The following is a 138,505-nucleotide window of genomic DNA, read 5'->3' as shown; positions in this document are numbered from 1 at the left end:
ATTTCCTGCATGTGTCGCTTCCCAGCTCAGGTCCCTGCGGAGTTCGGCATCTTCTTCCCAGTGGAAACCCCCCCGGTTTGTGTCGCATGCAAGCTGGCGCCAATGTGCCGCAATCCGATTGCGTGCGCCAAAAACCCGGGCAATTCAGGGAAAAAAGGAAAAATTCGGGAAACCGGACGAAAATGCGCCTGACGGACCCTTAGTAAATGTGCCCCAATATCTCTTCGTCATCAGCTTGGGTCTCTTCCCAAAGTTGTATCTAAATACCACCAACAACAATCAATTTGGCTGATTTGCTTTCTAGCAATCTTTCCAGAGATAATCACATTGTGTATCATCTTTCTGCTGGCTCCTAAAGTACTGTTTTCAGCATTGTTACCTCCCACCAAGATTGTGTCTCCAGAGCAAATGCCCCACGTGTTGTATAAAGTAATATCATCATAGTATATAAGGCTGGAAAAAGACACAAGTCCAATAAGAATTAAATAAATGTTTAATACCGGGATATTTTTCCTCTCCAGAAAGTCATCCAGTCCTCTCTTGTATATGTACATAGAGTCTGCCCTAACAACCTCCTGCGGCAGAGAGTTCCATTGTCTCACTGCTCTTACAGTAAAGAACCTTTGTCTATGTTGAAAGTATTCCCTTTGTGTTTGCACATAGTAATAGTTTGTTCCAGGGCCGCTTCTGCCATGAGGTGAGGTGAAGTCCACGCCTCAAGTAGCAGATAGCGGACCCCATTTAAGAGCGGCATTTTCCATTTAAGGGTGGAATTCAGCCATTGGCAAGTCCGTGCCATCTGTAAAATAAATTACATTGCCGCTTTTAAGGCACCAATGTTATTTATAGGCAGAGCGGTACAGCACATCGCCTGTACGCCATGCTCTGCAGGACACAGGTGGCGTGATGATGTCACCACGTGCCGACCTGTGTCCCTTCACAGACATTGCAGTTGCTGGCTGGGGAAGATGAGGGAGCACTCAGTGGTGAGTAAAAGGGTTTTGTTTTTGTGGGGCTGAGGCTGTGTATACAGTAGGGGAATCACTAGATCATCCTCCCCTCTCTCATCATGATCTGTGCCCTCAGGACACAGATCGTGATGAGACCATGTGCAGTCACTGCTTTCGTCAGCAGTAGTCTCACCCTCCTGGAGTATAGGACACCCGGATCCCCCTACCATTGCATCATCATGCAATGGTCACATGACCTGCCGATGAAAGCGGTGAACACATAGAGTTCCATCTGTGAGGTGAGGGGGGAGATATTACAGGGGCTAGGGAAGGGGGAGAACATGGGGGGCTGTGTGGGCTCATTACTTACTGGGGGCTGTGTGGGCACATTACTTACTGGGGGGCTGTGTGGGGACATTCCTTACTGGGGGGTTATATAGGGGAAATTACTGGGGGTAGCTGTGGGGGAAATTACTCAGGGACATTACTGGGGTAGCTGTGGGGAAAATTACTGGGAGGCTGTGGGACACATTACATTGGGGTTGTATGGGGGAAATTTCAGGGGGGTTGTATGGGGAAAATTTCGGGGGGTTGTATGGGAGACATTACTGGTGGTAGCTGTGTCGGGGACATTACTGGGGGTAATTGTGTGGGGTACGTATACAGGTGAGACTGTATACGGGTGGTGGGGGAGCTGAGACTATATACAGGGAGGGTGCTGAGGCCGTGTATACTGGAGGGTAGAGGAGAGGCTGTGTATACAGGGGGATAGTGGAGAGGCTGTGTATACAGAGGGTAGAGAGGAGGCTATATATATAGGGGGAAGAGGAGAGGCTGTGTATACAAGGTGGTAGGAGAGAGCCTGTGTATAAATGGTAGAGAGGAGAGGACAGGGGGGGGGGGGGAGTGGCTGTTAATTATAGGGGAGGCTAAATTAGGGAACCTAATTGAATTGCTCTATATGCTCTAATTTGGGTGACTAAAGGATGTTTTATGTTGGGAATAGTTTGTTCAGTCATGTTGTGAGGATAATATACACTCACCGGCCACTTTATTAGGTACACCTGTCCAGCTGCTCGTTAACACTTAATTTCTAATCAGCCAATCACATGGCGGCAACTCAGTGCATTTAGGCATGTAGACATGGTCAAGACAATCTCCTGCAGTTCAAACCGAGCATCAGTATGGGGAAGAAAGGTGATTTGAGTGCCTTTGAACGTGGCATGGTTGTTGGTGCCAGAAGGGCTGGTCTGAGTATTTCAGAAACTGCTGATCTACTGGGATTTTCACGCACAACCATCTCTAGGGTTTACAGAGAATGGTCCGAAAAAGAAAAAACACCCAGTGAGCGGCAGTTCTGTGGGCAGAAATGCCTTGTTGATGCCAGAGGTCAGAGGAGAATGGGCAGACTGGTTCGAGTTGATAGAAAGGCAACAGTGACTCAAATCGCCACCCGTTACAACCAAGGTAGTCAGAAGAGCATCTCTGAACGCACAGTACGTCGAACTTTGAGGCAGATGGGCTACAGCAGCAGACGACCACACCGGGTGCCACTCCTTTTAGCTGAGAACAGGAAACTGAGGCTACAATTTGCACAAGCTCATCGAAATTGGACAGTAGAAGATTGGAAAAACGTTGCCTGGTCTGATGAGTCTCGATTTCTGCGGCGACATTCGGATGGTAGGGTCAAAATTTGGCGTCAACAACATGAAAGCATGGATCCATCCTGCCTTGTATCAACAGTTCAGGCTGGTGGTGGTGGTGTCATGGTGTGGGGAATATTTTCTTGGCACTCTTTGGGCCCCTTGGTACCAATTGAGCATCGTTGCAATGCCACAGCCTACCTGAGTATTGTTACTGACCATGTCCATCCCTTTATGACCACAATGTACCCAACATCTGATGGCTACTTTCAGCAGGATAATGCTCCATGTCATAAAGCTGGAATCATCTCAGACTGGTTTCTTGAACATGACAATGAGTTTACTGTACTCAAATGGCCTCCACAGTCACCATATCTCAATCCAATAGAGCATCTTTGGGATGTGGTGGAATGGGAGATTCGCATCATGGATGTGCAGCCGACAAATCTGCGGCAACTGTGTGATGCCATCATGTCAATATGGACCGAAATCTCTGAGGAATGCTTCCAGCACCTTGTTGAATCTATGCCACGAAGAATTGAGGCAGTTCTGAATTCAAAAGAGGGTCCAACCCGTTACTAGCATGGTGTACCTAATAAAGTGGCCGGTGAGTGTATATTGTAATCACAATCCATTACACTGTAAGTGACTGTGGTATTTTTATGGGCTCCATGGGGAGTTGTGCTGCATGGAGTTGGAGACATTTCTTTGTGAATTCAGAGGAAAACCAAGGCCGGGAGAAAGTTAAAGAAGTACCCTTCCGGGGGGAGTAGATGGTCACCTGTAAGGTACTAGAGGTCACTAATATCTGTGACTAATGACTACTAGTGTGTAAGGTAGCATCACGAGGGGCACGCACGCATGTAAGCGTTGCAGGGGTGGGGGGTGCCTTCAGCATTTTCAAGTTTCTCCTCAGGCAGCAAAAAGGCTACAATCAGCCCTGGTTTGTTCATATTCCTACTCAGGAGTTATGAAAGAAAAGTGTCACACCAGAGTAGCAGAGGATTCTCCTGTGGGCATAGGCTCCAAGATCCAGCCCCAGAGAGCCCAATTTGACAACCCAAAGGTGACTGTTCTGCAGCCTGTCATTTATTCTAGTCTTACAGTGCTAGAAAATTAGAACAAAGAAAAACTTGACATCATTAGAGAAATCTTAAAGTGCCTGTAACCAGTGATATCTGTGCAGCAAAGGGTAAAGAATTAAATGTTACTGCTTTGTTTGCGGATAGGGTGTTGCAGATGCAAAATATAAAGCCTTCCAGACCCTTTCGTAATTTGCACTGTGTTGGGAGACATGTTAAAGCATCAATCCCCCCACAGATCATGACTGCACTATTTTTATTTAAGCTTATATGAGCCATATTTTTTCTACATACGCAGTCAAATAAAAATTACCCAACAAAGAAACTCTTACAATTTCTAAAAATAGTGCATTAATCTACAGGATTAGGACATGGCCTCTTCATGAAACCTGGTCTCTAGTGTTCAGACTGTCTGTGGAGCTTGAAAAGTCTACCTAGTGTCCAACGTCACCTTCAACAATCTCCTTTTCTCTGTGGCCCAATCCTCTTATATGATTAGCAATCCTTCAGATCCTACCAATGTTTTGTTAACTACATGAATGCAACATTGAAATAGGCAAGGTAATATTTGAGTTTTTATCTATAGAGATTTTTTATAGACAGTTTTATAGTGCCATGCACTGCAAGTCTTGTATGGGATACATCAATATGTTATTTAACTTTTTCAGAAGCAAATAGTTAAGATGTACTCATTTACTAGATTTCATAGGCATCATGTTGTATTTCATATCAGCAATTAATGAAATTTACTAAGCTAAATCCTCAAAATGTATACATACTTTGAGAGAAACACTGTTTTACATGCCATAAAACAACAATGATTATGGGATTTAAACACATAGAAAAATGTTTTGCCACACACTTTGCTCTAAAGTAAGCCAAGTAAAGAGGAAGCATAAGTATGAGGAAAGTCTCTTACATATCTCTTAAGATCACCAAATTTCCCACACAGTCATATATGTGGCATATCTTTTGCCTAGCAATAGATTTGCCTTATTGCTTTCTCATGTTTTTAAATCTTAAGCATTCCTAAGAGAGCCATTTAAGAAAGACCTTTCCACAGATTTTCCTGTGAGGAAAAGATTATGCTTTAATACCTTAATGTATGCACTAACAGCACTGATGATGTCACAAGATCATCTGCTCTGTCTGACTGCGGAGGAAGCCACTGTAAAAGAAATATAGTTGCTATGAAGTTGACAACTTAATAGAAGAAATGAGAGATTTAGAACAACATTAGAGATTTAGAACAACATTAGCATATTATGTCATTTGTAGGAACACTGGCAACAGCTTGGCATCACCGTCTGGACATATGAGAAATAAAGGGAACACATTAAAAATACAATCCAGGAACGGGATGAATAATAATGTATGCTAAATGGAGACGCATAACAGAGAAGACTGTCTAATAGGAGCCATAAAGAGATTCTCAGCAGAGGAATGGATTGCTTAAGGGACAAAACTCTAAATCAGCATAGCATTATTTTGAAGCAGTGAACATGGAAGGTCAACTATTGACACAATATTCCATGGAAGAAGAAACAGAAGAACCAATATATCAGGACTACAAACCACCTTCATTAGATGCTATTCAGTTGCCAAAATATGTTCTATACTTGTTGATGGCAGCACTTGTAGTTATAGTTGTAGCATATGCAATTGTTGGCCATTTGATGAAAGATCTTCTACATGATTTTGCAGGTGAGCAACATATTACTGAAGTGCAATTTTAAAGTATATATGAATCTGACACTAATGTACAGTACTAAAAGCAAGACTAGATGTGGGGATAAGGAAAGGAATAAACTAGATGCAATCTATTTAATATTATAATATTATACTAATTATTCCTTTTTAGAAATATACAGTGCAGTAGAAAACTGTAGATAACTGTAATCAGGAAGTTATATTATTATTTCCTGACATGTATGAATTCTAAAAATATGTATTTATTATTCAGTTGTTTTCTTATTACAATAAGTGGTGCAATTACCTTGTAAAATATATTCTGCATGTCGAAGATGTCAAATTTTTTTTCTGGACAAATGATGGGTTTCAGTGGAACCATTCTGTTGTACATATAATTAATTATTGGATAATGATAATAATTCCTTTATTTATATAGCACACACAGATTACACAGCGCTACACACAGCTTGCCAAATCTTTATTATTATTGGATGATATTTAATTTGTTCTTTGGGGAATGGAAAAACTATTTAAATCACATTTTTCCTTTTGGAATGATTAAACTCCCAAATAGCTTTAATTAAAGTTTTACTACTTTTGTATAACATGTTGTCATAATCTTATATATGTCCATAGGATACACCAGACGAGAGTGTTCATTCTGAGGTGTGAACTTTCTCATAATTAAGGACAAGCATGCTTATCTTGCACCACCTATGGCTCACATTCATTAAAGTTTGCTCCAGTTTTCTGTGTGACTTGTCTGTCTGAATGGAAAACTCTGAATACAAAAATAAAAAAGCACGAATGGAGCCCCTACTGAGAGGTGATAGTTATTTGAAAAACAAGAGTATGGGTGATGCGTTCCCTGGGTACCGTCACACTACGGGTTGCAGTATGGATACAAGTTAAAGTTCTGAAAAACACCAGATTTGTCTTGAACGTGCTCCTCCAGAAGAACAAAGGCATTTTAGCAGTTTAACCCCTTAGCGCTGCGCGCCGTAGCTGTACTGCGCTGGGTCCTGCAAATAGTGCTCAACGCTCAATGGAAATTATGCCGGTTCAGCTCTGGACCACAGAGATGCCTGATGGCAGTGCCATTAAGATGGCGTCTCTGACGTCATCTTAAAGGTGCAGTGTCAGCCTATGCATATGCATATGCTAATACCCTGCAATATATCAGTATTGCAGAGTATTATCATGAACAAGCAATCACATAATCAATAAATCAATAAAAATGCCCATAAGCCCCAAAACATATAAAGAGACATATAACGCTCAAAAAAGTCTAAATCATAGCACAAACCCCAAATATATAGTTTCACCGCGTCCATAACAATCTGTAGAATTATTAAATTATTATTGAACCCGTACAATGAACGCCATAAAAAAAAACTTTAAAAACCCGCCAAAAATTATGATTTTTACCAAATGAATCCCACAAAAAATGCTATTAAAAGTGATCAACAAAACATATGTACTCCAGAATGATACTGTTGCAAAGAACAACATGCCCCACAAAAAACAAGCCATCAAGCAGCTCTGTAGCCAAAAAAGTAAAAATGTTATGCCAATAGATTTTTCCCCACATTAGGGTTTTATTTGGCAAATTTAGTAAGACATAAGAAAAAATATTCAAGTCTGGTATCCCCTTAATAGTATCGAACCATAGAATAAAGGTAACATGATTATTAGGTTATATGGTGAACACGAAAAAAAAAAAGTAAAAAATCCAGTACAGAATTGATGCTTTTCTACTCGTGACCTCAAAAAAAGTTCCTAAATTTTCAACAATAGAGGATACCAACCCCAAAATGGTAACACTGGAAAAAGCAACTCGTCCCGCAAAAATAAATGCCATCATGTGGCCCAAATAACGAAAAAGCTAAAATTTTATAGCCTGCAAAATGGGCCTATGAGGAAACTAAAATCCTGGCAGCTGCAGGGCGCTTCTTCCCTTCTGCGCCTCGCCATGCGCCCATAAAACAAGTAACGGCCACTTGTGGGGGGTCTCTGTACTCAAGAGAAATTTCATAACAAATTGAATGGTGGATTTGATCTTTTTATCTTTTGTAAATGTGTAAATCTTAGGGCTAAATGAACATATAACCGACAAAATTTGACCATTTTAAATTTCACCTCCATTTTGATTCAATTAATATAAAGATCTCAAGGGGTTAATAATCTTCCTAAAAGCTGTTTCTGATCGTTTGAGGGGGGCAGATTTTAAAATGGGTTGGTTATATATGGTGGTTTTAATACTAAATATGTAAAATTTCATTCAAATTTCATTCATAATCTATTTGTAAGCCGTGGGACATCAAAATAAATTATCCAGACATTTCAAAAATTATGAAATGTAAAGTAGACATATGGGAAATGTTATTCAACAAGTTATTTAGGTGGTAAACCTATCTGCTTGAAAACGCGATGATTTTGAATTTCGAAAATGGCAAATTTTTCAAAAAAATCTTTTTTTATTTTTTTTGTAAATAAATGCAAAATATATCAGCCAAAATCTACCACTAAAATGAAGTACAACATATGAAGATAAAACAATCTCAGAAACGCTTTGATAAGTAACAGAGTTCAGAAGTTATAATCATATAAAGAGACGCAAGTCAGAATCCAAAAAATGGGATTGAGCCTTAAGCTACAAAATGGCTGCGTCCTTAAGGGGTTAAAAATATATATTATTTATTTATTTTGGTCTTGTAGTGGTAAGTGACTACGCGTTTCAGGAATGGACTGCCCCCGTCATAATACACTGATCGAAAGGGCAGTATGTGTTAAAGGTGCGCCAATGAGAAGTTGGTGCACATTTCCCACGTCTGCTGGTCCTTCTACCCTCCATGCTGACAATGCTAGCGGTCCTCCCTGAGTTTCTGCTTGTCTCCGTGCTGGCTCCGCCCCCGGTCTGCAGCGAGTTAACCCTGCTGCACGTGTGGGGCAGCGGGCATCCAGGATGCGTGCGCTTTAGGGAAATTAAAGCTGTCTGTCTTCTGAATCAGCCTGGGTTCCTACTCCTATGGGATTCTGGGGGCGAATCTCAGGCTGCATAAATTGGATCTGGACCTTCCACCTGTGCCAGTGTTTGTCCTTCTGGAACTTACAGCCTAGCTTGATTCTTGGTCTCTTGTAGCATTGTTTGCTTCACCCTGATATTGTATTCACCAGTTAGGTTACTCTTCCTTGTCTAGTGGTTTGACCTTGACGTATCCTTTGGTGTGACCCGGAGGTTTTGCTTACCCTTCTATGTTCAGTGTCTGTACATCTTTATGTTTAATCATTTTATTGGATATATTTATATGCTAAAAGTTGCAAAATAAAATAAAAACAGTGAACCCAACATGGGTCAATTCAACATGTAACAACAGTAATAAAATAATTAAAGATAGTCATTCAGAATTGTACATTATACATCTTGAGTGGTAAGAGCTTTTGCCCCCCCCCCCCCATCAGCCTTAAAGACATTTTTCATATAGTTATGATCTCAGCCTAGTTATGATCTCAGCCTAGTGTACAATGGGAATACTTATTGGGTTTGGGACTCGTTATTACTATCTTCTTTTAGCGTGATCCCGCTACTCGACTTTATCACCGGTAGCAAGCCCGAGGTTTGTTAACTGACAATGAGCCATAGATGTTACTAAAGCTGAAGAGACATGTATTTTCTTTCGTCCGTTTCCCTACCAGTAATTTATGGTGTTTTTTTTGGCTAAGATCCTTTATTGTTTCCAGGTTGGGGCATAAAAAGGAGGTTTGACATGTACATAAAACATTCATTCGACTAGCTTGACACAAGCGGAAAGGTTGGGGAGTGGGTTGGGTAACTACCTTGACATGTGTCGTGTCCCTGAATCATTCCATTCAAGGGCCTTGCATTGAGTATATGGGGGGAGGCTCTAGTGTGCTTCCAAGATGTCTTTGAATTGCTGGGACTCACAGAATATTATCCATGGTTGCCACAGCTTTACAAAGTTTTCAGATGTATTTGTGGTGTCTGCCATTGCTTCTTCCATTCTGAAGATTTGCATTACTTCCTGCACCCATTCCGATATTGTAGGTGTTACAGCCAATCGCCACTTGCGCGGAATAATCGAACGGGCTGTGATGAGGAAAACCGTAGGAGGCTACCTTTCTGTTTTTTGATAGAGCCTGGAAGTACCAACAGTAGGGCTACTTCTGGCGTTTTGGGGGTTGTGATCGCTGTGATTTCTCACGTTACCTCGAACACCTGGTTCCAGAATTTAGATATTCCTTTACATGTCCACCATATATGCACCATGTCTCCTCTCTCCATCTCACATCTCCAGCACGTATCTGGTATGGAAGGATAGATCGAATTTAGGAGGGTCGGAAACCTGTACCATCTGGAGAGGATTTTATAGTTCCGCTCCTGGGAGGAACAGGCTGTTGAGAGCTTATAGATAAACAAGAATGATTTTTCCCAATCCTCGGGGGAGAGAGATGTGTTTAAATCTCTATCCCATCCTGTCTGATAAGGTATTTTTGAAAAGTCAGATTCTTTTACCAATAAACCGTAAATTTGGGAGATGCAATGTTCCGGGGGGGGGGATGCTGAGCGGAATAAGGTCTCATATGGACTAATCGGAGCATTATAAGCGGCTGCAGGGCCTGGTTTCCTTAAGAAGGAGCTTAGTTGTGTCATTTCCAACCACGAGAGGTTGGAGGAAGCTGACACCTCCCGCAGTACCTCCATAGGTGGAATCTCTGCCTCCCCTAACATGTCGCACATACGTATATCTTCATGTTTTGAGCGACCTAGGAATATGGTTCTAGTGAAGGCAGGTGGGAAGTCTGGATTGTGGAATAATGGTGTTAGTGGGCTGAATGGTCTGGATAGTATTTTGGGATATGTATAGTAGGAGGTCGTCTGCAAATAATGCAGTCTTATATTGGCGCTGTCCTACCTGGATTCCATGGATATTGGGGTTGTGTCTTATTGCCGTGGCAAGGTGCTCCTGTGATAGAGGCGCTGTGAGGTGTTGTGTACCGGTTCTCGGTTGTTCCTCTGCCTCATAACCTGCCAGACAAGGTGATGGATTCCAGGTGTATCTTGGGTATTCTCTGTGGCCCGGGGCTCTACCCTATGTAGCAACTCATCCGGAGAAGCCAGGGAATCCTTGTGTGTCACTGCTTGATCCATTTCCCCTTGCAATAAGGGCCTGGGTTCCGGGTATTTATGTGTCTCTATGCTGTGCCCAATAGCACCTGAGGCCGCCGGTGGTTGGTGGGTTGTGGACCTCTGCTTGTACCTGAAGGCAGCGTGCACCTCTGCATGGTGGAGACTGGTGGCTGGCATCTCACCTCCTGGTCTTGGCCTGGCTCTGTCCAGCCTGATGTTAGTGGTGGCCGGGGGAGGAGGGGGGCCACCTGCCGGACCCTCCAATCCACTGTTCCTAGTATGCGCCGACCCGGCGTACCCCACAGCACCTCGGCTCTGCTGTTGGTCCCAGTCATAATCGGGAGAGGGTGGCGACTGTGTATCCCCTGTGCTGGGGTGGGAGCCTTCTACGTCCTGTGTTCCGCTGCTCCCAGGCGCTTCCACGCTATTTGATACATGCGCAGGGGGCATTTTCTTTTGCTGCCGCGCGGCTTCTCTGGTCCCGGGTGAACTGATTGCCCGGGCCTTAGCTGCTCTCGTGGGGATTTCCCGGGTACGGAGCCCCTCATCTGAGGTAGGTGGATCATCGTGGGGGCTGTTGTGCTGGATTCCAGTTGCGCTTTGAGAGGTTCTGCATGAAGCGCCAGTCGCCGCCATCTTGGTGCCGGCTTCTCTCGCAGTGGTGGTCCAGCAAGGTGTCAGGTATCTGCCGATACCCGTTGTCGATATCCTTTTTTCTGAGTCCATGGGGTTCTGTAGCACCTTCCTCTTCTTTGGGGCCATGTATGTGGTGCTGGGTTACACTACGGGCACAGAGAGGCCTAGGCTAGAGCAGGAGCTAGTGTGAGGCACGTCGTCTCTCCTCCATAGCCTGCCCCATCTGTACATCTTTAGTTCTCTTTCCATGTGTCTGCTTTGGTTTTTTATGCTGTCTTGAACCCCCCTTGTTTCATCCTTGTTCGTCCTGTTTTTTCTCTCTGTCTGAATACTGTCCTAACGCCCCCACACTGCAGCTTTTCTGTCCGTATCACTTCACAGACCTATTTGGGTTCCTCTCACCTCCCAGGAACTTGCAGGGTAGTTAGGAGGTTCCTGCAGCAGAGGCTCCCTACCTTCAAAGGGGTTTCTGCCTTGGTAGGGTCTAGTTCAGTGATGGCAAACCTTTTAGACACAGAGTGCCCAAACTACAACCAAAACCCATGTATTTTTCGCAAAGTGCCAATGCAACAATTTAAGCAGTAACTTATTACTCCGTGCTCTTTCGCAGGTTTGAATTGTATAGGCATCTGAGGATGCCAATACAGTAGAAAAAAGGAGAAAAAGTTTGGATTATCATTGTAGCTTCCTTCTAGGGTCCTGGGCTGCAAGAGGCCTTAAGTCCTGTCTGACCAACACTGCCCTTGAGTGATGGCAAGGGTGCCCATAGAGAGGGCTCTGAGTGCCACCTCTGGCACCCGTGCCATAGGTTCGCCACCACTGGTCTAGTTGGTAGATCAGTGCAGGGTTAGTTCGCCCTCTTGCTCTGTTCTGTCAGCCTGCACTCAGACTGTGTGGTAGTTTTGTGTACAGTATTCCAGACGTAAGTTTTCCTAACAACCGGGCATTGCAGAGTGTGTCAAAATAACAAAGACAACGCAAGTATTCAATAATCGTAAGGTACACTACATATACTTTTGATAAATATGGGCTACGTGTTTCATAATATTATAATTCTATAATCTGGATCTATTTTTATTTAGGAACAGAATAATTGGGAGTGTTTTATTTATTTTTTGTAATTTGATATTTATATCATGCCCTACCTCTTGAATACTTAGCCAGCTGGTCATTCCAGACAGCTGGAATCACAGTTATTCCTGATCCTAGTGTAGGTTTGTACCATGTAGAGAGCAGAAGAAGAGTGAAGACATGATGTTATGCATGAAACCGAAAATTCACAGAATTTTATACACACTAGGCAGTGATGATCAAAGCATATTAAAAAAAAAAAGCTTTAAACAACAGAGAAAGGGGGCCCCCAGCTGCAGGTTTGGGATAATCCTGCCAAACTTGCAGCAGTCTGAGACCTGCAGCTAATATTGTCCCTAATACAGTAGCCTGTAATTACAGTCCACTCTGTTCTGCTGTATGTAAGTTCTGAGGAAGAAGTTACAGAGGATGGAACATACCGTATATACTCGAGTATAAGCCGACCCGAGTATAAGCCTAGGCCCCTAATTTTACCACAAAATACTGGGAAAACCTATTGACTCGAGTATAAGCCGAGGGTGGGAAATGCATTGGTCACAGCTGCCCCAGTGTATATAGCCTGCCAGACCCTGCCCCAGTGTATATAGCCTGCCAGACCCTGCCCCAGTGTATATAGCCTGCCAGACCCTGCCCCAGTGTATATAGCCTGCCAGACCCTGCCCCAGTGTATATAGCCTGCCGCCGCTCCCGGACAGATCGCACAGAAGATATACAGGGGTCGCCGGAAAGGTGAGTTTAGATATATTTATTTTTTTGACTCGAGTATAAGCCGAGTTTGGGTTTTTCAGCACATTTTTTGTGCCGAAAAACTAGGCTTATACTCGAGTATATAAGGTACCAATAATTATCTCCCCTCTATGCTTGGACTGGAGAACTTGGTGTCAACAGCATGGCAGCCCAGGACATAGCTTGAGAGGAGGAGGTTGAGGAGAGAAATCAGCAGAAAGCCTTAGCTGCTAAGCTGGTTAGTGTAGTGTGTTGTCTGTGGGAATGTGCTGCACACCATACAGACAGCAGCTTTAGTACAAGTCTATTTTACCTCACTCCTCATCTCCTGATTTTACCTCAATTACCATCCCCTGCACCCAGTACCTCCCAAACTTTATGCACTTCTCAACTCCATGCCACCCACTTTTACATTAGCTATGTAAACTGTTTTCCCACAGCCTAATCAGCTGGTTTCTTGTGCTTGTGAAATGGCTGGTGAATTATTGCTGGGTATATTCTACAGCTATTCAAAACATTTAACCCCTTAACGACTTAACACCATTTTGCACCTTCCTGATGGCCCTTTTTTAAAAATCTGACATGTGTCATAAGTGGTCATAACTTTGGAACGTTTTAACATATCCAGTTGATTTTTAGATTGTTTTTCGTGACACACGAAAAATTGAGAAATTTAAGCAATATGTTTAGTATCTAATTATGAAATATACAGAATTGTTGCAAAAATTTAGAAAAAATATGTTTTCCAAATTCAAAGTTTTCTACTTTTTGGGAAGTTAGTAATTTCACCAAAATAACTTGATAACTAACATTTTCCATATGCCTGCTTTAACTTGGCATCATTTTCCAAACATCCTTTCCTTTTTAACAATGTGTTAGGATGCTTATAACTTTAGGTGCGATTTTTTCCCACATACCCACATACCGTATATACTCGAGTATAAGACGGCCCGAGTATAAGCCGAGACCCCTAATTTTACCACCAAAAACTGGAAAAAACCTATTGACTCGAGTATAAGCCGAGGGTGGGAAATGCATTGGTCACAGACCCAGCCAAATACATAGCCAGCCAGCCCCCTATAATATACAGCTTGCCCCCAGTAGTATACAGCCTGCCCCCAGTAGTATACAGCCACCCCAGCCTGCCCCCAGTAGTATACAGTCACCCCAGCCTGCCCCCAGTAGTAAACTGCCACCCCAGCCTGCCCCCAGTAGTATACAGACACCCCAGCCTGCCCCAGTAGTATACAGCCACCCCAGCCTGCCCCCAGTAGTATACAGCCACCCCAGCCTGCCCCCAGTAGTATACAGCCACCCCAGCCTGCCCCCAGTAGTATACAGCCACCCCAGCCTCCCCCAGTAGTATACAGCCACCCCAGCCTGCCCCCAATAGTATACAGCCACCCCAGCCTGCCCCCAGTAGTATACAGCCACCTCAGCCTGCCCCCCAGTAGTATACAGCCACCCCAGCCTGCCCCCTAGTAGTATACAGCCACCTCAGCCTGCCCCCAGTAGTATACAGCCACCCCAGCCTGCCCCCAGTAGTATACAGCCACCCCAGCCTGCCCCCCAGTAGTATACAGCGTGCCACCAGTAGTATACAGCACTGCCCCCAGTAGTATACAGCACTGCCCTCAGTAGTATACAGCACTTCCCCTAGTAGTATCCAGCACTGCCCCCAGTAGTATACAGTCAGCCCAGAATTTAAAAAAAAAAATTATTTACTCACCCTCCGGTGGCCCCGATGCGCAGCGATGCTCCCCCGATGTCATCGCGGCTCCTCTTCTGGCTTCCCGGCTCCTCTTCATACTTCCGCGTCGTCTTCTGTCTTCTTTAACATCACTTTGGGCGCCGCAACTGTTCTCTCCCGTGCGGCGCCTAGTATGACGCGCCGCTGCTGACGTCATACTAGGCGCCGCACGGCAGAAGAACAATGGCGACGCCCAACGTGATGTTAAAGAAGACAGAAGTCGGCGCGGAAGCAAGAAGAGGAGCCGGGAAGCCAGACGAGGAGCCGTGGATGACATCGGGGGAGCAGCGCTGCGCATCAGGGCCACCGGAGGGTGAGTAAATAAGTTGGGGGTTTTTTTGGCCATTTTTAATTATTTTTTTTTACTCGTATTGACTCGTGTATAAGCCGAGGGGAAGTTTTTCAGCACATTTTTTGTGCTGAAAAACTCGGCTTATACAAGAGTATATACGGTATATATACCCCTCAAACTAAACTGACTAGACTGTGCCCCCACATACATACACCCCTAACACCATAACTGACCACACTGTGCTTCCTTCATATATCATATATATACCACTCACACCACAATAGACCACACTGTACCCCCCCACATATATCATATATATGCCTCACACAACTGACTACACTGTGTACCCATAATCCATTATACAGGGTTCCCCCCAAAGTACTTTATTAGGTAGGTCTCCCCCTTAGTATTTCATTAGACAAGGCTCTCCTTTATGAAATCATTAGCCCTCCCCTTAGGAATTTATTAGGCACAGGGGTTAATAGACACAGTGATGTCACAGCCCAGGGGGTTAATACACACAGTGATGTCACAGCATATGGAGTTAATATACATAGTGATGTCCCAGCACAGGGAGTTAATACACACACAGTGCTATCACATCACAGGGGTAATACACAGGCAGACAGCACAGGGGTTAATACACAGGCAGCAATGTCACAGCACAAGGGGGTAAAACACACATATACACACAGTGATAGCATATAGGGTTAAAACACGCAATGTGATGTTACAGCACATGGGGCTGATACACACCCAGTGATGTCCCAGCACAAAGGGTTAATATGCACACACACACTGTGACATCACAGCACAGGGGGCGGATACACACAGGCAGTGATATAACACTCACAATTAGTAAATGTATATAAAGTATACAAAAATCTTTATTAATGATATACATACTATAAGCAGTAAAGGAAAACAATGGATGAACTACAATGGGTTTAAAACCATGTGTGGTACAATAAATGGCTAATTCTAAGCACATAGGTAGGTAAAAGCAGTCATATAGCATTGCCCTAGGCCTACATTCATTAAATTGTAGGGCTGAAAAGGCATACAACAAAACCCTATAGAAAAAATAACTGAAAGGAAATGAAAACTGAATACCATACCAAGACAAGCCACACACAGAGAGATGCCCTGACACGTGGGAGTATAGGAGGGAAGGACTCAGACGTATTTAACAGAGAAATGGTCCAATAAAAATAGCTGTGTACATGTGAAATGTATAACTACATAAATGGACAAAATACCTGTGTAGGGAGGTAGACGCACACACAGTCCAAGTGGCCGGGCGCCCGGCGCAACTGCCCACTGCGCATGCGCGAGAACTGCAAATACCGCGAGAACATAGTCTCGCTGTGAGGAGTAGGCGCACGCGCAGAAGAAAGGAAGCAAGCCGGCCGGTCTGTGGCGAACAGCGCAGATTAAGTATAGAAGCATATGCGGAAGAATAAAAATGGACCAGCCAGACAGCCCACAATTAATGATGGAAGTACAGAATAAATATAAAGTGCTAAATACCAACAAGTGGGCCAGAAATATAATAAAATTGAATTACCAATTGCCACATTGTCCCTACAGTTTCCAACCGGCTGGTTACTTGAAAATCATACCAAGTTTAGATCAAAAACAATAATTAGTATAAAACAGTGTATAAGCTGAGCGTGCTTATTCATAAAACACATAAAAAACATAGAAATGCAAAATTACAATGCAGATTCAATAAAATACATAAATTGCGTGTGATCCAAATAGTATAAAGTGCAATATAATATAACAAGAACATAAATACATTATAGATTATGTAAAGTGCATAAAGAATATTGCATATAATTCAAATGGTATAAAGTGCATGAACAAATATTGTGATATCAATAAGACACATAGCAATAGGGATGTAATAATAATACTGAGGTAATAAGTACTATGCATACCTTATAGATAATATATAAACATGACAGCACTGAAAAGATGCCGATAAAAGATTAAATGAATAAAGTGAACACACAGTGAAGTGCAACCCAGTGTCACACATGTGATGGTGAAATGAAAAACAAGGGAAGAAGGGGCTATAGTGGGGCCGCTTGAGAGGTCTAAAGAAGGCCAAGATCCGATACTAGTGTGTACAGAGAAGATGGTCCAAAATATTCTGAAAAATAAGAAAAAAAGGATGTGAAAGACAAGAGAATCCAAAAACATCAAAAAGAAAAAATAATAATAAAAACATGATTAAACTGGAATAAAAACCTACACTTAAAAAGGGCCCAGCAAGAAAAGGACAAGGAACATATTATTACAGAAATGGCGCAAAGCTCAAGTTCTCATTGAGACCTTGCGGGGTAACAGGGTTCAAGAGGTAAATCCATTTTGTTTCTTTTTGTGCCAGCACCCTTCTCCAGTTGCCACCCTTAGTATCGATCAGGACCCTATCTATCCCCCTCACCTTTAGTTTTGATCCATCGCACTGATGGTATTCTTTAAAGTGACAGGGAATAGTCTTCAACTTGTTCAGGTCTGTCTCATCTCTTGCAGCCTCAATGCCCAACACGTGTTCCCGAATTCTGTGTCGTAGTTCTCTAGATGTGAGGCCTACATATATGAGGCCACAGGGGCATGTGGCAAAGTAGATTACCCTGATGGTCGTGCAGGTTATCGTGTGTGTGATCATTTATTGGTGTTGCCTGGTGGAATCAAAAAAAGAAGTGGTGGTTTCAACATTCACACATGCCACACAGTCTCCGCATGGACGGCACCCCCATTTCGGATCCTGAGAGCCAAACACATAGCGACATGTTGGACTACTGTAGTTACTTCGAACCAGAAGATCTTTAAGGTTTTTGAATCGGCGGTACGTGATGGACGGATTAAATTGGATGTATTGTTGAAGGGTCTGATCTATCCTTAGTACCTGCCAGTGCTTCATCAAAATGCCTCTCATTGTTTCCCATTGTGAGTTAAAGGTGGTAATTAGAGATGAGCGAGCACTAAAATGCTTGGGTACTCGTTATTCGAGATGAACTTTTCCCGATGCTCGAGTGCTCGTCTCGAATAACGAGCCCCATTGAAGTTAATGTGAGACTCGAGCATTTTTCAAGGGGACCAAGGCTCTGCACAGGGAAGCTTGGCCAAACACCTGGGAACCTCAGAAAAGGATGGAAACACCACGGAAATGGACAGGAAACAGCAGGGGCAGCATGCATGGATGCCTCTGAGGCTGCTTAATCGCACCATTATGCCAAAATTATGGGCAACAGCATGGCCATGACAGAGTGACCGAATGAGGCTAGATAGCATCTAAAACATGCAATAATTGACCCTGACACTATAGGGGACGGCATGCAGAGGCAGCGGCAGCAGCGGCTGGCTAGAGAGTGTCATGGCGACATACCCTAAATGGACTCAGGCTTCACCAAAGGAGGTGAGCAAGAAGCGCTGAAATGATTTCCTATGTGAACAAAAGGTTGACGGTATATTTAGTCGATAACACAGCATGGTGGCGACATAGTGACCAAGTTCCATAACGTATCTGGTGAAACACCCGAAAAATGAGCCTGACACAGCTCTTTTGATAAGGGGACGAAATGTGGAGGCAGCCATGGAGACGACTTCCATGATTAAGAGCGACAGTATGGGGCATTCATATTGCACTGCTATGATTGCAACTTCAGGTCTCCAGCATGGCAGTGACAGATGGGCCGAGTTCCACTATGTATCTGGTGAAACACCTGAAAATTCTGCCTGACACAGCTTGTTTGATAAGGGGATGATGTGCTGCATATCCTGTCGTGCTCCAGCGTCTGGGGTATAGAGAGTTGAAATGAGATATTGGTGGACGCTGTGGAGGATCGTGGAGGCAAAATGGACAGGAAACAGCAGGGGCAGCATGCATGGATGCCTCTGAGGCTGCCTAATCTTGGGATGGAGCTGGTGGTCCACTGCCAGGCGAACTTTCGCCTGTCCAAGCCCCTGTGTCTCGGAATAATGGAATAGCATAGTGGTTCTATTTTTAAATGTTTTTACGGAAATGGTTCCATGATTAAGAGCGACAGTATGGGGCATCCATATTGCGCTGCTATGATTGCAACTTCAGGTCTCCAGCATGGCGGCGACAGATGGGCCGAGTTCCACTATGTATCTGGTAAGACACCTGAAAATTCTGCCTGACACAGCTCGTTTGATAAGGGGACGATGTATGGAGGCAGTGAACTAGTAATAGATTAAAGGTTCTGCAGTTAAAACTATGTTAGTTGGATCTTGGGATGGAGCTGGCGCTCCGCTGCCAGGCGAGCTTTCGCCTATCCAAGCCCCTGTCTCTCGGCTAATCCCCAAACAGCACTTCTAAGAACCTTTTGTATAAGATCAAGTGTAGTAGCGTTCTTATAAGTTTGGGTTATAGCGGGTGAGGGGAATGTAAACAGATGCGCAAGAAGCGCTGAAATAATATTGGTAAATGATAAAAGTTTGCCAGTATATTTTGTGGATTACACAGCAGGGTGGCGACAAAGTTAACAAGTTTGATGAAACCATGAAAGCAACCCAGCAGGTAGGTGGTCCTCCAGATAAATTAAATAAATTGAGTGCCTGTATGTGGCAGTCCAAAAAAGTTTTCAAACCAGAGGAGCAGGTAGGTGGTCCTCCAGAAAAATTAAATAGATTGAGTGCCTGTATGTGGCACTCCCAAAAATTGTTTAAAACAGAGGACCGGGTAGGTGGCCCTCCAGAAAAATTAAATAGATAGAGTACTATAGTTAGAGCCAGTTGGCCCTGGCAAAAAATAGCCAGTTTCCTCTGCTTTAGTGTACAAAGAGGAGGAGAAGGAGGACAATGAGGAGGAGAAGTGCATACATTATTCAGGTTGAGCTTCTTTCACCTGGTGGAGAATGAAAATCCGGAGAAATCCAGGCTTTATTCATCTTGATAAGCATCAGCCTGTCAGCGCTGTCAGTCGACAGGCGTGTACGCTTATCGGTGATGATGCCACCAGCTGCACTGAAAACCCGCTCGGACAACACGCTAGTGGCAGGGCAGGCAAGAACCTTCAAGGCGTACAGCGCCAGTTCGTGCCACATGTCTAGCTTTGAAACCCAGTCGTTGTAGGGAGCTGTGTGATCATTTAGGACGATGGTATGGTAAGCTACGTACTCCCTCACCATCTTTCTGTAAAGATCAGCCCTACTCTGCCGAGACTGGGGACAGGTGACAGTGTCTTGATGGGGTGACATAAAACTGGCAAAGGCCTTGTAAAGCGTACCCCTGCCAGTGCTGGACAGGCTGCCTGCTCGCCTACTCTCCCTCGCTACTTGTCCCGCAGAAGTACGCCCTCTGCCGCTAGCGCTGTCAGAAGGGAAATACTGTTTCAGCTTGTGCACCAGGGCCTGCTGGCATTCATGCATTCTCACACTCCTTTCCTCTCCAGGGATGAGAGTGGAAAGATTTTGCTTGTACCGTGGGTCCAGGAGAGCGAATACCCAGTAATCGGTGCTGGAATAAATTCTTTGAACGCGAGGGTCACGGGATAGGCAGCCTAGCATGAAATCTGCCATATGCGCCAATATGCCCAACGCGCAAGAATTCACTCCCCTCACTGGCCTGATTGCCCATTTCCTCCTCCTCCAATTCCTCCAACTCCTCCAACTCCTCTTCTTCTGCCCATACACGCTGAATAGTGAAGGACTGAACAATGGTCCCCTCTTCTGTCTCGCCAACATTCTCCTCCTCTTCCTCCTCATCCTCCTCTACCTCCTCCAATACGCGCTGAGAAACAGACCTAAGGGTGCTTTGGCTATCAACAAGGGAATCTTCTTCCCCCGTCTCTTGTGACGAGCGCAAAGCTTCCGACTTCATGCTGACCAGAGAGTTTTTCAACAGGCCAAGCAGCGGGATGGTGAGGCTGATGATGGTGGCATCACCACTGACCATCTGGGTTGACTCCTCAAAGTTACTCAGCACCTGACAGATATCAGACATCCACGTCCACTCCTCATTGTAGACTTGAGGAAGCTGACTGACCTGACTACCAGTTCTGGTGGAAGTTGACATCTGGCAGTCTACAATCGCTCTGCGCTGCTGGTAAACTCTGGATAACATGGTTAATGTTGAATTCCACCTCATGGGCACGTCGCACAACAGTCGGTGAGCGGGCAGTTGGAGGCGGCGCTGCGCTGTCCTGAGAGTGGCAGCATCTGTGCTAGACTTCCTGAAATGCGCTGGAAGGAGAGGTCCCGCCAGCAGCAGGAGGAGAGGTCCCGCCAGCAGCAGGAGGAGAGGTTCCGCCAGCAGCAGGAAGAGTCCCGGGCTGATCGGCAGCTGCAGCAATCCATGCTCCAGCAACAGCAGGAAGAGTCCCGAGCCATGTTCCAGCTGATGATGGAAAAGTTTTCTGGCGTTATGGCAGCACCACAAGCGACGACTACTGAGGGGTCCCATACTGGTTTGCAAGGGTACCCGGATGTCCAGCATTCCGCACGGGCTGCAGTGCAGAAGGCCTTACAAAGATGACGGCGACCGACGATGTGGAGGCGTATCTCACTGTGTTCGAGCGAGTGGCTGAGCGAGAGAAGTTACCAGCTGAGCAGTGGGCAGATGTCTTGGCACCGTTCCTGACAGGTGAATCACAGAAGGCCTACTACGACCTGAGTGAAACGGAGGCCCGTGAGTACCCCTAGCTAAAGGCGGAGATTCTGGCTCGTCTTGGGGTCACCATACAAGTTCGTTCCAGCCGGGTCCACCAGTGGGCGTACTCAGAAAAACTACCCCTGCGCTCCCAAATGCATGACCTGATCCATCTCGTCCGGAAGTGGCTACAACCAGAGGACTGCACCCCAGCACAAATGGTCGAGAGAGTTGTTCTTGACAAGTTCATCCGTTCTCTGCCCTCTCGGCTCCAGCGATGGGTTGGACAGGCCGGTCCCACAAAAGCTGAGGAACTCGTGTCCCTAGTAGAGAGATATCGGGCTACGGAGGATCTTCTACTTACCTCTCCCACACGAAGCAGTGCCAGTGACAGGGCCACTAAATCATCTGGTAAGACTGCTACTGCAGAAAAGGGGAGACAGGTCAGGTTGGGAGGGGGTTCATTGGGGGGCTCGGATACACAGAAACCCAACGAGGCCCGTGACAGAGGTCACAGTCGTATCCTGTGCTGGCGATGCCATGAAATGGGCCATATTGCTGCCAACTGTCCCCTGTCAGTGGAGCCAATGGACTGACCCGGCGAGTGTCACTGTTTGCCCGGCCGGTTCTGGCAGCCGAGTCGGTCATGGATGCAGAACCCCAAGTGTGTATGGTCACAATCGGGGGTCACACAGTGGAAGCCTTGCTTTGGTTGATCCTGGACTATACAGTGGGCGGAAAGTGGGAGTGTTGTGTATACATGGGGACACTCGCGAATATCCCACTGCTGTCATCAACCTACATACCCCTTGTGGTTCTATTACCCATGAAGTGGGGTGGGGGGGTGGGGACCCTGTTTCATGAGGCTATTATCGGCAGAGACTTACCGGTGTTTTTAAACCTCTGGAGACGAAGAACCAACTCAGGTGCTGTTGCAGATAATGGACATCAGGTGTGTCCGGCCTTGGCCCCTGAACCCTTTGAGGCCAATGTACCCACACCAGCAGTAGGGGTGACCCCATGTGATGAATTCTCCCCCCTAGAGGTCCTAGCTGGTGAGGTCGAGGGCCACGAGGAGGTGGCCGACATGCCGGACCTTGAGATTTCCCGTGAAAATTTTGGGGCTGCACAGCTACAGGACCCTACCTTATTTAAAGCACGGGAGAATGTTAAGGTGATAAATGGGGTACTCCAGATACCAGGGGCTGACAAAATATACCCCCGAATGGTGATTGTTGGGGAACTGTTGTACAGGGTTGACCAGGTACGGGGTGAGGAGGTTGAGAAACTTGTACCCAAATCTCACCGTAGGCTGGTGCTAGATTTGGCACATAAACATGTGCTGGGAGGGCACTTAGGTGCTATGAAGACCCGAGAAAGGTTCCTGCAGAGATTTTTCTGGCCCGGGGTGTGGGAGGAGGTAAACCGGTATTGTAACTCCTGCCCTGAGTGCCAACTTACTGCCCCGGTGTCCCACTTCAGGAGTCCTCTGGTACCGTTACCAATCATAGAGGTGCCGTTTGAACGGGTTGCAATGGATTTGGTTGGCCCCATAGTCAAGTCCACAAGGGGGCACCAGTACATCCTGGTTATCCTGGACTACGCTACGCGGTATCCAGAGGCAATCCCGTTAAGGAACACCTCCTCCAAAAACATTGCTAGGGAACTGTTCCAGGTATTCTCCCGTACAGGCCTCCCCAAGGAAATCTTGACTGACCAGGGAACCCCATTCATGTCTAGAGTAATGAAGGAGATGTGTAAATTACTCCAGGTTAAACAGCTCCGCACCTCGGTATATCATCCTCAGACAGATGGCCTGGTAGAGAGGTTTAACAAGACCTTGAAGGGGATGCTAAAGAGGGTGGTCAGCAAAGATGGGAAGGACTGGGATTGTTTGTTGCCTTATCTGATGTTTGCCATACGTGAGGTTCCCCAGTCCTCCACGGGTTTCTCACCCTTTGAGCTGTTATATGGCCGTTCCCCACGTGGGCTTTTGGATGTAGCTAAGGAGACCTGGGAACAGGAGAGGACCCCCCACCGTAGTGTGATTGAACACGTCTCCCTTATGCAGGACCGCATAGCGGCGGTAATGCCCCTTGTAAAGGAGCACATGACAAGGGCACAAGAGGCCCAGTCTAGGGTCTACAATAGATCAGCCAGACTCAGGACCTTTAACCCAGGCGACAGAGTGCTAGTTCTGGTGCCCACCGTTGAGAGTAAGTTCTTGGCAAAATGGCAAGGTCCATATGAGGTCATGGAGAAAGTGGGGGAGGTAAACTACAAGGTATCTCAGCCGGGGAGGAGGAAACCCGAACAGATATACCACGTGAACCTCCTAAAGCCATGGAGGGAAAGAGAGTCCCTGATGGCTGTGGGAGTAAAAAAAGCGTCCGTTCCCAAGAAGGTGACACCGGAGGTAGGTGTACCCGATGCCAAGGTGCCTGAAGTACGGATCTCGGAGTCCCTCTCCAGGGCCCAGATTCAGGAAGCGAAGGAGTTTGTGCTCCGAAACGTTGATGTGTTCTCTAAGTTACCGGGTCGTACTTCAGTCATCAAGCATGACATCATAACCGAACCCCACATCCGGGTACACCAAAAACCCTACCGGGTCCCTGAAGCGCGCCGGATAGCCATATCCGAAGAAGTCAGGCAGATGTAAGACCTGGGGGTTATCGAGGAGTCTAAAAGTGACTGGTCGAGTCCTATTGTGTTGATTCCCAAACCTGATGGTTCCCTACGGTTCTGCAATGACTTTAGGAAGTTGAACAAGGTGTCCAAATTTGATTCTTATCCTATGCCCAGAGTTGATGAGTTGATAGAACGACTTGGGCAGGCTAGGTTCTTCTCCACCCTTGACCTGACGAAAGGTTACTGGCAGGTACCCCTTACTGACAGGGCTAAAGAGAAGACCGCTTTTGTTACTCCTGATGGGCTATTTCAGTATGTGGTACTCCCCTTTGGGCTACATGGGGCTCCCGCCACATTCCAGAGGTTAATGGATCTCGTGCTAAAACCTCACCGGAGATATGCCTCGGCCTACCTGGATGACATCATAGTCTATAGTAACAATTGGGAGAGTCATCTAGCCAAGGTACAAGCAGTGGTAGACTCCCTGAGGACAGCAGGGTTGACAGCGAACCCCCAAAAATGTGCACTTGGTCTGGAATAGGCCCGTTACCTGGGGTACCGTATTGGGCGAGGTGTCATCAAACCCCAAGTAAATAAAGTGGAGGCGATACAACAGTGGCCACAACCTATGAGCAAGAAGCAGGCGAGGGCTTTCCTAGGCATAGTGGGCTATTATATCCGATTTATTCCCGATTTTGCAACAATAGCGGCACCCCTGACTGACCTGACCAAGGGTAGCAGGTCGGTAATGGTAAAGTGGAGTGAAGAGGCTGAGGGGGCATTTCAGCAACTTAAGACGGTTTTGTGCGAGGGACCGGTACTGATCACCCCTAACTTCACCAAGACCTTTATTGTACAGACTGACGCTTCTGACATGGGTTTAGGGGCTGTCCTGTCCCAAGTAGTGGAGGGTGAGGAACATCCCGTGACATTCCTGAGACGCAAGCTCACACCCCCTGAGAAGAACTATAGTATAGTTGAGAGGGAGTGCTTGGCGATTAAATGGGCTCTGGAATCCCTGAAGTATTACTTGATAGGGCGACAGTTTACACTAGTGACCGATCACTCTCCCCTCACCTGGATGAGTCAGGCCAAAGAGAGCAACGCCAGGGTCACAAGGTGGTTCCTAATGTTGCAGAATTTCAAGTTTACGGTAGAACATCGAGCAGGAAAGCTGCATGGGAATGCCAATGCCCTGTCTCGTACCCACTGTCTGATGGCCAAAAGTGTTCGCCCCCACAGGGTCAAACAGAGGGGGAGGGTATGTGAGACACTGAAGGGGTTAACTGTGGATGGGCGGTATGTTTCCCCTAGGTTTTCCTGTTATGCAAGGCCTGAGTGCTGAGGTTGTGGTGTCCAGCACCTTGAACACAGGTGATGGGAGCAGCCTAATCAGTCTGCATAAAGCTGCTGAGCAGATTGAGAGGGTGGTCTCTCTCTGAAAGGAGGCTGGAGAGCACACAGCCCTGACCTCTGTGCCTGGAGCAGCCAAGTGATTTTGTATAGTGGTGAGTTAGTGGAATACCTGTATAGTTAGCACCCTGACGGATAGGTTTTTTTTGTATATTTAATGCCTGAATGTGAAGGCTGTTTTATTTTGTTGCTGCAATAAACGCAGGCGAGACCTGTTTTGGACTGTACCTTGGTGTCACTGTCTTGAACTGCATCACAGCACCCCGCTACCACGGTCTCTACTGGGCCAAATCCCCACAGCGCACAGATGCGGCGCACCTTCGTGAGCAAATCAGACAGATTGAGGTATGTCTTGAGGAAACGCTGAACTATGAGATTTAACACATGGGCCAGGCATGGCACATGTGTCAGTCTGCCGAGTTGCAGAGCCGCCACCAGGTTACGGCCGTTGTCACACACAACCATGCCTGGCTTCAGGTTCAGCGGTGCCAGCCACAGATCAGTCTGCACCGTGATGCCCTGTAATAGCTCTTGGGCGGTGTGCCTTTTATCGCCTAGGCTCAGCAGTTTGAGCACCGCCTGCTGTCGCTTAGCGACGGCACTGCTGCTGTGCCTAGAGCTAGCGACTGATGGCGCCATGCCCACGGATGGTAATTCGGAGGAGGAGGTGGAGGAGGGGTGGGTGGAGGAGGAGGCATAGTAGGATTTTGAGACCTGGACCGAGGTAGGCCCCGCAATTCTCGGCGTCGGCAGTATATGACCAGCCCCATGGTCAGACTCAGTCCCAGCCTCCACCAAGTCAACCCAATGTGCCGTCAGCGATATATAGTGGCCCTGCCCGGCAGCACTCGTCCATGTGTCCGTGGTCAGGTGGACCTTGTCAGAAACCGCGTTGGTCAGGGCACGGATGATGTTCTCTGACACGTGCTTGTGCAGGGCTGGGACGGCACATCGGGAAAAGTAGTGGCAGCTGGGGACCGAATACCGAGGGGCGGCGGCCGCCATGAGGTTTCAAAAGGCCTTGGTCTCTACCAGCCTATAGGGCAGCATCTCCAGGCTAAGCAGTTTGGAGATGTGGACGTTGAGGGCTTGGGCGTGTGGGTGGGTTGCACTATACTTCCTTTTGCGCTCCAGCGTCTGGGGTATGGAGAGCTGAACGCTGGTGGATGCTGTGGAGGATCGTGGAGGCGAAGATAGGGTTTTCGCACGGGAGGTGTTTGGGTCGGGGTCCTGGGCAGGGGGCTGACTAGCAGATAACACAGGGGAAGGAGCAGTGGTGTGCCCGGCCGGAGGTGAACGGGCTTGGTGCCATTGAGTGGGGTGTTTAGCATTCATATGCCTGCGCATACTGGTGGTAGTTAAGCTAGTAGTTGTGGAACCCCTGCTGATCCTGGTTTGGCACAGGTTGCACACCACAGTCCGTCGGTCATCCGGTGTTTCTTTAAAGAACCTCCAGACTACTGAATATCTAGCCCTCGCCACGGGAGCTTGACTACGGGAAACATTTGGCACTGATGCACCAGCTCTGGCCCTGCCTCTCCGTCTGGCCCCACCACTGCCTCTTCCAACCTGTTCTGCTATAGGACTCGTCTCCGTCTCAGAAGCACTGTTTTCACCCAGCCTATCAACCCAGCTTGGGTCTGTCACCTCATCATCCTCCGATCCCTCAGTCTGCTCCCCCCTCGGACTTCCTGCCCTGACAACAACTTCACCACTGTCTGACAACCGTGTCTCCTCATCGTCCGACACCTCTTTACACACTTCTTCCACTACGTCAATAATGTCATCATCACCCACAGACTGCGACCGGTGGAATACCTGGGCATCGGAAAATAGCTCAGCAGCAAGTGGTTTGTGACTGTGGGAAGGGTCCAGAAAACAGTTCCTCAGAGTATGCCGGTTCAAATGCCAAATTTTGCTGGGAGGGGGCAGACTGGGGGGAAGGAGGCTAAGGTGGAGGAGCTGGAGGAGTGCTGATTTCGGTGACATGGGTGGACTGCTTGGAAGACTGACTGGTGGACAAATGGCTAGAAGCATTGTCCGCAATCAACGAAATCACCTCTTCGCACTGTTCTGGCCTCAACAGTGCTCTACCACGAGTCCCAGTAACTTGAGACATGATGAACCTAGGGAGTGTAGCTCTGCGGCGTTCCCCTGCTCCCTCATCAGCAGGTGGTGTCTCACCCCACCCAGGACCACGGCCTCTGACCCCTGCAGTAGTTGGACGCCGTCGTCCACGCCCTCGTCCTCTACCCCTAGCCCTCGGGTTAAACATTTTCCAAATTAAAGTGTAAACTTTAAATTTTTATTTTTTTTTAAACAAAACGATGCTATCCTATTGCTATGGCTAGTTTCTAACCTACACTGACAGCACGCAACTGGATTTTGTGCTGTGCCTGATGACTTTGAGTTATAAAAAGAAATAAACGTAAAAAAAAATCAGCAGACTGTGCCTAATTCAAATCAAACCCCTAATAAATTGTCCCACTTCGGTGTTTGAGGTGGATATGTGTGTCACTAAAAGCTAAACACAACGGTCGCAAGTCTCCCAGCAAATTCCTCACAATATGGTCCTAGCTGCACTATTAATGCCAGCAAGCCCAGCCACAAGCAAACAAAAAAAAGTAAAATATAACGCTATTGTAGGCCTAAGTAAGCCATTGGGGTTCTCCTATGGCTATTTTCTAGCCTACACTGAAAGCACATTGCTTTGCCAGATTACTTTGAGCTATAAAAGAAATAAACGTAAAAAAAAAATAAATCAGCAGACTCTGCCTAATTCAAATCAAACCCCTAATAAATTGTCCCACTTCAGTGTTTAAGGTGGATATTTGTGTCACTAAGAGCTAAACACAACGGTCGCAAGTCTCCCTGCAAATTACTCACAATGGTACTAGCTGCACTACTAATGGCAGCAAGCCCAGCCACAGGCAAACCAAAAAAAAGTAAAATAAAACGTTATTGTAGCCCTAAGAAGGGCTGTTGGGTTCTTGTAGAATCACTCCTGCCTAACACTATTCCCTGGAGTAGCTCTCTTTCTAGCGGCATCCTAACAGAGAATGATGCGAGCAGCGCAAGCAGGGGCTAGTCTATTCCAGGGTCACCTGATCTGGCCAGCCAACCACTGCTATCGATGTGTAAGTGTATCACGTCATGCTGGTTGGAGTGCAGAGTCTCCTGGCTTGTGATTGGCTCTGTTTCTGGCCGCCAAAAATCACAACGGCGGGAGATGCCATTTTCTCGAGCGGGCGAAGTATTCGTCCGAGCAACAAGCACTTTCGAGTACGCTAATGCTCGAACGAGCATCAAGCTCGGACGAGTATGTTCGCTCATCTCTAGTGGTAATAAATCTCAGCTTGTTGTCTTGTTTTTTGGAATCAAGTTTCAGAACCAGAAGGTCTTCTCGCTTTGTCCTTTTTGCCCGCCGGTACCCGCTTTCAATAGAACGGTCAGAATACCCCCGTTCTCGGAACCTCTGTCGTAGCTCATTGGCCTGGATCTCGAAATTTATTTCACGGGAACACAATCGTCGTATTCTGAGAAATTGGCCAATTGGAATACTGTCTATGAGTTTAGGAGGACGTGAGGAGCTCACGTGGAGTAATGTATTACTTGAAGTCTCTTTCCTAAAGACATCAGACACAATATTCCCATGGTCATCTACATCAAATAGGATGTCCAAAAATTCTACTTTTTTTTCTTCCCACCTTATATGTCAGTTTGATATTCAACTCCAGTATGAATTTGTGCAATTCATATTCTGATCTTTGCCATACTATAATGATATCATCAATGTACCTAGCGTATAAAATTACATTGTTCACAAAATTAGAAGGGTTGGTTATGAAGATTTCTCTCTCCCACAGCTCTAGGAATAGATTGGCATATGAGGGGCACAAGCCACCCCCATAGCCGTTCCCTGGAGCTGTAGGAAGAGTAGATCCCTAAAGAGGAAAAAATTATGTGACAGTGCGAACTCTAGTAGTGACACCAATAGGGTCGCAAAGTTAGGATCAATATTTGAGGTTTCTAAGAAGAACCTAGTTGCCGCTATGCCGTCAGTGTGTCGAATAGACGTGTACAAAGATTCGACATCACGCGTGACAATGGTCATATTTGGATCCAAATGAATTCCTTCAAATTTCCTTAGGGCATCCGTAGTATCCTTTAAATAGGATGGCAGGGTCTCAACCAGAGGGCGCAGGTGATAATCAATTAATTTGCATATAGGTTCACAGAGGCTGTCAGTACCGGAGACAATCGGACGACCTGGAGGGTTGTTGAGACGCTTGTGTACCTTAGGAAGTAAATAAAAGGAAGAAACTTTGGGGAACTTAGGAACCAGTGCATCCAACTGTTTTTAAAGTATAACATTACTCGTCACTGCTTCCCTAAAAATTCACATTAGTTCTTCCCTAAACTTTGCTAAAGGGTTAAAGGTAAGTCATCTGTAACAGGTACTGTCCCTCAATTGGCGAAATGCCTCCTTTTCATAATCCTTAGTTGGGGACACCACCACATTACCCCCTTTATCAGATGGTTTGATAACCACTTCCGTCAACTTACCTAGTTCAGATATGGCTTTTCGCTGTACGTTGGTACAGTTGCTAGGGCTGCCAAATCTCGGTATTCATTTAAACTCCTGTGTGACCCGTTTAACAAAAAGATCAATATTAGGGAAGTTACAGAATAGTGGAAAAATTTTTGAACTGGTTAACAGGGATGGTGGAATTTTACCTTTCTTAGGGGGGCCCTCCTGTTCCTCCAAAAGATCCTCAAGCGCCTGTAAAGCCAGGTGTTCTTGGTCCTGTGGAGATATTGCAGCTTCTTTTTCGTGGAAGATTTTCTTGAAAGCGAGTTTGCGGGCAAAAAGGTGTAAGTCTTTTATTGCTGTGAAGCAATCGAAACATTCAGTTGAGGAGAAAGACAGACCCAAAGACAGAACTTCCATTTGAGACTTAGTTAATTCTATGTCAGAAAGGTTGATTACCTTTAATGTAGATTTTCTGCCGTCTTGATCCCGATCCCCTCGGGCCCATCTCTTCGGCTGTTGTCTTTGGTACGGCTCGAATCTCCTTTTGTTGCCTCCTCTGGGTCTCCCATCCGATCCCTCCGAGGATAGCTGGGAGATAGCACCTAAAGAGGACAAGGAGGACATAGAGGGACTTCGGTTCTGAAGTCCAGATTTTGGATTTTTCCACTTGTATATTTTTCCTAAGGTTAGGTCTTGTAGGTCACGTTTCTCCCATAATTTGAAAGACTCAGCAAGTTCCAAAGAGAAGGCATCCAAATCAGCACTTGGAAACAGTTGTGTGACTGATACCTCAATTTCATTAATTTCTTTGTCCAATTTTTCAAGTTGCTTAGTGTTCTGATCAATAATAAGCTGTATAAGTGTATGTGAGCTTTGGTTACAAATTTCCTCCCACTTAGTGCAAAACACCTGATCATCCAATTCAAAGGATGGAAATATTTGAATCCTTAGTCCTCTTGGAATCAGATTTTTTGAATTATAATTCTCCAAAGACAAACGATTCAACAAATTTTTAAGAGTTTGTTTCAATTCCTTACTTTTCTTGGCGTTTGGGTCCTCATTGTGTTCATCCAGAGTACCAAAAACAGCATCTGCTTGAAGACGCCACTGAGACTCTCGAGCTCGAGCGCGGAGGCCGCTTGGACTGTGTGTGCGTCTACCTCCCTACACAGGTATTTTGGCCATTTATGTAGTTATACATTTCACGTGTGCACAGCTATTTTTATTGGTCCATTTCTCTGTTAAATACGTCTGAGTCCTTCCCTCCTACACTCCCATTGATAAAGCGCTCATAGCGAAACACGTGTCGGGGCATCTCTCTGTGTGTGGCTTGTCTTGGTACGGTGTTCTGTTTTCATTTCGTTTCAGTTATTTTTTCTATAGGGTTTTGTTATATACCTTTTCAGCCCTACAATTTAATGAATGTAGGCCTAGGGCAATGCTATATGACTGCTTTTACCTACCTATGTGCTTAGAATTAGCCATTTATTGTACCACACATGGTTTTTAACCCATTGTAGTTCGTCCATTGTTTGCCTTTACTGCTTATTGTATGTATATCATTAATAAAGATTGTACTTTATATACATTTACTAGTTGTGAGTGTTATATCACTGCTGTTCAAACTGTTGGTTTTGCTTTAAACCCGATTGGGGCTGTTCTTTTTGCCCACATTTATTGGGTTAATCTTTTTTGGTACACACACAGTGATGTCACAGCATAGGCGGTTAATACACACACAGTGATGTCACAGCACAGGGGGTTAATATACACACATACACACACAGTGATGTTACAGCACCAACGTTATCAATTAGAAAATGCTGAAAACCATAACAATAACCCCACACCACATACACAAGTCATGCTGGCTCACTATGGACACTATAACAGTACATGTACAGTACAAGCTGGCTGACAGCTGTCTCACTAGAAGGGTAAATCTGTGCATACAATACTGATTTGACACAGAGAGAAATTTCTTCTCCGTCAGGGCCAGAATCAACTTGGCTGAAGAATTTTCCACCAGATGTCTTTAGCTCCTGGCAGCACATGCCCCACACTGTGCAACTAAAAAAAACATTACACACAGTATAATGTCACCTAGATAAAAGAAATGTCCCTCACTGTGCTCATAAATAATATACATAACAAAACTGACCACAATGTGCCCCACCACCAAATATAGAAAACCACCATGCATAATATATATGTATATAATATATATATATATATATATATATATATATATATATATATATATATATATATAATAACACTGTACCTCTAATTTTATATGCCCCCTCCCCGACAATAAATTACACAATATATGGTTCTCCTTTTCCTATATTTCCTTTTCTAATATACTGGGGTGTCCCATGATTATTTAATATACTCCGCTCCCCCATTTAGTTATTTAATATATTGCTCTCCACCCCCAATAAATTATTCAATATACTAGGCCCCTCTGTAAACTATTTTAGATACTGCTTCCCCCCCCTCATTAATTATTTATTATACTGGGCACATGCATTTGTGTCATTTTCTCGTGGTTTCAGTTTTTAAGGCTTTCACTGTGCATTTGAAATAACACTTCATTCTTTGGTTCAGTACGATCATAGGTATATTATTCAGGTTTTATGGTGTTTTAATGCAGTTTTAAAAAATGAAAACCTCATCAAGAAAAAAAAATAGTCTTGCATCATCTGTTAATTACTTTTTCATACTTCCGTGTACGGAGCTGTGTAAGGTGTCATATTTTGTGGCATGAGCTGACGTTTTCTTTGCTACCATTTTCAGGACTTCAGGACTTTGATACTTTTTTGTTAACATTTTTATATGTTGCGAAATAGCAAAAAAGTGGCGTTTCGGACATTTGGCTTTATTTTCCGCAACGGGGATCAACACAGGTGTCCCTGTGTGCTCCACAGGACTCCTGCGACTGTCTGTCTCACCTTGCCACATTCCAGCGATGGCTCCGACGGCCCGCCATGAGTGTCTCCTACGGCGCGTGCATCAGCTTCCGGAGATTTAAAAGGCCAGCATGCCAATAATTGGTGCTGGCCGGCTGCCCATTCTGTTAAATTTCTGGCCCCTTTCTGTGTCCCCTGCCAGATCTTTGTGCTTCTATGCCTCAAAGAAAGCTGTGTTTCATGCCCTGTACGCTAGTCTTCATTTCCCGTCTGTTCTGTTCCTGACTGCGCTCCTCGACTGCCTGCCCTGACCTCCTGTTTTGCCTTTGACATTGATCCAGAGCTGCCTGTCTCGACCTCCTGCCTATTCCCAACCACGGTTCTGCTTGATGACTCTGTACCTCACCTTGGCCGTCACCACGGACAAAGTTATGCCTGTGGAGTGACCTGGTGGTACCACACTGCAGCAAGTCCATCCCCCTTTGCAGCGGACTCTGGTGAAATCCGGCTGCCACTTAGACTCGGTTCCCAGGTATCGGCTTACATCCACTACCCCTGAATCCTGACAACCGGAAATAACCATTATCTTATTTTGATAGAATGGACATTTTGGGATGCAGTGATACCTAACATGTTTATGTTTTTACTTGTTTCTTACTTTACTTGTTTTAATATCAGTTCTAGGGAAAGGGGGAACTTTTATAAAAGGGTTTTATTTTTTTTCACTTTTTTAATGTTTTTTTTCATATTTCTTTAATAGTATTTTTCACAATTTTATAGACCCTCTAGGGTGCTTTAAACCTAGGTTGTCTGATTGATCCAACCATATACTGGCATATTACAGTATGACAGTATAGGGAGGGGTTTCCATATCATCTAGTACAATGAGCAAATTGCACACTATAATAGATCAGCAGGAATGAAACAGGATCAGGCCTTCTAAAAACCCCAGGCTGTCATATCAATGGATTGTTGCACTCAAATGACATCATGGGGAGTGATGATCGAAACAAAGATGGCAGTACCCAAGTACCACTGTCTTTTGACTGCCATCGGTAGCTTCTCCGGCTGCCCCACACGTATTTGTACCGATCTTGGGTGTTAGCAGTGGGTGTTTGCTGCAATATGCAGCAAAACCCATGTCTGTATAACGAGAGCTCACTCTGTGATCCCACTTCATACATGCTTAACAGTTACAGCATGGAGCGTTAAGAGGTTAATATACTGGGCCACCTCATGTATTATATATACTGGGGCCACTTGATTATTTCATTTACAAGGCTGCAAATACATTTAGGGTACAGTCTCATGTACCGCTAGCGCAGGGGCTGTGCCCTGATCTCATTAGAGTTTGTAGTTAAACACAGTACTAGCAGTACATGTGACTGCACCCTTAATATACTCGCCCCCCGTCAATTAATTTTTTCATATACTGCCCTTCCCCATTAAACTATTTTATATATTGACCCTTAATTAATTATTTTATATACTGATACCCCATAATGAATTATTTCATATACTGCCCCCACCATAATGAATTATTTCATGTGCTGCTCCCACCATAATGAATTATTTCATGTGCTGCCCCCCTAATTAATTATTTCATGTGCTGCCACCCACTATAATTAATTATTTCATGTGCTGCCTCCTTTCCCCCCACAAATAATTTTATTTAATATATTGGGCCCCCGGCCCCTACCATCTTTTTACTGCTATTAGTTTTTTAAAAATCCTCCACTCACCTATGGCACCTGAGTCTTCTTTCTTCTAGCTGCTGCCAGACGGGGATGTGTGCTCGGCCGTGTGATGACATCTTCACGCAGCCACGCATCCAGGTTAAAAGTGCGCCGGTGTTGTCTTCTGGCCACATTGCTCCACCTGCAGTAATCGTTTCAGGCAACATCAAGCACTATTCAATCATGGGCAGGAGCTTCCTGTCCAGATGGAGGCACCTGCCTGGGTGCTAGGTGTCGGCTGGGGCCAATCGTTGGCTCAGCAGGAGCCTCTGCAATATAATCCGGATTGCGAGGCCAGGTGCTGGTGATCCAAAAGCACCATTGTTAATCCTGCTCTCACCTGGAATATGCCCTTCAGTACTGGGCACCAGTCCATAAAAAGGATGCCCTGGAACGGTTTAACCCTCCTACACAAAATAGTTTTAGGTGCTTTTTTAGGTTTTTAGGTCTTAGGTGCTACAACCATTTTTTTTGTAGCTCTCCTGGCTGTCATTGCACCTGGTCGATGCTCCCTATGGAGTTAAAGGAGAGGGGGGCCAGCTGCATCCAAGATGGTGGCACCTATGGGGTTAACATCCGCGAGCGGTGCCGGCAGCAATTACCGGTGTCAGCCGTGGTGGTTAGCTGCATAATGCATAATAAAGTGTAACTGTGTAAAGATAATTTCCCATAAATGTAGCCAGGCGTCCATGGATACAACCACCGCTGCGCTCATCCAGCAGTGGCCAGCCATGCACTATTCAGTCCTGACCAACCAAATCGATTGAGTGTTCACTATCACAGTGTAACTGTGGGACATGCAGTGACCACCAGACATTTCATATGCAAAAACAAATTGTTTCTTTATAAAAATCACTCCTGCAGCGGTGGTCATATCCAAGGAATGTTTTTTGTAAGGGAAATTATCTTCACATAGGTACATTTTTTTTTCCATTACTTCCAACCCAAGAAATGCATGTATGTGGTTGATGAATTAAATTCTATGTGAATACGCAGATGGTAATAACCCTTTAAGCATTTATATACAATTAAAAAATACAAAGTATTTTGGCTTTCTTTACTCTGTAGATTGGGCATTTGGACCAAAGATGGAGGAGGAGAAAACTGGAGAGAGGGGCTTCAAAGAAGACAGTGAGCGGCATGCTGGGGAGTTCACCCTGAACATTGATGGAGAGGAAAGACAAAGTGGAGATTTACCATTCATGGATAGAGATCCATTACCTGCACGCTCAGCTCACCGACCTTCTCTGATCACTTTTAAAGAAGTCAGTCGTGGCAAGCTGTTCTAACATAACCTTACAACAAAGTTTGCAGGGTCTCAAGAACTCTTACATTAAATAGATGAACTAAGGTTTTGGAATGCAAATATTGTGATAAGCTAAACTATCTAATGTAACTCATGAACTAATAAACTAAAAGGTCTGTAATCATTATTTTTGTACTTATTATCATCAAAAAAGTACCAGTTATCAGCCTTAGACTGGGACCTAGGGTCCACCAGTGAGGGGCCAACTCTAATTCTACATGAAAACATTTTTTAAAGACTACCTATATTGAGGCAGTCAGGGAATTTATAGGCACTGCAGTGGAGGCAGTAATACCTTTCTCCTATCATCTCTTCCAGTGCACCCTAGTTAGGCTATATTCACACTGCCGTTGCCCGCCCGTACCGTACCGTAGCGGGCAACGGCAGTGTACGGGGAGAGGAGGAGGAGGTGAGCGCAGCTCACCCCCGCCCCTCTCCATAGGAATTAATGGCGCACGGCGCCGTACTACGGATAAAGATAGGACAGGTCCTATCTTTTTCCGGGTACGGAACGGTACGGTGCCGCACGTGTGCGGCACCGTACCGCTCCCGTAGGGTGCCGTGCGCCCATTGCTGCCTATGGGGGACGTATATCGGCCGTATATACGTCCCCCATACGTCAGTGTGAATATAGCCTTAGTCAGGGAACTAATCTTGGGGATTCTATAAGAATTATCCCTGGTTTCACGAGCTTTCTACTGCTGCACTGGGCTTTCGTTATTGATGTATAGTTACTTAGCACCAACATAACACTTACAAAATGCTGACAGCATTAATAATAACTGATAATAACTGACAATAAACACTTCTAATGCTGTGGATGCTGCATTACATTCAGGAGGTAGACTTCTCATTGGAAATAACTGTGTAATACTCACATTCTTGGCTGTATAACCCAATAGATCCCGCGTTCATGGTGACTGTGGTGTATATAGGCAGTACTGGGTACTTACCCGGCCGATCAGCATTCTCTGTGCCAGGCATGGAGGTGCTGACCTCTTCCATGGCAGCCCTGGGGTTCTATGAAGGACCCTAGAGCTACCTTCAGATGATGTCTGTTAGGTTGTGCTTTCAATAATGCTCCTGTCAGTCTATGCAGAATGCATAGGGTGACTAATCTCATATGATGCAATACATTACAAATTATCACTTGTTCATGTCCCACACTGAGACATAGTAAAATAAAAAAATAAAAGTTTCAAAATTCCCCATTCCAATGTTAAAACACATATGTAAAGTAAAAAAAATGATACATAATTGGCATTGTTGTGTCTGTAACAACCCATACAATAAAATAAACCTGTATGCAAATGCCATTAAAAACATAGAAAAACAACATCTTCACATCTAACCTCTAAAATAGGCTAAAAAATGGTTTAAAAGTAACATTTACCCCAACATCATACCGATAAAAAGTACAGCTTGTGGCACAAAAAACAAACCCTAAAACAGGTCTGTAAAGAACAAAATAAAAATGGTATGCTTCTTAGGAAATGGCGAATTTCTCACAAATTAGTTCTATATTCTGAAAAACTGCAAAGTCAATCATATAAATGGGTATATGGGTATTATTTTTATGGTATTTTTTATTTTTTGAAAGGGCAACATAAAAAAAGATAAAAACCCTAAACCAGAAATATTGATTTTCTTATCCCCAGTTAATAAAATCTCATCAGTTAGCTATTGAATCCTCCTAATAAATATACCTGAAAAGTGGATCTCAACCCAGTCAAAATGGGCTTCCATGTCCGCAATACAAAAAAAGACACATTTTAATGTAATTATATATATACACATACATATTAACCTCTTGACACTCTGCAACGGATAATAATGTCACTGAGCTTTTCTCATTGACATTCAGCGACGTATTTATCTGTCACTTTAGCTCATAATCGGAGCTGGACCGACATCAGTATACAGTGGGTGTCAGTTGTACCTAACATTCGACACCCCAGTGTAACACCCACGATCGGAGCTCACCTGTTAAATGTCATGGTCAGTGCGACCGTGGTATTTATATTGCCTTCTGGGGGTCTGTCCCCCACAATTGGCACCAAGCCTTGATCCAAGGCTCTGTCTCTGGGTACACTCTTAAGCCAAAAGAAAATACACGGATCCAGTTCTTAGCAAAGTAAACCACCTTTATTGGTCATCTTATGACACCCAGAAGCAAAATACAGGTATACAGGTTACATCAATGCATTTCCAGCATTTTCTTACGCGCTCTTACTCAAGACTGAGGGATGTTAGAAACTACTAGCGATTTATACACCTATCGTCCAGAGTGGACACTACCCCTCACAATACCTTCAACGAAAACAATACATATAATATTACAAAAGACATTTCTTAAAAGTGGTTCTCTGCAGGGCAAAGAGCAATGGCCACATTTTATCCTAAAAGTTCATGAAAATCATAATAATGATTAGAGATGGGCGAATTTGTTAAAATTCGTTTCGTCCCGATTCGCCGAATCACGTTAAAAAAACAGGCATTTCCTGGCTGCAGAGAGCCTGTAGGGTGTTGTAGAACGTTGTGCCATGCTTAAATATGCATAGGGAGCGTGGTTTGGTCTTCAAACAATGCTGTGTTTTAGTATGACATGCACATGACAGCCACGGCTCTTACTTCCAGCTTCACTCTTCACTTCCATGTGCACTTACATAGGCCAACTTCCCCAAATAAGCGAAGCGGGAACGCAGCCTGACAAGGTAACGTCTGTGCCAGCTCGAAAGGACCGAGCTGAGGGCTAAGATCCCACTATAACATCAAAGAGTGCACTCTTTTTACACTGACATCCAGATGATTCCATAGATTACATCAGTACCTGTTCTTTTAAACGCGGATACATGTGGAAAGCCCCCCAAAAGAGTGCGGAGGATGTCGGCAGTAATTTTGCATTGACGTCACCGATCATTTTGCCCTTCTTTTCACTGTATAAACTACTGTATAAACTACGTGAATTTGACGCGTGAATCTGGCTGTAAACTAGAGCCCCCAAAAGGTATTGCAATGTGCATTATACAGATACCCCACAACTGACACTGTAATTTCAGCGAAAATCACTGTATAAAACTTTTTAGAAACTTGAATAAAAGACCCACCCAAGTATGATGCACAACTCAATGCACAGCAGCCGAACCGGCATCGGGGGTCGCGAGATTTCAGCGGTAATCTACCGCTGACATCCCCGGCTAACATCCGCGGTCGGAGTGGGCTCCGATCGCGGGTGTTTAACCCGTTAAATGCCGCGGTCAACGCAACCGCGGCATTTAGCGTGCCTTCCGGGGGTCTTTACCCCACAATCGGCGCCCCTGTGCCGTTTTCGGGGGCGCCGATCACTGCTATGGCACCTATGGGGTCCGATCGGGACCCCAGAGAAGCCTTAAAGCAGTGCCTTTAAAATGGCGTCTGTGACGTCATCTTAAAGGCAAAGTGTCCGCCTATGAGTATTGCAGAGTATTATCATGAACAAGCAATCAGATGATTGCTTGTTCATATCCCATGGTGGATCAAGTAAAAAATGTAAAAAAAAATGTTTTTCAATAAAAAAATAACTTTATAAATCGCTAAAAATGCCCATAAGCCCCAAAACATATAAAGAGACATATAACGCTCAAAAAAGTCTAAATCATAACACAAACCCCACATATATAGTATCACCGCATCCATAACAATCCATAGAATAAAACTAAATAACTATTGAACCCATATGATGAACGCCGTAAAAAAAGACTTTAAAAACCCTTCAAAAATTATGATTTTTACCTATTATATCCCACTAAAAATGCAATAAAAAGTGATCAACAAAACATATGTACTCCAGAATGATACTACTGCAAAGTACAATATGTCCCGCCAAAAACAAGCCATCAACCAGCTCTGTAGCCAAAAACTTAACAATGTTATGCCACTTGGAAGACGGCGATGAAAAAAATGATAGATTTTTCCCCACATTAGGGTTTTATTTGGCAAATTTAGTAAAACATAAGAAAAAATATTCATGTCTGGTATCCCCATAATCGTATCGACCCATAGAATAAAGATAACATGATTATTAGGCTATACGGTGAACACGAAAAAAAAAAAAGTAACAAATCCAGTACAGAATTGATGCTTTTCTACGCATGACCTCAAAAAAAGTTCCTAAATTTTCAACAATAGGTGATACCAACCCCAAAATGGCAACACTGGAAAAAGCATCTCATCCCGCAAAAAAAATGCCATCACATGGCCCAAATAACGGAAAAGCAAAAATTTTATAGCCTTCAAAAGGGGGCAACGAGAATAAAATCCTGGCAGCTGCAGGGCTCCTTCCCTTCTGTGCCTCGCTGTGCCCCCATAAAACAAGTAACGGTCACATCTGTGGGGTTTCTGTACTCAGGAGAAATTGTAGAAATTTTATGGTGGGTTTTCTCTTTTTATCTTTTGGAAATGTGTAAATTTTAGGGATAAATGAACGTATAACCGACAAAATTTGACCATTCTAAATTTCACCGCCATTTTGATTCAATTACTATAAAGATCTCAAGGGGTTAACAATCTTCGTAAATGCTGTTTCTGATAGCTTGAGGGGTGCAGATTTGAAAATGGGTTGGTTATATAGGGTGGTTTTAATGCTAAATATGTAAAATTTAATTTCATACAGTATTTATCCCCAAAATAGTCAATTCTGAAAATACGGAAAATCACTATTCGATTTGTAAGCCGCGTAACGTCAAAATAAATTATCCAGAAATTTCAAAAATTATGAAAAAGTAAAGTAGACATATGGGAAATGTTATTCGGCAAGTTATTTAGGTGGTAAATCGATCTGCCTGAAAACGCGGTGATTTCGAATTACGAAAATGGCAAATTTTTCTAAAAATTCATCATTTTTTTTCTTTTTTTTGTAAATTAACGCAAAACTTAGCAGCTAAAATTTACCACTAAAATGAAGTACAACATGTGGGGAAAAAACAATCTCAGAATCGCTTTGATAAGTAACAGTGTTCAAAAGTTATAACCATATAAAGAGACGCAGGTCAGAATCCAAAAAATGGGACTGAGCCTTAAGCTACAAAATGGCTGCGTCCTTAAGGGGTTAAAGAACAACCAGGGATTGGTCCACCAATCGCTACTGCAGATGCATGAAAGTCAAACAGATTTCTTCCTATTCGATTTTGTCACTAAATAGAACTGCTATTTGGGGTATATAGAACCCCCTTAGAGAACAGCGAGGGATTGCAGCAAGAATCGCACAGTACAATAGCAGCATCTGGACGCTACAACATGAAGTGTGAAGTGCTGAGATAGAAAATGGCTGGGTTTTATAGGGCTGTGTGCAGGGGTGAACCAAGCCTTTCTGCTGCCTGAGGTGAGCCATAGACTGACACCCCCCCCCCGCCCTATATGTAATATATCAGATACAGCGTAAAAATCATATACAGCGTGCCGCCATGTAGTGTAAAATGCATACAGCGTGCTGACATGTAGTATAAATTAGTTATAGCGTGCTGCCATGTAGTATTAAATGTATACAGCGTGCCACCATGTAGTATGAAATGCATACAGCGTACCGCCATGTAGTATAAAATGCATACAGCGTACCGCCATGTAGTATAAAATGCATACAGTGTCCCGCCATGTAGGGTAAAATGCATACAGCGTGTCGTTGTGTAAAATTCATACAGCATGCCACCATGTAGTGTAAAATGCATACAGCATGCCGCCATGTAGTGTAAAATGAATACAGCGTGCCGCCGTGTAGTGTAAAATGCATGCAGTCTGCCGCCATGTAGTATAAAATGCATACAGAGTGCCGCCATGTAGTGTAAAACTAAAATTGACATGGCGCAGAAGCCCTAATAAATATCCCCAATACTGCATAAAAATATATATTCACACACATATAGTATATACAACATCTACGCACATACTGAGTATACATACAGCAAATACACATATATAAACAGTATATAGAGCAAATATACACACACCCCTATACACACACCTATACATACCAACACACACACCTATACATACCCACACACACACACACCTATACATGCACACACACCAATACATACACACACACACTTATACATACACACACCACTATACATACACACATATATATACACATCTATACATACACACACACCTATACATACATACACACACCAACCTATACACACACATATATACACATCTATACATAGGAGTTGTCCTACTTTTTTCTTCTTTTCTTGTTCTGGCCATTTCTGCCTTGTCCTCCAGCGTGGGGAGGGGATTCCGGAGCGGATAGCGGACAGAGGAGAGCGGAGACCTGGGAGCAGAGACTGGGGAGCGGAGACCGAGGATCTGGGAGCGGAGACCAGGGAGCTGGGAACGGTGACCAGGGAGCGGACAGCGGAGACCGGGGAGCGGGGGGGGGGGCTGGGAGCGGGGAGCGGAGACCAGGTAGCTGGGAGCGGAGACCGGGAGCGGAGAGCTGGGAGCGGAGACCAAGGAGTGGGGAGCGGAGAACGGGGAGAGGAGACCAGGGAGCTGGGAGCGGAGACCGAGGAGCGGAGACCAGGGAGAGGAGACTGGGGAGCGGAGAGCGGGGTGCTGAGAGTGGAGACCAGGGAGCGGAGTGCTGGGAGTGGAGACCAGGGATACATACACCTATACATACACACACCTATACATACACACACCTATACGTACACACACCTACCTATACACCCACACACATATATACACATCTATACATACACACACACATATACACACACACACATATATACACATCTATACATAGGAGTTGTCTTACTTTTTTCTTCTTTTCTTGTTCTGGCCGTTTCTGCCTTGTCCTCCAGCGCAGGGAGGGGATTGCGGAGCGGAGAGCGGACAGAAGAGAGTGGAGAGCGGACAGTGGAGACTGGGGAGCGGAGACCAGGGAGCGGAGACCAAGGAGCTGGGAGCGGAGGCCGAGGAGCTGGGAGCGGAGAGCAGGGAGCTGGGAACGGTGACCGGGGAGAGGGGGGCTGGGCGTGGAGACCGGGGAGCAGAGACCAGGGAGCCGAGACCAGGGAGCGGAGACTGGGGAGCGGAGTGCTCGGAGCGGAGTGCTGGGAGCGGAGAGCGGAGTGCTGAGAGTGGAGACCGGGGAGCGGAGACCAGGGAGCGGAGACCGGGAGTGAAAACTGGGGAGCTGAGAGCCGAGACCAAGGAGCTGGGAGCGGATACCAGGGAACGGGGAGTGGAGACCGGGGAGCGGAGACCGTGGAGCGGAGACCGTGGTTCTGGGAGCAGAGAGCAGAGACCGGGGAGCAGAGTGCTGGGAGTTACACTATACAGAGTTTCATATATTGTATCTTTTACCACTTGTACTCTCAGTAAGAAGATTTTCATATGTCTTATGTGGGTAACCCCACCTTTGTAAGAACCCACTGTACTTAACCCGTTCTTTTTATTCGAATCTGATGATACTGACCAGGGTGACAAAATGTCGCCCAGGGTTTTATTTCACTTGGACACCATCCTGCAATCTCCTCGCAAGTTTTTCTCAAATATGGGGTTTTCATTTAAGAGGGGCAGATGTTTTAAAATTATATTTTTAATGTCCTGAATTTGTGGACTGTAACTGAGTATCACCGTTGGTTTATCTTGTTTTGTCATGTGTGTTTTCCTCCTATCTCTTGTGGAATTGTTGCATGTGCCATCTTTAGAGGTCCTGGAATTATTTTCAGTGATGTTTTTATCTCTTTTCAACATCTAATCTGAATAACATCTCTTCAATCTGTGTGTAATCAGCTCAACCTTCTTCTCATAATCCTCCTTACTATTACAGTTCCATTTAGCTTTCGTCATCTCACCCACTGGATTCGACCTAATCATGTGGTTAGGGTGCTGACTGCTTGCAAAGAGAATAGTATTCCCAGCCTTAGGCTTCCTAAAAGTACTCGTCTTAATGACACAGTCAGGAGTACCTTCCAACAATGAGATATTGGTTCATTGTTGATGAATAGAGATGCCTTCAGGCAATTCACATTGAGAGCAATTTTTCCACAGGGGATGAATTACAAGAGAGTTCATGCATCGTTATTAAATATAACTCATATTAGCCATATAAAATTTATTTTATATTCTATCTACATCTGTTTAGTGACTTATATGTGTATTTTATTTTTCCATTTAAACCTCTACTTTTATTGTTGTTCATATGTTATTTTTATCTTAGATCTCCGCAAAGCAGAGGAGCAACCAGTTTCCATCTGGTGACCAGCCAGACGCTTCATATTACTTATATTACATTCTATTTATTGAAGACGGGACCCCGTACCTCGTTGGTTGGTCCTGGATGGACCCGAGCTTGCTTCCTGTGAATGGGCAAAGTGACCGAGTCATTGGAGTCACCTTCACTTATAAAGCATTGGGTCACGTGAGGTCTTGCAACATGACTTGCAACCAGGGATAGCGTCTAGTATCCCTGACAATAGATAGAGAACTTCGCCGCACTAGTATGAATTCATCATTATTATGATTTTCATGAACTTTTAGGATAAAATGTGGCCATTGTCCTTTCCCTGTCAGAGAACCACTTTTAAGAAATGTCTTTTGTACTATTATATGTATTGTTTTCATTGGGGGTATTGTGAGGGGGATTATCCACTCTGGACGACAGGTGTATAAATCACCAGTAGTTTCTCACATCTCTCAGTCATGGGTAAGAGCACGTAACAGTGCTTAAAACCGCGTCGATGTTGATCTATATAGCTATATTTTCCTTCTGGATGCCATAAGATGATCAATAAAGGCAAAAGATACAAGGAATCACATGAAGCCACCAGGTTTGGTTTAAATAAATTTCTTCCTCTTTATTCACATCTCCGGAACAACATGCCGTTACAGCTTAAAAGATCGACACGTTTCGACGCTTGTGCGTCTTAGTCATGATCAGTTTCCATATTACTGTTCACTAAGCATTAAATTACCTAGCGTCATCCAAGGACCGCCAATAGAGGGGTGGGTACTCCCCAATCAATCTCCAGCGTCATGACAACAGGTGAGTCAAATGGACTTAACCCTTAGTGAACTAAACTTTACATAAACTTTACAATAAACTTTACGTAAAAATGTTTAAGTTAAAAACAGGAATTCTAAGAACATTTGTACGATGGGATAATCAACTTGTACATGTAGTATTCATGTGAGATTCCATAGACATTACTATATAAGATTCAACATATAATACATGGAACACGAAAATGCTGTAAACCTAGACATCAGAATGTTAACACTTGAGTAAATGGACATCAGAGAATTCAACTCAAATTGCTAAACAAAAAGAAGCAGTATGAATCATTCAATATCTCCAATACCTGATTACATGATATTCTTTTTATTTTCACCAGGAATTTAATAATTTTTTGGGACCCGGGGGTGGTCTTTCCTTTTTCGTGCACCAAGGCTGATACCAGAGGATTGTGGACCATCACACTATTGGGTGAGCTGAACACACACCTGTTAGGGTGCTATCTGCACATGTTTTTCGATCAATAAAGGCGGTTTAACTTTGCTAAGAGCTGGATTCATGGATTTTCTTTTGACTGAGCTTATACCCTGCAATACATCAGTATTGCGGGGTATTATCATAACCAAGCAATCAGATGATTGTTCATGTCCCATACTTATGTCCAATCCAACGGTCAAAAATCACTCCGTATCCAAGCAGTGGATTGCGCTGGAACAGGCTCGTTCTCCGGTCCTTCTGAAGCTCCTTCCGTGGGAGCCCCTACTTCAATCCCTAATCAGGCAATACTCTTAAGAGACGCATTACGCCTTTATATCCAGAAACACCCTGTTTCGTCCACTCTGCATACTTACACCAACATTTCGTAACCAGGGATTCCCTCCGGGAATCGCTAGGTTGTCCTACGATGGGGGATCCTCGAATATCCATGCTTGTATGACATCCTGCAAGGTTCCTCACTACCCCACTATGGGAATTTCACCCATCTGAAGGACACACTAATATATCCTGGTTTAAGTACTCACAATTGCTGCCTTTGCGGACTCTCTTACGACTTTTGAAGTTGGGAACGAGAACTGGCCCAGGAAGATTGGCAATGATCTTTCCTATTCACACATAAATTGTCCCCTGCCTCTACAGTCTAGGAAAAGGGATACAAAATAGTATCTAGATGGTACTGAGTGCCAACTGTGGCATGCTTCTGGTAAACAGGTGACTGCCTCTCCAAACATGGCGATTCTTTCTGCGCTTCAAGGTCACATAGGGGCACAAAAGAAAGATATTTTGAGATTGCCTGATTGCAGCCTAGGTAGTGATACCGCAATATTGGTGCTCATCGGTGTGCCCATCAATATCAGAAGGTATCGGTAGTGACACCGAATGCCCATGAGAGGTTCTTGCAGGTGTAGACCCCCCCAGAAGTTTGGGGATCTTTTTAGAGGTTAGGCCTACCGATGTGCTTCCATGTGTGCCTCATAAATGCCTCTGACTCCTCTTCCCCTTTTAACTTTGTCGGCTGCGCTAAGTGGAGATTCTTCCCTATTCTTTTGTTTCCTTACATGTGTCTGTCCAGTGTACTTGTTTGCTTTACCACATTAATCGGGTTTTGACCCCGTTACAGGGTATAGAAACCAAGAGGCCTCCCCAGGTACATAGTTGGAGGGCAGCACCCATCTTAGGGAGTACCGGTGTTCGAAAGATACTTTAAGATATGCTAGCGGGCCCCTGGCACATTGGGTCTTTGAGGTCCTTGGAGCCTACTGGGTATATAACATTATTTCAGCATTCCAGTTTTTCTAGTGAAGTGGGCATGCGTGCCATGCCATGATCATTTTAATTTACTACTGTTTGATTGTAAGTGGTTACATCTTGTTATTTGTTATGTAAGTACTATATGTAATAAAATTGATTCAACATAATGGAATGCTCTCTCTCAGATATGGATCATAGTTTCCAAACATTCTTGTTGGGTCTAAGAGTCAGGCCTCAGTAAGCAAAGTATTGGATAATGCCTTAGTTTTTAACTGCTTGCTTAAAATGTTGCTCTGTTCTTTATAATCTATGCCTATTGTACAAATTTGTCTTATATGTTTATATTCTCTGAAAGACATATTAGATATTAGCTATTTCTTAAAAAGTCCAATTTTAAAATCTAGATAGCTTTTACTATCCCCTTTCTTAAAAAAACATTTTTTAATGTATTGTCTTTGTTGTGAAAAATAATTACATCAAAAAATTCTGCATTATTAGAGAAAAAACTGTCAGCCCCATGAATTTGTGTTTATATCCTCCATGTTTAGCATCCTCTATACTAACATTCCAGATGATAAAGATGCCATCAATAAATCTTTTTCAGAGAACTCAGTTTTGAAAACAAAAAAAAAACATTGTGTATGGTGAGCTGTTCTTCAAAAAGCCATACAAACAGATTGGCAAAGCTAGGGGGAGAGTAGGTACAGAGACTCTTTAATAAAGTCCTCTATGTTTAGAATGACTAACCACCCTTTATCTGCACTTTTAATGACCAAATCATCATTAGCTTCTAGGCTAAGGCTTCCCTCTCCTTGAAGCTAAAATTGTTTTTATAGATAGCTGTATTTGATCTTTGGTTATTAGAGTGTAATTTATTGAAATCTCCAGATACTAAAGTATATACAGTTTATGGTTGCCTTTGTAGTGAGTAGAATAGCTAGATTTGGGCTTGAGATTAGTGTGTGCAAAGGTGGAGTTAGTAATTTCCATCAGTAATTGTCTCATAGTCCTTCTTAGAAACAGTGGGGCACATTTACTAAGGGTCCACAGCCGCGAATCCGTCGGGTTTTCCCCGAATATTTCCGCTTTGCGCTGTATTTCACGGGATTGTGGTGCACGCGATCGATTTTTGGCGCAATCGCACCGACTTTCGCGCGACAGAAATCGGGGGGCGTGGCCACCGGACAACCTGAAGGATTCGGAAAAAACACGGAATTTAAAAAGCCATTTGTGTCGCAAGATCAAGCACTCACATACACCAGAAAAAAGCAGGTGAACTTCGGCGGACCTCGGCGCAGCAGCGAAACATGGTGAATATCGGCGCACGGACCTTAGTGAATCCTGGCAGAACCCGAATCAGCATCGGAGAACCCGCCGCTGGATCGCGACTGGACCGGGTAAGTAAATGTGCCCCAGTGTCTTTGCTAGACTGGATATTTCTCTTGAGTATAAGATTACGAATAAATGTATTGAAGAGAACCTGCCTTGCAAATTAACCCACCCAAAATATATACTTAATTAATTGATTTGGAAAGCTCGGTGTAGAGTTATCTGTGTGCACTATATAACTAAAGGAATTATTATTATTAAATGGTTCCTCTACATGGCGGCAATGTTAAAAAATCAGTTTGTAAACTTATATGTGAATCCCTTGATGTGAATCCACCACACTAAGTGAGTCCAATGAAGCCTTGCATATTCAGTAGTTACTACATGCCCGATCTATCAAAATATAATAAAAAAAATTTTGTGCCGTTTAATCCCGTAACAGAAAATAGGGCCCAAAGTCGAAAATGACACTTTTTGTGCCATTTTGAAAAATATAAAAAAAATTCAATAAAAAGTGATCAAAAGTCCTGCTTTCAGGACACCTTGCGTGGGGTATACCTTGCGCATTGACCTTTTGTAAGGCATTTTTTTAATTAAACAATAAAACCTTGTTGAAACTAAAAAGTGATCAAAAGGCTATACGGTCCTAAAAATAATTGAAAACGGCATCAAAAGTCATAATAAATCATAACACCCACAGTTCTTTACACCGAAGTATGAAAACATTATTAGCCCCAGAAGATGGCAAAATATTTTTTTTTTTTACAGGTTTTTATTTTTGTAAATGTATGAAAACATTATAAAACCTATTAACATTATGTCATTTGGGGCGCTTTTTCACCAATTTCACTGAATTTGGAATTTTTTCCCACTTCCTAGTACATAGCAAGGAACATAAAATACCGTCACTATAATGTGCAATTTTTTACACAGAAAACAAGACCTCACACAGCTTTTTACATGGAAAAATAAAAAAGTTATAGATTTTTGAAGGTGGGGAGTGAAAAATGAAAAACGCATTAACGAAAAAGGGCCTCGGTGTTAAGGGGTTAATAGAGCTTTATGGTAACCTGTCACTGGCTATATTTGAATTAAAGATTTTTTTACTAAATTAGTGTTTTGCCTCTCTGAAGGAGTTTTAGGGGGCCTAGTCAGGGAGTCTTCCTGGAAGGAGGAACATGAGTTTTTTGTGTCTTCCTCCTCTCCTCCAACCTGTGCATGTCAGGTCTCTTGCCTGAATTTCATTATACCATGTATGTTTAGTGTTAGCTGGTGGTAATTCATGGCAATTATACACATTTCGATATCAATTTATAAGCTAACCAGCCTCTGCATATCACAATATAATCTGATACGTGTATAATTAATACACATTCCATTTAATCTTTTTGTTAAAGGGAACCTACCACCACGAATCTACCTATAAAGGTAGATCGGGTGGTAGGTGGATGTATGGGACGTGAGGATAGCCCTTTTTAGAGCTAATCCTCACGTCCCCGCTAGCGTAGCATAAACTTTATTGCCTTGATATGTAAATTTTATTAAGCGGCTACTGGGGCGTGGAGTAGCCGGACACGAGGCTACACGGCGCGGCTACTCCTCGCCCCAGTAGACGCTTTCCCTGCCTACCCTGTGATCTTCGGCGCGCAGCTCCTGGCAGCTGCGCGCCCTCGTCCGAGAAGCCGGAGTTCTGCGCATGCGCAGTAACTCCGGCCTCGTTCCTGAGATCGCGCATCCTCGGGCTCCGAGCGCAGGCCCGAGGATGCGCGATCTCGAGAACGAGGCCGGAGTTACTGCGCATGCGCAGAACTCCGGCTTCTCGGACGAGGGCGCGCAGCTGCCAGGAGCTGCGCGCCGAAGATCACAGGGTAGGCGGGGAAAGCGGCTACTGGGGCGTGGAGTAGCCGCGCCGTGTAGCCTCGTGTCCGGCTACTCCACGCCCCATTAGCCGCTTAATAAAATTTACATATCAAGGCAATAAAGTTTATGCTACGCTAGCGGGGACGTGAGGATTAGCTCTAAAAAGGGCTATCCTCACGTCCCATACATCCACCTACCACCCGATCTACCTTTATAGGTAGATTCGTGGTGGTAGGTGCCCTTTAAATATTGAAATCATTGCACAGTAATTTTACAACCACTTCCAATTCATAATGCCGTGTGCCTTGGTTCCAAATTTTAGAGTTTGATATGTGGACTTACCATCCTTTCTGTGGCCGGCCATAAAAATCTTATTAAAATGGTGGTTCAGCCCAAATCTCTATATGTAACGGTTCTTGTCTTTTCTCCCATACCTAAGTCCTTTTTTAAATCCCTGGACTCCCTTATTATACCCTTCATTTGGGGCTCTGGTTGCTCTAAATTAAAATTTGCTAAGTTAAAGAGGCCTACATGATGGCCTGGATGGCCCTCCCTGACTTTTACCATTGTTATTTATCTGGCCAGCTCTGTTTCATTAGTTCCTGGTTGTCTACGGACACATTGAAACCCCCTGAACTGCATCTAGCCTCCAGTATTGGCGCTACTAGCCTCTGGCTCGCCTTGTTTACTCCTTCTTCCGGCCCCAGGATACTCATTGCCCATAAGGTAGCGTGTCATGGTGTTAAATTAGTGGGAGATGTCAGGGATGCCCAAGCTTATCTACCCTTTGCCCAGTTGGCCCAAAACCTTCGATATTCCCCTGCAAGGTTTCTACAGGTTCCTCCAGCTACGTCATGCGTTACAGTCACAGTTCCCCAATTATGCCTCTGCATTCTCCACCTGTCATCTTATAGGTGTGGTTCGCTCACAAGGCCCTGTTGGCCTCATATCAACAATTTACTCATTTTTTTATTCAGACCAAATCAAATTTTTAGGTAACTAAATCCCTTGAGGATTGGAAGACACTGATTCCATCACTAAGCGAGGTTTATTCTGGTTTATTGGAGTCCTACCAATATGTGTCACCTGCTGTTAAAAATAAACTCATCAAGCTTTACATTATTCACCAATTCTACCACACACCCCTACGCCTGTATAAAATGGGCTGTGTTCCAGATCCCAGTTGTCACAGATGTAGGACATTTTGGAATGATGTGATATCCACCCTATCAGATATTGTAGAGACTCCTATGGACCCGCAATATGTCTGTTTGGTTTATTAAATGAAAAACGATGGCATCATTATGTGAGAATTTTCCTTCGTGAGAAATGGATGGATCCACGACCCCCTAAATACTTTCAGTGGAAAAAGCTAGTTAATACCATAGTTGCCTTTGAAAAATTTGTATATAAAAATAGGGACCACCCGGAAAAATTTGGCAAAATCTGGAATAGAAGGTGTGATTCCCCCTTTACTTCCCCCTGTACTCGAGGTTGACCCTATCCTCCTCGATTGGTAACTTTTCTTGATATTGAGTCTGCTGCTTTCAGAATTATTGTAATTTTGTATTGGTATTTTGGCCTGATATCATAACCACACTGTAATTTTTGTTTATTGACATAACTATGCTCTGTATTTGCTATTGAAGTTTGTTTTCCTTTTTGTGCTGTTTCTTTACTGTTGTATTATGCTCCTTGACATGTAATACCTTGATCATCGTGTACAGTATGTTTTGCCTATTCTTATTGTGTTAATATATAAATGTTAAAGGGTTCCGAAGTTATAACCAATTTTTCCCATGAAAGAAAATTCAATTTCAATTTTACAATTTTACTCAGTTTTATTGCTTGTGTTAGCGCCTATAACTCAGTGATTGCTGGTGTAAAATTCCAGAGTGTGGGTGGGGACCCTATAAACAGACATTTCATGATTCCTCTAGGTCTGTGTGCTGACAATGTGGTTAGATTATCAGGGTAAAGGTTTATATACATACTTTCATTTAGTTTGTGAACAATGTACTAGTATCTGACACATAGAAAGAGAGGAGACAGATCAGAAATGATGAGATCCATGACATGAATATTACACATGACAAGCTCTACTATCACAGCCATAACATACAAATCTCTGCTATATGTCTCCCTCCCCTGGATAAAGATCTTATCTGTCTGTAGCTTGTAGCTTTACTCTCCTCACTATGCGATGTGTTGTTTGCCGGCAGGAAGTCTGCGTGTGTGTGAGCTCGTCCTGGAATGCAAAGGTGTGGGCTAGAGGCAGAGAGCAGCGCAGTGCAGCGTCGGACAGAAGAACAAGATGTCTGCCTACCCTAAACTCAGAAGATCCAGGGTCGCGTCTAGGGGCAACCAAAATTGTGTACACCAGGGTTTGAATTATATCTGTGAAGTCCTGTATTTTTTTAATAACAGTGAATTAGAGAATGTGTTATTTTGTTATCCTGAGTACATTTAAGAAACTTGTATTCATGGGAATATCCCTTTAATCTTATGAGCTGTTCCATGGTCCTATGATCTATGTGTATCTGTCCTGCATTAGAGAAAGGGCTATCCCAAAATACATAATAAAGGACTTTTAAATATTTTTATATGTTATTGCTTTTATCACTGACCTGTTTTTGTGACGACTGGATATATGATAAAGATCCAGACCGGTTGGCTCCCCTGCTGGGGTTTTATATGAAAATATCCAAGTGGATTCCATGTGAGCACCCTATATTGGAGTTTTGTTCTGTTCTCTACTTGCCTGACATTATCACCCAAGTTGCCAGGTTTTTTGCAATTTCTAAATCGCACCTCGACGTTGTTTTAAACCCAAGTGAAATAGCTAAGGGGTTAACAAACATCTTAAAAGTGGTTTTACATATGTTGATAGGTGTAGTTTCTAAAAAATGGGATAATTATGGGGTCTTACTATAATTTAGGCATCTCAGTGTCACTTGAAAGCTGAAAAGGCAAGTCCTTAAAATGTAATTTTTGTAGATAAAATGAAGAAATAGTCGATGCATACAAAACATGTGTGGAAAAGGAATTAACGGTGAAAATAATTCAACTTTTCCCCTAGTTCCCCCATGACAGCCCCACTTGGTGTTGTAACAAATAAATAACTTTTAGTGGAGGACAACAGCCTGTAAGACCTTCCTACCAAAGGCCAATTCTTTAGTATTCTGTATATCTGTATATCTAGTCTATAATGTCTAGCGAAAGTTATATGGCTGGACCAAGTTGCTGCCCTACATATTTCTTCTATTGAGGCTCCTCTCTTTTCTGCCCAGGAGGCTGCCATGGCCCAAGTCTAATGTGCTTTTATTGATTCAGGAACGTGTAACTGCTAATTCACATATGCTGCTTTAATGATCATCTGTATCCACATTGCAATTGAAGCTTTGGATGCCTTTTTGCCTTTGTTGCTGCCCCCATAATGAAGGAGGATATTACTATCTTTTCTCCATGATTCGCCACATCCAATGAGTGCCCTGCTACTTCTTTCTGGTTTTTTGGTTCTTGTCAGAAGGAGGGTAAGATGGTCTCTTGATTTCAGTGAAAATCAGAAGAGGCCTTGGGAACAAAGGTTTTATCTAGTATTAGAGTGATTCTGTCACTAGCTATTTTTAAATAGAGTTCTCTAATGCAAAGTGCCTGAATCTCTGGAAGTTATGACTTTTAAAGTAAGATCTTTGATGTGGGCCGAGGTAATCCAAGGTTAGAATTTTTAACCTAGAAGTAGCTTTTACGAACCTCTTTATCCATCTGTGCTCAGCAAGAGGCATATCAACAAATGCTCCTAAAGCTGAGATTTCTACCTTGAGAGTACTGGTTTTTAGGCCTTTTTCGAACCCAGCCTGTAGGAAATCAAGGACCTGTGAAATATTTGAAGACAATTGATTAGGGGTCTCTGATCCACAAAAGGATACAATCTTTTCCATATTTTTGGATATATTTCAAAGGTTACTGGTTTATGACTTGCCTTAAAGGGGTTATCCGGGTTTTAAAAATTACCTAGGGCTGGGCTGGGGAGGGCTAGTTAAACATAATAAACATGTACTTACCTTGTCCGGCGCCGCTGATGTCCCGCGCCGCGGTCCCTTCGATCCGTGCCCCTGTTTGTTTACAGGGGCATGGAAGCCGCGCACATGGGAGCTTCCGGTCCGCGATGTGGCCTTCTCCTCCCATCCGTCCCTATCTCTCCCCTGGCCGGCTGGAAGCTCTCTGTGCGCACTTGTAATGAAACCGGCGCACAGAGAAGACCGGCCGCGGCGCGGGACATCGGCAGCACCGGAGGAGGTAAGTACATGTTTATTGTGTTTAAAGGAAACCTACCACTTGTAGTGGCAGGTTTCCAATGGCAATACCGAGCACCAGCTCAGGGAGAGCTGGTGCTGGAGCTTATTTTAGTTAGTGTTTTAAACCGCGGTATCGCGGTTTAAAACACTTTTTAAACTTTATAGCCGGCGCAGGCAGGTACGCGCTCGGCGCTTACCGTGCGCGCGGCTACATAGGAAGTGAATGAGAGCCGCGCGCATGGTAAGCGCCGAGCGCGTACCTCCATGCGCCGGCTATAGAGTTTAAAAAGTGTTTTAAACCATGATACCGCGGTTTAAAACACTAACTAAAATAAGCTCCGGCACCAGCTCACCCTGAGCTGGTGCTCGGTATTGCCATCGGAAACCTGCCACTTCAAGTGGTAGGTTTCCTTTAAATAGCCCTCCCCAGCCATAAGAAATTTTTTAAACCCGGATAACCCCTTTAAGTGTAGCAATCACACTGTCTGACAAACCTCTTGATCTCAAAAGGCCCCATTCAGGTTTTGGGCTTGGGGACGATCTTTTAGAGACGAAAACCAATTCTTTTTTGGCCAAAATGGAACACTGATGATCACCCTTGCTTTGTCTGATTAGATCTTTCGTATCATCTTTGGATTTACCGGAATTGGGGGGAAAAGCATGCATTAGTGGAGCATCCCACATATGACTGAATGCGTCCCTTTGGAAGACTGAGTCTGCTCTGTGTAGTGAGAAGAAATGATCTGTTTTGGCATTTTCTTTGGTGGGACAAACATCTGCAACACCCTCGCCGATGCAAGGCAGAGCTGTGTTTGCAAATACGTCCCACCATGTAGCTTGCAGCCTGTGTAGGGTCTGATTAGCCTCACAGCATGTCACTACATAACACTAGATAACACAGATGAACTCTGCAGTGGTATATCCTGCCTGGTAAGGCAGGAGGTAATTGCTTTATGTGATGTAAAATGTGTCATCCAATCACATGTATTATCCTAATGTATTGTAAGCTGGGATGTAATTGGAGGAGTAACAACCACATGACCAAGAGCTGAGAAAAAAATGACGGTTGGAGATTTCCAACAGTCAGTTCAGTCAGAGAAGTGAGTCTGACAGGATTCAGTCAGAAAGACTAGCCAGTCAGACCAAGCAGTGAGACAGTAGAGTGTAGTGACTACATCTCAGCACTCCACCATTTTGTTAAGGCACGTTGCTGCGGTTCCTGTCGGTTCCAATAAAGAACTGTAAGTTGTTTTTGTTCAACCTCTGCCTCCGTCTGGTCCCTGCTACTACGGCTGCCATCATCACAGGTACCCTGTCCACTACACAGAGACTTAAACTCTAGACACCAAAGGGTTGCCCCAGGGAGATCCGCTATAGCAGCCTCTCCCTCATCATTTCTTGCCAACACCACCCTGCTGGAGACCTGCCAGGCTGTAGGACAGCACTCCGGTTCCCCATACCAAGCACCGTGACACTAGCGTGCCTAGGCCGCAACCGCCAGCCACTCAGGTACTGCGGGCCCCAGCTGACTCCAGGCCCCGAGAAAAGGCTAGGCCCCGGTGGGGGATGTTGCAAGTGGCGTCACGAACACAGGATCATTACTCCTGTGCCTTATACTGGCACTAGAGACTATCCTTTATTGAAAAACTACTGTACTGCCTAACCCTGCTACCATTCGGGTATAGGCCCAAGTGATTTTGTGCTATATTTCACATTGACTTTATTACTGCTGCCAAGCGCTGTCAAGCATCGCTCCAGCAAGCAGGGGGTTAATCCCTGCCAACGGACACTTTTAGCTCAACTACAGTTGATGCAGAGCGCTGTGGCGCAGCAAGTATTTCCAGCCCGCCAAATCCTCACTGGCGGGAACTCCAGAGTCGTCAATAGGCTCCGCCCCCTGCGCGAGTGGCGCGAAGCACCGTGGAGGAGGAGCTGGAGCGTGTGCGGCCGGCAACGAAGAGGGTTAATCGGCCATCTTGGATTTCGGCGCAGCCTTCCAGCAACGTGCGCCTCATCCGGAGTTTCGGCGCACGTGTCCTGCGACTGGAGGAGAACACCGCTGAGCATCACCGAGCCCCTGCTGCCTGCCAGACATCGGGAACGGAGTTTTTCATGCACCGGAGCTGTCCTGTCACCGCGGCTGATCCTGAGTGAGTACCGCTGGGGAAGTTAAAGGGGGGTAGAGATTGTTTCCGACGCTAGGTTATTGGCTCACCTCCCAGGGAATAGTGACTGTGTCTTAAAGTGCCCACGTCCCATTTTAGCCAATGCCCATAGCAACGGACATTGTGTAACCCTACAGACTTCCCTCAGCTAGGCCAGTCATGTCCGCCCAGGACAAAGATACGGGACTGGAGCAGGTCCCGTCCCCTGGTCCCTCCTCAGGGTACCGGAGCATGTTAAGCCCTCCAGAGAGTCCTTTCACCCCTGCTACAGCTACCCCCACCATGATGCCTCTGACGATTCCCTACTATCTGGGAATTCAGGGACAAGTTGTTAGCCACCTTCGCCCTGTACCCGTTCACAGAGGAACAGAAAGTGGGCATCCTAACCGGGCAGTTGAAAGGACCCGCTCTCCGGGAAGTCAAGTCTTGGCCCTGAGAACAGTGTCAGAATGTGGTTCAAATTCTTGATAGGCTGCGCAACACCTTTGACAAGTGTACTGCCTCAGAGTTGAAGCAGCAATTCTTCGGGAAAAGACAGAAGCCCCAAGAGTCCCTCCGAGACTTTGCCCTCTCCCTACAGGAGACATGGAAGGCCATAACCCGTCTTGATCCCAAAGACGCTGAAACCTCTGATCAAACCCTGAGGGAACAATTCATTAATGGACTTGTTGATAGAAATCAAAGGTGTCAACTAAAGATCATCTCTTCTCAACATGCCCAGGCCTCCTTTCTTGAGTTTAAGGAAATTGCCATTGACATATTAGGGGACCGACCGCCTACTAGACCGCAGAAAGAGCCTGAATCCGTGGAAATGGAGGACTCTGCTCTAGCTTGCCATCCAACGCAGTCGACATCACCTACTCCTGCGGCTACGGAAGTTGCTGGCTTAGCAGGACAGATCCCTAATCTGGCGGACAGCCTGCATAAAATACTCGATCGGTTGACCCAGTTGGAAGTGACTGTTTCCGCTATGAGGAAGAAACCTCCAGAGAACTCTGTACGGTCAGCTACCCCTCGTGACTCTCCGGGCAAACAGCGCCCAAGAGAAGAGAAGTCGTTAAGCACCTGGAGTCAGAAAAAACCCCGCCAGCGGTGCAGCTACTGCCATAAATATGGGCATGAAGAGGATGGATGTCGTCAGTTAAACGACAAACCCTTGGAGCTAAGGGACGACCTCCAAGGGAAGAACCTGTAAGTCCCCGAGATGCTAACTGGATGCCCAGGTTCGTGGGGACTCGCCCCATGGTTTATGTAACCATCAACGGAGTTACCCTACCGGCCTTAATTGATACCGGCTCTCAAGGGACCACCCTCCGGAGTGCTGCCTTCGAGAAATGCCGAGGAGGAGCATCCTTAGTCCAGCCTCCCAAGGCTTACTTGAACATTATTGCTACGAACGGAAAGCCCGTACCCATCCGTGGCTACTGGGAGCCCACGCTAACCATTGGAGACACTGAGTTAACCAGACAGGGCGTAGTGGTGACACAAGTGCCCGAAAACGGTAACTTCTCTCTGGTACTGGGTACCAATGTCCTCCACAACTGCTACCCTGAAGTGCTGAAGGCTCTCCACGACTCCCTGCCAACAGTGCCCAACGGTTCCCGGAAGGTAATTCAGGAGACCATGCAGGTTCTAGCGGCGCAACAGAAGTTTGCTGGCCCTAATAGAGAAATCTGCAGAGCCCGGATCAAGGATCCCCAACCTGTCCGCCTTCAACTTGGGACTGAGACGTTAGCATGGTGTCGAGCCTGCATGGGCGTCCAAGGTCAAGACTACCAGGTGATAGTAGAACCTCTACCAGCTGATGAAGACCGGCCCATTCTAGCCGCCAGGAGCCTAGTCACTGTATCCCGAGGACAAGTACCCATTCGACTACTAAATGTGGGAGACTCCCCAGTGGATCTGAGAAAGTACCAAGCCGTAGCCACTCTCTTCAGCGTCCATCCTGAAGACTTGGTGGAAACCTCTCTGTCTGTCTCCCAACAGTTGGAACTGAAGCAAAGTGCTGAAGGTGAGCCTGCCGAGCAATCCTGGTGGCTTGAGCTCAATATTGGAGACGACGATTCTACTCCTGCAGACCAAGTACAAGGTGTCCTGGATGTCGTTATGAAGCACCACCAGGCCTTCAGCAAACACCCACTGGATTTTGGGCAGACTACCCTGATCCAACATACCATCCCTACTGGCTCTCATCCCCGAGCGATACCGGCCCATACCTCCAGCCCGCTACCAAGAGGTGAAAAAGCTGGTACAAGAGATGAAGACAGCCAACGTTATCTGGGAGAGTCACAGCCCATGGGCTGCCCCGCTGGTCCTTGTGAAGAAGAAGGATGGAACCCTTCGATTCTGTGTTGACTATAGGAAGATCAACAATATCACCCACAAGGACGCCTATCCTCTGCCTCGAAACGAGGAATCCTTCGCAGCCCTAGGGTCAGCTGCCTACTTCTCTACCCTGGACCTGACCAGTGGCTACTGGCAAGTGGCCATGGCGCCAGAAGACAGAGAGAAGACGGCTTTCACCACCCCAATGGGCCTGTTCAAGTTCAACAACATGCCGTTCGGGCTATGCAACGCCCCAGGCACATTTCAACGGCTGATGGAGAGATGTTTGGGTCATCGCAACTTCGAGACCGTCCTGCTATATTTGGACGACATCATCATCTACTCCAAGACTTATGAAGACCACCTCCACCATCTGGCTGAAGTCTTCCAAATCCTGACCCAACATGGGTTGAAGGTCAAGCCATCCAAGTGCCACCTGCTACAACCTAACGTCAAGTACCTGGGACATGTGGTGAGCGCTCATGGAATTGAGCCAGATCCAGAGAAGATTGCAGCTGTCCACAACGGGCCTACCCCATCAACCACACGGGACATCAAAAGCTTCCTGGGATTTGCCAGTTATTACAGGCATTTCATCCCGAAGTTTGCCCAGCTGCCGGCTCCCCTGCAACTTCTAAGGGGCCTGCCAAAAGAGAGCCAACGTTCCCGAGTATCCATTGAGTGGACAGCCGAACGAAGCTGCCTTCCAGATGCTCAAGCAATGGTTGACTGAGCCTCCGGTGTTGGGATATCCAGACTACAGTCTGCCTTTCACCCTATACACTGATGCCAGCAAGCAAGGTCTAAGGGCTGTACTATCCCAGCTCCAAAACGGAACTGAAAGGGTCATAGCCTACGCCAGCCGTTCCCTCCGAGAACCGGAGCAAAACGACCAGAACTACAGTTCCTTCAAGCTGGAGTTTCTGGCGTTAGTCTGGGCTGTGACCGAAAAGTTCAAGGACTACCTGGCTGCATCCTTCTTCACTGTCTTCACAGACAATAATCCCTTGGCGCATCTGAACACCGCTCGTCTTGGAGCACTGGAACAACGGTGGGCCTCCAGACTTGCCAACTTCAACTTTACTATCAAGTACCGGGCTGGTAAGACCAATGACAACGCCGACGCTCTGTCCCGTCTCCCTGACCAGTGGGAGGGACCCTCCACGGATGCTCAGTGGGAAGATGTGGAGATGCCAGCGTTCTATGCCCGGTTTGTGCGTCAAGATGCCCAGAGAGTTTACTCCTTACCGTCAGAGGCAGCGCCAGCTACTCCTCAAGAAGAGTCAGAGCCCCCTGCAGAAAAGGACCTCTGGATAAGTCTTCAGGCTGATAGCCGCGCCATAGAAGAAGTAATGGACTATCTCTCTAGTGGGCGAGTGCCTGAAAGAATCCGCCGCAGAAGAGCTGATGGAGAACTGTCTCAATTGTGGCGCCAGAGAAAGACTCTGAACATGCATCAGGGTCTGTTAAAGAGAAGAACTCTGGACCCTATCACTTATGACCGGCTGTACCAGATTGTGATTCGGAGGGACGCCAAGATAGTACTGGATATGTAACATGACCAGTCCGGACACTTTGGCACTCAGAAGACTGAAGCCACCCTCCGAAGGCGCTTCTACTGGGTCAACATGAAGCCCGACATCGAAGCCTGGTGTCGGGAATGCCCAGCCTGCGCCATCGCTCGAGGAGAGCGACACAATCAAAGGGCCCCTCTACATCCCATTGTGAGCCAACGGCCCTTAGAGATCCTGGCATTGGATCATGTGAAGTTGGAGCCCAGCAGATCCGGTCACAGTTATGCTCTCACGATCATCGACCACTATACCAAGTTTGTGGTTGCAGTACCTGTCAGAAACCTATCTGCAAGGACCACCGCAGCGGCCCTGTGGAAGAGCTTCATCCTCCCCTATGGCTGTCCGGACCAGATCCTTACGGACCAAGGAACAGCGTTTGAGTCCCAAGTCTTCCAAGAGCTGTGCACTCTATATGGCTGTAAAAAGCTGAGGACCACAGCCTATCATCCCCAAGGCAACGGGCTTTGCGAAAAGATGAATCAGACTCTAATCAACATGCTGAGGACTCTGACCCCTGCAAAAAGGGCTGACTGGCCAAAACTGTTGCCCGAATTAGTGTACCTGTACAACAATACCACTCATTGCTCCACAGGATACACCCCGTATTATCTGATGTTCGGGAGACACGGCCATCTCCCTGCTGATATGACCTGGGACATGGAGTCCCCTGATTCCCAGTCTTTACTCCCCCAGACTGACTGGGTTCACGAACACCAGAGGCGCTTGGCGGATGCCAGAGAAGTTGTGGATCTGCGATTGGAAGAGGCCCGAGAGAAACAAAAAAGAGACTTCGATCGTAATGCCGGTGCTGAGCCTCTTGCCCCAGGAGATCGAGTGTGGCTGCGCAACAACCATCCCACCAGTAAACTAGATGGGCGTTGGGAGCGTGAGCCATACCTAGTTAGGGACAGTCTCTCCCCTGAAGTCTATGAGATTTCAAGAGGAGACCATCCACTACTCCGGGTACATAGGAACCGGCTGAAGAGATGTCTTCGTCCTTTTGCCCCTATGTCCTCACCTCGACCCCCAACTTACAGACCTCCTTGTGTTCACCTACCCCCAGTTTCCTAGAACTTGTGACTGTGCCTCAACTCTGTTTTGTTGTTTCCACTCCAGTAAGAGGTACCCCGGAGAGACCATCATCCCCACCGCAGTCTCCAATACTGCTACCTGTGGAGGATGATCCGGCTCCAGAGTATGCAGCCCCTGAGGCATCAGAGGCAGCTGAGACTCTGACTCCAGTGCCTGACTCAGAGGAGGATGATGAGGAGGTTGTTATCTTCTCACAACCGGAACTTCGGAGGTCTCAAAGGGAGACGAAAGGTAAAGCTCCTGCGAAGTACTTACCACCGAAGAAGATACTGAGTAACCCCTGATGGGCTGAAAGCCTTACCAGGTACTGTGCTTATTGTACATATTGTAAATATTATTACTGCTATCCCATTTGGGCTGAGCGCCCGCTATTCCACAAGAGCCAGAGACTTTCCTGGGACTCTCACCCCTATTTATTTATTTCAGTCAAGAGACATACCTTGAACTGCCCAATGTCATGTGCTATGATAACACCCCTACAAAGGACTCTGTCCCTCTACACATAGAGGAGACCCTTTGCATCTTTATTGCACTTTTCCCACTTCAAGGGCTGTACCCAGAAGATGGACTTTGCTATTAAAGACCTTCTGAGAGACTTTTGCCAACCTCAAGGAAAAGTTGCTACTTTATTTATTTTTATATTGCACTTTTATGCCTTTCCTTTTCAGGTAAAGAGACATTCTATGCTGCTACCCTGAGTAGCCTAACTATCTGTAACGTTTGTAATGTTATAAGATGTGTACCCATTGGGCTCCTAAGCCAATGTGAGTTTACAAAATGTTTGCACACTGTCAATTTATGTCTGTAGTTTGCACTAACCTTTTATAGGCTTTTCAGATTCATAGTATCATAGTATATAAGGCTGGAAGGAGACGCAAGTCCATCAAGTCCAACCTTCAAGAATTAAATAAATGTTTTATCCCCATAACCCGTGATATTTTTTCTCTCCAGAAAGTCATCCAGGCCTCTCTTGAACATGTACATAGAGTCGGCCATAACAACCTCCTGCGGCAGAGAGTTCCACAGTCTCACTGCTCTTACAGTAAAGAACCTTTGTCTATGGTGATGGTAAAATCGCCTCTCCTCTAGGCGTAGAGGATGCCCCCTTGTCCTGGTCACAGGCCTAGGTATAAAAAGATCTTTGGAGAGATCCTTGTACTGTCCGTTCAGGTATTTGTACATTGTAATGAGGTCTCCCCTCAGTCGTCTTTTTTCTAAACTGAATAATCCCAAATTTTGTAATCTGTCAGTGTATTCTAATCCCCCCATTCCCCTAATAATCCTGGTTGCTCTCCTCTGCACCCGTTCCAGCTCTATTATATCCTTTTTATACACTGGTGCCCAAAACTGTACACAATATTCCATGTGTGGTCTGACCAGGGATTTGTATAAGGGCAAAACTATGTCTTTATCATGAGAATCTATTCCTCTCTTGATACATCCCATTATTTTATTTGCTTTAGCAGCAGCCGCCTGGCTCTGGTCACTAAAATTAAGTTTACCATCCACCAATACGCCCAAGTCCTTTTCAGCTTCAGTTTTACTAAGTAATTGACCGTTTAGAACATAATTATACTTTTTGTTTCCATGGCCCAAGTGCATAACTTTACATTTATCTACATTAAACCTCATCAACCATTTCTCTGCCCATCCCTCAAGCTTCCACAAATCCCTCTGTAATGCTAAACTATCGACCTCAGTATTTATTACTTTACACAGCTTAGTATCATCTGCAAATATTGAAACTTGACTGTGTAAACCCACTACAAGGTCATTAATAAAAATATTAAAAAGAAGTGGCCCCAATACTGACCCCTGTGGCACTCCACTGGTAACATCAACCCAATCTGAGAATGTGCCATTAATGACCACCCTCTGTTTTCTATCACTAAGCCAATTACTTACCCAGATACACAGATTTTCTCCTATTCCCAGCAGTCTCATTTTATATACCAACCTTTTATGTGGCACGGTGTCAAATGCCTTTGAGAAGTCCAGATATACAACATCCACAGCGTCCCCCAGATCCAGTCTTGAACTTACCTCCTCGTAGAAACCAATCAGATTAGTCTGACAGGACCGATCTCTCATAAACCCATGCTGACGCTGGGTTATAAGGTTGTGCACAGTGAGATACTCCAGGATAGCATCTCTAATAAACCCCTCAAATATTTTCCCCACCACAGCAGTTAGACTTACGGGTCTGTAGTTTCCAGGATCGCTATTTGATCCTTTTTTGTATATTGGTACCACATTTGCTATGCGCCATTCCTGTGGAACATAACCAGTCCTCAGTGAATCTTCAAATATTAAAAATAACGGTCTGTCTATCACCGTACATAATTCATGCAGAACCCGGGGGTGTATGCCATCTGGCCCCGGTGATTTATCTATCTTAGTGGTTGCGAGGCGGCGCCGTACCTCTTCCTGGGTTAAACTGTTGACATTATAAAAAGAATTAACATTATTCCTCATTGTGTCTTCCACCAGGGGATTTTCCTGGGTAAAGACAGTTGAGAAGGCGACATTCAGTAGATTGGCCCTTTCCTCGTCTCCTTCCACCATGACCCCCATGTTATTTCTAAGGGGACCCACACTCTCTGTTTTTAGTTTCTTATCATTTATATACTTGAAAAATAATTTGGGATTATTTTTGCTCTCCCTGGCAATATTTCTCTCAGTCTCTATTTTTGCGGCCTTTATCTGCTTTTTACAGGATTTATTTTTCTCTCTATAATCCTGTAATGCCTCATCGCTACCTTCACGTTTTAGCACCTTAAACGCTTTATCTTTCTCGCTTATTGCTTTCCTTACAAGACTAGTTAGCCACATAGGGTTTTTCTTGTTCCTTTTATGCTTTTTCCCATAAGGTATGTGTTTCTCACAAGACTTTTTCAGAATATATGAGAAAAAGTCCCATTTTTGGGGGGGGCTTTTGTCCTTGAGAGCATTATCCCAGTCTATGCCTTTAAGGTCTTCCCTTAGTTGCTGAAAATTTGCCCTCCTGAAGTTTAGAGTGTTGGTTGCCCCTTCACTAACGCTCTTAGTAAAGCGTAATACAAAATCAATGATATTATGATCACTATTCCCCAGGTTCTCCCCAACCTGTAGTTTTGATATCTTATCAGGTCTGTTGGTAAGGATAAGGTCCAGCAGTGCCCCCCCTCTTGTTGGCTCCAGGACTAGTTGCGACAGGTAATTGTCTTTTGTTGTTGACAAGAACCTGCTACCTTTGAAGGACCTGCAGGTTTCTGCCCCCCAGTCAATATCTGGGTAATTGAAGTCCCCCATGATAAGTACTTCACCATGCTTTGAAGCCGCATCCATTTCACTTATCAGCATTTCCTCTGCTGCCTCCATTATATTTGGAGCCTTATAACAAACCCCTAGTAATATTTTATTTTTATTTTTCCCTCCTCTTATCTCCACCCATAGGGACTCCACATTTGCGTTACTGATGTCATCTCGCAGGACGGGCTTGAGGCAAGAATTCACATATAAACAAACCCCTCCCCCTTTTTTATTTATACGATCCTTTCTAAAAAGACTATAACCATCTATAGTAACAGCCCAGTCATAGCTACTGTCCAGCCATGTCTCGCTGATACCCACTATATCATATTTCCGTTCCAACATCAAGAGTTCCAGTTCCTCCATTTTGTTTGTGAGGCTTCTGGCATTTGTGTACATACACTTTATATGGTTTTCCCTGTCCGTATTCCTTTTGCCCTTATTCCCCAATCTCATTCCAGCCCCCCTTCCTCCCCCATGGACTATGACCCTTCCCAGCTCTCTATGTACACCGTCTATTTGCCCTGCACAAGTGTAATTGCCCTCCCCCCAGGTCTCTAGTTTAAACACTCCTCCAACCTTCTAGCCATTTTTTCCCCTAAAACAGCGGCCCCCTCCCCATTGAGGTGCAGCCCATCCCTACTGTAGAGCCTGTAGCCCACAGAAAAGTCATCCCAGTTCTCCATGAACCCAAACCCCTCCTTCCTACACCAACTTTTGAGCCACTTATTTACCTCCTTGATCTCCCGCTGCCTTTCTGGTGTGGCACGTGGTACAGGCAGTATTTCGGAGAAAGTTACCTTTGAGGTCCTTGCCCTGAGCTTATGGCCTAAATCTCTGAAATCATTTTTAAGGACCTTCCACCTACCTGTTACTTTGTCATTAGTGCCAATGTGGACCATGACCGCTGGTTCCTCACCAGCCCCTCCCAGTAATCCGTCAACCCGATCCGCAACATGCCGAACCCGAGCACCCGGCAAACAACACACTGTTCGGTATGCACGGTCTTTGTGACAGATTGCCCTGTGTGTTCCCCTAATAATGGAATCTCCCACTACCAGCACCTGTCTGACCTTGCCTGTGCTCCCATTACCCTTCTTACTGGAGCAGACATTCCCCTGGTTGCTAGCGGCCATGTCTTTCTGCAGCATTGCTACCCCAGAGCTGATATCCCCCTCATCCACCAGCCTGGCAAACTTATTGGGGTGCACCAGATCAGGACTAGACTCTCTACAACTCTTCCCTCTACCCCGCCTTCTACATGTTACCCAACTAGCTGCCCCCTCATTCTGCACCTCCATACTTCCCTCCCCACAACCATCTTCCCCAGAGAGTTTGTGCTCCAGGAGCAGCAAACTTCGTTCCATATTATCAATTGCCCGCAGCCTTGAAACTTGCTCATTTAGATCCAGAATCTGGGCTTCCAGATGAGCAATTTTCACACACCCCACACAGCAGTATTCCCCCTCGAACTTGTAGTGTGGCTGTGTCGGACCGTCTAATCTGTAAACCTTGACCGCTATCTTATGCATCAAACCAAAGCTTTGCAAGTGGGGGTAGTCCGTAAACTGCGGGTCCTTAGGGGACCGGGGGTGTGAAATATATAGCACCTGGATGCCACTTACACAAGGGTAAGAATGTCAGTCGGCAGGTACTTGTACATTGTACAATGTTTTATTGTGTCACATATGCCAATGTAATGCATATATACACTATATATTTGTCGCCAGGGAAGAAGTGTTTATGTAACAAATATACAGGCCCCGGTGCAAGGAGGGGATTACAGTACATGACACCACACCTTTCCTACTGTACAGTTTGGTTTAATGGCATCAGCAACCAACTGTCACACATGTCCTTGTCTTAGTCCGACACCAACCCAGGTACCTGTCTCCAGGACCATGGGCGGTTTGTCCCTACAGATCATGTAGCCTGCACTTCACAGAAGTGCCCCTATCTACCTCTGCGCCCCAATCAGTCTGTAGTCAAGCCAAGGACGGCTCTTTCAATTGCCCCGGGGGTATGCAACACCCTCGCCGATGCAAGGCAGAGCTGTGTTTGCAAATACGTCACACCATGTAGCTTGCAGCCTTTGTAGGGTCTGATTAGCCTCACAGCATGTCACTACATAACACTAGATAACACAGATGAACTCTGCAGTGGTATATCCTGCCTGGTAAGGCAGGAGTTAATTGCTTTATGTGATGTAAAATGTGTCATCAATCACATGTATTATCCTAATGTATTGTAAGCTGGGATGTAATTGGAGGAGTAACCACCACATGACCAAGAGCTGAGAAAAAAATGACGGTTGGAGATTTCCAACAGTCAGTTCAGTCAGAGAAGTGAGTCTGACAGGATTCAGTCAGAAAGACTAGCCAGTCAGACCAAGCAGTGAGACAGTAGAGTGTAGTGAGTTAGACAGAGAGAGGAAACGGGTATCATCCTACCTTCCAGGGTGATACCTGAAGCAACCCAGGACAAGCTGAAGCATCCTTCTAGGACACAGCTATCTCCCAGCCTGCCCTCTGCATCCAGGCTGATGATCCCTCCTGTGGCTCCCTCCAACTACATTTCAGCACTCCACCATTTTGTTAAGGCACGTTGCTGCGGTTCCTGTCGGTTCCAATAAAGAACTGTAAGTCGTTTTTGTTCAACCTCTGCCTCCGTCTAATCCCTGCTACTACTGCTGCCATCATCACAGGCACCCTGTCCACTACACAGAGACTCAAACTCTAGACACCAAAGGGTTGCCCCAGGGAGATCCCCTATAGCAGCCTCTCCCTCATCATTTCTTGCCAACACCACCCTGCTGGAGACCTGCCAGGCTGTAGGACAGCCCTCCGGTTCCCCATACCAAGCACCGTGACACTAGCATGCCTAGGCCGCAACCGCCAGCCACTCAGGTACTGCGGGCCCCGGCTGACTCCAGGCCCCGAGAAAAGGCTAGGCCCCGGTGGGGGATGTTGCACATCTAACGTTGGGTATTCCCACCTCCGTGTGATCTGAGCATACACTTCGTGATTCAGAGACCATTCGTGTTGGTCTATTATGTTCAGACTCAAAAAGTCTGCCACAACATTCTGTTCTCCTTTCAGATGTATTGCTGTTAAAGATATGTTGTTCTCTTCCCAGGGGAAGATCCTTTTTGACAGTTGTAGTAGATCCTGACTGAGAGTGCCTCCCTGGTGACGGAGATAGGCTACCGTAGTCACATTGTCTGAATAGATTTTTACATGGGAATTTTTTAGATTGTGGGAGCTCCCTTTCAAGACTTCCAGAAATGCTCTCAATTCCCGATGATTTGAGGAATGTTTTTGGATTTTTAAAGGGCCATGGGCCCTGAAGCCACTTTCCTTCCTAGTATGCTCCTCATCCTGACAGACTTGCATCCGTCTGTATGATCTTCACAGGCCAAGGGAACCAATGAACCCACTTCTTTAGATGCTCCTCTTCTGTCCACCGTACTAGAGCTGACTTGCTCAAAAAATCCATTTACCTCCTTCCAAATGTAGAGGATTCTTGTCCCAGGATGACAATATCCAGCTCTGAAAGGTTCTTGTGCGACTCTGGCTTCATTGAACCGAACTTATACAAGCAATCAGATGACCCAGTACCTGCAATGGTGACGTCTCAGGAAGGATATCATTTTTTGTATCATGATATCTCTTTTCTCTGCAGGAAGAAAAGACATTTGGCGATTTGAATTTAGTAGAGTCCCCAGAAATATTGTCTCTCTGCTGGGAGTAAGTTTGGATTTTTCCCAGTTGATAATTCATCCTAGTTGTTGTAGAGTTGAGATAGTCAGGTTTCTGTGCATTATCAACTCTTCTTCCATCGTTCCAGATGGAATTAACAAGTCGTCCAGATACGGCATGATTTTCACTTTCTTCAATCTCAAATGGGCAACCACTTCTGTTATTATTTTTGAAAAAGTCCTGGGAACTGAGGAGACTCTGAATGGTAAGGGCCTGTACTGGAAACAGGTTATCACTCCTTCTGGAGGGGGAACCACAAACCGGAGATATATTTGGAACGGTGGGTAAATCGCCCCTGGTAATATGCGTCCTTTAGATCTATTGTGCATAAGAACCCGTGTTGAGGGATTAGGTTGGTGGCTGAACTGATCTTCTCCATCTTGAACTTCCTGTATAGGATAAATTTGTTTAAAAAGTCTTCATATTGAAAGGGGCCATTGGGTTTTCTTATTAGGAATAGAGGACAATAATGTCCATCTGAGCCTGAAATTTGTAGTACAGTTATTATCACACCCATGTCTTGAAGCTTCATGACTTTATGCCATAATTGCAGAGAAAGAGAAAGGTTTGATTGTCTGGTCATTCCAATCTGTAGCCATTTTCTATGATATTCAAGACCCAGCATTTTTCGTTATTTGGGACCACTGTTGGTAAAATCCCAGGAGTCTTCCCCCCACTCTGGAGTCATTGTTTCTGAATGGCTGCGTCACATTACTGGAGCTAAGCAGGAATCCTCTTCCTCCTTTGGGATGACTCCATCTCCCTTGTTTCCCTTTCCCTCTCTAAGAAAATCTTCTTTCTTTTGATTCACGAAAGGGCTGTTTTCTCTGGATACTTTTTACTTCTGGAAATCCTTTCTTTTTGTCTGCTGCTTTTTCAAGGATTTCATCTAGTTCAGAAACGTACACATACTCTCCTTGGAAAGGGATGCCACATAACTTCGATTTGGAACGGAAGTCACCACTCCACTGTCTCAGCCATAAAGTACGCCTAGTTGAATTAGACAGTGCTCCTTCTTCTGCACTAAATCTTATGCATTCTGCTGATGCGTTGGCTATAAATGCAATAGCAGATTTTAAATTCTCGGGATAATGAAATTCTATTCTCTGGCTCCCTCCACTCTTCTAGAATTAATTCTTTCAGTGTCAATCGGAAAGATTCTTCTCTTTTTAGATCGTAGGATGCCAAAAAGTTAATCTTGAACTGTTTCCTCAATATCTTCTATCTTAAGCGTATCTCGTACAGCTTTAAGAAGAGTTTCTAGATCTTCTGAGACAAACATGTCCCCCCGAACACCCCAGATACCCCACAGGAGTTATAGGCGGGGGATCTGGTAGAAACATATCCATGTTCAGGAACTCCACGCTTCCAATCTAGACAAAGTAACATACATTTAGAATAAGTATAAAGTACATGTGCACTACAGGAAGACAACTCTGACCTTATCCAGACCTTGTCGTAGATAACAGCACCTGCTGACAAGAACAATAACCTTAGGATCTATTTACATTACTAAGGGCTAAACCCCAATTTTTCTGGTACCATACACCCCATTGGGTGAGAAGTGGATAACAAATCTGCAACAACTGATGGCAATCACAGAAGACCTGTGCTCAGGATCAGTGCTGGCGTGCCGCTTTTGAAAAATCCTGGAAGACTTCAGATCAGTCTGCGACATTTTCAAATTTGGCAGCAAGCACCAGTTTTCAAGTGCCGGCGACGTCACTTCTGGTGCGACGTGGCTCACTAGAAGTCGTCACTAGCTCCTGAGCAGCAAGTTGTCAGTGCTTTGGCTTTGGCTTCTCGGAGCCGCAGACAGAGCCGACTGGAGACCCTGAGGGACCAAGAAGAGGCGCCCAGCACCGATCGCAGCCTGGAGTCTCCGAGTTAAGGTACGAGACCCGCTCCCTCTAGAAACTCCCCCACGCTGTCCCACTTGGAGGACACAGGGAGAGAACTCTCCACTCCTGGTATGTGGATGCGGGGGGGGGGGGGCTATTTAACCTCTCCGCTTCCTGTCCATGCAGGGTCAAGGGTCATCCTCCAAGTGGGGCCATGATGGGGGACGCTAGGGGAAAATAGTGATACCAAACAACTTCATATCTAACATTTTCAGACTCTGATAGGTAGGCAGAGAATTTACAACTTTGAAAATGGGGAATATTTCTGAAATTTAGTTGAATATCCATTCTTATAACTAAACGCAAAAGATCACCCACATTTTTCCACTTACTTGAAGTGCAATGTGTCACAAAAAAAACAAACTCAAAATTAATTGGATATATTAAAGTATTCCAAAGTTATAACCATTTATAGCGCCTCACTTTCTATGGTAATGAAGGTAAAACTATCGTCGGCTTTAAAGGGTTAAATTTGTTAAGTGACCAGAGGGAGGAACAAAGAGGAGACTAAGTACAAAGGCCTCCTTTTACCTGAGCAGGTAAGCAGTGGGTGAGGTTGTGTAAGAGAGATGACTACGGAGTAATACTGGCATACACTTTAAAATGGTTGCTGCAGAAGTCAAAGTCCATCAATTAGATGTTTAAATGTTTTACTGCAGCAATAAATGCCGCCTGGGAAGAACCTGTCACAATAAACATCAATATACATTACCTTGTTAAAAAGTGACTGAATGTAAATTCTTCTGATGAATATGCCTTTTAGTCTCAGCTCTGCATAAGTCACTGTTATATTGTATTTAGCATCAGAAAAATGATGCCAAAATGTAATTCCAGTTTTGGTTCTATGCAGGGTTTCTGCCAAATATATACTGTGTGTACATATAGCTTGTCATAGAGTAAAAGCAATTGTCTATTTTATAATAAAATCAGTAAGTCTAAGATTTAACTACTATAGAGCTGTGCTATGTCATTTCAATATGTAACAGTTAACTTGGTGGTTAATAGTTTATGTTTCACAAGTGTAGGAGGAGATGCGTTATTCTGTTATAGAATAGAAAGCAACTGGATTTTACCCCCTGGACTGCCATAAAATGCAGATAACTAAGTGATTAATTGAATACGCAAGAAGCAGCAACACCATGAGTATGATCTTTGGATCAGAACAATCAACACACAGTTGGATTTCTGCCGTTTAGTGGGAGACTTTCCTGAAGGCTTGCTTTTTCCTTAATCGCTCACAATGACCACCATCAGCATTATCATTATTTTTTTGCTGTTTGTATCTGCAAATGCACAAGGTTAGTATTATTATGTTAAATTATTATTTAACATTATCATTATAGACTGTTGAAGCTGGAAGAGGTAAAACATGTATTTAAAGATGAAATTGCATAACCTGGTACTATACTTTGTTTCTTCTGTTCCTGAAATCATTTACTTTTCCATTTACAGACATGACTGCTAAAGAAATATCTGCTATAAATATTAAGTATTGGCTGCACACCAATATATAAAAAGTAGTGGGTACTTTATTCACTCAAGTGAATAAAGTACCCTCTCCTTTTTATACATTGGTGTGCAGCCCATTTTCTTTTATTTTTTGTACTAAGAGGTGGAGAGTCAAACCACTGAGTTTACTAAAGTGGTGCAGCTGTGAACTTGATTTGCTATAAACATTAGATAGAAGTGTTTGCAGATATATTTTGGTTTTACCATAGGTCATCAATGTGGTAATAGAGGAAATGAATGAAAGAATTTTAAAAGGGTTTTCCAGGAATCCTAGAAACACTCCTGAGGGTTGAGGCCGGGGGAACAGAACAACAAAAACAAACTTTTCTTACCTTTCTTCATCACAAGTGACACCCCATGGTCAGAGAAGGCCACTGATAAGCCAAAATAAATCCCTTGAACCCCCTGCACTTCTGGCCCAGTTGTCATTGCTGGAGACAGGGCCGGCACTATGGGTAGGCAAAGTGGGCATTTTCCCAGGTTTACAGTGAGAATATCAGGTGCGATTCTTATATATAAAAAAATCACTCCCAGCAGCATTTTAACAGTTAATATCTCCGTTTTCCTGACACTAAACACAAATTTCATATAAAAGAGGAGACTCTTCTTTCATAGCAAAAAAGAAGTGAGGTTCTATGGTGTCACAGAGCCAAAGATATAACCCTCTGAAGTGTTCCCCCCCCCCCCCAATCCAGATTCTTAGCCATTAGGCTAATTTTCTGAACATAGGAGCTGCTGCACCTAACAGATAATGGAAATATTCACTTTATGTGTTACTACATTTTGATAAGGGAACAACTAATATTCATGTTTTTAACCCTTTCCTAAACCAGAACTGTCTAAGAACACACTTTCTCTCTTATTGCCTTTTATTTTGTTATATTTTTTTATGAGGCATTTGTGCACTCTACACATGTCCATCTATTACATTTAGGAGATGTGAAGGTAAATATTTTCTGTTTGGAGCACATTTTTGCCCATCAAAGTCAAATTTTAAGTATTTTTTATAAAATGTTTCACTTTAAATCATGGAATTGCTTGAAGGCGCCTACGACTATAAACTCTTTAATGCAATTTTGAAAATGGGTCAAGTGTCTGCTTTCAGAAAATATATGGTTTGTTGGGTTTACTCTATTTCTTTTTGCTGACAAAATATACACAAATTCATGGCAGTGAAAAAGTTAATGCCCCTTGGTTGAATTCCCGCGTGAAGGTGCTTATCATCTATCTCCTGTCTATATATCTATCTATCTAGTTAAATATATCTACTGTATATATAATTTACTTTATAGTCCTGCATCTAAAAATCTCTATCATCTTTCATATTTATCTTCTATCATAATAATTATAATTAATAATTGCTTTATTTATATAGTGCACACAAATTACACAGTGCTGCAGAGAGCCGCCACATCAGCCCCTGTCCCCATGGGGCTCACTATCTATTCAACCTATCAGTAAGTTTTTGGAGTGTGGGAGGAAACCGGAGAACCTGGAGGAAACTCACACAAACACTGAGAGAGCATACAAACTCTTTGCAGATGTTGACTAGTGCTGCATGGCTGTAGTGCTAGTAGTACAGTAGTATGGCAGTATATGGTAGGATCAAACGCACAACCTTTCCCTAGAACTGATATAAATAAAGAGTGAAAATCAAACAGATTTACTTACCCGGTCCGTTCGCGATCCAGCGGCGCGTTCTCTGCGGTGGATTCGGGTCCGGTCGGGATTCACTAAGGTAGTTCCTCCGCCGTCCACCAGGTGGCGCTGCTGCGCTGAAGTTCCCCGGAGGCGCGCTAGAATGCCCTGAAATTCATCAGCCTATACCTGGTGAAGGTAAGTGTAATTTTCTCGACACATTTTTTTTCTTAAATGCAGCGGTTTTTCACAATTCACATTCAAAATTTCCTCTAAAATATATACAAATGCAGAATAATTATATAAAGAAAATATACTTTCCTAAAACAGTAATATGTGAGGAGATCAAACATACCCCACATGCAGCAAAGGGAACGTTAAATCTACAGGGAACACCAAACTGTCATTACACGCTCCCTTACACAATGGTAACCCCAATAAATAACTACTTATCCATAAACAAGCTAATGAAATAATAATAGTCACTTTAGATGTGCTAAATTGCATTAGCCGCACAATAACAGAACCATTCGCGCTTCATAAGAATTTGAGTGAGAACGTCAAAACATAGGTGTAAATAATGGAGGATGGTGTGAAATAAAAAACTTTATTCCTAACTTTATGGACATGTTCTGGGTCGTGGTGTTAATATGTAGTCACATTAGGCTAGAGGATCAAAGTTCATCGTAAGAGTCAATTTTCGCAAAAAAACTATAACAAAATAAAAGGCAATAAGAGAGAAAGTGTGTTCTTAGACAGTTCTGGTTTAGGAAAGGGTTAAAAACATGAATATTAGTTGTTCCCTTATCAAAATGTAGTAACACATAAAGTGAATATTTCCATTATCTGTTAGGTGCAGCAGCTCCTATGTTCAGCAAATTCTCCCTGTATCCTAATGGCTAAGAATCTGGATTGGGAGGGGTGTACACTTCAGAGGGCTATATCTCTGGCTCTGTGACACCATAGAACCTTACTTCTTTTTTCCTTTGAAAGAAGAGAGTCTCCTCTTTTATATGAACTTTATGGACATGTTCTGAGTCACGGTGTTAATATGTAGCGACATTAGGCGAAGAGGATCGAATGTTCATCTTATTAGTCAATTTTTGAAAAAAAAAACCATCACGAAATAAAAGGCAAAAAGAATAAGTGTTCTTAGATAGTTCTGCATAGAGAAGGGTTAAAAACATGAATATTAGTTGATATTATTCCTTATCAAAATGTAGTAACATATAAAGTGAATATTTCCATTATCTGTGAGGTGCAGCAGCTCCTGTCTGCAGCAAACTCTCCCTGCAGCCTGCCGGCTAAGAATCTAAATTTGTGTTTCTAAGTGTCAGGAAAACCGAGATACTAACTGTTAAACTTCCGTTGGGTGTCTGGACCCAAGACACAGCCTGGACAGGTGAAACGCCACTTGCCCGCTTCCTCCGCTCCGCTCCTGCAGACGGCGCGGGCCCGCGCACAGATGAGCAAGCCGGCACCAATCATAGTGGCTGCCATAATGTCACCTACGGCAGCAGCGGGTAAGCGCAGCTCCCCTATCCCTACTGCTTCACAGGACAAATTTCACCTCCCGCCCTCTGCCAATCTCTATTACATACACATTAGAAACTTATTACAATCGTTGGATAGTACCAAGACGGTCTCAGTACCCACCATGTTTGAACATATTTGCGAAACTGCTACCCACACCTCCAGCCTTATGTCGTATATCTAGATGATACTATTGCACCTGAACTCAGAAGAACCTATCGCACATCCATACATGGCCAAGTGGGAGGGCATTTCATTGTTTGATAAAACATGGGAGCAATGGGATCGTTTCTGGGTGGAAGAGCGGACGGGAGAGGGAGAGTGATATATATACCCCCTTTTGTTTCTACCAAAATGTTATTTGTTGTTATTGTAAGTATGAATGGATTCCCTCTGTCTGTATTTTTGTCCTTTCCCATGTCCTCCAGGTCCCTCCAACCACAAATTCTTAGACGGAGACCTGTAGAAATTAACTATCTTGCGGGACTTCGGCCTGTTAGTATAATGTTCCCATAATATTAAAGCAATACAGAAGAAAGCATTAAAATTATACCTGTCAGGCTTAGGTTCAATGCCTCTTGTTATGCCAATGGAAAGTGCTATTGTTAACATTCCATGGGACAAGCTTTGTCTTACTGTTGTATTATTATTTAAAACTTCAATGCATAATATGTACTTGATAATTATTGTTATGTCCTTTTGAAAAATTATAATAAAAATACAATTATATGCTAAAAAAAAACTGCCATTGGGAGTGATTTTTATATATAAAAATGTCACCTGATACTCTCACTTTAAACCTGAATATCTTTGGATCCATGGCACCTAGAAACAAAATTCAAGATTCATTTGAAAGAAGAGATTGCAATTGCATACCCATAGCGCCGGCCCTGTGTATGTAATGTCTACGTTTAACCTTATTGTTTCAAAAACAAAAAAATTATCAATAAAAGTGTAAGCCAAGTTGTTCAGCACAAAAAAAAATGTGCTGAAAAACCTCACCTCGGCTTATACACGAGTCAATAAAAAAAATAGACTTACATACTCACCCTCCGGCGTCCCAATGCTCGGCGTGGCTCCTCTTCTTTCTTCTCCTTGCTGTATTAGCCGACAGAGACGCGTCCACGCGATCTGCCGGCCGGCGCACACTGTTTTTTTATGTGGGGGCTGGCTGGCTGTATACTACATGGGGGCTGGCTTGCTGTATACTACAGTGGGCTTTCTGGTTACATATAGGCTGTGACCAATGCATTTCCCACCCTCGAGTTATACTCAAGTCAATAGTTTTCCCCAGTTTTTGGTGGTAAAATTGTGGGCCTCAGCTTATACTCGAGTATATACGGTAAATGTTCTTTACTAATAATTCATCTTTAGCTTATTGATGAGATTTTAGGTCACTTATCAATGAGATTTCAGGTGCATTCACCCTACCAGAAAAATATGTTATGTTTATTCTATAGATCACTAGGATTATAATGATATGTCATTTATATAGTATAAATATTTTTCAAATTTTACTAAAGAAAAACTAGTACAGAGAAAATCTCGGAGACATAACTTATATTTTATGGTTGACAGAGCTGGTTTAGGGCTTATTTTTTACATGTTGAGTTGTTCTTTACAGTGATACCATTTTGGCACTAATTACTTTTTGTAATCACTTTTTAGAACCCTTTTGTGAAGGGATTTTATGAAAAATGTTACATTTTTGGCTAGTTTTTCATGGGGTTTGTACGGCATTCACCGAGCAGATCAAATAAGGTTTCAGATTTGATGTACCGTATATTCCGGGGTATAAGACGACCTGGTGTATAAGACAACCCCCTTACTTTCCTGTTAAAATATAGAGTTTAAGATATATTCGCCGTATAAGACTACCCCTTTTCCAACGCCTACAAAACACCAGTAAAAATTAAAAAATTTTTAATTTAACATGGTCCTTTTTTTAATTTAAATTCTTATGACATGCAGGTATATAGCAGGAAAACTGTCGCTCATAAACATAAGGCATACAACAACAACATTACCATCGTCCATTTTACTGTAAATGTTACCATACTGTACCTTAAATTTTTATTTTATTAAATATTCCATGCCATGTACTCAGAAGCGGGAAAAAAATTCCAAATGCAATGAAAATGGTGAAAAAACGCATTTGCGCCATTTTCTTGTGGGCTTGGATATTACGTCTTTCACTGAGCGCCCCAAATAACATGTCTACTTTATTCTTTGGGTCGGTACGATTAAGGGAATACCAAATTTGTAAAGGTTTTATAATGTTTTCATACATTTACAAAAATGAAAACCTCCTGTACAAAAACTATTTTTTTGATTTTGCCAACTTCTGGCGCTAATTACTTTTTTATCGGAAGACCCGAGGCTGCCATGGAGACGGATCGCCGCCCCCCGATGACGTCACGGGGAGCGGCGATCCCAGGTAAGATGGCGGCGCCCAAGCGCCGCTATCTTTTTGAGGCTGCCGGCAGCTTTGCCAGTAGCCATCGCTGTGAAAACACCCGCGATCGGTGCTAGCACCGATCGCGGGTGTCACCGGTAAGCCTTTGCTGCAATATGCAGCAAAGACTTACCGGCTATGGAGAGGGCTCAGCACGACCCGGTCAATTACCGGCGTATAAGACGACCCCAGACCAGACAGAAGATTTTTCTGTCTTCAAAAGTCGTCTTGTACGCTGGAATATATGGTATATTGTTAGGGACGAGGCAATACCAAATATGTGGAGTTTTTGTGATTTTGTTATTTTTATTTTATTAGATTTTTATAGGGGAAGTTGGTGTTTATGGGTCATTTACTTTATTTAATTCATTATTTTATTAAAAAGAAACTTTTTTAAGTGTTTTAAACAGTTTTTATTTTTTTACATACAGGTTAGCTCAAACAAAAGATCCTCTGATCACTTGTTCAAGCTGTTATTCACTTAACACAGTGTAATACACTGTGCTATGTAATAACAGCGTGCCCATTGTTTTACATACAGGTCCTACCAGGAGGCAGGGCTGGCTCCCACCAACATCTTGCAGCCCTGGGGCATTGCCTGACCTTGGGGCTGCCATCGGAGCAACGGACCCCCCTGTAAGCGCTGCAGAGTGTTCAGATAGATGTTGGAACAACCTTGCATGCCGCGATCATGCTCGACTGCGGCGTGTAAGGGGTTATAGTCTTTGACTATTGATGCACAAGGACAATGCGATCTATTGATATATATATTACATACAGACACTATTAAACTTTACAAGCATGTAATATTTGTATTACCTACAATATCTGATGAAAATTGATTGAGAACGAAATGAGGTTTAAGGGCCATATTTTTATTTTGCATCTGTCAGTATGTCATAACTTGTCACCTCTGCATCTCTGCATGTTGAAGGTCTGTGAGATGGAGACCGTCATTACGGAAAGTTATCATCCAGCTCGGGGCTTGGCTACTTCCTGGTCACGTCCCATCTCTGCTTAACTGATTGCAGAGTAAGGAAGTGAAACTAGGGTATGTTGAGGCTTTAGACCCTTGGCCCATTACTGACATGGGTAAAAAAAAAAATTGGCTTAAACAAATAAAAAGGTCACATGACTGCACAAATGCAATTTTCAGGGCATCTTTTAGTGAAGGTCTTTTTAACAGTAAAAAAAGAAAATGGACATCTTAATGCGCATATAGAATTCGCTGTGCCCATATTCCAGCTGAAGAAAATTTTCTAGTAGTGTAGAAAATATTGATGCTTGAGTGAGGCTGTCCTGAAGTTTACATTTGGTTATATAGCTAATAATATAACTTTTTGTTCTTCCTTATTCCTCTTCTCCTGCAGGGGTGCAGCAAGAAACATCTAGTACAAGTTCTGCTGGACTTCAACCATGGTTGATTGGTCTCACAGCCATGGTTGTGTTCCTTTTCATTGTGTTTGTGTTACTGATTGTAAACAGAGTCTGGTGCAAGAAAAGGTAGGTCTTAAAGTATCTATTTTACTAAATCAACACTGAAGTGTTGTTTTCTATTCTTTGAAAGATTCTAAACTGTAGCAGGCAAAGGACTTCTATAATTTATGACCCAGGCAGTCGGCTCATACTATGGAATCCATAAGCCAATAGAAGTAAATGTGCTAGTTGTGGCTACAGATAGAACATAGTCTTATTCTGCATTTGTGTGCAATGAGGCCTTAAAGAAAAACTACCATCAAAATCAATCATGGTAAACCAGGGGTACTCATAGATCCAGGTACTGTGAATGTGGTAATTTTTTTATATTTGTTATCCAAGGCCTACTTCCTTCTAAAATAATTGTTTCAATTATGCTAATGAACCCAAAGGGCTCCGGGGCTGTTTCAGAACCCCTCAGTGATGTCTTTTCACTGGTTGTTACAATGAGCAGAGCAAGTCTCCCCTCCCCTTGCACTTCCTGCTGCTGCTTAAGTATTTATGTTTATTTTAATAATTATATATTGCACCCCATTATAAATTTACATACTGTTCCCTCCTAATTTATATACAGCCCCATAATGATTTTTATAAGCATCACCACCCTCACTAATGAATATATATAACATCCCCCTAGTGAATTTATAAATAGTTCCCGTACCTTAATTTTATACATCCCCCCTAATACATTTCTATACATCCTGCTAGTTTATTTATATAGGCATTTTCATATTGTATATAGCTACTGTAACATTACATACATGCTTCCGTTATAGTATTTTTGTACGGCCAATGTTACCAAAGTAGCAGAGCACAGCCCCACTGCATCAGACAAACAAGGTCTCCCACAGTATGTCAAGAGACCAAACTCTTTGTTTTCCAGTAAGAGACCCAACTCCAACAACCCCAGGGACGCTTTTTCCAGCAGTGATGAGCAACCACAAGAAAACTGTAGAAGATATAAAACAGCACAGCTCTAATGAGACAAGGGCTCATACACACATTCACATACAAGTACATACATATTCATATACACACATATGCATACTCAAATAGATACATGCTCATACACACATATAGATGCATGCTCATACACACAGATACATATTTATATACATACTTCTTGTATATAGACACTCATTCACATGTTTACCTTCTGAGGTCAATCTCTGCTCCAACCTATGATTGGGAGGGTTCAGCCCACTCCAGGACTTCTCCTCAGCATATACAACACAGCCACCATTGCCCTCCTCCTCCCTCTAACCGGACTCCCTCCCTGCTGTGTACTGGGAAGCGGGACAAAAATTCCAAATGCAGTGAAAAAGATGAAAAAAACTCATTTGTGCCGTTTCCTTGTGGGCTAGGATTTTACAGCTTTCACTGTGCGCCCCAATTGACATTTCCACTTTATTCTTTGGGTCGGTGCGATTACGGCGATACCAAATTTGTATAGGTTTTATGTTTTCATACATTTACAAAAATTAAATTAAAACCTACTGTACAATTTTCTTTTTATTTTGCCATCTTCTGGTGCTAATAACAAAACAGAGCTGTGGGTGGTGTCATTTTTTGTGACTTTTGAAGAAGTTTTCATTGTTATCATTTTTGGACTGTACGACCTTTGATCACTTTTTCTTGATTTTTTTATAGTTTTCAAAATGGTAAAAAAGTGGACGCTATTTTCTGTTATGGGGTTAAACGCAGTGAAAAACCGTTATTATATTTTGGCAGATCGGGCATTTTGGGACGCGCATAATCTAATGTGTTTATGATTTTTACTGTTTATTTATATTTATATCAGTTCTAGGGAAAGGGGGGGATTTGAATTTTTGGCTTTTTTTATTATAATTTTGTTTAAACTTCATTTTTATTTTTACTATTTTTCAGACTTCCTAGGGAACTTTAACCCTAGGTTGTCTAATCAATCCTATCATATACTGCCATACTACAGTATGGCAGTATATGGGGATTTTCTTCCTCAATCATTACAATGTGCTAATAGTACATTGTAATTAAGAGGTCAGCACGAGTCAGCCTCGGGTCTTTGGAAGACCCGAGGCTGTCATGGCGATGGATCACTGCTCCCGGTGATGTCACAGGGAGCGACGATCCTCGGCAATGGGCGCCGCCATCTTTTTAAAGCCGGCGGCGATCGGCTAGCACCGATCACAGGTGTTACCGGTAGACTTACCGGCTATGGAAAGGGGTCAGCCAGCTCACACCGCGCGCGTCGGTAAGGGGTTAACAGAATTTTGCACACACCATGTCATCATGTCATGTCATCAAATAAAATAGGGCGAGGGTGACATGTTTGTTGCCAAGGGGGAGAGGACAGGTTCATTTTCTAGAGGTCTAGTGGGAGGGTGGGGTCATACTCATTGCCAAGAGGGAGGGGGACATGCTCGTTGTCTAGGCAATGGTTGCGGCAGGAAAGGGGCACTATTCTTAGTAAATGTGCCCCAATGTATGCACAGGTCTCCAGACTTGCCCTACACATCCCCACAACACACAGCACTAATCAAACAAAAACAACATGTAGTTGCTGGCCTCGGACAGCCCATTTCTGTGAGCTGCTTAGAGTAGGTGTATTTTTTGTGCCAGCATAAGTGCAAGTTTGAAAAAAAAAAACACTGAAAAAAAAACAACAGATGGGAAGATAGATGCAGCGCAATGGCAGAAAAATTGCTCAATTTTAAAGTTTTGGCTCAATTTTATGTTTTGAGGTATCTGAGAATTTTCTGTGAAAAACATCGCAAAAAGGCAGAAATTGAGCAGATGTTAAACATTTGTGTGGCTGGTGCAGTCTATTCCTACACAGCACACATAGCTGATACACATCATCTAAAACACATCAGAGTAGTAGAAAAATAGTCGGCACTCACCGTTTTTTTTCCTTAAAATATACTTTTTCTTTTATTTCATATCGTTTAAAAATTGTTCAGTTTCACAGGGAGAGACATCTGACAGCAGGAAAAAATAGGGGTTAGAGGGACGAGTCGTTTTGCGCTGTCCTAGCGCTTCATCTTGCCTACTGCTGCATGGCGTTCCAAACAATTTAAGCTAGCCGCCAAGCAAAACCCCCTGACGTCACACAAGACACACCCACGACCTTTACCTGTTGCTATTGGTTAAAAACAAGGATAGGGGAGGGGTCAGGATTTGACCACCCCCTAGAAAAGGGCTAGATGCGGCGTCGGACCAGAAAGAGAACCACTCCGTTATTATCCTCCAATCATTGATTCGGTAGGCGGAGCTAAAACCTTTGACAGCGAAACGGACCTAAATGGAGACTGAATCTGATGCAAGATCACATATCTCTCCCACCGAAGGTGGGGGCGTGGTACGTTGACTTAGGGGAAGGACTTAGTGAAATGCAACATCCAATACATTTTAAGAAAGGGCAGAACTGGACCTACGGAAAAGTTGTAGTTTGGTCTAACCAAGTTATGTATTATTCTCTAGGCACATTTAAGACAGTTTAAAGGTATAGTTACACCAACATGATTATAATAAACAATTTTTCGATTTTTCATAGAAAGACTCCCATATCGTTTTTATCATTTAGGCCTAAGGCTCCAAGAGCCTCCGTTTTTATTATCCACCATGCCTCTCTTCTAAGAAGTTGTTTGTGTCTGTCACCCCCGTGTACCGGGACGGGCACTGCTTCTAATCCTGCAAAAGACAAAATCTCGGGGTTACCATCATGTGTGGTCCTGACATGCTCTATTAAGCGTGGAGCACCTTTGCCATTGATAATAGAATTTTTGTGTTCCCTAAACCGCGTGAATAAATTTCTTATAGTTTTGCCTATATAGAAATGTCCACATGGGCAAAAAATGACATAGACAATAAAGCAGGATCTGCACGTGATAAAGGAATTTACTCTGTGGTCTATACCTCCTATTCGTAGGGTTTTCCCTTGAATCATCTGGGAACAGTGGTTACAGTTGCCACATCTATAATTCCCTGGGGGGGTCATTTTTTTTAGCCAGTTTTTTTCATTATTCCTCTCTGGTAATCTGCTTCGTACTACGAAGTCTTTGATGGTTTTGCTTCTTCTGAAGGTCACCGTGGGGCCATTTTCAGCTATCTCTTTCAATTGTGGGTCTGATTTAATTATATGCCAATTTTTGTGGATCGCATTTTTTATTTTATCAGCCATTGGGCTGAAATCGAAGGCGAAATTAAATTTTATTAAATGGTTCTCTCTTTTCTTTTTTTGAAATGGTGTGAGTTCGGAAAGTGATTTTTCTGCACTTATTCTCGCTTTTTTCAGTAAATAAGGAGGATAGCCTCTTTTTAGGAGTCTGTTAGTCAACTCGTCTGCCTGTTTATGGAATAGTTCTGTATCACTGTTAATCCGTCGTAGGCGGAGGTACTGGCCGTATGGTATAGCTCGTTTTACATGATGAGGGTGGTAACTGGTGTAATGCAAATATGTATTGGTGGCTGTAGATTTTCTAAACATGGTAGTGACCAGTTCATTATTTTTAACCAATATTTCCACATCTAAAAATTCAATTTTCTCCCCTCCAAAATTATGTGTGAAGTACATGTTCATGACATTTCGATTTAGATACGACACGAAATCTTCAAATTCTTGTTTTGTGCCTGACCAAACAATGAAAATATCGTCTACATAACGATGGTAATACTGAATCATTTTTAGATATATATTTTCTGTCGTGTAGACATATTTATCCTCAAAAAAGGCTAGGAAAATGTTTGCATAAGTGCATGCCATGGGTGTCCCCATGGCCGTCCCGTCCAACTGCCTAAACCATTTCTCTTGGAACTTGAAGGTATTATTTGATAGGACGAATTGTGTAGCCTCGCTAATGAATGCAATTAGATTAGAATCTTTTCCTGCCTCGGTAAGTATTTTCTCAATGGCCTCAATTCCAATTTTTTGTGGGATTCTTGTGTAGAGGCTCTCTACATCAATGGAAGTTAAGTGAAAGTTGTTCTGCCAGACACAATTCTTAGATATTTTTAGGAAGTCGTTTGTGTCCTTTATATATGAGGGAATTTTAGTCAATAAGGGTCTCAGAAGCCAATCAATATATTTTGATAGGGGTTCAGTCACTGACCCTATCCCGGCGACTATTGGACGACCGGGAGGGTCAGTGAGTGATTTGTGTATTTTTGGTAAGTAATACCATCCCGGTTTGCGTGGGTGTGTGGGTATTAGTCTTTCTGCTGTTGGCTGAGAAATAACTCCTCTCTCTGTGTATCCTCTTAATAGGGAAATTAATCTGGTTTTTATTTTTAAAGTCGGATCTATTTTTAACTGTTCATATGTTTGTGTATTTAACAATTGCCGTTCGGCTTCTCGTATGTACGCCTGATAGGACAATACCACTACGTTACCCCCCTTGTCCGCTTTTTTTACAATAATTTCCCTATTTTCTTTTAACCATATAAGGGCTTCTTTCTCGCTTTTTGATATATTTGCTTTGTCGTTGTCATGAATTAATGCTTTTATGTCTTGTAACACGTGTTGCTGAAAAATATCTATAGCACTACCAGATGGAACGGGAGGATTGAATGTGGAAGGATTACCACCCCTGAAAAAACCTTCTCTTTTGGGGTCTGGAACCTCGGGTTCCGATATGGCTAAGAGGCACTCCGCCTCTTCTGGGCTTGGTGGATTATGCACGAAGAATCCTAGGGGGCCTATTTCGATTGGAGTTTCCCCTATCTTTTTCTTTTCCCCCTTATTCTGTCCTGAATCATGATTTACGAACCATTTTTTTAAGTTTATCTTCCTTACTCCCTTAAACAGGTCTACCTCAAATTTAACTTGATCAAAATTTTGTACTAGGCTAAATCCCAGCCCTTTAGATAATACAGAAATACAACTACTATTTAGGGGAATTCCTGATAAATTAATTACGGTCAGTCCATCTTTTACACATCATCTGTCACATCAGAAGACAATACAATACACTTGTGGACTCGGAGATGAGCGGAAAGCGGAAAAAGAAGAATAGAGACAGGTTATGAAAAACACAGCAGAAACTTCACAACAACATAGCCAGCCAGCCGGCCAAATATTCATGCAGAACGTGCGCCAGAAATCATGAATCTGGTTCCCCCTACACAGGCAAACTGCACACAATGAGGCACATTTACTTACCCGGTCCATTCGAGTTCCAGCGGCGGTTTCTCCGATGAGCGTTCGGGTCTTCCGGCGATTCATGAAGGTCCTGCGCCCGATGTCCACCAGGTGTCGCTGCTGCGCTGAGGTCCGCTGAGTTGCGTCGAGTTCACTGATCTCTTCCTGGTGCATGTAAGTATGGCGCGTGCGCCCATTTTTTTTTTTAAATGCGGCAGTTTTTCCGAATCCGTCGGGTTTTCATTCGACCACACCCCCTATTTCCGTCGCGTGCATGCCAGCGCCGATGCGCCACAATCCAATCGCGTGCGCCAAAATCCCGGGGCAATTCAGGGAAAATTGGCGTAAATTGGAAATATACGGGTAACTGTCGGGAAAACGCAAATCGGGCCCTTAGTAAATGACCCCCATTGGGGCACATTTAGGAAGAACAGTGCACAGGTCTCCAGACTTGTGCTTCACATCCCCCACAACACACAACATTATCCAAACAAAAACAATGTGCAGGCTGAATTCCTGGCTTCGGGCAGCCGGCCCCTGAGCTGTAAACCTGTATTAGGTAGGTATATATTTTAGAACCATCATAAGCGCAAGTTTAAAAAAACCACTAACCCCACTGACATGAATTCACAGTGGCTTTAGGATGGACGGACACAGCGCTAATGTATTGAGGACTGCGCTGAAGACCATAGGAATGGGAGGCAGGGTGCAGCAATGCCAGTGTCATCACGTGACCCGTGTCATGACATCCCTTGCACGGGCCGGCATCTCTGTCTCGTGTCCCGGGCACTACTGTGAGCTGACTGGCGACAACTAGATAAGTCATCTCACAGAGAACACGCAGGCACCCCCCGCAGTCACCGCCTCTCCCCTGCGTGATTGACAACCCCCCTGCGGTCACATGTTACATGGGACTGCATGGCTGGTGTGGCTGAGGTGTATTTTTGCTTTGCTACTGGGGACGAGGCAGCTGTATGTAGCTGTGCTACTGGGGACGAGGCGGCTGTATGTAGCTGTATTACTAGGGCCGAGGCAGCTGTATGTAGCTGTGTTACTGGGGCCGAGGCGGCTGTATGTAGCTGTGCTACTGGGGCCGAGGCGGCTGTATGTAGCTGTGCTACTGGGGACGGGCGGCTGTATGTAGCTTTGTTACTGGGGACGGGGCAGCTGTATGTAGCTGTGTTACTGGGGACGGGGCGGCTGTATGTAGCTGTGTTACTGGGGACGAGGCGGTTGTATGTAGCTGTGTTACTGGGAACGAGGCGGCTGTATGTAGATGTGCTACTGGGGACGAGGCGGCTGTATGTAGCTGTGCTACTGGGGCCGAGGCGGCTGTATGCAGCTGTGCTACTGGGGCCGAGGCGGCTGTATGTAGCTGTGCTACTGGGGCCGAGGCGGCTGTATGTAGCTGTATTACTAGGGCCGAAGTGGCTGTATGTAGCTGTGCTACTGGGGCCGAGGAGGCTGTATGTAGCTGTCCTAGTGGGGCCGAGGCGGCTGTATGTAGCTGTGTTACTGGGGCAGAGGAGGCTGTATGTAGCTGTGCTACTGGGGACGAGGCGGCTGTATGTAGCTGTATTACTAGGGCTGAGGCGGCTGTATGTAGCTGTGCTCCTGGGGCCGAGGCGGCTGTATGTAGCTGTATTACTGGGGAAGAGGCGGCTGTATGTAGCTGTGTTACTGGGGAAGGGGCGGCTGTATGTAGCGGTGTTACTGGGGGCGAGGTGGCTGTATGTAGCGGTGTTAATGGGGAACTGAACATAGAACAGAGCATTGCATTCAATTACTGATATCTGATGGAGCTGATCATATTCATATGGTGTATATATAGACCTTTATTTTTGAAAGAGGCCATAGCCTTAAAACATTATAAGTAGAGATGAGCAAGCACTAAAATGCTCGGGTACTCGTTATTCGAGACGAACTTTTCCCGATGCTCGAGTGCTCGTCTCGAATAACGAGCCCCGTTGAAGTCAATGGGAGACTCGAGCATTTTTCAAGGGGACCAAGGCTCTGCACAGGGAAGCTTGGCCAAACACCTGGGAACCTCAGAAAAGGATGGAAACACCACGGAAATGGACAGGAAACAGCAGGGGCAGCATGCATGGATGCCTCTGAGGCTGCTTAATCGCACCATTATGCAAAAATTATGGGCAACAGCATGGCCATGACAGAGTGACCGAATGAGGCTAGATAGCATCTAAAACATGCAATAATTGACCCTGACACTATAGGGGACGGCATGCAGAGGCAGCGGCAGAAGTGGCAGGCTAGAGAGTCTCATGGCGACATACCCTAAATTGACTCAGGTTTCACCAAAGGAGGTGAAATGATTTCCTATGTGAACAAAAGGTTGACAGTATATTTAGTCGATAACACAGCATGGTAGCGACATAGTGACCAAGTTCCATAACGTATCTGGTGAAACACCCGAAAAATGAGCCTGACACAGCTCTTTTGATAAGGGGACGACATGTGGAGGCAGCCATGGAGACGACTTCCATGATTAAGAGCGACAGTAGGGGGCATTCATATTGCGCTGCTATGATCGCAACTTCAGGTCTTGGAATGGAGCTGGCGGTCCACTGCCAGGCGAGATTTCGCCTGTCCAAGCCCCTGTCTCTCGGCTCTTCCCCACCCAAAATGGGTCTGGGGGCCAGAAGCGTTTACTTTGAAAAAATTATAATTTTCAAATCAGGCCGGGTCGTTTGAATATTTCACCTAGGAATAATGGAATAGCATAGTGGTTCTATTTTTAATTGTTTTTACGGAAATGGTTCCATGATTAAGAGCGACAGTATGGGGCATCCATATTGCGCTGCTATGATTGCAACTTCAGGTCTCCAGCATGGCGGCGACAGATGGGCCGAGTTCCACTATGTATCTGGTGAAACACCTGAAAAATCTGCCTGACACAGCTCGTTTGATAAGGTGACCATGTATGGAGGCAGTGAACTAGTAGTAGATTAAAGGTGCTGCAGTTAAAACTATGTTAGTTGGATCTTGAGATGGAGCTGGCGCTCCGCTGCCAGGCGAGCTTTCGCCAATCCAAGCCCCTGTCTCTAGGCTACTCCCCAAACAGCACTTCTAAGAACCTTTTGTATAAGATCAAGTGTAGTAGCGTTCTTATAAGTTTGGGATATGGCGGGTGAGGGGAATGTAAACAGATGCGCAAGAAGCGCTGAAATAATATCGGTAAATGATAAAAGTTTGCCAGTATATTTTGTGGATTACACAGCAGGGTGGCGACAAAGTTAACAAGTTTGATGTGGAAGCCATGAAAACAACCCAAAATTCTGCCTGCCACAGCTCGTTTGATAAGGGGACCATTTATGGAGGCAGTGAACTAGTAGTAGATTAAAGGTGCTGCAGTTAAAACTATGTTAGTTGGATCTTGGCATGGAGCTGGTGCTCCGCTGCCAGGCGAGCTTTCGCCAATCCAAGCCCCTGTCTCTAGGCTACTCCCCAAACAGCACTTCTAAGAACCTTTTGTATAACATCAAGTGTAGTAGCGTTCTTATAAGTTTAGGATATGGCGGGTGAGGGGAATGTAAACAGATGCGCAAGAAGCGCTGAAATAATATTGGTAAATGATAAAAGTTTGCCAGTATATTTTGTGGATTACACAGCAGGGTGGCGACAAAGTTAACAAGTTTGTTGTGGAAGCCATGAAAACAACCCAAAATTCTGCCTGACACAGCTCGTTTGATAAGGGGACCATGTATGCCTACAGTTCATGCCAGTCGCTGCACTGGCTGCCAGTCTCCTTTCGAATACAGTTTAAAATAATAACCCTCATCCATAAAGCTCTGTATAATGCTGCACCCCCCTACCTCTCCTCTCTTATCTCAGTCTATCGCCCAACCCGTGCTCTTAGATCCGCCAGTGATCTTAGATTAACCTCTACCCTAGTGCGGACCTCCCACTCGCGTCTCCAAGACTTCTCTAGAGCTGCACCAATTCTATGGAATGCTCTGCCCCGGACTATCAGACTAATACCTAACCTCCAAAGTTTCAAACGTGCTCTTAAAACCCATTTCTTTAGGCAAGCCTATAACACTCATTAACTGCATGAAGTTTTAACTCTTCTACTAACCCGTCCTGTGTCGTCCTCCCATCTGTTATCCAGCAACCAAAAGCCACCAGACTTCTCTGCAGTCCCATTCACCCTGGACCTGGTATATAAGATGACGGCTGAGTGGTTCAACCGACAGAAATTCCATTTATTATATTTTGTTCTATTCCCTAAGAAGAATGGCTTGACCATTAAATATTCTTTTACCTCGTGTTACCCCATCATCTTCATAAACCGTAAGCTCTGGCGAGCAGGGACCTCACTCCTGTTGTTCCATACAAATGTTGTGCTCTGTTACATTACATTTGTATTTGTTTCCTATGATTTCTAAAGCGCTACGGAATATGATGGCGCTATATAAATAAAGATTATTATTATTATTATTATTATTATGGAGGCAGTGAACTAGTAGTAGATTAAAGGTGCTGCAGTTAAAACTATGTTAGTTGGATCTTGGGATGGAGCTGGCGCTCCGCTTCCAGGCGAGCTTTCGCCAATCCAAGCCCCTGTCTCTAGGCTACTCCCCAAACAGCACTTCTAAGAACCTTTTGTATAAGATCAAGTGTAGTAGTGTTCTTATAAGTTTGGGATATGGCGGGTGAGGGGAATGTAAACAGATGCGCAAGAAGCGCTGAAATAATATCGGTAAATGATAAAAGTTTGCCAGTATATTTTGTGGATTACACAGCAGGGTGGCGACAAAGTTAACAAGTTTGATGTGGAATGCCCTGTAATAGCTCTTGGGCGGTGTGCCTTTTATCGCCTAGGCTCAGCAGTTTGAGCACCGCCTGCTGTCGCTTAGCGACGGCACTGCTGCTGTGCCTAGAGCTACCGACTGATGGCGCCATGGCCACGGATGGTAATTCGGAGGAGGAGGAGGTGGCGGAGGGGTGGGAGGAGGAGGAGGTATAGTAGGCCTTTGAGACCTGGACCGAGGTAGGCCCCGCAATCCTCTGCGTCGGCAGTATATGACCAGCCCCAGGGTCAGACTCGGTCCCAGCCTGCACCAAGTTAAGTGTAGTAGCGTTCTTATAAGTTTGGGATATGGCGGGTGAGGGGAATGTAAACAGATGCGCAAGAAGCGCTGAAATAATATCCCTAAATAGTAAAAGTTTGCCAGTATATTTTGTGGATAACACATCAGAGTGGCGACAAAGTTAACAACTTTGATGTGGAATCCATGAAAACAACCCAAATTTCTGCCTGACACACCTCGTTTGATAAGGGGACGATGTATGGAGGCAGCTATATGGACGAGTTTTGGAGGTAGCAATGGAGACAACGTGTGGAGGCTGCTATGGAGACAATTTAATTTGGATAGTGCCTGTATGTGGCAGTCCAAAAAAGTTTTCAAACCAGAGGAGCAGGTAGGTGGCCCTCCAGAAAAATGAAATAGATTGAGTGCCTGTATGTGGCAGTCCAAAAAAGTTTTCAAACCAGAGGAGCAGGTAGGTGGCCCTCCAGAAAAATGAAATAGATTGAGTGCCTGTATGTGGCAGTCCAAAAAAGTTTTCAAACCAGAGGAGCAGGTAGGTGGCCCTCCAGAAAAATGGAATAGATTGAGTGCCTGTATGTGGCACTCCCAAAAATTGTTTAAAACAGAGGACCGGGTAGGTGGCCCTCCAGAAAAATTAAATGCATAAAGTACTATAGCTAGAGCCAGTGGGCCCTGTCAAAAAATAGCCAGTTTCCTCTGCTTTAGTGTACAAAGAGGAGGAGAGGAAGGAAAATGAGGAGGAGGAGGAGTGCATAAATTATTCAGGTTGAGCTTCCTTCACCTGGTGGAGATTGGAAATTATGAGAAATCCAGGCTTTATTCATCTTAATAAGCGTCAGCCTGTCAGCGCTGTCAGTCGACAGGCGTGTACGCTTATCGGTGATGATGCCACCAGCTGCACTGAAAACCCGCTCGGACAAGACGCTAGCGGCAGGGCAGGCAAGAACCTCCAAGGCGTACAGCGCCAGTTCGTGCCACATGTCCAGCTTTGAAACCCAGTAGTTGTAGGGAGCTGTGTGATCATTTAGGGCGATGGTATGGTCAGCTACGTACTCCCTCACCATCTTTCTGTAAAGATCAGCCCTACTCTGTCGAGACTGGGGACAGGTGACAGTGTCTTGCTGGGGTGACATAAAGCTGGCAAAAGCCTTGTAAAGCGTACCCTTGCCAGTGCTGGACAAGCTGCCTGCTCGCCTACTCTCCCTCGCTACTTGTCCCGCAGAACTACGCACTCTGCCGCTAGCGCTGTCAGAAGGGAAATAGTGTTTCAGCTTGTGCACCAGGGCCTGCTGGTATTCATGCATTCTCACACTCCTTTCCTCTCCAGGGATGAGAGTGGAAAGATTTTGCTTGTACCGTGGGTCCAGGAGAGTGAATACCCAGTAATCGGTGCTGGAATAAATTCTTTGAACGCGAGGGTCACGGGATAGGCAGCCTAGCAAGAAATCTGCCATATGCGCCAGAGTACCAACGCGTAAGAATTCACTCCCCTCACTGGCCTGACTGTCCATTTCCTCCTCCTCCAACTCCTCCAACTCCTCTTCTTCTGCCCATACACGCTGAACAGTGAAGGACTCAACAATGGTCCCCTCTTGTGTCTCGCCAACATTCTCCTCCTCTTCCTTCTCATCCTCCTCCACCTCCTCCGATATGCGCTGAGAAACAGACCTAAGGGTGCTTTGGCTATCAACAAGGGAATCTTCTTCCCCCGTCTCTTGTGACGAGCGCAAAGCTTCCGACTTCATGCTGATCAGAGAGTTTTTCAACAGGCCAAGCAGCGGGATGGTGAGGCTGATGATGGCGGCATCGCCACTGACCATCTGTGTTGACTCCTCGAAGTTACTCAGCACCTGACAGATATCAGACATCCACGTCCACTCCTCATTGTAGACTTGAGGAAGCTGACTGACCTGACTACCAGTTCTGGTGGAAGTTGACATCTGGCAGTCTACAATCGCTCTGCGCTGCTGGTAAACTCTGGATAACATGGTTAATGTTGAATTCCACCTCGTGGGCACGTCGCACAACAGTCGGTGAGCGGGCAGTTGGAGGCGGCGCTGCGCTGCCCTGAGAGTGGCAGCATCTGTGCTGGACTTCCTGAAATGCGCACAGATGCGGCGCACCTTCGTGAGCAAATCAGACAGATTGGGGTATGTCTTGAGGAAACGCTGAACTATCAGATTTAACACATGGGCCAGGCATGGCACATGTGTCAGTCTGCCGAGTTGCAGAGCCGCCACCTGGTTACGGCCGTTGTCACACACAACCATGCCTGGCTTCAGGTTCAGCGGTGCCAGCCACAGATCAGTCTGCGCCGTGATGCCCTGTAATAGTTCTTGGGCGGTGTGCCTTTTATCGCCTAGGCTCAGCAGTTTGAGCACCGCCTGCTGTCGCTTAGCGACGGCACTGCTGCTGTGCCTAGAGCTAGCGACTGATGGCGCCATGCCCACGGATGGTAGTTCGGAGGAGGAGGTGGAGGAGGGGTGGGAGGAGGAGGAGGCATAGTAGGCCTGAAAGACCTGGACCGAGGTAGACCCCGCAATCCTCGGCGTCGGCAGTATATGACCAGCCGCAGGGTCAGACTCGGTCCCAGCCTCCACCAAGTTAACCCAATGTGCCGTCATCGATACATAGTGGCCCTGCCCGGCAGCATTCGTCCACGTGTCCGTGGTCAGGTGGACCTTGTCAGAAACGGCGTTGGTCAGGGCACGGATGATGTTGTCTGACACGTGCTGGTGCAGGGCTGGGATGGCACATCGGGAAAAGTAGTGGCGGCTGGGGACCGAATACCGAGGGGCGGCCGCCGCCATGAGGTTGCGAAAGGTCTCGGTCTCTACTAGCCTATAGGGCAGCATCTCCAGGCTAAGCAATCTGGAGATGTGGACATTAAGGGCTTGGGCGTGCGGGTGGGTTGCACTATATTTCCGTTTCCGCTCCAGCGTCTGGGGTATGGAGAGCTGAACGCTGGTGGATGCTGTGGAGGATCGTGGAGGCGACGATGGGGTTTTTGTGCCAGGGTCCTGGGCAGGGGGCTGACTATCAGCTGACACAGGGGAAGGAGCAGTGGTGTGCACGGCCGGAGGTGAACGGGCTTGGTGCCACTGAGTGGGGTGTTTAGCATTCATATGCCTGCGCATACTGGTGGTAGTTAAGCTAGTAGTGGTGGAACCCCTGCTGATCCTGGTTTGGCAAAGGTTGCACACCACAGTCCGTCGGTCATCCGGTGTTTCCTTAAAGAACCTCCAGACTTCTGAAAATCTAGCCCTCGCCGCGGGAGCCCTTGCCACGGGAGCTTCACTACGTGACACTTTTGGCGCTGATGCACCTGCTCTGGCCCTGCCTCTCCGTCTGGCCCCACCAGTTCCAACCTGTTCTGGTCGAGGACTCCCCTCCGTCTCAGAAGCACTGTGTTCACCCGGCCTCTCAACCCAGCTTGGGTCTGTCACCTCATCATCCTCCGATCCCTCAGTCTGCTCCCCCCTCGGACTTCCTGCCCTGACAACAACTTCACCACTGTCTGACAACCGTGTCTCCTCATCGTCGGACACCTCTTTACACACTTCTTCCACTACGTCAAGAAGGTCATCATCACCCACAGACTGCGACTGGTGGAAAACCTGGGCATCGGAAAATTGCTCAGCAGCAACCGGACAAGTGGTTTGTGACTGTGGGAAGGGTCCAGAAAACAGTTCCTCAGAGTATGCCGGTTCAAATGCCAAATTTTCATGGGAGGGGGCAGACTGGGGGGGAGGAGGCTGAGGTGCAGGAGCTGGAGGAGTGCCGATTTCGGTGACATGGGTGGACTGCGTGGAAGACTGACTGGTGGACAAATTGCTCGAAGCATTGTCGGCAATCCACGACATCACCTGTTCGCACTGTTCTGGCCTCAACAGTGCTCTACCACGAGTCCCAGTAACTTCAGACATGATGAACCGAGGGAGTGTAGCTCTGCGGCGTTCCCCTGCTCCCTCATCAGCAGGTGGTGTCTCACCCCGCCCAGGACCACGGCCTCTGACCCCTGCAGTAGTTGGACGCCCACGTCCCCGCCCTCGTCCTCTACCCCTAGCCCTCGGGTTAAACATTTTGAAAATGAAAGTTATAACTTTAATTTTTTTTTAACTTTTTTTTGTGTTTTTTTGTGTTTTTTAGTTTTTAAAACCAAACGATGCTATCCTATTGCTATGGCTATTTTCTAGCCAAGTATGAAAGCACACTGCTATGCCAGATGAGATGACGCTGAGTTATGAAAAAATAAACGTAAAATAAAAAGAAACTGGCAGACTGTGCCTAATTGAAATCCAACCCCTAATAAATTTTCCCACTTCGGTCTTTGCGATGGATATGTGCGTCACTAAGCGCTAAACACAGCGGTCGCAAGTCTCACTACAAATTCCTCACAATTTGGTAGTAGATGCACTGCAGCAAGGACAGCCACCAGCAGATCAACCAGAAATAAAATATATATAATGCTATTGTAGGCGTAAGTAAGCCGTTTGGATTCTCCTTTGGCTATTTTCTAGCCAAGTATGAAAGCACACTGATGAGATGACGCTGAGTTATGAAAAAATAAACGTAAAATAAAAAGAAACTGGCAGACTGTGCCTAATTGAAATCCAACCCCTAATAAATTTTCCCACTTCGGTCTTTGCGATGGATATGTGCGTCACTAAGTGCTAAACAGAGCGGTCGCAAGTCTCACTACAAATTCCTCACAATTTGCTAGTAGATGCACTGCAGCAAGGACAGCCACCAGCAGATCAACCAGAAATAAAATATATATAATGCTATTGTAGGCGTAAGTAAGCCGTTTGGATTCTCCTTTGGCTATTTTCTAGCCAAGTATGAAAGCACACTGATGAGATGACGCTGAGTTATGAAAAAATAAACGTAAAATAAAAAGAAACTGGCAGACTGTGCCTAATTGAAATCCAACCCCTAATAAATTTTCCCACTTCGGTCTTTGCGATGGATATGTGCGTCACTAAGCGCTAAACACAGCGGTCGCAAGTCTCACTACAAATTCCTCACAATTTGCTAGTAGATGCACTGCAGCAAGGACAGCCACCAGCAGATCAACCAGAAATAAAATATATATAATGCTATTGTAGGCGTAAGTAAGCCGTTTGGATTCTCCTTTGGCTATTTTCTAGCCAAGTATGAAAGCACACTGATGAGATGACGCTGAGTTATGAAAAAATAAACGTAAAATAAAAAGAAACTGGCAGACTGTGCCTAATTGAAATCCAACCCCTAATAAATTTTCCCACTTCGGTCTTTGCGATGGATATGTGCGTCACTAAGCGCTAAACAGAGCGGTCGCAAGTCTCACTACAAATTCCTCACAATTTGCTAGTAGATGCACTGCAGCAAGGACAGCCACCAGCAGATCAACCAGAAATAAAATATATATAATGCTATTGTAGGCGTAAGTAAGCCGTTTGGATTCTCCTTTGGCTATTTTCTAGCCAAGTATGAAAGCACACTGATGAGATGACGCTGAGTTATGAAAAAATAAACGTAAAATAAAAAGAAACTGGCAGACTGTGCCTAATTGAAATCCAACCCCTAATAAATTTTTCCACTTCGGTCTTTGCGATGGATATGTGCGTCACTAAGCGCTAAACACAGCGGTCGCAAGTCTCACTACAAATTCCTCACAATTTGCTAGTAGATGCACTGCAGCAAGGACAGCCACCAGCAGATCAACCAGAAATAAAATATATATAATGCTATTGTAGGCGTAAGTAAGCCGTTTGGATTCTCCTTTGGCTATTTTCTAGCCAAGTATGAAAGCACACTGATGAGATGACGCTGAGTTATGAAAAAATAAACGTAAAATAAAAAGAAACTGGCAGACTGTGCCTAATTGAAATCCAACCCCTAATAAATTTTCCCACTTCGGTCTTTGCGATGGATATGTGCGTCACTAAGCGCTAAACACAGCGGTCGCAAGTCTCACTACAAATTCCTCACAATTTGCTAGTAGATGCACTGCAGCAAGGACAGCCACCAGCAGATCAACCAGAAATAAAATATATATAACGCTATTGTAGGCGTAAGTAAGCCGTTTGGATTCTCCTTTGGCTATTTTCTAGCCAAGTATGAAAGCACACTGATGAGAGGACGCTGAGTTATGAAAAAATAAACGTAAAATAAAAAGAAACTGGCAGACTGTGCCTAATTGAAATCCAACCCCTAATAAATTTTCCCACTTCGGTCTTTGCGATGGATATGTGCGTCACTAAGCGCTAAACACAGCGGTCGCAAGTCTCACTACAAATTCCTCACAATTTGCTAGTAGATGCACTGCAGCAAGGACAGCCACCAGCAGATCAACCAGAAATAAAATATATATAACGCTATTGTAGGCGTAAGTAAGCCGTTTGGATTCTCCTTTGGCTATTTTCTAGCCAAGTATGAAAGCACACTGATGAGATGACGCTGAGTTATGAAAAAATAAACGTAAAATAAAAAGAAACTGGCAGACTGTGCCTAATTGAAATCCAACCCCTAATAAATTTTCCCACTTCGGTCTTTGCGATGGATATGTGCGTCACTAAGCGCTAAACACAGCGGTCGCAAGTCTCACTACAAATTCCTCACAATTTGCTAGTAGATGCACTGCAGCAAGGACAGCCACCAGCAGATCAACCAGAAATAAAATATATATAACGCTATTGTAGGCGTAAGTAAGCCGTTTGGATTCTCCTTTGGCTATTTTCTAGCCAAGTATGAAAGCACACTGATGAGATGACGCTGAGTTATGAAAAAATAAATGTAAAATAAAAAGAAACTGGCAGACTGTGCCTAATTGAAATCCAACCCCTAATAAATTTTCCCACTTCGGTCTTTGCGATGGATATGTGCGTCACTAAGCGCTAAACACAGCGGTCGCAAGTCTCACTACAAATTCCTCACAATTTGCTAGTAGATGCACTGCAGCAAGGACAGCCACCAGCAGATCAACCAGAAATAAAATATATAACTCTATTGTAGGCGTAAGTAAGCCGTTTGGATTCTCCTATGGCTATTTTCTAGCCAAGTATGAAAGCACACTGCTATGCCAGATGAGATGACGCTGAGTTATGAAAAAATAAACGTAAAATAAAAAGTAAATGGCAGACTGTGCCTAATTGAAATCAAACCCCTAATAAATTTTCCCACTTTGGTGTTTGAGGTGGATATGTGTGTCACTAAGAGCTAAACACAACGGTAGCAAGTCCCCCTGCAAATTCCTCACAATATGGTACTAGCTGCAAATAAAAAAAAAAAAAGTATAACGTTATTGTAGCCCTAAGAAGGGCTGTTGGGTTCTTGTAGAATCACTCCTGCCTAATAAGTAAGCTAATAGAACACCCTAACGCTTTCCCTGACCAGCAGCAGCTCTCTCCCTAGCGGCATCCAGACACAGAATGATCCGAGCAGCGCGGGCAGCGGCTAGTCTATCCCAGGGTCACCTGATCTGGCCAGCCAACCACTGCTATCGACGTGTAACGGTACCACGTCATGCTGGGTGGAGTGCAGAGTCTCCTGGCTTGTGATTGGCTCTGTTTCTGGCCGCCAAAAAGCAAAAACGGCGGGAGCTGCCATTTTCTCGAGCGGGCGAAGTATTCGCCTGAGCAACGAGCAGTTTCGAGTACGCTAATGCTCGAACGAGCATCAAGCTCGGACGAGTATGTTCGCTCATCTCTAGATGCTATCCTATTGCTATGGCTAGTTTCTAACCTACACTGACAGCACACAACTGGATTTTGTGCTGTGACAGATGACTTTGAATTATAAGATAAATAAACGTAAAAAATAAATAAATCAGCAGACTGTGGCTAATTCAAATCAAACCCCTAATAAATTGTCCCACTTCGGTGTTTGAGGTGGATATGTGTGTCACTAAGAGCTAAACACAACGGTCGCAAGTCTCCCAGCAAATTCCTCACAATATGGTACTAGCTGCACTAGTAATGCCAGCAAGCCCAGCCACAAGCAAACAAAAAAAAGGAAAATATAACGCTATTGTAGGCCTAAGTAAGCTGTTGGGGTTTTCCTATGGCTATTTTCTAGCCTACACTCAAAGCACACTGCTTTGCCAAATAACTTTAAGTTCTAAACAGAAATAAACGTAAAAAAAAAATAAATCAGCAGACTCGGCGTAATTCAAATCAAACCCCTAATAAATTGTCCCACTTCGGTGTTTGAGGTGGATATGTGTGTCACTAAGAGCTAAACGCAACGGTCGCAAGTCCCCCTGCAAATTCCTCACAATATGGTACTAGCTGCACTACTAATGCCAGCAAGCCCAGCCACAAGCAAACCAAAAAAAAAGGAAAATATAACGCTATTGTAGGCCTAAATAAGCCGTTGGGGTTCTCCTATGGCTATTTTCTAGCCCACACTCAAAGCACACTGCTTTGGCAGATTAATGTGAGTTCTAAAAAGAAATAAACGTAAAAAAAAAAATAAATCAGCAGACTCGGCGTAATTCAAATCAAACCCCTAATAAATTGTCCCACTTCGGTGTTTGAGGTGGATATGTGTGTCACTAAGAGCTAAACACAACGGTCACAAGTCCCCCTGCAAATTCCTCACAATATGGTACTAGCTGCACTACTAATGCCAGCAAGCCCAGCCACAAGCAAACCAAAAAAAAAAGGAAAATATAACGCTATTGTAGGCCTAAATAAGCCGTTGGGGTTCTCCTATGGCTATTTTCTAGCCCACACTCAAAGCACACTGCTTTGGCAGATTAATGTGAGTTCTAAAAAGAAATAAACGTAAAAAAAAATAAATCAGCAGACTCGGCGTAATTCAAATCAAACCCCTAATAAATTGTCCCACTTCGGTGTTTGAGGTGGATATGTGTGTCACTAAGAGCTAAATACAACGGTCACAAGTCCCCCTGCAAATTCCTCACAATATGGTACTCGCTGCACTACTAATGCCAGCAAGCCCAGCCACAAGCAAACCAAAAAAAAAAGGAAAATATAACGCTATTGTAGGCCTAAATAGGCCGTTGGGGTTCTCCTATGGCTATTTTCTAGCCCACACTCAAAGCACACTGCTTTGGCAGATTAATGTGAGTTCTAAAAAGAAATAAACGTAAAAAAAAATAAATCAGCAGACTCGGCGTAATTCAAATCAAACCCCTAATAAATTGTCCCACTTCGGTGTTTGAGGTGGATATGTGTGTCACTAAGAGCTAAACACAACGGTCACAAGTCCCCCTGCAAATTCCTCACAATATGGTACTAGCTGCACTACTAATGCCAGCAAGCCCAGCCACAAGCAAACCAAAAAAAAAAGGAAAATATAACGCTATTGTAGGCCTAAATAGGCCGTTGGGGTTCTCCTATGGCTATTTTCTAGCCCACACTCAAAGCACACTGCTTTGGCAGATTAATGTGAGTTCTAAAAAGAAATAAACGTAAAAAAAAATAAATCAGCAGACTCGGCGTAATTCAAATCAAACCCCTAATAAATTGTCCCACTTCGGTGTTTGAGGTGGATATGTGTGTCACTAAGAGCTAAACACAACGGTCACAAGTCCCCCTGCAAATTCCTCACAATATGGTACTAGCTGCACTACTAATGCCAGCAAGCCCAGCCACAAGCAAACCAAAAAAAAAAGGAAAATATAACGCTATTGTAGGCCTAAATAGGCCGTTGGGGTTCTCCTATGGCTATTTTCTAGCCCACACTCAAAGCACACTGCTTTGGCAGATTAATGTGAGTTCTAAAAAGAAATAAACGTAAAAAAAAATAAATCAGCAGACTCGGCGTAATTCAAATCAAACCCCTAATAAATTGTCCCACTTCGGTGTTTGAGGTGGATATGTGTGTCACTAAGAGCTAAACACAAGTCTCCCTGCAAATTCCTCACAATATGGTACTAGCTGCACTACTAATGCCAGCAAGCCCAGCCACAAGCAAACCAAAAAAAAGGAAAATATAACGCTATTGTATTGTATTGAGGTGGATATGTGTGTCACTAAGAGCTAAACACAAGTCTCCCTGCAAATTACTCACAATATGGTACTAGCTGCACTACTAATAGCAGCAAGCCCAGCCACAAGCAAACCAAAAAAAAGGAAAATAAAACGTTATTGTATCCCTAAGAAGGACTGTTGGGTTCTTGTAGAATCACTCCTGCCTAACACTATTCTAATAGAACACCCTAACGCTTCCAGACAGAGAATGACGTGAGCAGCGCGGGCAGGGGCTAGTCTATTCCAGGGTCACCTGATCTGGCCAGCCAACCACTGCTATCGACGTGTAAGGGTACCACGTCATGCTGGGTGGAGTGCAGAGTCTCCTGGCTTGTGATTGTCTCTGTTTCTGGCCCGCCAAAAAGCAAAACGGCGGGAGATGCCATTTTCTCGAGCGGGCGAAGTATTCGTCCGAGCAACGAGCAGTTTCGAGTACGCTAATGCTCGAACGAGCATCAAGCTCGGACGAGTATGTTCGCTCATCTCTAATTATAAGTATCCTAAGCACAAATTATATCTAAACTCAGAAGACATAAGCAGAGCCCCCATATTTATCTGTCCCAGCAGACAAAAAAAAGAAATATCAATAACCATAAAAGATACCGTGTGTTTTGATCTCATCAAATCAGAAATAGATGCTGATGGATGCTATATTTTCATTATTTGCAAAGAAAATAACAAAATATTCACACTAATCTCCATATATGCTCCCAATACAAAGTAATATTACTTTATCAAAAATGTAATAGCCAATAATATAAAACAAGTTTCCGTATTATACTGTGGTGATTTTAACCTAGTCTCTTACTCAAACATAGATATATCACCCACCCAAAACCCTACTTCTAATATTTTCTACAACAGCAATGTACGACTCCTGGAGGGCATTTCATGCTTCTGAACAGGAGAATATATAAAACATACACAATCGTAGTTGAGAATTGGATTTAATTTTTTTTTTTGACAAATGGTTATTGCAAAAAGTTTAAACAGCAAGCTAACTTTAACAATATTTAAAACGTAGAAAACTGTTTTTCAACCATAATAATACCCCATACTCTAAAGATGCAGATTCATGGCATGCACACAAAAGTTATGTCCCATTAGTATATAGCCCTCCCCCCAGCAGATAGTGTGTATATATAGAGTCCCCAGCAGATAGCATATATATGGCCCATTCCCCAGCAGATATTTTATACAGTATATAGTCCGTCCCCCAGCAGATATTGTATATATAGCCCTCCCCCAGCAGATATTGTATATACATATTGAATTGGAAGCCGTTCAGGAGCCAAAAGAGCCGACTCGTTTTCGTGAGCGGAGCCTAATGATCCAGCTCAGTAAGAAGAGACAGACTTCCCATCGCTACTACTGGCTTTCTGCCATCCCTAACAGCGGTCCGTAATTTGCCGTGAATTTTTTATATACCTATAGATTTTCCCATCTTAAAGAGACGGGTGCAATGGATTTAAATGGTGGGTGATATATACATATATATATTATATTTTATTCTTTTCTTATATGTATTATATATATATATATATATATATATATATATATATATTCTGTAAACTGTTATCGTATTCTTGGTGGTATAGATATGTCTGTGGTGATTATGTGTGTTTGGCTGACACTAGTCCCAAAGGCTGCCTCCGGGAATTTCTGGGCCCTATACTGGCAAATTTAATGCTGCCCCCGGTTTCCAGTGCACAGGTTACATTTTACCCCTTGCATATATCATATACAGGCATTCCCCGGGTTACGTACAAGATAGGTTCTGCAAGTTTGTTCTTAAGTTGAATTTGTATGTAAGTCGGAACTATATATTTTAGAGTTGTAACCCCAATCAATTTTTTTTTGTCATTGTGACAATTGGATTTTAAAAATGTTGGATTGTCATAAGAACCAGGATTAACACTAAAGCTTCATTGCAGACACCTTTAATAGCTGTTATAGCTGTTTATTGTAACCTGGAACTAAAGTACAGTAAATTACCAACATCCAGAGGTCCGTTTGTAACTAGGGGTCGTCTGTAATTCGGGTGTTCTTAAGTAGGTATATTCTTCACAGCACAATGATGATTCCCCACAGTAACTTTTAGAGACCACCATAATAAATATATATTGCCACCAAAATAAATTGAAACCCCTCATAATTTCCATAATTCAAAATTTATGATGTGGAAAATTATTATTCATTAATGGGGGCTCAATTTATTATGGACAATATATAGATTATTATTCATTTTAGGCCATTATGAATAATATATATAGAGGGGAATTAATCATCTCCATGTCTGGTTTTTGAGACTTTTTTTATCTCCATTGAGACAAAATACAGGCAGTATTTACGGGTTATATACAGGATAGGTTCTGTAGGTTTGTTCTTTTTTTCATATTAAAATTTATTAAGATTTTTATAACAATAAAAGAATCAGAAGGCAAGGGAAGGGAGGGAAAACAATGTGAAAGGAATCATGGATACCAAGTAGTATCCAATATGGGGGGGTTACAAATAAGAGTCTGTATGTTTGTTCTTAAGTTGAATTTGTATAAGTCTGAACGGTAGATTTTATAATTGTTACCCCAGCCAATATTCTTTTGGTCTCTGTGACAACTGCATTTTAAAAATGTTGGATTGTCATAAGAACCAAAATTAACAATAAAGTTTCATTGCAGACACATTTGATAACTATTAGAGCTGTTTATTGTAACCTAAGGCAATACAGGTGGTCCCCTACTTAAGAACACTCAACTTACATACGACCCCTAGTTACAAACGGACCACTGGATGTTGGTAATTTATTGTACTTTAGTCCTAGGCTACCATTAACAGCTAAAACAGATATCACATGTGTCTGTAATGAAGCTTTATTATTAATCTTGATTCTTATGACAATCCAACATTTTTAAAATCCAATTGTCACAGAGACAAAAAAAATACTGGCTGGGGTTACAATTATAAAATATACAGTTCGACTTACATACAAATTCAACTTAAGAACAAACCTTCAGACCCTATCTTGTATGTAACCCGGGGACTGCCTGTATTACATTAAATTACCAACATCCAGAGGTCCGTTTGTAACTAGGGGGTCCTATGTAAGTCGGGTGTTCTTATGTGGGGGACCCCCTGTATTCCATTCTGGGAAGCTGGTTAAAATAACCAAACGTGGTGTAAAAATGTAAATTATTATTCATTAACGGGGGATCAATTTATTATTGGACATCAAAAAAAAGAAAAAGCTATACTTTTGTGTGTGTGAGGTAGCAGGCCAGAGCTACATACAGCCCCTAACCTTACTTCATCAGAAGTAAGGTACTTAAGGAAAGTCATGTGGGCAATTCTCTCTCTACCTGGAGACATGGGACTGTGAGTGAGAGCCACATGCAACATGCTGGGGGGATTTAACCCCTTTCCGACATGTGACATAATACTATGTCACATGCAGGGGCGGACTGGCCGACTCGTTTGGGGCTGGTGAAAAAAAAAAAAATGAACGCACAGTGGCGTAAGGATCGACGGCTGTATGTAGCTGTGTTACTGGCTGGTTTGGGGCTGTATGTAGCGGTGTTACTGGGGACGAGGCGGCTGTATGTAGCAGTGTTACTGGGGACGAGGCGGCTGTATGTAGATGTTTTACTGGGGGTTAGGGGCAGTATGTAGATGTGTTACTGGGGGCGAGGAGGCTGTATGTAGCTGTGTTACTGGTGGCAAGGCGGCTGTATGTAGCTGTGTTACTGGGAATGAGGCGGCTGTATGTAGCAGTGGTACTGGTGGGTTTGGGGCTGTATGTAGCTGTGTTACTGGGGGGGTTAGGGGCTGTATGTAGCTGTGTTACTGGGGATGAGGCGGCTGTATGTAGCTGTGTTACTGTGGATGAGGCGGCTGTATGTAGCTGTGTTACTGGGGATGAGGCCGCTGTATGTAGCTGTATTACTTGGGGGTTAGGGGCTGTATGTAGATGTGTTACTGGGGGCGAGGCGGCTGTATGCAGCTGTGTTACTGGGGATGAGGCGGCTGTATGTAGCAGTGTTACTGGCAGGTTAGGGGCTGTATGTAGATGTGTTACTGGGGATGAGGCGGCTGTATGCAGCTGTGTTACTGGGGGCGAGGTGGCTGTACTTAGCTGTGTTACTGGGAATGAGGCAGCTGTACGTAGCTGTGTTACTGGGGCAAGGCGGCTGTATGGAGCTGTGTTACTGGGGGCAAGGCGGCTGTATGGAGCTGTGTTACTGTGGATGAGGCGGCTGTATGGAGCTGTGTTACTGGGAATGAGGCAGCTGTATGTAGCTGTGTTACTGGGGCAAGGCGGCTGTATGGAGCTGTGTTACTGGGGGCAAGGCGGCTGTATGGAGCTGTGTTACTGTGGATGAGGCGGCTGTATGGAGCTGTGTTACTGGGGATGAGGTGGCTGTATGCAGCGGTGTTACAGGGGATGAGGCGGCTGTATGTAGATGTGTTGTATAGTAGTTTATAATTTATAATAGTTATATGGGAGGTTAGGGGCTGTATGTAGCTTTGTTGTATAGTAGTTTATAGTTTATAATATAGTTATATTCTTGTATATAGGGGGCAGTATTATAGTAGTTACATTCTTGTTATTTGGAGAAGGCATTGTAGTATTAAGTTGTGTTCTCTTAAAAAAAGAAGCTTTATTCCTGTATAAGGGACGTTGTATGAGTTTCTTTCTCTGTGCTTTATATGTTGATTTAGACCTTCTATAAACAGTTTGTATGCAGTTTAGTAACTCCACCCACATCACATGGCCACGCCTACTTGTTTTGACCCCACCCACAGAATGAGTCCACTTTACCAGTTTTTCCAGGGCCACTTTAAATTCCTAGTCCACCACTGGTCACATGCCGGGTGTGGGTGCATGGAGAGGGCTCACGGGCTGAGCCCTCTCCATAGCCAGTGCCAGCACAGATCGCGGGTATTTTTCTGCTGATCGCCACCTGCAAAGCTGCCGGTGGCTTCAAAATGATGGCGGCGCATGGAAGCCACCATCTTTCTGATGATGGTCGCTCCCCGTGACATCGGGGAGCGGCGATCCATCGCCATGGTACCCTCGGGTCTTCTGAAGACCTGAGGCTACTTCGGGTTAACCTATGAATTACAATGTGCTATCAGCACATTGTAATATATGAGGAGTAAAATCCCTATATACGGCCATACTGTAATATGGCAGTATATGATAGGATCGTACAGACAACCTGGGGTTAAAGTACCCCAGGCAGTCTGAAAAATAGTAAAAATTAAAAAAAAAAGTTTAAATAAAAAACCTAAAAACTCAAATCACCCCCCTTTCCCTAGAACTGATATAAATATAAAGAAACAGTAAAAATCATAAACACATTAGGTATCAACGCGTCTGAAAATGCCCGATCAAAATATAACGTTTTTTCACTGCGCTTAACCCCGTAACTGAAAATCTTGGCCAAAGTCGAAAACGGCACTTTTTTGCCATTTTTAAAAAAATTTTAAAATTCTATGAAAAGTGATCAAAAGGTCATACAGTCCTAAAAATGCTAACATTGTAAACGTCATCAAAATCCACAAAAGATGACACATCCCAAAGCTCCGTACACCAAAGTATAAAAAAAGTTATTAGCGCAAAATCGAAAAAAATTTATTTGTACAATTTTAATTTTTTAAAAAGTATGAAAACATTATAAAACCTATACAAATTTGATATCCCCGTAATCGTACCGACCCAAAGAATAAAGTAGACATGTCAATCCGTAAAATCCAAGCCCACAAGAATACGGCACAAATGCGTTTTTTACCAATTTCACTGCATTTGGAATTTTTTTCCCGCTTCCCAGTACACGGCATGGAATATTAAATGCCACCATTTTGAAGTGTAATTTGTTACGCAGAAAATAAGCCATCACACAGCTCTGTACATGGAAAAATAAAGGTGGAGAGTAAAAAATGAAAACGCAAAAACAAAAAAGGGCTGCAGCGTTAAGGGGCTAAAGGAAACCTACCACTTCAAAATGGCCATTTTGACCTAAACATACCTTTACCTTGGGGTATGTAAGCTGTTGCTGGAGGTAGTCTTGTTAAGGCAGATAAATACGCACTTTCGCCAAAAAATCTATTTTTCCACTAATCAAATGACCCCATTCGGCGCATCAGGACCCTCCGCGCTTGGTCATGATCAGGATAATGCGCGCACCTTGCATGAAAATGCTCCCCCCACCCTCGCTCCCGAGAACAGGTGACGTCACCAAGCTCTTGGAAAGCACTGGTGCATGCGCACTGTATCTTAACGTCGCACGGTTGCAATACAAAGCATCAACAGCTCTCGGGAGCGAGGGTGGGGGGAGCAGTTTCATATATGCAAGGCGCATGCACTATCCTGATTGTGACAAACGCTAAGCGTCCTGGTGCGCCGAATGGGGTCATTTGATTAGTGGAAAATTTGATTTTTTTTGTGAAAGTGAGCATTTATCTGCCTTAACAAAACCACCTCCAGCATCAGGTTATATACCCAAAGGTAAAGGTATGTTAAGGTCAAAATAACCATTTTGAAGTGGTAGGTTTCCTTTAACAATGTGTCTCAGGTTCCGCCAGTTTCTAGCTAGAAAACACTAGTCTTCTGCTGCGCCAGATTTATCACTGTGATGATGAATTCTGGTGCAGTATAAGACTGTCGGTACCTATTTCAGACCTACTTTAAGTTGGTCTAAACTGTGCGCCAAAATTTTGGGTGCACGGACTATTTCCCGCAAGCCCTTTCTCGCAAGGACACTGCCACCTCACAAAAGGCCACACCCCCTTAATCGGGCAAGTCGGGTAAGTGCCAAAAATGGTTTAAAAGCCTTGATAACTGTGGTGCAAGGAATTTTAGACAGTGTTTTTGGCACAAAACCACCGGAATTTTGGAGCAAGTGTGTTTATAAAACCCCCAACTGTGTTTGTTAGCTGGAAAGGAGAAGCCCTCCAGCTGTTAGTTAGGGCTGTACTTTGTATAGTCAGGGCTGTACAGGTAAGGATTTTTGTTTGTGAATGTTTTTTGTGCTGACAATGTGGTTAGATTATCAGGGTACAGGTTTATATACACTTTCAGCTTCTCAACTTTCACTAGTATCTGACACATAGAGAAAGAGATGATACATATCAGAGATGAGAGATCCATGAGATGCATATTACACATGACACACTCAGCTCTATTATATCTCACCTATAACACATACTGCCTGCTGTGCATCCCCCGATCCCATCTTTCTGTAGCTTTACTCTCCTTAGGTGCTGGTAGGAAGTGAGTGTGTGTGAGCTACTCCTGGAATGCAACAGTAGAGGCTAGATTCAGAGAGCAGCTCAGCATCAGACAGAAGACCAAGATGTTTTCCCCAACCCTATAAGAATATAAAGGTTTGGTTCTATAGGCAACCATGCGGGCCCCATAGCAGCCACTATGGCTGTTGTTACGCCACTACTGTTAAGTAAGGAGACAGGGTCAACTCACAGTGACATTGCACAGTCCCCGGGCACTCACTGGAACCAACGGCTGCCATCGAAGGATTGGACCTCCCTGGTAAGCGTGTGTCCAATTCACTTCACAAGTCGTTGTTACGCCTTTTCTGAGAGTGGGTGCTACAGGCGGGTTTCAGCTGCAATATACACCAGTTCTGTTCAGCAGCTAGTGCCAGAAGCGAGACATAGTAGTACGTCACGTTGTGGGAAGTCCCTGTCACCTGTGACATACTACTACATCCAATGTTGAGAAGGGGTTAATTAAGGCTCTCTAAGGTTCAAGTACCCTAGGGTACCCTGTTTTGCAGTCAAAATTGTTAATTTCAGAGTCACCATCCCTTTTTCTTTCCACTGTGAGTTTCAAGGGAAAAGAACATGCATTAACCAAGGAAAGTATTGTTTGTTGCACAGTTAATAAATAGAAAATAAAGGTATATAAGATAATTTGTTCATACGAACACTATATATATTTTATAATTGTTAGAATTTATCCTAAAGACAATTGGATTTTCTTAATTTTGTGCTGTCACAGGAACAAGGATCATCAATTAAGACTCATATAGATATAGACATACAGATCTCACTATCATTTGCCATCTACGTTGTCTTTTTAGTCTACCTCGCCCTTGCCAAGTATCCACACCCAGTCACAATAATTCTCTTTAGTATTACTACCTAGCTAACAAAGACTTCCTGACTACTACCTAAATTTCACCACAAAAGTGTCTATAAAGAGCATCGATAACACATTTTTAATTGGTATACTGAAAAAATGTACATAAAGCATTGCAGTTAATGCATCAGATATTAACCTTATGTGTGGGGGGTGAAGGAACCCCTTCACATTCACTAGCCTTGTTTATGTGACATACACCATGGGGCACAAATGCTTACCCTGTCCTGGCGTTCCTGATCCGGAGTGTCCGACGATCCTGCACTCTGCCGCTATTCACTTACATTGTGCGCATCCTTCCCTGCTCAGGTCCGCTGGAGTTCAACATCTTCTTCCCGGTGCATGTCAGTGCATTGTTTGTGACCGAATTTAAATGTTAAATTGTCCGAATCAGTTGGATCATCCGACGGCCCACCCCCGATTTCTGTCGCATGAAAGCCGGCGCCGATCCGATCGCGTGTGACACAATCCCCTTCCCAGCAACGCGATTCCTGAAAACATCAGAAAAGCCTAATGAAATGCAGCCTTAGTAAATAAGCCCCCATGTATCTGGGGCAGGGGTGCACAACCCATGGCTCGCCAGCCCCAGCCTTGCTGCCTGCATGTAATTTTATTACATTTTTTTGCTGTGATTCACGGCAAAAATTAAATAAAACATGTGCACAGTAAGCACAGTGCTGTGGGACATGTCTGGCTGCTGTACAGTCATGGCCGTAAGTTTTGAGAATGACACAAATATTATATTTTCACATGATCTGTTGCCCTCTGGTTTTTATGTGTGTTTGTCAGAGGTTTTTTTCACATACAGAAATACAAGTGCAATCATTATGAGTACCAAAAGCTTTTATTGACAGTTAGAATGAGTTAATGCAGCAAGTCAATGGGGGTCATTTACTAAGGGCCCGATTCGCGTTTTCCCGACGGGTTACCCGAAAATTTCCGATTTGCGCCGATTGTACCTGAATTGCCCCGGGATTTTGGCGCACGTGATCGGATTGTGGCGCATCGGCGCCGGCATGCGCGCAACGGAAATCAGGGGGCGTGGCCGAACGAAAACCCGACGTATTCAGAAAAACCACCGCATTTAAGAACGGAAAATGTGTCGCTCGGGACGCACTTACGTTCACCCAGCCCGAGCCGGTGAACTCCAGCTCGTTCAGATGCTTTTCAGCGCAGCAGTGCCACCTGGTGGACGGCGGAGGAACTACCTTATTAAATCCCGGCAGGACCCGAATCCAGCGCAGAGAACGCGCCGCTGGATCGCGAATGGATCGGGTAAGTAAATCTGCCCCAATATATGCAGTGTTGACCCTTCTTCTTCAGGACCTCTGCAATTCTCCCTGGCAGCTCTTAATCAACTTCTGGACCAAATCCTGACTGATAGCAGTCCATTCTTGCATAATCAATGCTTGCATTTGTCACAATTTGTTGGTTTTTGTTTGACCACCCGTCTCTTGATGATTGACCACAAGTTCTCAATGGGATTAAGATCTGGGGAGTTTCCAGGCCATGGACCCTAAATCTCTATGTTTTGTTCCCTGAGCCATTTAGTTATCACCTTTGCTTTATGGCAAGGTGCTCCATCATGCTGGAAAAGGCATTGTCGATAACCAAACTGCTCTTGGAAGGTTGTTACATTCTGGTATCATTCTTTATTCATGGATGTGTTTTTAGGCAAAACTTAGAGAGCCGATTCCCTTGGCTGAGAAGCAACCCCACACATGAATGGTTGCAGGATGCTTTACAGTTGGCATGAGACGAGACCGGTGGTATCACTCACCTTGTCTTCTCCGAACAAGCCTTTTTTTCCAGATGTTCCAAACAATCAGAAAGGGGATTAATCAGAGATAATAGGGCAGATTTACTTACCTGGTCCATTCGCGATGCAGCGGCGCATTCTCTGCACTGGATTCGGCCGGGATTTAATAAGGTAGTTCCTCCGCCGTCCACTAGGTGGCGCTGCTGCGCTGAAAAGCATCTTAACGCGCCGGAATTCACTGAGGCCGTCTGAGTGAAGGTAAGCGCGTCCCGAGCGACACATTTTCGGTTTTTAAATGCGGCGGTTTTTCCGAATACGTCGGGTTTTCGTTCGGCCACGCCCCCCAATTTCTGTCGCGCGCATGCTGGCGCCGATGCGCCACAATCAGATCGCGTGCGCCAAAATCCCGGGGCAATTCAGGTACAATCGGCGCAAATTGGAAATATTCGGGTAACACGTCGGGAAAACGTGAATCGGGCCCTTAGTAAATGACCCCCAATGACTTTACCCCAGTCCTCAGCAGTCCACTCCCTGTACCTTTTGCAGAATATCAGTCTGTCTCTGATGTTTTTTCTGGAGAGAAGTGGCTTCTTTACTGCCCTCCTTGACACCAGGCCTTGCTCCAAGAGTCTCCACCTCACAGTGCGTGCAGATGCACTCACACCTGCCTGCTGCCATTCCTGAGCAAGCTCTGCACTGCTGGTAGCCTGATCCCAAAGCTGAAACACTTTTAAGAGATGGTCCTGTTGCTTGCTTGTCGTTCTTGGGCGCCCTGGAGCCTTTTTTGGCAACAATGGAACCTCTCTCCTTGAATTCCTTGATGATGCGATAGATTGTTGACTGAGGTGCAATCTTTCTAGCTGTGATACTCTTCCCTGTTAGGCCAGTTTTGTGCAGTGCAATGATGACTGCACATGTTTCTTTAGAGATAACCATGGTTAACAGAAGAGAAACAATGATGCCAAGCACAAGCCTCCTTTTAAAGTGTTCAGTGGTGTAATGCTTATTTAATCATGACAGATTGATCTCCAGCCCTGTCATTTTCTAGGCAAATATTGACTTTGACTTTATAACATTCTGGAGTATATGCAAATTGCCATTTTAAAACCTGATGCAGTAGACTTTGTAAAAATTTATATTTGTATCATTCTCAGAACTTTTGGACATGACTGTGCAGAGGGGAAACTCAAGGACCTGTGATGATGTCATCATCACATGACCCTCCGGCTTCTCCTCTATTCAGCCTCCTGCAGAACAGGGCTACTCATCATGAGGAGAGGGGAACTAGAACTGGAGGCAGGAGGCAAGGGAGGGGAGGGGGGAACTAAAACTGGAGGTAGGGGGGACACTAGAACATACAAGGCAGTATTATAGTAGCTATATTCTTCTACATAAGGGCTTTGCATGGCTGTGACAGGTATTTAACAGAGAGGATGGGATTGTGTAGCATGAGATCCAATTTTGGCGCAACTGCAATTGCCAAATTGGGGGGGCATGTCATCAGATGATCTGTCTTACTCAGACTGAGCGTGGTGCGGCCTTGTTTGCATTTGCAAATGCAGACAAAACGGCACGTGTGCCACCACCCTTAAGCATGCTGCCTGTTTGCACATTAAGGCTCTGTGCTTTTTTTAAAAATTTGACCAGTGTCTCTTCCTGTGGTAATAACTTTTCAACGCTTTAAGATATCCTTGTGATTTTGAAAAAGTTTTCTCGTGAGACATTGTAGTTTATGTTAGTAGTATCATTTCGGTGATCTGTTCTTTTTTTGTGGGGTGAAAATTCAATAATTTAGGGGAAAAAAGACAATTTTCAAAGTTTCAAAAGTTCTACTTTTTAGACAAGTAACACCACAATTTTTTTTTATAGACACCTTTTGCCATTGGTCTTTTTATTTCCATTATTTGTTTTAAGTTTCCATTTTTTTATGGATGTGAGAAAAAAAGCTAAATTTTTGGTGACCAATTCAGCTTGGAAGTGCCCTATAAAAGCTTTTGTACTATATACCCCCACAAGTAACACCATTTTATGAACCTAACATCTCAACCTATTTAAATCAGCATTTGAGAAGTCTGTTAACCCTTTAATTATATTTCTGGAATAATCAACACATTAAGAAGAAATTTGAAGTAAATATACATCCCATAATTTTTGCCCTGCATCTTCCAAGTACGGCAATACCAGGCATGTGGATGTCAACTGCTGTTTCGTCACACAGCGAAGTCCAAAACAGAGTTCATACTTTTGGGTTTTTGGAAGGCCAATTTGGCTGCAAGTGTTTTGCGGTGCCACAGTGTACTTGAAGAGACCCTGAAGTAACAGAACAATAGAAAAAACCCCAAAACGTCACCATTTCAAAAACTAGACCCCTCAAAGAATTTATCTGGGGTTTTTGGTGAGCATTTTAACCCCCAGCATGCTGGCCAAAATCTAATGCAAAGTAAATGGTGCAGAGTAAAAATTGTGTTTTTATCTAAAAACTTTCATTTTAGTGCCTAGTATGCTGTGCCCAACCCATACCACTTTAGACTAACACCTCAAAAATCATTCTGCGGGTTGTCCCGAGTATGGAAATACCACACATGTGGCAACAATTGACAGGCTGGGCACACAGCAGGGCTGAAAAGGAAAGGAGCAAAATTTTGCCTTTGGAGCTCCGTTTTCACTAGATTGGTGTTGGGCAGCGTCGGACTGGCCCAGCGTAGTACCGGAGAAACCTCCGGTGGGCCCAGAGTCCCGACACTTACATACTTCAGTATATGTGATCAAGCGCTGGCGGACGCAGTTTCCGCCAGCACCAGGTCACAGTTTACCTCTGATGTGGTAGTCCGCGGCGGCGGCATCAGTGTGCACGCCGCCAGCTTCAGTGTGCATGCCGTCGGCGTCATTCTGCGCAGTGGTAGCGGCGTCAGCCTGTGCGCCGCTGCCACCAGTGTGCACGCGACCGGCGGCGGTATGCGCGTGCGCTGCATGATTGTATGCGCTGGCCAACTGCTGGGAAGCGCGTAGGAAGGCAGGCTGAACTATCGGAGCGGGACTGATGAGGTAAGTGTAAGGAGCCCTTTAATGTAAGCTGCAGGGGGTGGGAGGGGGCCCTGTAAAGCATGTTATGGGGGGGAGGGGGGCCCTGCAATGAATGCTATGGGGGGGAGGGGGGCCCTGCAATGAATGCTATGGGGGGAGGGGGGCCCTGCAATGAATGCTGCGAGGGATGGGGCCCTAGAATGGATGCTGTGGGTGGAGGGGGAGCCCTTTAATGGATGCTGTGGGGGAGGGAGCCCTTTAATGGCTGTTGTGGGGGAAGGGGCCTAGACTGGATGTTATGGGGGGGAGGGGGCCCTGCAATGAATGCTATGGGGTACGGGGGCCCTGTAATGGATGCTGTGAGGGATGAAGCCCTAGAATGGATGCTGTGGGTGGAGGGGAGCCCTTTAATGGATGCTGTGAGTGGAGGGAGAGCCCTTTAATGGATGCTGTGGGTGGAGGGAGAGCCCTTTAATGGATGCTGTGGGTGGCGGGGGAGCCCTTTAATGGATGCTGTGGGTGGAGGGGGAGCCCTTTAATGGATGCTGTGGGGGGGAGCCCTTTAATGGATGCTGTGGGGGGGAGCCCTTTAATGGATGCTGTGGGGGAGGGAGCCCTTTAATGGCTGCTGTGGGGGGAGGGGGGTCCTGTAATGGCTGCTATGGGGGAGGGGGGCCTGTAATGGCTGCAGTGGGGGAGGGGGCCCTAGAATGGCTGCTGTGGCAGAGGGGGGCCTAGAATGGATGCTGTTTGGGGAGGGGGGCCCTGTAATGGATGCTGTAAGGGGAGGGGGGAAGGGGAGGGGACCCTGTTATGGCTGCTGTGGGGGGAGGGGGCCCTTTAATGGCTGCTGTGGGGGAGGGGCCCTGTAATGGATTCCGTGGGGAGGGGGGCCCTGTAATGGATGCTGTGAGGCGAGGGAGACTCTGAAATAGATGCCCCAGTACACAGCCATACATGGAGTCACAGCCTCAGTACACGGACATACATGGAGCTACAGGAGCAGTACACAGCCATACATGGAGCTACAGCCGCAGTACACAGCCATACATGGAGCTACAGCCACCGTACACAGCCATACATGGAGCTACAGCCGCAGTACACAGCCATACATGGAGCTACAGCCGCAGTACACAGCCATACATGGAGCTACAGCCGCAGTACACAGCCATACATGGAGCTACATATGCAGTACACAGCCATACATGGAGATACAGCCACAGTACACAGCCATACATGGAGCTACAGCCGCAGTACACAGCCATACATGGAGATACAGCCGCAGTACACAGCCATACATGGAGCTGCATATGCAGTACACAGCCATACATGGAGCTACAGCCGCAGTACACAACCATACATGGAGCGACAGCCGCAGTACACAGCCATACATGGAGCTACATATGCAGTACACAGCCATACATGGAGCAACAGCCGCAGTACACAGCCATACATGGAGCTACAGCCACAGTACACAGCCATACATGGAGCTACAGGAACAGTACACAGCCATACATGGAGCTACAGCCGCAGTACACAGCCATACATGGAGCTACAGCCGCAGTACACAGCCATACATGGAGCTACAGCCACAGTACACAGCCATACAAGGAGCTACAGCACCAGTATACTCTCATACATGGAGCTACAGCCGAAGTACACAGCCATACATGGAGCTACAGCCGCAGTACACAGCCATACATGGAGCTACAGGAACAGTACACAGCCATAAATGGAGCTAGAGCCACAGTACGCAGCCATACATGGAGCTACAGCCACAGTACACAGCCATACATGGAGCTACATATGCAGTACACAGCCATACATGGAGATACATATGCAGTACACAGCCATACATGGAGATACAGCTGCAGTACACTGCCATACATGGAGCTACAGCCGCAGTACACTGCCACACATGGAGCTACATATGCAGTACACAGCCATACATGGAGCTACAGCCACCGTACACAGCCATACATGGAGCTACAGCCACAGTACACAGCCATACATGGAGCTACAGCCACAGTACACAGCCATACATGGAGCTACAGCCGCAGTACATGGCCATACATGGAGATACAGCCGCAGTACACAGCCATACATGGAGCTACATATGCAGTACACAGCCATACATGGAGATACAGCCACAGTACACAGCCATACATGGAGCTACAGCCGCAGTACACAGCCATACATGGAGATACAGCCGCAGTACACAGCCATACATGGAGCTGCATATGCAGTACACAGCCATACATCGAGCTACAGCCGCAGTACACAGCCATACATGGAGCTACAGCCGCAGTACACAGCCATACATGGAGCTACATATGCAGTACACAGCCATACATGGAGCGACAGCCGCAGTACACAGCCATACATGGAGCTACAGCCACAGTACAAAGCCATACATGGAGCTACAGGAACAGTACACAGCCATACATGGAGCTACAGCCGCAGTACACAGCCATACATGGAGCTACAGCCGCAGTACACAGCCATACATGGAGCTACAGCCACAGTACACAGCCATACAAGGAGCTACAGCACCAGTATACTCTCATACATGGAGCTACAGCCGAAGTACACAGCCATACATGGAGCTACAGCCGCAGTACACAGCCATACATGGAGCTACAGGAACAGTACACAGCCATAAATGGAGCTACAGCCACAGTACGCAGCCATACATGGAGCTACAGCCACAGTACACAGCCATACATGGAGCTACATATGCAGTACACAGCCATACATGGAGATACATATGCAGTACACAGCCATACATGGAGATACAGCTGCAGTACACTGCCATACATGGAGCTACAGCCGCAGTACACTGCCATACATGGAGCTACATATGCAGTACACAGCCATACATGGAGCTACAGCCACAGTACACAGCCATACATGGAGCTACAGCCACAGTACACAGCCATACATGGAGCTACAGCCACAGTACACAGCCATACATGGAGCTACAGCCGCAGTACATGGCCATACATGGAGATACAGCCGCAGTACACAGCCATACATGGAGCTACAGCCGCAGTACACAGCCATTCAAGGAGCTGCATATGCAGTACACAGCCATACATGGAGCTACAGCCGCAGTACACAGCCATACATGGAGCTACAGCCACAGTACACAGCCATACATGGAGCTACAGCCGCATTACATGGCCATACATGGAGATACAGCCGCAGTACAGAGCCATACATGGAGCTACAGCCGCAGTATGCAGCCAGACATGGAGATACAGCTGCAGTACACAGCCATACATGGAGCTGCATATGCAGTACACAGCCATACATGGAGCTACAGCCGCAGTACACAGCCATACATGGAGCTACAGCCGCAGTACACAGCCAAACATGGAGCTACAGCCGCAGTACACAGCCATACATGGAGCTACATATGCAGTACACAGCCATACATGGAGATACAGCCGCAGTACACAGCCATACATGGAGCTACAGCTGCAGTACACAGCCATACATGGAGCTACAGCCGCAGTATACAGCCATACATGGAGCTACAGCCGCAGTACACAGCCATAAATGGAGCTACAGGAACAGTACACAGCCATACATGGAGCTACAGCCACAGTACACAGCCATACATGGAGCTACAGCACCGGTACACAGCCATACATGGAGCTACAGCCGCAGTACACAGCCATACATGGAGCTACAGCCGCAGTACACAGCCATACATGGAGCTACAGGAACAGTACACAGCCATACATGGAGCTACAGTCACAGTACACAGCCATACATGGAGCTACAGCCACAGTACACAGCCATACATGGAGCTACAGCCACAGTACACAGCCATACATGGAGCTACATATACAGTACACAGCCATACATGGAGATACAGCCGCAGTACACAGCCATACATGGAGATACAGCCGCAGTACACAGCCATACATGGAGATACAGCCGCAGTACACAGCCATACATGGAGATACAGCCGCAGTACACAGCCATACATGGAGCTACATATGCAGTACACAGCCATACATGGAGATACAGCCGCAGTACACTGCCATACTTGGAGCTAAAGCCGCAGTTCACTGCCATACATGGAGCTACAGCCGCAGTACACAGCCATACATGGAGCTACAGCCACAGTACACAGCCATACATGGAGTTACAGCCGCAGTACATGGCCATACATGGAGATACAGCCGCAGTACACAGCCATACATGGAGCTACATATGCAGTACACAGCCATACATGGAGATACAGCTGCAGTACACAGCCATACATGGAGCTACAGCTGCAGTACACAGCCATGGAGCTACAGCCGCAGTACACAGCCATACATGGAGCTACAGCCGCAGTACACAGCCATACATGGAGCTACAGCCGCAGTACACAGCCATACATGGAGCTACAGGAACAGTACACAGCCATACATGGAGCTACAGCCGCAGTACACAGCCATACATGGAGCTACAGCCACAGTACACAGCCATACATGGAGCTACAGCACCAGTACACTGCCATACATGGAGCTACAGCAGAAGTACACAGCCATACATGGAGCTACAGCCGCAGTACACAGCCATACATGGAGCTACAGGAACAGTACACAGCTATACATGGAGCTACATATGCAGTACACAGCCATACATGGAGCTACATATGCAGTACACAGCCATACATGGAGATACAGCTGCAGTACACAGCCATACATGGAGCTACATATGCAGTACACAGCCATACATGGAGATACAGCCGCAGTACACAGCCATACATGGAGCTACATATGCAGTACACAGCCATACATGGAGATACAGCCGCCGTACACAGCCATACATGGAGCTACATATGCAGTACACAGCCATACATGGAGCTACGGCCGCAGTACACAGCCTTACATGGAGCTACATATGCAGTACACAGCAGTGGAGCTCTATTCAAGCTTGAGAGTTGCAGCTGTCACTCTATAGTTATGAAGCACTACATAAAGTCACATAAAGTCAAATAGGATGTGTCCCCAGCAATGACAGGACACTGTCGTAGTGTATGTTGAGCATATGTCTCTAACAGAAGAAATGGGAACACCCAGTTGTCACATTATGCATCCACATACGGAGAGACAGATGCTCAATCCAGGATTTGGAGAAAAATGTGTCTTAGAATTGTTATTTCATGGAGAATGAGAGTATTGTAGAGCCCCTGTGTATACCTTGTATCTGACTACTACATAGTCATTGTTAGTCACAATAGACATGTTTTTAGATTTTGCTCTTAGGTCTCTCATCTAAAGGTTGGTGGATACACTAACCATAGCTTCCCCTCCTGGGGCTTGCAGTACAGTAATGTCACCTGTGCTGTTATGACCAAGGTTGTCGTTGGCAATGTACAAATGTTGTATTTTGTATGGTTCTGGTTCTGTATTTGTCTACTGAGCTTTGTTTTTAGACAGTTTTGAAACTAATATGACTGAATGTCTGTGCCTCAGCACCAGTTTCAAAAGTGCCCAAAAATCAGGCTTATTTTTTGATGTAATCTAAACAAACTAATAGAAGGTGCAAATTTATACTAAAAATACTTATACTACAACATATTTATAATCCAGATTCGTACATCGCGAGGCTGGGTGCTGGTGGAGTATAAATCTGTCCATCTCCGTTTACACTGTCTAATGTTTAATGCTTCTGATAAATCTGCCCCAAAGTGTTTTGGGTTCTGTAGTATTCTTTCTATTTACATGGAAGGTGGGCCCCCAAAAAGATTTTCTCTGGTGGGCCCAAGGTACTCCAGTCCGACACTGGTGTTGGGGGTGCCCCCGAGGTACCAGTTCAATAGAAACCCCCAAGTAGTGACCCCGTTTTGGAAAGGGAACCCCTCAAAGAATGTATGTAGGGTTGCATGAGCATGTTAACCCCCCCCCCAAGATGTAATACAAAGTGAGTAGTGCAAAGTAAAAATTGAATTGCAATTTATCAAATATGCCATTGTAGTGTCAAAAGTATTTTTCCCAACTCATCCCACTGGGGGAAAAACACCTAAAAAAATCATTGTGCGGGTTAGGGCAATACCCCATAGGTGGCAATAATCTGTAGGTTGGAGACATGGCAGGGCTCAAAAGGGAATAACTGGCATTTGGAGCACAGATATTGTATACATTTTTTTTCTTTTTGGCATCATGAAGCATTTGTAGATGCCAATAGGGACCAGTGCAGTAGAAACCCCTAAGAACTGACCCTATTTTGGAAACTACAACCCTCCATGAATTAATCTAGAGGTATAGTTACCATTTTAACCCCACAGGTGGACCACTAAAAAAGTGCATAATGGATAGTGCATAGTAAAAAATATCCATTATGTAATCTTATGCCCAGCTCCTGCCACGGGAGACAAACACCCCAAAAAGCATGTTTTCCTGGCTACAGCAATACCCTGTATGGGACAATAATCTACAGGCTGGGCACATGGCAGGGCTTAGAAGCGAAGGTGTGGCATGTGGCAAGTTGTGCATAGTACATCAGGGTAACAACAGGGTAATCTAAAAATACAGGGATGTATGATAAATTTGGATGCAATCTTTCATACATAACCCTGGTTTTTCTGGGCATGTTTTACAATGATAAATGGTGTCCTTCCAAATGCCTTTTTTGGAGCACACTCTGCACCTCTTCTGTGTCATTCCCTTCTTGGCAGTTTGGGGAACTTCTCCTGGAAAGTGTTGCCATGGTACATTGGGTGATGTGGCCTCACTTCCAGAAGTGCTGGCTCTTCCCAATTCCTGGTCTCCAAAAAGAAAGTACTTTATAACCACTCCAGTAATCTGGAATCTTAATAAAGAACCGTGAGTTATTTTGCCTTATGTTGCCTCTGTCTGTTCCCTGGGTAAGGCTGTATCACCAAGGGCTCCCCATCCATCACCCAGGGACATATATTACGGACACTCAGGGGTTGCCCCAGGGAGATCCAGTACATCAACCTCTCCCTCTATATTTCTTGCACACACCACCTGCTGGAGACCTGCCAGGCTGTAGGACAGCCCTCCGGTCCCCATACCAAGCACCGTGACATTAGTGTGTATAAGCCGCAACCGCCAGCCACTCTGTATTTTTGGCCCCAGCTGCCTCCAGGCCCCAAGAAAAGGCTAGGCCCGGTGGGGGATGTTGCACAAATACTGTATTATGCACTAGTGGTTTCTGGGGGAAATTGCACTGTACTGCGGTTTTTGTCGCAACTAGGGTTTTGGTTAATAGTGCGGCCCCCTGAAGGGTAGCGGTATGACAATAAGGCCCTTAAACCAAAAAAGGTTGTGCACCCTTGATGTAGAGGGTTCAGCTTTTACATGTAGTCACTGGTGGTAGTACTCGGTTAACTGTCATAATTACAGTACCTGGTGACAGTAGTTATTCACCTGTGTGCTCCTACCACAGGTCAACAAGTATTTGGCAGGAGCTATGGATGGGGATCCTACTTATGGACAGCTGAAGCTAGTCCTCTATATGGACAGTAAGAGATGAGGCCAGCATCCTTTATTATGACCTGCACCTATATATCTCCCTCCTCCTTATAAAGCATGCACTCCAATGTCTTTTTTCTTTTTTTTACAAAGCCTACACTCCCATGCCCCCCTTTTCCCACATCTCCCTTTTTTTCCCCTCCTGTAGCCTACACTTCCATGTCCCTGTCACAGGGCCGGTTCTAGACAAAGTGGGGCCCTGGGCAAAACTAAAAGAGGGATCCCAAAATAAAACTATTTTATGACCAGTCACAGTCAGTAAGAGGCTCCCATTAGTATAGTAAAACAAACTGTAATATGGGAGAATTTTATAGGAGATAGATAATAGGGAGATTGATGGGCAGCACAGTGGCTCAGCGGTTAGCACTGGTTAACATCTGCAAAGAGTTAGTATGTTCTCTCCGTGTTTGTGTGGGTTTCCGGTTTCCTCCCACATTTCAAAACATACTGGTAGCTTGAATAAATTGTGAGCCCCATGGGGACAGGGACTGATTTGGCAGACTCTGCGCAGCGCCGTGGAATGTGTGTGCGCTATATAAATAATGGAATTAATAACCACACTAAAACTGAAATAATTAAATATCTGTTTTTCAGTTAGAAATTTTACAACAGTCACAACCTGCAAAATATAGCAATAAAACAGAATAAAAAGTAAAGGTGCCATAAAACCTATATATTTTTTAAAGCAGACAACCAGGCGATACATTTGGCAATTAACATTTAAAATTTCCTCTAAAATATGTACAAATCCAGAATACTTATATAAAGAAAATATACATACCGCACATTTGTATATTCACCAAAATATGCAGCAAAGGGAACGTTAAATCCACAGGGGACACCAAACTATTTTTGCTGAAAATTGCTCTGAGTGTCACACAGATCTATCATTTTAACCTCCGTTAGACAATGGTGACCCCAATAAATAACTATATATCGATAAACCAAGCTAATGAGATGACAAAAGTCACTATTAGATGTGCGACAATGTATTAGCCGCACAATAACAGAACCCTCTGCTCTTCGTAAGAATTTGAGTGAGAACGTCATAACTAGAGATGAGCGAACACTAAAATGCTCGGGTACTCGTTATTCGAGACGAACTTTTCCCGATGCTCGAGTGCTCGTCTCGAATAACGAACCCCATTGAAGTCAATGGGAGACTCGAGCATTTTTCAAGGGGACCAAGGCTCTGCACAGGGAAGCTTGGCCAAACACCTGGGAACCTCAGAAAAGGATGGAAACACCACGGAAATGGACAGGAAACAGCAGGGGCAGCATGCATGGATGCCTCTGAGGCTGCATAATCGCACCATTATGCCAAAATTATGGGCAACAGCATGGCCATGACAGAGTGACAGAATGAAGCTAGATAGCATCTAAAACATCCAATAATTGACCCTGACACTATAGGGGACGGCATGCAGAGGCAGCGGCAGCAGGCTAGAGAGTGGCATGGCGACATACCCTAAATGGACTAAGGCTTCAAACCAATGGGTGGCAGAGAGGAACCAAAGGAGGTGAGCAAGAAGCGCTCAAATAATATCGGTACATGATAAAAGTTTGCCAGTATATTTTGTGGATTACACAGCAGGGTGGCGACAAAGTTAACATGGAAGCCATGAAAACAACCCAAAATTCTGCCTGACACAGCTCGTTTGATAAGGGGACCATGTATGGAGGCAGTGAACTAGTAGTAGATTAAAGGTGCTGCAGTTAAAACTATGTTAGTTGGATCTTGGCATGGAGCTGGCGCTCCGCTGCCAGGCGAGCTTTCGCCAATCCAAGCCCCTGTCTCTAGGCTACTCCCCAAACAGCACTTCTAAGAACCTTTTGTATAAGATCAAGTGTAGTAGCGTTCTTATAAGTTTAGGATATGCCGGGTGAGGGGAATGTAAACAGATGCGCAAGAAGCGCTGAAATAATATCCCTAAATGGTAAAAGTTTGCAAGTATATTTTGGGGATTACACAGCAGGGTGGCGACAAAGTTAACAACTTTGATGTGGAATGCCCTGTAATAGCTCTTGGGCGGTGTGCCTTTTATCGCCTAGGCTCAGCAGTTTCAGCACCGCCTGCTGTCGCTTAGCGACGGCACTGCTGCTGTGCCTAGAGCTACCGACTGATGGCGCCATGCCCACGGATGGTAATTCGGAGGAGGAGGAGGTGGAGGAGGGGTGGGAGGAGGTATAGTAGGCCTTTGAGACCTGGACCGAGGTAGGCCCCGCAATTCTCTGCGTCGGCAGTATATGACCAGCCCCAGGGTCAGACTCGGTCCCAGCCTGCACCAAGTTAAGTGTAGTAGCGTTCTTATAAGTTTGGGATATGGCGGGTGAGGGGAATGTAAACAGATGCGCAAGAAGCGCATGATGCGCATGGAGCTGGCGTTCCGCTGCCAGGCGAGCTTTCGCCAATCCAAGCCCCTGTCTCTAGGCTACTCCCCAAACAGCACTTCTAAGAACCTTTTGTATAAGATCAAGTGTAGTAGCGTTCTTATAAGTTTAGGATATGCCGGGTGAGGGGAATGTAAACAGATGCGCAAGAAGCGCTGAAATAATATCCCTAAATGGTAAAAGTTTGCCAGTATATTTTGGGGATTACACAGCAGGGTGGTGACAAAGTTAACAACTTTGATGTGGAATCCATGAAAACAACCCAAATTTCTGCCTGACACACCTCGTTTGATAAAGGGACGATGTATGGAGGCAGCTATATGGACGACTTTTGGAGGTAGCAATGGAGACAACGTGTGGAGGCTGCTATGGAGACAATTTAATTTGGATAGTGCCTGTATGTGGCAGTCCCAAACATTTTTCAAACCAGAGGAGCAGGTAGGTGGCCCTCCAGTAAAATGGGATAGATTGAGTGCCTGTATGTGGCAGTCCCAAAAATGTTTCAAACCAGAGGAGCAGGTAGGTGGCCCTCCAGTAAAATGGAATAGATTGAGTGCCTGTATGTGGCAGTCCCAAAAATTGTTCAAACCAGAGGAGCAGGTAGGTGGCCCTGCAGTAAAATGGAATAGATTGAGTGCCTGTATGTGGCAGTCCCAAAAATGTTTCAAACCAGAGGAGCAGGTAGGTGGCCCTCCAGTAAAATGGAATAGATTGAGTGCCTGTATGTGGCAGTCCCAAAAATTGTTCAAACCAGAGGAGCAGGTAGGTGGCCCTGCAGTAAAATGGAATAGATTGAGTGCCTGTATGTGGCAGTCCCAAAAATGTTTCAAACCAGAGGAGCAGGTAGGTGGCCCTCCAGTAAAATGGAATAGATTGAGTGCCTGTATGTGGCAGTCCCAAAAATTGTTCAAACCAGAGGAGCAGGTAGGTGGCCCTGCAGTAAAATGGAATAGATTGAGTGCCTGTATGTGGCAGTCCCAAAAATGTTTCAAACCAGAGGAGCAGGTAGGTGGCCCTCCAGTAAAATGGAATAGATTGAGTGCCTGTATGTGGCAGTCCCAAAAATTGTTCAAACCAGAGGAGCAGGTAGGTGGCCCTGCAGTAAAATGGAATAGATTGAGTGCCTGTATGTGGCAGTCCCAAAAATGTTTCAAACCAGAGGAGCAGGTAGGTGGCCCTCCAGTAAAATGGAATAGATTGAGTGCCTGTATGTGGCAGTCCCAAAAATTGTTCAAACCAGAGGAGCAGGTAGGTGGCCCTGCAGTAAAATGGAATAGATTGAGTGCCTGTATGTGGCAGTCCCAAAAATGTTTCAAACCAGAGGAGCAGGTAGGTGGCCCTCCAGTAAAATGGAATAGATTGAGTGCCTGTATGTGGCAGTCCCAAAAATTGTTCAAACCAGAGGAGCAGGTAGGTGGCCCTGCAGTAAAATGGAATAGATTGAGTGCCTGTATGTGGCAGTCCAAAAAATTTTTTAAAACAGAGGACCGGGTAGGTGGCCCTCCAGAAAAATGGAATAGATTGAGTGCCTGTATGTGGCACTCACAAAAATTGTTTCAAACAGAGGACCGGGTAGGTGGCCCTCCAGAAAAATTAAATGCATGAAGTACTATAGCAAGAGCCAGTGGGCCCTGTCAAAAAATAGCCATTTTCCTCTGCTTTACTGTACAAAGAGGAGGAGAAGGAGGAAAATGAGGAGGAGGAGGAGGAGTGGATCAATTATTCAGGTTGAGCTTCCTTCACCTGGTGGAGATTGGAAATTCTGAGAAATCCAGCCTTTATTCATTTTAATAAGCGTCAGCCTGTCAGCGCTGTCAGTCGACAGGCGTGTACGCTTATCGGTGATGATGCCACCAGCTGCACTGAAAACCCGCTCGGACAAGACGCTAGCGGCAGGGCAGGCAAGAACCTCCAAGGCGTACAGCGCCAGTTCGTGCCACATGTCCAGCTTTGAAACCCAGTAGTTGTAGGGAGCTGTGTGATCATTTAGGACGATGGTATGGTCAGCTACGTACTCCCTCACCATCTTTCTGTAAAGATCAGCCCTACTCTGCCGAGACTGGGGACAGGTGACAGTGTCTTGCTGGGGTGACATAAAGCTGGCAAAAGCCTTGTAAAGCGTACCCTTGCCAGTGCTGGACAAGCTGCCTGCTCGCCTACTCTCCCTCGCTACTTGTCCCGCAGAACTACGCACTCTGCCGCTAGCGCTGTCAGAAGGGAAATACTGTTTCAGCTTGTGCACCAGGGCCTGCTGGTATTCATGCATTCTCACACTCCTTTCCTCTCCAGGGATGAGAGTGGGAAGATTTTGCTTGTACCGTGGGTCCAGGAGAGTGAACACCCAGTAATCGGTGCTGGAATAAATTCTTTGAACGCGAGGGTCACGGGATAGGCAGCCTAGCATGAAATCTGCCATATGCGCCAGAGTACCAACGCGTAAGAATTCACTCCCCTCACTGGCCTGACTGTCCATTTCCTCCTCCTCCAACTCCTCCAACTCCTCTTCTTCTGCCCATACACGCTGAACAGTGAAGGACTCAACAATGGTCCCCTCTTGTGTCTCGCCAACATTCTCCTCCTCTTCCTCCTCATCCTCCTCCACCTCCACCTCCTCCGATATGCGCTGAGAAACAGACCTCAGGGTGCTTTGGCTATCAACAAGGGAATATTCTTCCCCCGTCTCTTGTGACGAGCGCAAAGCTTCCGACTTCATGCTGACCAGAGAGTTTTTCAACAGGCCAAGCAGCGGGATGGTGAGGCTGATGATGGCGGCATCGCCACTGACCATCTGTGTTGACTCCTCAAAGTTACTCAGCACCTGACAGATATCAGACATCCACGTCCACTCCTCATTGTAGACTTGAGGAAGCTGACTGACCTGACTACCAGTTCTGGTGGAAGTTGACATCTGGCAGTCTACAATCGCTCTGCGCTGCTGGTAAACTCTGGATAACATGGTCAGTGTTGAATTCCACCTCGTGGGCACGTCGCACAACAGTCGGTGAGCGGGCAGTTGGAGGCGGCGCTGCGCTGCCCTGAGAGTGGCAGCATCTGGGCTGGACTTCCTGAAATGCGCACAGATGCGGCGCACCTTCGTGAGCAAATCAGACAGATTGGGGTATGTCTTGAGGAAACGCTGCACTATCAGATTTAACACATGGGCCAGGCATGGCACATGTGTCAGTCTGCCGAGTTGCAGAGCCGCCACCAGGTTACGGCCGTTGTCACACACAACCATTCCCGGCTTGAGGTTCAGCGGTGCCAGCCACAGATCAGTCTGCGCCGTGATGCCCTGTAATAGCTCTTGGGCGGTGTGCCTTTTGTCGCCTAGGCTCAGCAGTTTGAGCACCGCCTGCTGTCGCTTAGCGACGGCACTGCTGCTGTGCCTAGAGCTCCCGACTGATGGCGCCGTGCCCACGGATGGTAGTTCGGAGGAGGAGGTGGAGGAGGGGTGGGAGGAGGAGGAGGCATAGTAGGCCTGAAACACCTGGACCGAGGTAGGCCCCGCAATCCTCGGCGTCGGCAGTATATGAGCAGCCCCAGGGTCAGACTCGGTCCCAGCCTCCACCAAGTTAACCCAATGTGCCGTCAGCGATATATAGTGGCCCTGCCCGGCAGCACTCGTCCACGTGTCCGTGGTCAGGTGGACCTTGTCAGAAACGGCGTTGGTCAGGGCACGGATGATGTTGTCTGACACGTGCTGGTGCAGGGCTGGGACGGCACATCGGGAAAAGTAGTGGCGGCTGGGGACCGAATACCGAGGGGCGGCCGCCGCCATGAGGTTGCGAAAGGCCTCGGTCTCTACTAGCCTATAGGGCAGCATCTCCAGGCTAAGCAATCTGGAGATGTGCACATTAAGGGCTTGGGCGTGCGGGTGGGTTGCACTATATTTGCGTTTCCGCTCCAGCGTCTGGGGTATGGAGAGCTGAACGCTGGTGGATGCTGTGGAGGATCGTGGAGGCGACGATGGGGTTTTTGTGCCAGGGTCCTGGGCAGGGGGCTGACTAGCAGCTGACACAGGGGAAGGAGCAGTGGTGTGCACGGCCGGAGGTGAACGGGCTTGTTGCCACTGAGTGGGGTGCTTAGCATTCATATGCCTGCGCATACTGGTGGTAGTTAAGCTAGTAGTGGTGGAACCCCTGCTGAGCCTGGTTTGGCAAATGTTGCACACCACAGTCCGTCGGTCATCCGGTGTTTCCTTAAAGAACCTCCACACTTCTGAAGATCTAGCCCTCGCCGCAAGAGCCCTCACCACGGGAGCTTCACTAGTTGACAGTGGCGCTGATGCACCAGCTCTGGCCCTGCCTCTCCGTCTGGCCCCACCACTGCCTCTTCCAACCTGTTCAGGTCGAGGACTCTCCTCCGTCTCAGAAGCACTGTGTTCACCCGGCCTCTCAACCCAGCTTGGGTCTGTCACCTCATCATCCTCCGATCCCTCAGTCTGCTCCCCCCTCGGACTTCCTGCCCTGACAACAACTTCCCCACTGTCTGACAACCGTGTCTCCTCATCGTCGGACACCTCTTTACACACTTCCACTACGTCAAGAAGGTCATCATCACCCACAGACTGTGACTGGTGGAAAACCTGGGCATCGGAAAATTGCTCAGCAGCAACCGGACAAGTGGTTTGTGACTGTGGGAAGGGTCCAGAAAACAGTTCCTCAGAGTATGCCGGTTCAAATGCCAAATTTTCCTGGGAGGGGGCAGACTGGGGGGGAGGAGGCTGAGGTGCAGGAGCTGGAGGAGTGGCGATTTCGGTGACATGGGTGGACTGCGTGGAAGACTGACTGGTGGTGGACAAATTGCTCGAAGCATTGTCAGCAATCCACGACATCACCTGTTCGCACTGTTCTGGCCTCAACAGTGCTCTACCACGAGTCCCAGTAACTTCAGACATGAACCTAGGGAGTGTAGCTCTGCGGCGTTCCCCTGCTCCCTCATCAGCAGGTGGTGTCTCACCCCGCCCAGGACCACGGCCTCTGACCCCTGCAGTAGTTGGACGCCCACGTCCCCGCCCTCGTCCTCTACCCCTAGCCCTCGGGTTAAACATTTTTAAAATGAGAGTTATAACTTTATTTTTTTTTTTACTTTTTTTTGTTTTTTTTTTTGTGTTTTTTTTTTTTTTTTTGTGTTTTTTGTTTTTTTTTGAGTTTTTAAAACCAAACAATGCTATCCTATTGCTATGGCTATTTTCTAGCCAAGTATCAAAGGAAGCACAGTACTATGCCAGATGAGATGACACTGAGTTATTGCCTAATAGAAATCCAACCCCTACTGAATTTTGCCACTTCAGCCTTTGCTATGGATATGTGCGCCACTAAGCGCAGAACACAGCGGTCGCAAGTCTCACTACAAATTGCTCAGAATTGGCAAGTACATGCACTGCAGAAACTACAGCCACCAGCAGATCAACCAGAAATCAAATATATAGAACGCTACTGTAGGCTTCAAGAAGCTGTTTGTATTCTCCTATGGCTATTTTCTAGCCAAGTATCAAAGGAAGCACAGTACTATGCCGGATGAGATGACACTGAGTTATTGCCTAATAGAAATCCAACCCCTACTGAATTTTGCCACTTCAGCCTTTGCTATGGATATGTGCGCCACTAAGCGCAGAACACAGCGGTCGCAAGTCTCACTACAAATTGCTCAGAATTGGCAAGTACATGCACTGCAGAAACTACAGCCACCAGCAGATCAACCAGAAATCAAATATATAGAACGCTACTGTAGGCTTCAAGAAGCTGTTTGTATTCTCCTATGGCTATTTTCTAGCCAAGTATCAAAGGAAGCACAGTACTATGCCAGATGAGATGACACTGAGTTATTGCCTAATAGAAATCCAACCCCTACTGAATTTTGCCACTTCAGCCTTTGCTATGGATATGTGCGCCACTAAGCGCAGAACACAGCGGTCGCAAGTCTCACTACAAATTGCTCAGAATTGGCAAGTACATGCACTGCAGAAACTACAGCCACCAGCAGATCAACCAGAAATCAAATATATAGAACGCTACTGTAGGCTTCAAGAAGCTGTTTGTATTCTCCTATGGCTATTTTCTAGCCAAGTATCAAAGGAAGCACAGTACTATGCCGGATGAGATGACACTGAGTTATTGCCTAATAGAAATCCAACCCCTACTGAATTTTGCCACTTCAGCCTTTGCTATGGATATGTGCGCCACTAAGCGCAGAACACAGCGGTCGCAAGTCTCACTACAAATTGCTCAGAATTGGCAAGTACATGCACTGCAGAAACTACAGCCACCAGCAGATCAACCAGAAATCAAATATATAGAACGCTACTGTAGGCTTCAAGAAGCTGTTTGTATTCTCCTATGGCTATTTTCTAGCCAAGTATCAAAGGAAGCACAGTACTATGCCGGATGAGATGACACTGAGTTATTGCCTAATAGAAATCCAACCCCTACTGAATTTTGCCACTTCGGCCTTTGCTATGGATATGTGCGCCACTAAGCGCAGAACACAGCGGTCGCAAGTCCCACTACAAATTGCTCAGAATTGGCAAGTACATGCACTGCAGAAACTACAGCCACCAGCAGATCAACCAGAAATCAAATATATAGAACGCTACTGTAGGCTTCAAGATCAAGAAGCTGTTTGTATTCTCCTATGGCTATTTTCTAGCCAAGTATCAAAGGAAGCACAGTACTATGCCGGATGAGATGACACTGAGTTATTGCCTAATAGAAATCCAACCCCTACTGAATTTTGCCACTTCAGCCTTTGCTATGGATATGTGCGCCACTAAGCGCAGAACACAGCGGTCGCAAGTCTCACTACAAATTGCTCAGAATTGGCAAGTACATGCACTGCAGAAACTACAGCCACCAGCAGATCAACCAGAAATCAAATATATAGAACGCTACTGTAGGCTTCAAGAAGCTGTTTGTATTCTCCTATGGCTATTTTCTAGCCAAGTATCAAAGGAAGCACAGTACTATGCCGGATGAGATGACACTGAGTTATTGCCTAATAGAAATCCAACCCCTACTGAATTTTGCCACTTCGGCCTTTGCTATGGATATGTGCGCCACTAAGCGCAGAACACAGCGGTCGCAAGTCCCACTACAAATTGCTCAGAATTGGCAAGTACATGCACTGCAGAAACTACAGCCACCAGCAGATCAACCAGAAATCAAATATATAGAACGCTACTGTAGGCTTCAAGATCAAGAAGCTGTTTGTATTCTCCTATGGCTATTTTCTAGCCAAGTATCAAAGGAAGCACAGTACTATGCCGGATGAGATGACACTGAGTTATTGCCTAATAGAAATCCAACCCCTACTGAATTTTGCCACTTCAGCCTTTGCTATGGATATGTGCGCCACTAAGCGCAGAACACAGCGGTCGCAAGTCTCACTACAAATTGCTCAGAATTGGCAAGTACATGCACTGCAGAAACTACAGCCACCAGCAGATCAACCAGAAATCAAATATATAGAACGCTACTGTAGGCTTCAAGAAGCTGTTTGTATTCTCCTATGGCTATTTTCTAGCCAAGTATCAAAGGAAGCACAGTACTATGCCAGATGAGATGACACTGAGTTATTGCCTAATAGAAATCCAACCCCTACTGAATTTTGCCACTTCAGCCTTTGCTATGGATATGTGCGCCACTAAGCGCAGAACACAGCGGTCGCAAGTCTCACTACAAATTGCTCAGAATTGGCAAGTACATGCACTGCAGAAACTACAGCCACCAGCAGATCAACCAGAAATCAAATATATAGAACGCTACTGTAGGCTTCAAGAAGCTGTTTGTATTCTCCTATGGCTATTTTCTAGCCAAGTATCAAAGGAAGCACAGTACTATGCCAGATGAGATGACACTGAGTTATTGCCTAATAGAAATCCAACCCCTACTGAATTTTGCCACTTCAGCCTTTGCTATGGATATGTGCGCCACTAAGCGCAGAACACAGCGGTCGCAAGTCTCACTACAAATTGCTCAGAATTGGCAAGTACATGCACTGCAGAAACTACAGCCACCAGCAGATCAACCAGAAATCAAATATATAGAACGCTACTGTAGGCTTCAAGAAGCTGTTTGTATTCTCCTATGGCTATTTTCTAGCCAAGTATCAAAGGAAGCACAGTACTATGCCAGATGAGATGACACTGAGTTATTGCCTAATAGAAATCCAACCCCTACTGAATTTTCCCACTTCGGTCTTTGCTATGGATATGTGTGCCACTAAGAGCTAAACACAACGGTAGCAAGTCCCCCTGCTAATTCCTCACAAAATGGTAAAAGATGCAAATTAAAATAAAAAAAGTAGAACGTTATTGTAGCCCTAAGAAGGGCTGTTGGGTTCTTTGAGAATCACTCCTGCCTAACAGTAAGCTAATAGAACACCCTAACGCTTTCCCTGAGCAGCAGCAGCTCTCTCCCTAGCGGCATCCAGAGACAGAATGATCCGAGCAGCGCGGCCAGCGGCTAGTCTATCCCAGGGTCACCTGATCTGGCCAGCCAACCACTGCTATCGACGTGTAAGGGTACCACGTCATGCTGGGTGGAGTGCAGAGTCTCCTGGCTTGTGATTGGCTCTGTTTCTGGCCGCCAAAAAGCAAAACGGCGGGAGCTGCCATTTTCTCGAGCGGGCGAAGTATTCGTCCGAGTAACGAGCAGTTTCGAGTACCCTAATGCTCGACCGAGCATCAAGCTCGGACGAGCATGTTCGCTCATCTCTAGTCATAACATAGGGGTAAATAATAGAGGATGGTGTGAAATAAAAACTTTATTCCAGAACATGTGTGTGTTTTTGGTGTTACATATAGCTTTACGGACATGTTCTGGGTTGCGGTGTTAATATGTAGTAACATTATGAGAAGAGCATCAAATGTTCATTGTATCAGTCAATTCCCCCACCCCCCACAAAAATAAAAAGGCAATAAGAGAGAAAGTGTGTTCTTAGATAGTTCTGCATAGAGAAGGGTTAAAAACATGAACATTGGTTGATAATATCCCTTAAAAATGTAGTAACATTTAAAGTGAATATTTCCATTATCTGTGAGGTGCAGCAGCTCTTGTGTGCAGCAAATTCTCCCTGTAGCATGATGGCTAAAAAATATGGAGTGGGGTCCACACATTTCAGGGGCTATATCTCTGGCTCTGTTACACATAAAACCTCACTTCTTTTTTCCTATGAAAGAAGAGAGTCTCCTCTTTTATATGAATGGTACCTGATGTTCTCACTTTAAACCTGAATATCTCTGGATCCATGGCACCTAGAAACACAATTCAAGATTCATTTGAAAGAAGAGATTCTCTTCTTCGCAATTGTCTATAGTGTCGGTTCCCCATTTTCCCTCCTTCTCAAACAGCTTGCAAGCTCACTAATAAAAGATCTCACACACAAGTGTGTTACAGTGCTCCAAGTCAAGATAGACTGTAAATCAACTTTTCACAATCTTCCTGCTTCTAACAATGTGATTTAACAGTTCTCCAGGCCTAGTACCTTTGCAATTGTATGTGGTCAAGACAAATAAGGGATTTTCCTTTAGTAATAACATATTATGTTTGATTTTCAAATGTTATCCTTTATTTTTTGTAGGAAAGAAGCTGATGCAGAGGACAATAAAGAAGAAGGGTAAGGCAAAATGAACACAATGGCCCACATTTATTACCTGCCTTATACCTGTTTTTTTTAATGCAAACTGCTTCCACATTTATAAAATGACCACAACACATCTGTAACACAGCTGCACTCTACCCGATGCAACACAAATTCTGCCCTAAAAGGTGCATTCTGGTGCACAATCGAACCGTGCGCCACATTTATCATGAAATGTCCGACAGAATTGCGTTGCACGTGAATCTGGTGCATCCGGCACACTTCACAGGCAAACTGCAAGTAGTGTTTTTGATAAATGTGGGCCACTAACTTAAAAAAAAAAATCTACCATCAAAATCCATCATTATAAACCAGGAACACTTACTCACAGATCCAGGCACAGTGATTTTGGTAATCTTCATATTGTAAGAGATTAGGTCCAGGATCACTGTCTCCTGGGGTAAACGGGCAAAAGTCACCAGCACACTATCCACACTGTGCGACTTGGGTACAACTGACCACAGACAGTTTTATTTGGCAGTTAAACAAAACATCAAAAATAAAGCCTAAGCCTCTCTGGCACTAACTATACATAGAGGTTCCCTACCTCACCAGGTGCTGGCCTACTGCCAGTCACCCCAAAAACTCACAGTAACAGTTCACTGCCACAGCTCCACAGGCCTTTGACATAGCCTGTCTCTTCCCCAGGGTGGAGCCATTGTGGGAAGTCTGCACCAGGTACTGGTGCAGGACTTCCAGCTGCCGCTAATTAAACTTAATCAAACAACCCAACTTTCCCAGGCCTGCTATCTGCTCAGCTTCTCCTTAGAAAAATTACACATTTCATGCCCCAAATCTGCTTTAGTGGCAGCTACCCTGCCACTATATATAATATATATAGTGTTATCCATTCCCTCATTTCTTCTAAAGAAACTTTTCAAATTATGAGTCTGAGGGGCTTTGGTGGGTGTTTTCAGAACTCAAACAAAGAGGAGTTTAGATGCAGTTATCCATCAGTGCCATAATACATTAGATGTTCGGTTGTCTACATAGGGCAGGGATGGCGAACCTTTTAGAGCCTGAGTGCCCAAACTTCAACCAAAAGCCACTTATCGTATATACTCGAGTATAAGCCGACCCGAGTATAAGCCGAGGCCCCTAATTTTACCACAAAATGCTGGGAAAACCTATTGACTCGAGTATAAGCCGAGAGTGGGAAATGCATTGGTCACAGCCTCCCCAGTATATAGCCAGCCAGCCCCTGCTCCAGTGTATATAGCCAGCCAGCCCATGCCCCAGTGTATATAGCCTGCCAGACCCTGCCCCAGTGTATATAGCCTGCCAGACCCTGCCCCAGTGTATATAGCCTGCCAGCCCCTGCCCCTGTGTATATAGCCTGCCGCCGCTGCCGGACAGATCACACAGAAGATATACAGGGGTCGCCGGAAAGGTGAGTTTAGATATAGTTATTTTTTTGACTCGAATATAAGCCGAGTTTGGGTTTTTCAGCACATTTTTTGTGCTTAAAAACTAGGCTTATACTCGAGTATATAAGGTATTTATTGCAAAGTGCCAGCAAAGCAATTTAAGCAGTAATTTTTTTCTCCTTGCTCTTTGACAACTTTAAATCGTTCAGCCTCCTAAAGACACCAATGCAGTTGAAAGGAGGAGGGCAAATTAGTCTATCATTGTAGGAAGATTCTGTGGGAAGATTCTTTGAGTCCTGTCCGGTGAACTTCATTCTGGGGTGATGGCCTGGGTGCCCACAGAGAGGGCTCCGAGTGCCGCCTCTGGCACCAGTGCCATAGGTTCGCCACCACTGACATTGGGGTTCCAGAGACTATTGGCAGCTGCAACAGCTGATCGGTGAAGGGTCCACATGTCAGATCCCCACTAATCACATATTGAAATGTTATCCAAGTATGAAAACTGGGTGGGGTACCAGACAACCCCTTTAAATATGACATGCAATTTAAAGAAAGATTATAGAAATGCACAATATTTCCTACATACATGTTGTTAAAAGCATTATCCAATAAAAGGAAATATTCCATCAAAATAAAGCATGATAAACCAGAAACTCATAGATCCATGGAACCGAGTCTGTGGTAATTTTCTCATATTTTTTTATCCATAGCTTCCTTCCATCTAAAAGCAACTCTCTGCTAATACAGACATGCACATAGTATTATCACTGAAAGCGCTAAAATGAAAACATGTATTAAGGGTGTCTGCACATTGCAAATGTGCATGCAATAATCTAGCCTCTCTGATGCGGCTAAGGGTGGTGGCACACGTGCCGTCTTGTCTGCGTGTGCAGACGCAGACAAAGCCTCCCCCACTGGGCGGGCCGTGGCCCAATCGCATCAGCGTTTCTATGGTAACGCCTGCGAACGGGAATGAGCCGCCAGTGTTTTGCGTGGGTGCGGCTTTGTCTGTGTTTGCAAATGCACCCTTACATGGTTACACATGAGAGTAACTGGCAGATACCATAAACTTGTTAAGTCTGGATGCCAAGATGACACTGGGGTCATATTTCCTACTAATCTTATTTTTTAAAGTTGTTACTTAGATGTATTTAATTACCAATATAGTGACAATTCCCCACAGTATCCATAGTTCAAGTGCCCCCACAGTAGCTCATAGGCACAGTGTATAGTGGTAGACGATAGTCATAGTGCCCCCATAGTAGCCAACAGTCACAGTGCCCAACGGTAGCCCATAGTCAAGGTCCCACACAGTAGCCTATAGTTACAATCACTCCACATTAGCCATTGTAGTTAAACAGTAGTTCATTGAGAAAGAGTACCACAATAGTAGCCCCTTGTCATAGTGCCCACATAGTAACCAACAGTCATAGTGTCACCACAGTAGTTAATATACACAGTGTCCCCACAATGGCCATTGTAGTTACAATGCCCCCTAAGAAGCCTATAGTTACAATGACGCAACATTAGCTGATGTAAACAGCAGTCCAAAGACAATGTACCACCAGAGTAGCCTCTTGTTCCATACAAGACTCCTAGAGTCCTCACAGTAGCCAGCAGTCACAGTACGCTCACTCTATCCAAAAGTCATAGCGCCCCCACAGTAGCAAAAAATCTGTGTTCCCACAGTAGTCAATAGAGTGATATTGCCACACAGTATCCAAAGCACACTGTGCTCCTCAGTAGCTCGTAGTCAAAATCACTTCACAGTAGCCTATGTAGTCACAATGCCCTCAGTAGCAGCGTCCGGTTATAATATAAATATATGTATTATATTTAATATTAAAACTCTATCTAATGGTGTTCTATCTTAATATCGTATACCTCTTACAGAGTAACTATGAATGTTTATGATAATGATGCATTTGACAAAGAAAGACCGGAAGACAAGCCAAAAGAACATGAGGGAAACAAGAAAGCAAAGTGGGTTCAAGATGAAAATGACGAGCCAAATATCACGGCAATGTGATTTTAATCATGTGTTAGTGCCTCTCGTAAGTCAAAATTGACTTTTGTGCTACAAATATATTTGTTTCATTAAAAAATTCTGCGAAATAATAAAACAAATAATTAGATATTATTTTTCCATTGGCTCGTTTGACACATGGATAGAGAACAGTTTGATAAATGTACATTGTATTTGAATGAGGCTACCTACACATACAGATGTTTAGGAAATATATGTTACTTTTGTATTTCATAGCATTGCTATAAAGCTTTAAAATATAATATATAAAGCTGGATGTTTGTGTGTGTGTGTGTGTGTGTGTATGTATGTCTGCTAAAGGAATCTGTACCGTCGTGTTTAAAATCACCAAAATTTGCAGTTTTTGTCTGTGACTCAAGGAACGTCTTAGACCAGATTTTGAGGCAGGATTTTTACCCCATGCTTTCAAAAACCCACTTATGACCCACCATATACAGGAGCCATTGTCTGCCGAGCTCTGAGCTTTGATTGGCTACTACAGGCAATGAGTAGAAGACAACTTATGTGTGAGGTAGGATGGATAGGGATACAGACTTAGGGGGAGATTTATCAGAAATGTCTGAGGTAATACAGTTCCAGTCCCCGAGACAGACAGTCACTGGAATGAGAGTTACTGAGACCGACAGTCACTGGAATGAGAGTGCCCACAACCGACAGTCACTGGAATGAGAGTTACTGAGACCGACAGTCACTGGAATGAGAGTGCCCGAGACCGACAGTCACTGGAATGAGAATGCCCAAGACCGACAGTCACTGGAATGAGAGTGCCCAAGACTGACAGTCAATGGAATGAGAGTTCCCGAGACAGAAAGTCACTGGAATGAGAGTACCAGAGACAGTCACTGAAAGAGTCTGCCAGAGACAGTAACTGAAAGAGACTGCCAGAGACAGACAGTCACTGAAAGAGACTACCAGAGACAGACAGTGTCAGGGACAAATGGTCAGTGACAGAGACAGTCAGAGACAGTCCATAGATACGTATTAAATAATTTTTGCTAACCCATTCTATTTTGTTATAGCTAAGAGCAGTTATTTACTTTCCCGGGCAATGCCAGGAGCTACAGCTAGTAAATAAATAAAGCTATAAATATCATAGAAAGTAAGATAGGATTGAACCTTTTTATTCTACATCTGCATTTGAAGCACGAGCACCGGCGTATGATAGCCCTGCCGCTGCATTTTCACAGTAAGATACATCAAGAAGCTTGAGCCTCTTGATGTATCAGGCAGGGTCCTGTGCAGCGTTTATTTCTAGAAATAGATGCAGCCTGTGACTTATCACATGTGTACAGTCGCCAGCTGCAGCGAGTGCGCAGGCGTGGGGACAGTAATGCCCCGCACATGCCCACTCTCGGCCAGCCACACCCTCTGTTCGGCCTGGTCATGCCCCACTGACGTGAAGTTGGCGGAGAGGGCTAAATAATTGCAAGTACTAGCAATAAGCTAGCATTTGCGATTATTTCAGGGCTTCTATGCCACTAACGTGGCGCAGAGGCCCTGATACATATGCCCCAATGCCTACAATGCTAAAGAGATGGGGATTTTATTAAGGGTGGCATATTGAACTACAGTCATAATATTCCACCAGGGGGGAAACTGGATGCCGCCTCTAAACTCTCAGTATATCCATAACAAGCTCTGTTGCAGTGCTGCAGCGGAGAACTGAGCTATCAGCTCCATCCTTCACTACAAATAGCAGGAGACACAGTGACATCATTAAACCATGTCTCCTGCTTCTACCAGTCTACCAGTCACCGCAACTTGTTCCACACAGCGAGTAGAAGAAGAGACAAGCAGGAAAGGAAGAGAGGTGAGCAGTTGTTTTTTTTAATTCACAGTGTAGGAAGTTGCTACTCAACTTTCTTGGGGAATAGGGGCTGGGGGACATAAATGACCGGGGGCATCATTTGCTGGAGATCTATGTGGACAATAATTTAATTTATGTGAGTGGATGGGAAGGGGGGTGGCGTAATATTAATTTATTTAGGGGATGATATCCATTGCTGGGGGGGAATCCATTACTGGGGAGCTAATGGGAACATTAATATTTCTGGATGGGGGGTTTGGGGGGGACATCAATAGCTGGGGGTGCAGCTGGGAGCAATATCAATTGCTGAGAGGGGCTGGTTGAAGAACATACATTGCTGGGGGGGGATGCCTTGCTGGGGCTGGGGTGGAATATTAATTTTGTGAGGCGGGGGAGCATCCATTCATTGGGAGGTAATGGGAACATTCATTTCTGGGGAAGTTTGTGGGACACATCCATTGCTGAGGGTGGGGCTGGAAGAAACATCAATTGCTGAGAGGGGCTGGTGGGGGGACATCCATTGTT

The 138,505-nt window shown here is 44.9% G+C and overlaps 1 protein-coding gene and 1 long non-coding RNA gene across 2 annotated transcripts; both read left to right on the top strand.

The window, feature by feature from the left end:
- Positions 1–4,216: 4,216 nt before the first annotated feature.
- Positions 4,217–36,283, top strand: LOC140066097 (uncharacterized). The gene is made up of 2 exons (XR_011848113.1): positions 4,217–5,379; positions 35,925–36,283. It is a non-coding gene; the product is annotated as an uncharacterized lncRNA (long non-coding RNA).
- A 35,343-nt stretch (positions 36,284–71,626) lies between these two features.
- Positions 71,627–136,261, top strand: SMIM24 (small integral membrane protein 24). Its single transcript, XM_072126581.1, has 4 exons — positions 71,627–71,806; positions 79,014–79,146; positions 132,700–132,735; positions 136,020–136,261. Exons 1-4 carry the CDS (start codon positions 71,749–71,751, stop codon positions 136,153–136,155), a joined length of 363 nt encoding a protein of 120 aa, XP_071982682.1. The 5' UTR covers positions 71,627–71,748; the 3' UTR covers positions 136,156–136,261.
- Positions 136,262–138,505: the final 2,244 nt, after the last annotated feature.

Source organism: Engystomops pustulosus, chromosome 1, assembly GCF_040894005.1.
Source record: "Engystomops pustulosus chromosome 1, aEngPut4.maternal, whole genome shotgun sequence".
Taxonomy (NCBI): domain Eukaryota; kingdom Metazoa; phylum Chordata; class Amphibia; order Anura; family Leptodactylidae; genus Engystomops; species Engystomops pustulosus.
Note: the sequence above shows the minus strand (reverse complement) of the source record. Positions and strands in the feature narration are given on the sequence as shown.

Bases quoted from the DNA above. Each gene is read 5' to 3' on its own strand.
- SMIM24 (XM_072126581.1), top strand. From the start codon at position 71,749: ATGACCACCATCAGCATTATCATTATTTTTTTGCTGTTTGTATCTGCA. The intron at 71,807-79,013 runs GTTAGTATTATT...CTTCTCCTGCAG, and splicing joins TGTATCTGCAAATGCACAAG to GGGTGCAGCAAGAAACATCT. The intron at 79,147-132,699 runs GTAGGTCTTAAA...TATTTTTTGTAG, and splicing joins AGAGTCTGGTGCAAGAAAAG to GAAAGAAGCTGATGCAGAGG.